Source organism: Mesoplodon bidens (assembly GCF_964165515.1).
Source record: "Mesoplodon bidens genome assembly, contig: HAP1_SCAFFOLD_879, whole genome shotgun sequence".
In the NCBI taxonomy this organism is placed as follows: Eukaryota; Metazoa; Chordata; class Mammalia; order Artiodactyla; family Ziphiidae; genus Mesoplodon; species Mesoplodon bidens.
In genome coordinates this window covers 1-125,097 of record NW_027671324.1, presented here as the reverse complement: position 1 = coordinate 125,097, position 125,097 = coordinate 1, and the positions used below count along the sequence as shown (strand labels likewise).

At 36.6% G+C, this 125,097-nt stretch overlaps 4 protein-coding genes across 18 annotated transcripts; 3 read left to right on the top strand and 1 right to left on the bottom strand.

Annotated features, from left to right (window-relative positions):
* Nucleotides 1-4,269: 4,269 nt before the first annotated feature.
* On the bottom strand, nucleotides 4,270-109,412 carry LOC308611572 (ankyrin repeat domain-containing protein 26-like). Of its 15 annotated transcripts, none has more exons than XR_014014965.1 (34): nucleotides 108,448-109,410; nucleotides 107,847-107,908; nucleotides 104,694-104,787; nucleotides 102,553-102,651; nucleotides 101,909-101,937; nucleotides 101,744-101,816; nucleotides 83,905-83,966; nucleotides 80,752-80,845; nucleotides 78,611-78,709; nucleotides 77,967-77,995; nucleotides 77,802-77,874; nucleotides 59,963-60,024; nucleotides 56,810-56,903; nucleotides 54,668-54,766; nucleotides 54,024-54,052; nucleotides 53,859-53,931; nucleotides 43,220-43,302; nucleotides 40,964-42,076; nucleotides 39,089-39,240; nucleotides 36,607-36,777; nucleotides 34,763-34,796; nucleotides 34,338-34,479; nucleotides 30,832-31,045; nucleotides 28,790-28,973; nucleotides 24,432-25,388; nucleotides 22,889-23,041; nucleotides 19,973-20,043; nucleotides 19,538-19,631; nucleotides 15,272-15,378; nucleotides 13,562-13,691; nucleotides 7,310-7,600; nucleotides 6,508-6,725; nucleotides 5,529-5,766; nucleotides 5,043-5,108 (listed from the first exon to the last, which is right to left on the bottom strand). XR_014014965.1 is itself a non-coding variant. In XM_081260297.1 (33 exons), the coding sequence occupies exons 1-33, from the start codon at nucleotides 108,605-108,607 to the stop codon at nucleotides 4,802-4,804; spliced, it is 5,460 nt and encodes a 1,819-aa protein (XP_081116423.1). In that variant the 5' UTR covers nucleotides 108,608-109,412; the 3' UTR covers nucleotides 4,270-4,801. The 15 variants fall into 15 exon arrangements, 12 of the variants coding, with proteins under 12 accessions (XP_081116423.1, XP_081116421.1, XP_081116415.1 ...); XR_014014966.1 differs by having other exon boundaries at nucleotides 5,078-5,108; nucleotides 5,585-5,766; XM_081260297.1 differs by lacking the exon at nucleotides 5,529-5,766 and having other exon boundaries at nucleotides 4,270-5,108; nucleotides 7,502-7,600; nucleotides 108,448-109,412.
* Nucleotides 62,664-68,013, top strand: LOC308611569 (ATP-dependent zinc metalloprotease YME1L1-like). Its single transcript, XM_081260286.1, has 6 exons — nucleotides 62,664-62,765; nucleotides 63,895-64,007; nucleotides 64,867-65,022; nucleotides 66,022-66,173; nucleotides 67,183-67,309; nucleotides 67,402-68,013. Exons 1-6 carry the CDS (start codon nucleotides 62,674-62,676, stop codon nucleotides 67,515-67,517), a joined length of 756 nt encoding a protein of 251 aa, XP_081116412.1. The 5' UTR covers nucleotides 62,664-62,673; the 3' UTR covers nucleotides 67,518-68,013.
* LOC308611570 (ATP-dependent zinc metalloprotease YME1L1-like) lies at nucleotides 86,606-91,955 on the top strand. The gene is made up of 6 exons (XM_081260287.1): nucleotides 86,606-86,707; nucleotides 87,837-87,949; nucleotides 88,809-88,964; nucleotides 89,964-90,115; nucleotides 91,125-91,251; nucleotides 91,344-91,955. Exons 1-6 carry the CDS (start codon nucleotides 86,616-86,618, stop codon nucleotides 91,457-91,459), a joined length of 756 nt encoding a protein of 251 aa, XP_081116413.1. The 5' UTR covers nucleotides 86,606-86,615; the 3' UTR covers nucleotides 91,460-91,955.
* A 1,135-nt stretch (nucleotides 109,413-110,547) lies between the features above and the next one.
* LOC308611571 (ATP-dependent zinc metalloprotease YME1L1-like) lies at nucleotides 110,548-115,897 on the top strand. Its single transcript, XM_081260288.1, has 6 exons — nucleotides 110,548-110,649; nucleotides 111,779-111,891; nucleotides 112,751-112,906; nucleotides 113,906-114,057; nucleotides 115,067-115,193; nucleotides 115,286-115,897. Exons 1-6 carry the CDS (start codon nucleotides 110,558-110,560, stop codon nucleotides 115,399-115,401), a joined length of 756 nt encoding a protein of 251 aa, XP_081116414.1. The 5' UTR covers nucleotides 110,548-110,557; the 3' UTR covers nucleotides 115,402-115,897.
* Nucleotides 115,898-125,097: the final 9,200 nt, after the last annotated feature.

Below are 125,097 nucleotides of genomic sequence, written 5' to 3'. Positions count from 1 at the left end.
GTAGCTTTCTAACTAAATTATATGTTTCAAAGGCATGAACGAGAATAAATTATCATAACTCCTATTAGTAGCAGTCCATATATTTAATTTATAAAGCACAGATTTTTTTTTTTTTTTTTTTTAACCCAGAGGACAGGGAACTTGAAGGAGAAAATCTTTAGTTGAATCACACAGTCCAAAATTTAGGAGATTCTTCTTCTTTTTTAAATTATTATTTATTTATTTATTTTTGTGGTACGCGGGCCTCTCACTGTTGTGGCCTCTCTCGTTGCGGAGCACAGGCTCCGGACGCGCAGGCTCAGCGGCCATGGCTCACGGACCCAGCCGCTCCGCGGAATGTGGGATCTTCCCGGACCGGGGCACGAACCCGTGTCCCCTGCATCGGCACGCAGACTCTCAATCACAGCGCCACCAGGGAAGCCTGAGGAGATTCTTCTTTAAAAGGATATTCGTTTCCTCCAAATAAAACTTGGTTTAACGAAATGAGTCAACAAATGAATTATCCACGTTGTGGGTTATTTATGGCAAAATTTAAAACACAAAACAGATTTCTCTTTACCATCTAGCATACTTCAATCTCTCATCATTAGTTTGTATGTACAAAAAACATGAGTGTAATCTCAATTAGAATTTAAATCCAGTCAGAAATTACAGGCTAATTCCTTGGCCTAAAGTTTCAACGTGAAGACTTACACTCCTACCCTCCTCATGAGAGGAGGGGAGATTTACCCAATGCGTGAATTTGGGAGAAGGAACTAAGAAGTGCTTGCTTGCTTCCAAATCTCTTCTTTGAGAAGGTGTGTGTGCCCTCAGCACCGGGAACTGGGGTCTGCTCTCATGCCCGCAGTAAGCAGCCTGCCCTGGGGCGGGGGTCAAGCATTTGCTTCCTCCCCTTAGGCCTAATTTGGGATGAAGTATTCTGAGGCCCAGTGTGACTGCACACCTAAAGCACGTCCTCCAATTCGTTAGTTATGTGTCAGTAACAAAGCTCCTTAGTTGATCTCCAGCTGCTGACTCCCGCGTGCTGAACTCAGAAGGGGAAGAGAAGTGTCATCTGCCACCTACCCACCACAGCTCCAACAAGGCAGAGGACCACACGACACTGAGGGAACGTTTTCTTCTTCTTCCCTGACTTTATAATTAATGTACATTGTTCAAGACAACCCCCACTATAAAGTAGGGGAAAGGTGAAAGGAACATTTTAGAAAGAAACGTAGTGAAGCCAGTAACAATATGAAGCACAACAAGTATGTGCTCATTCACCCAACCGTAATATATTACTGTTAAATTATATCTGAGACTGCAGGCTGGAAAATAATGTTGCACTCTCTTTTTAAGACCAATTTGATAAATATATACACACCACACCCATACACATGCACACTCATTTCCAAAGTTAATTTATTTTCAGTAATTATTGATACTTTTTTTTTTTTTGTAAAGGGTTTAGCCATTTAGACAAGTGAGCTTGATTTGTTCCATCTGCCAGATCCAATCTCTTTTGTAGACTGATGGGTTTTATTTTTTTTATTATTATTTTTTTTTAATTTTTACTTGTTGACAGTTTGCTTTATTTATTTATTTATTTATTTTTGGCTGTGTTGGGTCTTCGTTTCTGTGCGAGGGCTCTCTCTAGTTGCGGCGAGCGGGGGCCACTCTTCATCACGGTGCGCGGGCCTCTCACCATCGCGGCCTCTCCTGTTGAGGAGCACAGGCTCCAGATGCGCAGGCTCAGTAATTTTGGCTCACGGGCCCAGTCGCTCCGCGGCATGCGGGATCCTCCCAGACCGGGGCACGAACCCGTGTCCCCTGCATCGGCAGGCAGACTCTCAACCACTGCGCCACCAGGGAAGCCCTTATTGATACTTTTAAAATTTGATATCACTCATTTTAAATGTCACGAAAATGTAATAAAATCAAGTCATTTAAACCACTTCAATTCATTATCCAATTGTAAACAGGCTAAGGTATGAAGGAAATTACACTTGGCAGTCTGTAGATATTAAGTACATATATTTTGCTGCAGAGAGAAGAACTGAGGAAGAATTTGTAGATCAAAGAGCTGAAAAACTAAGTACAGGAAAAAAAAATGAATGAAAGAAAAAGAACGGTTAAGAAGTTGAACTATTACCTCTATCTTTCAAAAGATAAAATGCCTACTCATTTGTCCATGTGGACAAAATGAAGTGGGAACAAGAAGGACTATACTGATGTAATAAACTGAGACAATAAACAAGTTTATTGAACTCTGCCTGTGCCTTATGAGAAACTAGCTCAACTACTGTGGTAATTTGATTAGAGTTAAAACTCAAGAGTGGATAGGCACTGCCTTGGTGATGTAAACACGAGGCCTATTTTTTTAAAAAGAAATGTGACTCAATATTCTGGTGAGACACAAAATGTTGTGTCATATGAAAAGTCAAAGTCTTAGGAATATTAATTGTTTTAGCTTCAGTGCATTTGTATGACCACATTTAGAAAGAGAGTTGCTAAACTGAATGGACATTTGAGCAATTTTTTAAAGTACTTAAATAAATCATTAGAAAAATTTTCAAAGTGTCAGTAATGCACCAAAAGTCCAAAATCAGTCAATGTAAAATGTAATCCTCCTACTTAAGACAGATTTAAAGGGCATTTATTAACTACTGTGGCCATGTATCGTGTTCGGCACACAAATACCTAAAAACTCTTGAACATAAAAAAATCTTTAAACCAGTGAGATTGTGTCTGTTATAAAGTTGTCTGGAATAGATTTTTAAGTTTTCAGTTCTTGAAAAAATTCTATGTGCAAGAAAATCTAACAGTGATGTAGCTATTTTGGCTAATGTTAACCTTTTGTATTTTATAATAATATAATTAAATAACACAATTGGAAAAAACCGTAAAATTACTTCTGATATATAGGACCAAACATCCCAGAATTAACTAGAATGTGAAAACTGAGGGTAAAATTAGCAAGACAGATAGGTAGTAATCTCCTACCCCCACAATGGTATCAACTGCTAAGACCGAACTTCATGTACTGGTGAGGGAGGTAATAAATCTGTGTTAGGTACATGGAGAAAGCTTGCTGCTACAACCAGCACAACTGAAACCACACACCTAGAGCAGTACTTTGCTATAATTATTTTCCTTAAAGTTAGGGGAAAATGCTGAATAAGATAAAACTTCACAGTAGGAATAGTCCAAAATGTTAAAACATTGCAAATAAAGGAGAATGATAAACAAATGCAATCTTAATGCCATTTTAAACATTTTACTTTGTAGAATCATAGCTAAAACCTTTAGAAGGCTATTGTTTTATCATGTCCCATCCAAAAACCCACCTCTTTCTATCATTTTAGACAGTACGTTAACACCTCTCATAGTATTATTTTACGTTTTCCTAGTAGAACTAATTATATTCCTAGCAATTCCAGAAGGCACCTTCTTTCTGTAAGTCTTACTAAGAATTAGGTGAACAACAACTGTATAATAACTCTTCCGCGGCATTCTGTAGTGATTATGGAGACGTCTTTGCATCTTGATAGAGTTAAGTAGTGCTCTTCAATCTCTCTTATTAAAACCAGCACGATTTGGCAAAGACCCCACAAGGGAACTATGTATACCTAGTAACTACAACATTGAGTTTAAAATAAACTATTTTCCGATTTATCTAGAATTACTAAAAAAATAAACGCCTCTTTCCTCCAAAAAAATTAAAGGAAAAAATTCCTGCAGAAATTTTCTCTCACATTGTTTTTGCATTCACACACTCTTTCATCTTCATCTTGTAAAATGATACATTGTTTGATTTTTTGGGTGACAACTCATGAGAACATTCTAAGTTTACATCATGCTTAGCAACTGACAGAGGGCTTGACATGCATTTTCTTTTCGACCCTGGAGTCCAGTTTCATGGCTCTGAAGCACTTAGACCCAATTTAGCCACAGCACTGTCTAAGAAACCTTAGCTTTGCTCTTCTATGATTTCTTACGACGTGAAGCCAAATGAGAAAACAGGTTGAGACTTCATTTAACAAGGCCTACTTTTCTCTGCATCAAGAACGTCATGAAAACACCATCAAAACCATAACCCCGTGTGCACTGAGTGAGATGCATATTTTAATAACAATGATACACAATGAAAACCAGTTGCAATTTAAAGACTCCCCATCATAGTCATCATTCATCCAGGTGATGGCAAGATAGAGACATAAGTGGACTTCACTCTAAAAGTTTAAATATTTGCTTTATTTACGTATTTAGAAATGTTCTACAATTGCTCAGCAAGACATTTTATAAAAATTCAATAAAAATGCTCTAAGTAAAATAGCAATTAAGGATGCACGCTCATGTACGAAAATGACAAAGAATTTTAACTTAAAAACAGAAATTAACCTATTTAGTGCTACAAGTCTATTTAATTCACAAAAAGGATTTATCTAGGATTCCTTTAAATAAAAAAAATCCATATATGGTTAAGTGTTTGGATGCCAATCATTCACTTATGCTTAGGGGTAGAAAAACTAGGGTGCAGCAAAACTTGAAAATGATTATGAACCATTGCCAAACTGAAATCAATTAGAAGGTATATCTTTGGTTATTAGGCAATAATATTTAATTTCTAAAATGGGATTTAACTGCAGTTTTTAGAAATTTAAAATTTGTCAGTTTAATTACATTTACTGAATAAAGTTCATGATAAATCTCTCTTGAAAATGAGAAATCCAGGGACTTTAAAAAATCATAAAATTTCTGTCTCTTTATTAGCACAATTAATTATGGCTTTTACTTCGTGTGTGTAAGTCAAATAAACAATTCAGAATTTCACCAAATTAAAAACAAGAATTATTATCAGAAATCTGAAACCCAAGGAAAAAAGGATAGTATAACTAACCTTGGTCAAGTACATCTCCATGCTCTCATGTGAAGGGCGTGAACTTGAGGTAGAAATCTCTAAGTTTTCTCCTGGAGTAAGATATCTATTGAGCACTAAACTATTATTAATATTTCCTACACAAGGTGGCTTCAGGACTGGCCTCGTAGTAAGAGTGCTGAGTAAAGATCTGTTCTGCTGTTTCTCCACCAGTAGTTTGGTACTGACCTCTGCCAGCCTCTCATTAGTCCTGGGAAGATGGCAAAACACCAATTTCATTCATTGCATTTTCCCTAAAAGATTCGTAAATGATTTGCATTTTTTAAATTGCCATAATAGTAAATGGAATGTCCCATTAAACCACGTTTTAACACTGAAAATGGGTCAGAGCAGACCTATTATAAACAATTCTAGGTGTAAAATTGTTCTAAAGAAGTATATATGTGTCTGGGGGATCCTTAACTAACAAGTAAGTCAGAGTCGGGAGAGGAGAGAAATGGCGCCAGCGATGGAGATGGCTTAACAGGTGACGCTTGCTGCCTTCTGCGATGGCTGCACTTAGACACCCACCTTTAGTAAACCAGTTCAGGGATGAAAAAACAAACCATCCCTCACAGACATTTTCAAGCATTTGCTTTCACCACCCCTGTATACACATTTCACTCATTACCTCAGAGGAATTAAGCATTCGGCACTGAGGAATAATCTAGAGCAGCGGTCCCCAACCTTTCTGGCACCAGGGGCCAGTTTCGTGGAAGACAACTTTTCCATGGATGGGGGTGTATGGGGGTTGTCAGGATGGTTCAGGCGGTAATGCGAGCGACGGGGGGCGATGGGGGGGCGGCAGGTGAAGCTTTGCTGGCTCGTCCACCGCTCACCTCCTGCTGTGCGGCCCGGTTCCTAACAGCCTGCGGACAGGTACCGGTAACACTGTTACTGGGGCACTGGGGGTGGGATCTGCCCTTGTGGTCTTCCACGCACACCCTCACGCAGGCCACCGTGTTATTTTTAGACACTTTGTGAATTATACGGCCCTTCGCCCCTCTGTTACTTTCCCCTTATTTCACAAGCATGCCTTTATGTAGAGTAGAAAAACTTCAGATACAGTAGTTTGTCTCAGGGCGCCCTCTAGCGATGATACCAAAGATCATAATCAAGAAAGTAAATTTACCAAATGCTAAAATGTGACGCTTTGCGTTTAAGCGGTAATCTTCCAAAAAGTAATTAAACTCGTTAATATTTCTATTTACGGGAATTCCAACAAGAAATTTTATCTCAGTTACAAAGTTTCAAAAACACTTAGCTTAAAGACTAAATCAGGTTAACTATATTGGGTTGGCCAAAAAGTTCGTTTGGGTTTTTCCAGTAACATCTTACGGGAAGACACAAATGAACTTTTTGGCCAACGCAATATATGAAAATATAAAAAATAAAGTTATGTAAAACCAACAAAAAGGTGGGGAGATGCAAACTGGACTAACATTTTAAAGGTGACTTCACTTACTAACATCATTTTCCAAAGTTATACTATCTAGTTAGCTTTCACTCCTACTAATCTCATGAACCTGGCTCAATAAAAATTATGCTTTAGAGGCAAATTAATGAGCTAAATTTAAATTTATTTTCTATGATTCTACGTTTTGACTTACTTGTTTCGTTTATTTGCCAATGACTTTCTAACTTTTAGTTCTTCGAGGTAGAGTTGCTTATATTTTTCCAACTCTGCTTTAGTAGAATCTTCTTGAAAAGTTTTCATTTTGGAGAGTTCAGATTCCAGATCTTTAATTCTGAGTTCCATTGGACTTCTTATTGAAGCATTATGATTCTCTCTTAATTGCTCTAAGTTTTCTTGAGATGCTGCTTGTGTCTAAAGTCAAATAAAAACATACATGTTTAAAATAATTATAACCTGAATAATTATAGTATATTTGTTCCCTTCAGTTTTGTGTCAATGATTCAGAGAGCAATTTTAAATGTGAAAAAAAAGCTGAACTTTAAAAATATTTATCATCAATGTAAACTGAGTTAAATCTTAATTATAAAATTAAAGTTGGATCATTCTTATATTCGTACTCATGTAATCTGATAATTCAAAGAATAATAGGATCAATTTAAAAATTTTAAATTGAACAATACAGCTAAGAATAATCCAAGAGTATAGTACAATTTCTAAATCATAATATTTTCTTTTCATCCTAATAGTTTTGTTTTATACCAGTTGGTCTTAAAAATAAAATGATTCTCTAGTGAGAATCGTTCTGAAAGATCAATTTAGTGAGAATAATGATGGAAACTGAAATATTTAAAGGGAGAAACAAATGCCACCTTCCTTCCAGAAATTTACTAAACAAACTGCTATAAGGGAAGTAGAAGAAACACATAAAATGTATACATCCGAAATGTAATTTATAGTGAAGTGAATTAAAGCACATTACAGATCAAAAAATTAACCTGTAAAAATAGGTTGACTTCTTTTAATTTTTCTATTATATCCTGTCTTGCTCTTTCTTCAACCTCCCGTTTATACTGCTCTACTTGACTGTGTTCTATCATATTCATTTCTATATGACTTCTGAGGTTCACTGCTTCTTGTTCCAACTTCTTTTTATTCTTCTCTAGTTTTTCACATTTCTTTTGCATTACTTTTATAGATAATAACGCCCGTTGAAGAACTTGATTTTTTGCACCCAGATGTAGACATTTTGAAGATGCGGTTTCCAGTTCTGCTGTAAGGTCATCAATCTGCATGAATAAAATAAAATCGCTTGGTAATTAGGGACGTAGACTGAAAATAGCCTAACTCAAAACCAGTATCCACTTTTAAAATAAATTCAGTTACAATAAAATGGTGTCTATATTGTAGTGTGTAGGACCTTGAATTACTAAGAAAATGAAGAAAAAAGTTCAAACCACCAAGAGCCACAAATATATATCCTTCACTGTCATCATTGTTACACAAAATTTGCATTTGATTTTATACTTTTATTCTTCTAGTGTTTCATGCCTTTCCTCCATAAAATGACTATAAGTCACCTCTTAGTAGAAAGCCTCTTACTCCTTCCCCACCCTCATCTTAACCCTCCATGATTTTTAAAGTTTTAGGGATATCATATTGAGTTATTTAGGGCTGAATTAATAAATGCCTCCCAAAATAAGACTCGGAAAATCAGACTCTAATGAGTCTTGTAAATATGGCTTCTAATGCCATAAGCCTTTTTTCTGAACTACAAATATTTTATGCTAATTTGAATTGCATTCCAAGGAGAAATGCTTCACAGGGTTAAGGAGAAATCACATCTCCCAGTGTAATAGTTTAGCGAGATGATCCATACATTTTTCTGAACAAAAAAATGCCATTAATTCTTGCAATGCTTTGTTACTTTCCACAGAATAAGAGAACATACTAAACAAAACAAACAAAAAAACTTGCTGGAATTTCAAGGACACTGAGTTGGTAAGAACTACTTCCCTTTAGACAGAATGATTATTTGGTAAGACAAGGCAAGTGGATGTGGTAGTTTAAAAACATGTCTACATGTTTTTAAACTGGTGGCGCAGTGGTTGAGAGTCCGCCTGCCGATGCAGGGGACACGGGCTCGTGCCCCGGTCCGGGAAGATCCCACATGCCGCCGCGGAGCGGCTGGGCCCGTGAGCCATGGCCGCTGAGCCTGCGCGTCCGGAGCCTGTGTTACGCAACGGGAGAGGCCACAACAGTGAGAGGCCCGCATACCGCAAAAAAAAAGAAAAAAAAAAAAAAACATGTCTACAAATTCTTTGACACTTATCTCACGAAATTCTCAGGGCTTCGCAAGACTGTTAATGGAAGCCTGACGGCCCTTGAAGAGGCTGAAGGTGACAGCTTCTAGGCAAGGGAAGAAAATGACACTGCAACCTGGAGGAAGGGGGACTCTAGCTACAAAGCAGCTGAAAGTAAAACTGATGAGAGGGATAAGCTAAAAAAAAGACTATTAAATATAAAGGATCCAGGACTCATTGGGTTCAAATATCTGTATCCCATTTACAGTATCTCCACATGCCCAAATAATGCTAAAACAGAGAAATAGCTTCTGGACTAAGATCAGATTTAGGGTGCTGCCAGGAAAACATGGTCTAAAGATGAAGCCAAGACTGTAGAACCCTTTATTAACACCCTGGAAAGACTTAAGTTGGTGCCTCAAATTCCTTTAAGGATCTTTAAAAAGCATAAGAATTTTAAAGGCATCATCCTACAAAGTTTCCCGTCCTACCATCCTACAACAGCTTCACAAGAAGCCCAAGGGGAAGAGCTTATCTCAAAAAGATTTGGGAGGGTAGCTTTTCCAATGTCATGAACCCCAATAAAATTCACAGGACATTCAAAGCTTTAAAGAGAACTGTGGTAGCAAAAACACTGCTTGCTAGCTTGCATTAACAGAGACCAAGACAGTACAAAATGAGAAGAGGCCTCTGGGATTTTCTTAGAAGTTCTGTAAGTCCCCCTTCCTCCAGGTTTCAGTGTCATTTTCTTCCCTTGCTGGCTTGAGAAACACTACTCAGCTGCAAACACAGGTCATTTCTTATGAAAAGGACAGAACAAAGAGCTCAGAGGGTACAGCAAAGGAGAATCACTTCCATGGTCGGGACTAAGTCCTAATCACAGAGCTGGCAGCAGATATCAGGCTGTATTGCAGAACTGCTATGGACCAGCATGTCTTCCATTTTCCATTTCTGAATGGGGGAGTCTTTAGCAGTTTAACAGAATGTTGGGTATGTGGGTGGCAGAAAATTTGTCCCTTTAGTTCTCAAGTCTTCGTACTGAGAGGATTGGTACTCAAGGGGCTATACTCTAGAAACCACACCCAGGAGCCTCATCCCCATCCGTACCTGGTGAAAGATGGTAAGATCCTGGACTCAAGCCTGAGCCTGACACCGTAACAATTGAGACTTGTGGGGGAACTGAGTAGGGATAAGTGTATTCTTCATGTGGAAGGAATATAAAAATTGTGGCCAGTGGGTAGATTATGCTGGTTTTTAAATGTATCCATAAGTTTTTGAAAAAAATTATCCCATAAAAAAAGGTAGACTATGGGCCAAGCATAAGTGACTTATTCCTAATGAACAGAATATGGTGAAAGAGATGCTGTGTGAATTGCAAGGCGAGGTTAGACAAGGCAACACAGCTTCTGCCTGGCTCTTAACATTGGAACCCAGCCCCATGTTGTGAGGAAGCTCAGGCCACAAAGAGAGCCTAGGTGTTCAGGGTAGGTGTTCCAACTGACAGGAAGAGAGGCCAGCTGTCCTGGTTATGCTTTTCCTAAGTATATATAGATTGTGAACAAAATAAACGTTGCTTATTTCAGCTACTAAACTTTGAGGAGATTTTTAGGAAAAAACAGATAGAAAAGTGGATGAAAAAAAGAGATAATAAGAAACATAACTTAGACACAGTAGAAATTGGTTTCCTATAAACTGGAATCTAATAAATGTTGAGATTAATTTAAAATGACAAACAATGCTGATGAGAAGAAGCAGATAACTAGAAGAAAGACCTAAGAACTATTCAGGAGGAAGTTTTGGGCAGGTTCCCTTCACTTACAATTTCTTACAAATAGGCAGGTATGCCTCTTCAGAATTTCCCCTCAAGTTTGAAGATAAGGAAGATTGGTAAGCAAGGAGACATATGAAGTGTAATAGTTGAAAAACAACTAGAAATCGTCAGTTTAATTACCAAAATCAGACTTTTTTACCTCATCTCAATTAACTGAAATTCTAAGGGATAGGCAACTTTGAATATTTATTAATCTAGGACTCAATCTTCATTGTCCTTTCCTCAGAGAGGAAATAAAACATCATGGAAGCATTTTTAATCTTCTCAGTAGTAAAACAAATGGAATGTCCTTTGGCAGTATATAATTAAATATAATTTTTCCTTTACCTTACTTAAAGCTTGTTTGTAAGGGAAGGTAGGATATCTCATTTTTACATTGTACCACAGTGCTTCTCTATATCATACAAACTGGCTTTGAAACTTTGAAATTCAAATTACTAATCTATTATTTGTCCCAGATAAATTATTACCTTTTTAAAAAAAATTTATTTTATTTATTTTATTTATTTTTGGCTGTGTTGGGTCTTTGTTGCTGTGCACAGGCTTTCTCTAGTTGCGGCGAGCAGGGGCTACTCTTTGTTGAGGTGCACAGGCTTCTCATTACGGTGGCTTCTCTTGTTGTGGAACACGGGTTCTAGGTGCATGGGCTTCAGTAGTTGTGGCACACAGGTTCCACAGCTGTGGCTTGCAGGCCCTAGAGTGCAGGCTCAGTAGTTGTGGCGCATGGGCTTAGTTGCTCCATGGCATGTGGGATCTTCCCGGACCTGGGCTCGAACCATTGTCCCCTGCATTGGCAGGCAGATTCTTAACCACTGCACCACCAGGGAAGCCCTACCTGGTTTTTAACAGCTATACTCTTAAAAATTTTTCTTTGGATGGGATGAAATAGTTATTCTATTCATTATGTGTTAAGCTATAAAGTACAGCTATGCATCTCTTTCTTTTTCAATCAAAGAAGGTAGATACAGGGAACTGTGGTTTCTGAGAATGCAGGATCTATGTCAAGAACAAGATCAGCATGAGTGTTATACACAAGAACCACATCAAAAGATGATTTAATTGTGAATTGCAACATGATGGCTTAGAGAGACTTCCAACGAGGAAAGCTGACAGCCCAGACTTAATCTTCTCCTAGATGGTGAAACCTAAGGATGAGCCTATGAATTATAATGAGCTAAACATAATGAAGCAGATAGCAGATGAAGTCAGCGGATCTCGTGACCAAGATTTGATGGAAACTGGAGTGAAGTGGGAGGCACTGGGTGAGAGACTAAAGGTCTGAATGGAGGGAGAAAAAAAGGAGTGGACTTTACCTTTGTAAACCTACTTCCCATTGTGTCATGGGGTCAGTGAGGCATAAGCTGGCGACAGGCTCCTTCAAGAGGCAAAAAACCTCCACGGAAGTAGAGTTAAAGACATTCCACTACACTGACTTTTTATTATTACATAAAACAACTGGTAAGATGCAAGATGACGAAGAAAGAATTCTCATAAAATCTGACTTGATACTGGCATAGGACAGACATATAGATCAATGCGTTACCATTGAGGATGTAAAAGGAAAGCCCCACATTTACGGCCAACTGATTGTAAGAGTGCCAAATAATTGAATGAGACAAGAATAGTTTTTTAAACAAATGGTACTGGGACAACAGAATATCCACATACAAAAGAATAAAATTAGACCTCTACCTCATACCATATGTAGAAATTAAGTCAATATGCAAGAGCTAAAACTACAAAATTCTTAGAAGAAAACACAGGTGTTTATCTTCATGACTGGATTTGGCAATTCTTAGATATGACACCAAAAGACAAAAATCGACTAACTGAACTTCATCAATATTAAAGACTTCCGTGTTTTGAAGGACACCATCAAGAAGGGGAAAGGGCAAGCTCCTGAGTGAGAGAAAATACTTGAAAATCCTATATCCGATCGAAGATTTGTATCTAGGATACAAAAAGAACTCTTACAATTCAATAATAAAAAGACAATCCAACTTAAAAATGGGCAAAACGTTGAATAGACAGTTCTTCAAAGAAGATACACAGATAGACAATAAGCACATGAAAAATGCCTCAACGTTATTAGTCAACAGCAAAACGCAAATCAAAACCACAATGAGATGCCACTTCACACCTACTAGGATGGCTATAATCAGAAAGACAGGTAATGACAAGTGTTGGCGGGCATGTAGAGAAATTGGAATGCTTACACACTTTGGACAAAAATGTAAAATGGTGCAGCCACTCTGGAAAACAGTACGGCAATTCCTCAAAAGTTTAAACAGAGTTACCATATGATACAGCAATTCCATTCATAAGTATATTCCAAAAAGAAATGAAAAAAATATGTTCACACCGGAACTTGGACATGAACGTTCATAGCAGCATTATTAACAATAGCCAAAAAAGTGGAAACCACCCAAAGGTCCATCAACTGATGAATGGATAAATAAAATGTGGTATGTCCATACAAATGAGTATTATTCAGCAATAAAAAGAAAGTATTGATCCACGCTACAAAACAGATGTACCTTAAAAATATTATGCTGAATGAAAGAAGGCAGTCACAAAGGACCCCATATTCTGTGATTCCACTGACATGAAATATCCAAAATAGGCAAATCTATAGAAACAGGGAGTACAGTCGTGGTACTAGGGCTGGGAATAGGAGGAAGGGAAAACTGGCACAGGGTGATGGCTAAAAAGTACAGGGTTTCTTTTTAGGGTGATGAAAATGGTCTAAACTTGATTGTGGTGATAACTGTATAACTCTTTGAATATACTAAAAGTCACTGAATTGTACAGTTTAAATGAGTGAACTGCATGGTATGTTCATTATATTTCAATAAAGCTGTCACCAAAAAATAATGGATGCTTTGGGGTAATGGTGTGCTGCTCAGCTTCAGATCACTAGCCATGGTTCAAGACACAAACAGTCAACAGTGTGCCCTTTTTATGGAAAAATTATATAGGAAAAAGCTGTCTTTTTTACTGGTATCAAGTCTAAAAAAATTAAGAGACAAATCTATGTTTCACTGCTCAAAGCATGGAGTGATTTATATTTCCCCCAATTAAGTGACTTTTGGGTCCCAAAACTGATTAAAAATTACCTTATGTTTTAGCATATTAATCTGAATATCCATTTCATTTTGACTGGTTTTTAAATCTCCATGGAAACTAAGCTCTCCATTTTCATATTCATTTAACTTCCTTCTTGGCATTTTTAAGAGTTTCTTAAGTCTGTAGAAATGCATAGAATGAATAAGTCAAGTTCTTTAAGAGTAGATAATTAATAACTATTTAAACAGATATATGTTCTATCATATAAAATAAACTCTATAAATTATAATCCTTTCTCATCTGTTCTAATCTAATATTGTTTGAAAGCATAATAACTAAATTATAATCTTAGGTAAATAATATGAAGAAAAATTTTATGACGCATGCTAAGTAAAGAGTTAATATAGTATGTGTATACATATATTATACGGTTCTTATAAGGAAGCTGTTATTAGTATCCATTTTTAGTATGTTAATATGAAATACTAACTTATTATTAAATACTAGTTATAAACCAGACATCAGTATCCAAGCTGAAGAAGAAGAGCATATCATATATGAATGTTTTGAAAAGACACAAAAAGACATTTTGGTACCTACTGACCACAGCCTCTACAAGAAGCAAAGAAATAACACACAAAAAAACATCGACACTCACTCAAAATAGAAAAAGAAACAAGAAAGAAAAATCTTTGGAGTCTGAGCTGATGGAGAAGAAAACCAGGCTGAGCTTCATAAAAAAGGAAATCAGCAGAGAGAGAATGTGTACCAGTCTCTTCAAGCTGTTTTAAGAGATCTAGAAATCTTGCCCAGCACAATGTTAACAAAATGCCAAGCAATGTAGAGAAAATTAAATGAGAGAAAAATACTAATGAGAATCAGGGAAGAACCATAAGTACAATACCAAAATCCACAGATGCTCAAGTCCTCCTAAGCACATACTCCTGTATACTTTAAATCATCTCTAGATCACTTATAATACCTAATACAATAAATAGTTATAAATACAATGTAAATAAATTCTATGGAAATAGTTGCCACCTGAGGCCAATCCAAGTTTTGCTTTTGGGAACTTTCTGGAATTTTTTCCCCCTGAATACCTTCAATCTGAGGTTGGTTGAATCTGCGGATGCTGAGGGCTAACTGTGCTCAGCAAATAACCAGAAAGGAAGCCATGTGGAGGCATCACAGACATTGGGAAACACTCTTATTATTATTTTTTTTAATCTGAGTGGTCAAAACATGATCATTAATTTTATTATTCTTTAAGTCATACATTTGTTTTTGTATGTATATTTTAGAACTAAACTTTTAGAGCAGAAAGAAAACATAAGCAAAATCAAGATAGTTTTTGATGTTGTTAAACACTGACACAAATAGGTTTTTAGATATTAAAATACTTGAACGCTGAAGGGGAAGAACACAACTAAAAGAAGGCAGGATTACCCAAAAAGACCAAAGATATCTTGCAGACATAAAAATTCAAGGTAGATGATGAAGAGCAGAGTGACATTACTATATGCAAGGCACACTATTGTTATTGTTTTAGAAATCATTAAAGAGGAACTGTAATACTGGGGCACTCAAAACAGTTTCAGATTGTGCTGTGAGTTTCTAAAGTAAACTTTTAAATAGGATGGATGATTTGTTTAAGTATGAATATACACATATAAAATGAATTTGTATCTAAGGTTTTAATAAAACAAAATTATAGTTAAATCAATTAATTGTTGAAATTATCAGAAATATTAAAATCTTACCTGGTAATCTCTTTTTCTAATTCACTATTTTTCTCCATTTCTGGATCCAAACTATATTCCAGAGACTGTTTTAACTCAATATATTTCTTTAATTGCTCCTTTTCATCCTCAAAAAAAAATTAATTATTTTTTAAAACCTAGAGACTTACTCTTCTTTCTTAAAAATATTACTTCTCATGAGTTCATGAGTAATATAGGTTTATAGTGAAACACAGTTTATAAACCTGATGCCAATAAGGACAGATTTCAAAAATAATCACTTTTCCTGAAACAGCTTATATTGATTTTTCATTTTCAGCATTTCATCATTTTCCTAGAATTTAAATTGCCAAAATTTATTTGTTAAAAACAGACGTTTTGGGACTTCCCTGGTGGCATGGTGGATAAGACGCCGTGCTCCCAATGCAGGGGGCCTGGGTTCAACCCTTAGTCAGAGAACTAGATACCACATGCATGCCGCAACTAAGAGGTTACACGCCACAACTAAGGAGCACACCTGCTGCAACTGGGGAGCCCGCCTGCTGCAACCAAGACTTGGAGCAACCAAATAATAATAATAATAACATATAAATAAGTAAATAAATAACCCAGAGGTTTTTACACGTTAATGAAATTTTTTTAAAGGGTGGTTATATTTACGTTTTAGTTTCTAAAGATGCCCTAGAAACATTTTCATCAAAGGTTTAAGATATTCCAGGTTTTGTTAAATCACATCTTACTAATATAATCTTTGAAAAATTCCCACACAAGATAAAGCCTTACATTCTCTGTAAGCATTCTTCCATAGGTTTCAATTTCTCCATTTCTATTAACCATTCTTCTCTTTAAATAAAGTTTAAGTCCTCTGTACACTAAATAAAAATGTAACTTCGGGCTTCTCTGGTGGCGCAGTGTTTGAGAGTCTGCCTGCTGATGCAAGGGACACGGGTTCGTGCCCCGGTACGGGAAGATCCCACATGCCTTGGAGTGGCTGGGCCCGTGAGCCATGGCCGCTGAGCCTGCGCGACCGGAGCCTGTGCTCCGCAACGGGAGAGGCCGCAACAGTGAGAGGCCCGCGTACCGCATAAAAAAAAAAAGTAACTTCTTCTTGATTCTTGTAGCTTTTTCTCTCATCCTTTTTCTCCCTCACTCCCACTACTGGACTCTTACATTCTTTTTTAAAATTAAGTAATTAATTTTATTTATTTATTTTTGGCTCTGTTGGGTCTTTGTTGCTGCGTGCGGACTTTCTCTAGTTGTGGTGAGCAGGGGCCACTCTTCGTTGTGGTGCGTGGGCTTCTCATTGCAGTGACTTCTCTTGTTGCAGAGCATGAGCTCTAGGCACATGGGCTCAGTAGTTGTGGCTTGTGGGCTCTAGAGCGCAGGCTCAGTAGTTGTGGCGCACAGGCTTAGTTGCTCTGCGGCATGTGGGATCTTCCCGGACCAAGGCTCGAACCCGTGTCCCCTGCATTGGATTCTTAACCACTGCACTACTAGGGAAGCCCGGGACTCTTACATTCTTTAACGCATGGTCTCATCCATAATTCATCTTTCATCACTTATTCTCTTCTTTTACACTAAATTGACTTTCAATCTTGTAACTCCACTAAAAGTTTTGAGGGTCATCAAGAACCATTTCTTCTTCAGTCCTTACCCTGCTTCACTTCTCAGCAGCAACCACGAACATGACCACACTCTGCCTCTGCTCCTCTGAGCCCACCTCAGTCTGAATGACAGTAATCCTTGATGTTCAGTCCTTGACCCTTTCTAATCCTCTTTCTAAATTCTCTCAGGGCTCCTTACATCTCAAGGCTTCGTACCAGATTCCCTAACCTGCTTTTCAAGCCTTGACCCCTTTGCTGAGATCACCTGTACTTTTCTCTCCCCCTTCTTGCTCCTCATAGACAACATCCTCAGCCACACTCATGAGCCATTACTTGGTGTGGATTATCCTTGTACAGAGCTATTCTTGGACACTTTACGTTTATTCTTATTGGTGTTACTTTGAGTGTAGTGTTATTTTCTAATCTTGGGGGGCAACCTCACCCTTAGGATGTTGACCAGCATACTTTGTCTTTATTTTCTTTTACAATGCGAAAGTTTTTCACAAGGATCAGATTATCAATTATTTGCCCTTGTTTTCTTCTTTTTTCTTTTTTTTTTTTGGCTGCATTGGATCTGCATTGCTACGTGTGGGCTTTTTCTAGTTCAGGTGAGTGGGGGCTTCTCTTCACTGTGGTGCGCGGGCTTCTCACTGCAGTGGCTTCTCTTGTTGCAGAGCACAGGCTCTAGGAACGTGGGCTGCAGTAGTTGCAGCACATGGGCTCAGTAGTTGTGGCTCGCAGGCTCTAGAGTGCAGGCTCAGTAGTTGTGGTGCACGGGCTTAGTGGCTCCCCGGCATGTGGGATCTTCCCGGACCAGGGATCAAACCCATGTCCAATGCAATGGCAGGCGGATTCCTAACCACTGCACCAGGGAAGTCCCTGCCCTTGTTTTCTTTTGAATAATTTCCTATTCCATAGAGACCTGACCTTATGGAAGTCTTTTGACACTCCTTTCAGGTGAATACTCAACTATATTGTTTGGAGTCTTGAGTCAGCTAGAGCTCTCTCTTCTTCCCAGCCCAGATTCTTCATCTCAACACTGTGTTGACCATATATCTTAACTCAGGTTGGCTCTGGCCTGGGGATTCCTGAGATGAGAACTTTAGGAGAAGCCAGGGCTACTGACTGAGTTGGTGAAAAGCTCTCTCATTAAATTTTTGATTTGTGTAGACCTTAAAGTGGCCAATAATTCTATGTCATAATCCTAACTCATTTCTATAGGAATCTACAGAAAATCCCTCATTATTTTTTTTAATACGCTTAATCAGTGTGGGGTATCCTTACACAATTTTCAATTTCTGATACCCGAATAGATGTGTTTGACAATGTAAGGGGACATCTGGCACTCTCATTCACATGACACTCCTTTTGTCAACATATTGTATTGTCACTCGTATGAAAAGTATGCTAATACAATGTGACTAATGCATATCAAGTCTAGAAAAAATAATTTTCAATGTTTCTTTGAACACAAGAAGGGCCAGTCAATAGAATGTTCTAGTCCCCCTGACAGGTATATCTTTATAATGACACTGCATGAATCTAACTATTGTGATGGAAAGAAACGAGTTGGTAGGTGCATCTACCTCATCCCTCCAACTTAGGGTTCACAATAGAATCTTCTGATTTTTAAATCATAGGTAGCTTCCCCTACAAAGGAGAGTATAAACGGCAGGAGATTTTACCAACCTTTCTGCTTGGTAAATAGTTACATAGCTTTCACTATACATTGATAAATTGGAATCCTGGATTACACATCAGTCTTTTCTAAGACTGGCTGTTACACCTTTGAAAGGCTGATTAACTCAAGTGTCTGGGAGAAAAATTGTTCTTGAACTTGCTATGCTAGGAGCACCTGTTACTATGTAAGGCCCTGATTGAGCAGCCATTTCTACTTTTTCACTGGCATCTCTTTTCTTTTTTAAAAGAAAAAAGGGGGACTTCCCTGGAGGTCCAGTGGTTAAGACTTCCCTGGAGGTCCAGTGCAGGAAGTTTGATCCCTGGTCAGGGAGCTAAGATCCCACATGCCTCCTGGCCAAAAAACCAAAACATAAAACAGAAGCAGTATTGTATCAAATTCAATAAAGACTTGAAGAATGGTCCACATGAAAAAAATCTTTAAAAAATAAAGTAAAATATAATCCAAGAAAGGAAAAAATACATTCCTTTCAGAAAAATGCTTGCATAGTGACCTAGTATTCCTTCTTGATAAAGAAAATGAACTACAACATTAAAAGTAATTCATTCTCAAAATAGCACTGGAGGGTTTAGATTACAAGGGAAGTTCAGAATTCTAGATCAAATCATTACTCAAATTTCTGGACTCAAACAGATATTTGTGTACCACTGTTCATAGCAGCATTATTAACAATAGCCAGAAGGTGGAAAAATCACAGTGTTCATTGACAGATGAATGAATAAACAAAATGTGGTATATATAAAATATTGCTTTTGGACTGTCACCATCTTTTTAATTAAAGTCTTACTATAAAAATCAATTTTATTATTTCAGTCAACTTCCTCTCTAAAGAGAAATTATGCTACCAGTAGCAAGTAGTATCAATATAAAAATAAACTCTTTTATCAATGAGACTTTTCATATTGTCCAAAATATTCTTATATATTACTAGTAAAAAAATTAAAATTCCTTTTCAGCATGACAGAAATTAAGAGATTGACTTACTGAACTTGTACTTAACAGGTTTTTCTGAAGCTCTTCAATTTTGTCCGCTTGCTTTTTGACTGTAGCTTTTAACTTGACATTTTCAATTTCAAGCCTAAAATGCATATTTTAAAATAATTATTCTCACACATAGATTTTAAAATACCACCCAGTTTCTGAACAAACACCTGCAGGTTCAATTACATACGTTCTTAGAATTTTGAAAAGTAGATGATTTGGCAATTGTGCCGTTTTCTAGTTGTGTTCTGTGGATAATGTGAAAAATTTAGAAATAATGGAGAAAAATTATGCATTTCAAAATAGCTCAAAGCTGAAATGTTTACCCAGCTTCACAATGATGTATTTATTGTCATAACTGATATAATTCTCATACTATACTGCTTATCTGCTCTATACTTATACTTAAGTTATTTTCTGTGCTGCTTTAAATTGTACTTTTGGATGTGATCCTGCGTCTTCTCAGCACATCTCATGGCCTCTGTACACCGATCCTGTGCTTCTTGCAACTAAAAGGAGAAAAAAATTTTTTAAATTACTGATAATCTAGCAAATCCGCCATCATCTGTTTTTATGTCTTTCATCTGCATATTGTTTATGGCTACTTTCCTGCTGCAACAGCAGAGTTGAGTTGCTACAACAGACACCTTGTGAACCACAAAGCCTAAAATATTTACTATCTGGCCCTTTACAAGTTACTGACCTCTCGTACTAAACCACAACATCATTCATGCTTTAAATTATATTTTATCAAATAAATACACAAATTTATAAATTGGCCAAATGGGGAAAGACATTTCTATTTTTTACTCCACGCTCTATACCAACTATAATTTTAAATATCCACATATGTGAATGACCACAGCTCTTCCAGTGATTATGAACGTTCACACTACACACTACTGTTGGTGACAACCAGATGCTTCAGGGACTAGTGTGAGAGGTAGTATCTACACAGGAGCCAGAAAGCGTGGGTCTGAGTCCCAAATCCACCAGTTATTTGCTGTATGTCCTTGAGCAAACTACTTAAATTTTCTGTGTCTCAGTTTCTCCAGCCGTAAAATGAAGATAATAATAGCACTGACCTCACTGGGATGTCGGGAAGATTAAATTGGGGGGGTATACATAACTTATGTAGAAAAGTACGTGGCACATAGTAAATGCTAAGTGTTTACAATCAGAATTATTACTATTGCTGTATTTTACGTTCTAAACAATTTGATATTTTAGGCAGATGGCATGGCAACAGAAGTGGTCTCCTGTACAAGTCACACTGAAATCATTCTCCATACCATTGAAATTGGCAGTAACAGGGAGCATGAGGACCAGAATGTATGTGCCCAGTACTTCAAAAACTTTCACTGATTCCACTAGTCCTTTTTTCCACTTACAATAATCTATAACTTACTTCCTCTCTGTACTGCTCAGTGGGCAGTGATCATGGACTAATATGCAAATAGCACCTCCTGGATTGAGTGGTACATAACTTACATGACCATCAGAGGAAGGGTTAAGTCACTGGCTTGGAAATATCACCCTACTGCTAAATCAAAGTTCTGAATCAATTCACTCCCAGCAACTGGTTATGTCTAGAAAGTATTCGGATGAGAAAATTAAGGTTATGTGGTATGGATATTGGAGAAGCTATCCACAGAGCTTTACAGTTGGTGAAGTGCTATCAATGTGAAAATCCCCAGTTCTGGCTGCATAATGAAGGAAGGCAAATTTAGATTTTTTTTTCCAGAGTGAGGGGAAAAAAAAAAAAGAGCATTTAATTGAACAACTCTCCTCCATTAGATTAAGAGCTTTTAATTGTATATTTAATTGCTTAAAATACATTTTAATAAAAGATTATATCAATATCTCCAAGAAAAATTTATTGGTATGGTATAAAGTACTTAATTGTATCCTAGCAACTGTTAAGCTAAAATATTTTCAATTTATGCAAGACAGGTGCCGTGCATATCAATAAATATTCCCTGTTAGACAAATTTATACTTAGACGAGATTCTCTCTCATGAAAAAAATTAAAACAGTGTAAAATTAAGGGCTAAACTCTTCTTCACAGACTCGATGACAGGGTCAATGAGAGCTAGGACAGTCAGAGAGAGAGCTTCATGGAGAAGACTGGGGGCCAGGTCTGAATAAATGGAGGATTAGGCAGGAGGAAAAGAAACTGTAAAGACAGAAAGGACAGCATGAGTAAAGGCCAAGAAAAGATGAAATCAGCCAATTAACTCAGAGGATAAAACCCAACAGCAGGGAGATAAAAATTATGTCCACACAGTAACTTGTAAATGACTGTTCACAGCAGCATTATTAACAGCCCAAAGGTGGAAATAACCCAAAGGCCCATCAACTGATGAATGGATGAACGGCTTAGCCACATAACGTGCTGTTCGACAATAAACAGAAATGGAAGTACTGATATGCGCTATAACATGGATGAACCTCGAAAATGCTACGTCAAATGAGAAAAGCTAATCACAAAGGACCACATACTGTGTGATTCCATTTATATGAAATACCCAGAATAGGCACATCTACAGAGGCAGAGATTAGACTGGTGGTTGCTGGGGCTGAGGGAGATGGGGGCCATGGGTGATGGCTAAGGGATGCAGAGTTTTCCTTTGGGGGTGATGGAGATGCTCTATAATTGATGCCAAGTGCACGACTCTCTGAATATACACGGAGAGATTGAACTACACATTTTAAATGGGTGAATTATATGATATGTGAATTATCTCAATAGTTTTCTTAAAAATACAATGGCAGGATCTAGATAATTTTCTTAATATTCTATTTTGGGTGTACATACTATACACGATCTGAGTATCTCTACGCTTTTAAAATATATCTAAAATGAAAAGAAAATGAAGGCAGTGCCTAACTTCAACTGGTTTGTATAATGACCTTTCTGCACAAGTTTTCTGAAATCCATGAAATAAATATACACAGATACTATATCCATTCACGAAAGTGAAGATGAAAAATGACAATTTTATGGAACATTCCATTAAACATTATCCTCTGATTTTATCTGGCTTGCTTCATCATGGTAGTAGAGATATCACTAAAAAATACTGTTTAATAGAAAAAAAAAGTCTCTCAACTTCTGTGAGGAATCACGCACAATTCTCAACTTTCCTAAGGGTAAATATTGTAAGAAAAAATATATAATGCAAACGGCAGGATGAAAGTCAGAGTTTAAGAAACAAGTGCATTATAAAGAAAACAAAATTGTAATAAATGTACTTGTAACGAAAATACAAAAGAAAGCCGTCCATGAAAATTAGTGTCCTATAACACTTTATCCTATACATTAAGTATTGACATGTTAAATTTCATACATACCTGACTTGTGACTTGACGTAATTTTTTCTTTAAATCCTGTGCCTCATCTTCTAAATTAGTATGATAACGTGACGTGGCCTCCAGTGAAGCCTCTGACATAGATTGCTTTTTTAGGGTATCAGCCAGTTCTTGTTGAAGTTGTCTCACAAGTGCCTAATAAGATACTCTGTCACTGATTTTATAAATTACCTTATTATTATGTTAATAATAGATAACTCCAACCTATGTACTTTGAAAACTATCACCAGAGACATCAATTTGTCTCCTTCTTCTTGTATGTGCACCTTCCTGCTCACTGAATTTGGTTTAAGACACAGAAGGTGTTACCCTCCGGCCTTATCGCTATTAAGTTACTTAGACAATGGATTCAGTCCCACTATCCACTCCCCGCCCTTCCCGATCAATTTGCTGAGCTTGAGGACCTCCTCAAGTCTCAGAAAGAAATGGGTGTGTAGGTGGGACGAGTGGTGGGAACATCTTCCCTCTTCTCTACTGGAGGCTTCCATTAACTTCAGAGATCCTCACATATTCAATCCAGTGCTCAATAGATTCCTATCTCAGAATTAAAATGAGGTCATTCCCATTTTAATTCCTAGAATTAAAATGAGACCTTCAGGGCCTCCCTCTGCCTCCCGATAGCAGCCTCTATGACCCTGTTCCACACCCTATTCCTGCTACTCATGAATCTGCCACCCCTCACTAGTCTGAAAATGGGAGTCCAGTGCCAAATTAATAAGTCACAGAGAGCTACAATTCTCTTTGTATTGGACAGATTTATATCCAAATGATAGTAACTGAGCCTTGAAATGAGAATTATGAGCAAATTATTTGTAAAAATGTTCCAAGTAAATTATAAATAGAAGTGGGAAGATTAAATCAAGTATAGTTTTGCTAAAGCTCACTACTTTAATCCCAAATTATGATTTAATGAAAAGTAGATGCCTATAAAGAGTTGAGAGGTCATAAGAATACATGGTTTGAGGCTGAACTATTTCCCAAATTAATTCAAATTGACATGAATAAAAATAAAATTATACCAACTAAAAAGTTATGACAAGCTACTGAAGGAAAAGTACTATGAGATATGGCATCGACACATCAGTTCATTTGGGAAATCTGGAATTGACTGTCAAGGTAATACACACAACTGAACCTTAATTTCAAAATAATTCATTTTAGATCTGAGCGTTTCATTTATCTGCTTCCTCATGATACTAAAATGTGGTGACAAAAAGATTAAAATTATTAGCTTAGCAGTAGAAGAGTAAATTACTAATACCTGTCTATACCCATTAACAATTTATAACTTAATCTCTTAAAATTTCATAGGTGACACAATGTCTCTACTCAAAGTAAAGCACCTCTCAGGTCTAATTCTTTATTTGCTGGATACAAGGTATGCTTTTAGGCTGATTTACAGTCTATAGATTTATAGTCTATATATTATTTCTATTCAACTAGATTCAACATTTAGCCATAATCAAAATCACTTTGAATTTTCTTTCAGGAAGTCTGAGAATTATTTCTCTTCTTGGATACTTACTTCTCTTTCTGTTTTCTCATTTTCATACTGATACATTCTCTCTTTTAAATGATTACATTCATTGATTAACTCCTTGTTCCTTTCCTCCAGCATCAGACCTTGTTTTTCACTTTCAGCTTGAAGTTTTTTCACAATCTCCTGAAACTGGTCTTGGATGTTAATTACTGTCTTCTCTCTACTGTCGGCTTTGTTTTGCGCATCATCCAGTTGCTGTCTGAGCAATATGTTTTCACTCTGGAGTTGAGATAATCTCTCTTCTAAGGATTCCTGCTTTCCAATGTATTTATTCACTTTGCCTTGTTCGCTTTGATACATGTGTTCAAGTTCCTTCTTTTGACACTGTGCTTGGCTTAGGTCTCTCTGTACACGTTCTAACACCAAAGTCTTTTCTCTGAGAGCATCCCTCGTGTGATGGAACTTGGTTTTTAGGCTACTGAATTTACTTTCAGCTTTAGAAAGTTGCTGGGAAACCATCTCATTGTTATCTTTCAGGTTAGACACATCAAAATTCATTTTGTCCTGCAAGCGTAACCACTCATCTCTTGCTCTCTGGAAGGCAAGTTCCAGGTCTCTTTTTGATGTCTGACTTTGATGGTGATCATGTATGGTAGCAGCCAGTCTAGAACGGTAGGATTCCACTTCTGTTTCCAGTCTTTCTTTGCTTTGTTTTTCATTCTCCAGCTTAGAGTCTAGCATTGTATTCTCAGCTGTCAGAACATTAAGCTGTCCAGTATATTGGAATATTGTCTTTGTTAATGTTTCCTCATTCAGTTTTATTGTGTTTTGAAGATCATCATTCTTTTCTTTTACAATTTCAATGTCCTCAACATATTTCTTTTCCTTTTCCTGGTTCTGACATTTTATTGTGTCGATTTCCAGTCTTAGCATGGCAACTTCATCCTGCAACATGTGGTTTTTATGTAACAGATCTTTTTCTTTTTCAGGGCTATCGGACACCTAAGTGAAATAAAGGAGATTTTTAGCTGGTACTCAATAAATTGACATTTCATGATTTCCTCTGAAAGACTAACCTATATGTTGATACAATGAAAAGGCTGCAATAAGTGGATATCCAACTGGAAAAAATAAGGTTGGATACAAACCTCAGACTTCTTACAAGCAGAAATCTTCAAAAGTTCAAAAATTTAATTGAAGACAATGAATCCATGAAAGTAAAAAACAAACCACAGGAGAATTCTTAAGAAGCTCAGAATTGGAAAGGCCTTTCTCTAAATTATAACAAACCCAGAAGGCTTAAAATAAAAGATTAATAAATCTGACTACACTTAAAAATTGCATCTGATGTGATATATTTATACAGTGGAATACTACTCAGCTATAAAAAAGAATGAAATAATGCCATTTGCAGCAACACGGATGGACCTAGAGACTATGATACTAAGCGAAGTAAGCCAGACAGAAAGACAAATATCATATGATATTGCTTATACATGGAATCTAAAAAAATGATACAAATAAACTTATTTACAAAACAGAAAGAGACTCACAGACGTAGAAAACAAACTTATGGTTACTGAAGGGGAAAGAGGGGGAGGGATTCATTAGGAGGTTGGGATTAATATATACACACTACTATATAAAAAACAGATAACCCACAATGACCTACTGTGTAGCACAGGGAACTACACTCAATATTTGGAAAAAGAATCTATAAAGGTATATATATGTGTATATATATATATATATATATATATATATATATATATATATATATATATATATATAAATGAATCACTGTGCTGTATACCTGAGACTAACACAGTATTGTAAATAAACAATACATCAATAAAAAATTAAATAAAATACCACCTGCTAGCTTAAAAATAATTACATCTGCTATCTAACCTATACAGCTACCCCATAGTAAAAGCCTTAGCTCTGTATATATTTCAACAGATTAAATTTCCTAAAAAATTTTTTTCCTGAGAATATTCCATAAATATTCTATGTTTCTACTATTTATATAGTCCTGAGACTATTCCATAAATATTCTACATTTCTAATATTTTTATAGTCAGTTACAAAAATTACATCTACTGATAACTGTACTAAGCACTTCTACAAACATCAATTAACTCATTTAGCTATGACAGTCCTGGAAATGAGGAAGTCAAAAATACAAGCAAGCTGCAGGCTTTTCTCCAGGTCTTCTGACTTTACTATGAGTCCTCTTACACCAAACCACAGCTAGTTCTCTAGTACAAACACATAAATATGAAATGAGCCTTATATTTCACTATGGTGCATACACTAGTGGTAAATAAGGTAAAATTTATAGAGATCTTAGAAAACCGTGAGATTATTCGCTGCTGCAATAACTTTTATTCTCTCTTCATAATGCTTAAAATAGTAAGGTAGGGGGAAATACAATGAACTGTTTCACTAAAAATAAAATACTTATCAATAAATTATCACTAAATAAATATTATGGCATATCTATCACTATTTTCAAAAGTTCCTTGTACTGAAATAGGACACTACATGGAGCAAAGTGTTAATTTTCTCACAAGTACAAGAATGACATCCAAAAGACCGTCTCTGAACTGGCTATACCTTTCCCCCTTACCATCAGTGGAAGGGATAAACTAACCTCTCTATTAATCTATCAAGGAAGTGAAATCACTGCCAAAAACCATAATGTTGTTTTGTTTGTTTGTTTTGGGGTTTTCTCTTTTTTTTTTTTGGTAATTTTTAAAGATTATTCTAAGGAAATATATATTTTTTTAAGTGCTCAAAAATGTTTTTACGGGCTTCCCTGGTGGCGCAGTGGTTTAGAGTCCACCTGCCGATGCAGGGGACATGGGTTCGTGCCCTGGTTCGGGAAGATTGCACATGCCGCAGAGTGGCTGGGCCCGTGAGCCATGGCCACTGAGCCTGCGCGTCCGGAGCCTGTGCTCCGCAATGGGAGAGGCTACAACAGTGAGAGGCCCACGTACCGCAAAAAAAAAAAAAAAAAAAAAAAAAAGTTTTTACAACTAATGTTGCAGCTTTTACGATACTGAAAAATTGTAAGTGATGTGAAAATGTCATTGATGGGGTACTGGTTAAAGAAATGACAGTGAAGCCAAGAACAGACTCTGATTTAGGCACTGAAAATGATGAGGTGCATAGTGATTGACATGTTCACTCCAAAGCAGAGGGCAAGAACGTATTCAGTGCTGGGATTTGGTCGGGTAGTGTTTTCGATGTTGGAGCACACATGGTCTTCCCTGCCTAAACCGCCATCAGGGTGCAGACCTTTCTAGAGGGTAGCAATAGTTTTCAGATTATGAAAAGTTCATCAGTTCCTATGGAAAATATTAAAAGCTGCTCCTTGGATGAGGCTATTGTATGTCACTGCTTGACTGTTGCAGACAAATGGATTTAAATTAAAAATACTACTTGAATTAAATTTAATCAAATATAATTCAATTATGTTTGAATTAAAAATATTAAATATCCAATGGACGAGAAACGTCACCCCCCCCAAATATACTTAAATAGGTTTTAAATATCCTCTACACTGTCTGTGATGTATAGTATTGGTTTTTAAAATATATACATATACAGATACATACACACAAATATTTGAAAATGATTAAAGAAAATATCTCAGAATTCATTTCCTTATTAGTCATTTCTATCTCCTTTTGTTTGGCAAGGTGACTGGTCAGGATTCCATCTTGTAAAATTCTGGCATTCTGCTCTTGAGAAAGCTGCCTCTGAGCGTCATCTCGCTCTTCTACAACCTGGAGACCCATTTCATGAGGTTTTTGGTCTCATAACATTAAAAAAAAAGTCAAAAGCTTAAGAGCAGAATTAAAAAAAAAACTGTTAAAAGGAAGTAGCCTTTTAAAATAAACACAAGGATATTTATCCCACATGAATAACTTAAGATTTTAATTTAAATGACTGCTAAACTTATCACAGAGCAAAAATACAGGGAGATATAGTATTGTGAAAGAAAATCTTTTTACAAAGCATTTAACTAGTTCCATCACAGTCTCAAGGCAATTTATCCTGTATTTTAACATAGAAAAGCCAAAATTAACACATGGATTGGAATTAAGAATATTACTTTTGAATGGACCAAAAATGCCAATCATTATGTTAATCATTAAGCTCAATTTACCTTCCATTCCTCCATTCAGAAAACATACACAGAGCATGTATTAGAAGCTAAAAATGGCAAGAAATTAATAATTTAAGCTATAAATGTCATAGTTCATATTTAGGATGAGGTAACACTTTTTATTTGTTTTAAACCTAAATAATATATATTAAATCAAAGAGATATTACAAATAATACTGGGGAAATACTGTTGGAAATTTGAAATTTTCACCAAAGATTAACTTACCTGATTCAGATTATTTCTCACAGTCCTCAGTTCCATGTCTAGTGCTCTGAGAGTGAGTTCAAGTTGTTGTTTCATTTCAACTTCTTTACTGTATTGCTCTTCTTTTCTTCTTAACTGCTCCCTAATTTTTTCATATAACCTGTCAGCATTTCTTCTCTTCTTTTTTTCTTGTTTTAGGGTGAATCTGCAGTTAAATATGCTTACCTTAAAATGTGTTTTGTTGGAAAATAAAAAGTTCATTTTATGATCTGGCTCTTCACCCGCTGATTTAGTATCCTAATGAAATTTCTGTTCTCCAGTTTTTTTTTCCTTTCTAGGTCTCATATTTTTAATTCCTCACTTCAATCTCTTCATAAAGATATATATACTTGAAAGGTAGCAATGAAAAAACATTCTGCCACTTAAGTAAGTTTTAGTCAAGAGTAACTCTGGTGAATAGTGTAGGAAAGAAATTTTGAAATTATTCAGTGAAGTTAGGCCGAAAATTACCCTGTTTTCCACACTGTCATAATTACTCCTCCTTTAGGACAGATTATTTAGTTACTAGTTAAAAAGAGAAGCTGTTGTTTAGAAACAAGTTTATAAGTTCACTAGAAATAAAATTTCAACTTCATAAAATACTACAGGTACCCCTAAATGACTTACAGTGCCAGATAAAATCTGCAGATGCCTTTTACAGAACATATATCTTCAGACACTGTAATCCAAGACTAGGCTAGGGAGTCTAATATCTGTTGCCCCAAACTTTTTATGTTTCTTCTTTTGCAACATTTTCAACTTGTTGATTATTATCCATTTAATAAATAATTTTAAATTCCGTAAGGCAGGATCCATATTAATTAATTAAATAGAGAGTATTTTGTGCTTTCAGCACAAACCTGTGAACTAATTTTATCTCTGTATGAAAGAGATATTGAATAAACTACTCAGTAATCACCTTCCATTTTTACCTTTTATTTCATCCATGCATATGTTAAGAATAAAACTACATAAATGTTTTTAAAAATTTTGTCTTGAGAAAAATGCCCATTTCATACTTCTGTGGGTGGGAGTGTAAAGAAATATAAACTTTCTGGAGAACAATTTAGAAACATGGATCAAAGACCTTTTTAAAAAGTTCTCATACTTTAACCAAATAACACAATATTAAAGAATTTATTCCAAATAAATAATCAGAAATGTAGAAATGAATTTATAGAAGAGACATTCCTTGTAGCATTAAATATAGTGCAGAAAAATGAAAAATAACTGACATTCAATTTGCTAAACAAATAATGACCATAATTCAAAAAGACACAAGCACCCCAATGTTCATTGCAGCACTATTTACAATAGCCAGGTCATGGAAGCAATGTAAATGCCCATCAACAGACGAATGGATAAAGAAGATGTGGCACATATATACAATGGAATATTACTCAGCCATAAAAAGGAACGAAATTGGGTCATTTGTTGAGACGTGGTTGGATCTAGGGACTGTCATACAGAGTGAAGTAAGTCAGAAAGAGAAAAACAAATATCGTATATTAATGCATATATGTGGAATCTAGAAAAATGGTACAGGTGAACTGGTTTGCAAGGCAGAAATAGAGACACAGATGTAGAGAACAAACGTATAGACACCAAGGGGGGAAAGCAGGGGGGTGGGATGAACTTGGAGCTTGGGATTGACATGTATACACTAATATGTATAAAATGGATAACTAATAAGAACCTGCTGTATAAAAAAATAAAATTAAAAAAAAGAGAGATTACAAAAAAATGAGGCTTCATATGGAGGACTTCTGTATGGCCATGAAAATGATGATTTGGAAATATATACATTAAATTATTAGTAGAAGTATCCACTGTTAAGAACTTGCTGTATTATTTCCAAGAATTTCACACTCCACAATACTAATGACGTTTTCTCCCCTGTAAAATCCCAGCAGGTAAGTCAGCAATTATAAAACTTCCCGTAATATTAAAGTAAATACACATCTGTAGTATTACAGTAAATAAAAACAGTTCAAATATTTCTTGAAAACCAAGATGTTCAATACCTCAAGCTGCAGAGCTCTTGTTCCCACTCCACTTTTTGATGCTCTAACTGTGATTTCATTTCTTTTGTTTCTGATAGCTCCTTTTGTAGCCCAGTAACCTTACTTTCCATTTTTTTATTTTGTCCTGTAAGTAGTTCACAGTGATCTTTTTTAAGATCTATTAATCTTTCATATGAAAGAACTGCATCCCGAATTTTCAATAAGCTAACAGAATCTGCATTAGGAAGAAAACAAAGATAGAAATAAAATATATGAGTAATTTTTATGTATAAAGCACTGTGCATTTTCACCTTCACTCATCCATACGTTGAACAAATACCTTTTTTTTTTTTTTTTTTGGCCATGCCGCACACCATGCGGGACCTTAATTCCCTGACCAGGAATTCAAGTGGCTAAATATACAATTCCCCAAAGAGGTGGAGGAAAGAAACAGAAAAAAAAAAATATTTGAAGAAAAGAATGGCCAACAACTTTCTAAACTTAATGAAAACTACAATCCCACAGATCCAGGAGGATCTGGCAAGGAGAGAAGAAGTGGAAGTAAACTATTTTGTAATATTCCTATCCTATATATGATGTGGTACAATATTACTTGAAGGTGGACTGTGATAACCCTAAGTAAAATACCGTAAACCCTAAAGCAACCACTAAAATAGTGAACAAAAGAGTTACAGTTAATAAACCAAAAAAACAAAAAAGAAATAAAACTACATCATAAAAATTACTTGATTAATCTAAAAGATGGCAGAAAAAGAAAAGGGGAACAAAGAACAGATGGGATAAACAGAAATCAAACAGCATAATGACAGATTCATACCTACTGTATCAATAATCACATTAAGTGAAAATGGTCTGAAAACCTCAATTAAAAAGCAGATTGTCAGGGACTTCACTGGTGGCACAGTGGTCAGGAATCCACCTGCCAATGCAGGAGACTCAGGTTTGAGCCCTGGTCCTCCCACACGTCATGGAACAACTAAACCCATGCGCCACAATGACTGAGCCCACATGCCACAATTACTGAAGCCCATGGGCCTACAGCCTGTGCTCCACAGCAAGAGAAGCCACCGCAATGAGAAGCCTGTGCACCACAACGAAGAGTAGCCTCCACTCGCCGTAACTAGAGAAAGCCTGTGCGCAGCAATGAAGACCCAACACAGCCAAAAATAAATAAATTAATTAATTAATTAATTTTTAAGAAAAAGCAGATTGTCAGACTGGATCAAAAAGCAAGACCCAACTGTATGCCACCTATAAGAAATGCACTTTAAACATACAGACATAAATTTGTAATAAGGTTAGAAATAAGATATACTACACTAACATGTGACAAAACAAAGCTAAGCTAGACTGGCTATATTAATACCAAACAAAGTAGACTTCAGAGCAAAAAACATTATCAGCAATAAACAAGGTCATTTCATAATGAGGAGTGTCAATTAATAAGAAGCACAACAACCCTAAACGTTTATGTGCCTAGTAACTTCAAAATATATGAAGCAAAACTTGAGAGAACTGCAAAGAAAAATAGACAAATCCACAATTACAGTCTGAGATTTCAATACCCCTCAATGAATAAGTGATAGAAAGAGCAGGCAGAAAATCATCAAGGATACTGTAGACTTGAACACCACCATTCTTTTCAAGTAGCCATGGAACACTTACCAAAAGAAGACTATATTCTGGGTTATAAAATAAAGGAGTAAGTCAAAAGGATTTAAGTCATACAAAGTATGTTCTCTGACCACAAAGCAATCAAACTGGAAATCAAGAACAAAAATATTTCTGGAAAATACTCCAATATTTGAAAACTAAATAACACACATCTAAATAATCCTTGGATTAAAGAGGTAATGAAAAGAGGAATTACAAAGTATTTTGAACTGAATAAAAATGAAAACATAATATATTACAATTTGTGGAATGCTGCTTACTTGCATGAAAATTTATAGCACTGGATGTCTATATTAGAAAAGAAGGTCTCAAATCAATGACCTTGGCTTCCAACATAAAAATCCAGAAAAAGAGCAAATTAGGGGACTTCCCTGATGGTTCAGTGGTTAAGGATCTGCCTTCCAATCCAGGGGACACGGGTTCGATCCCTGGTCGTGGGACTAAAACCCCACATGCCATGGGGCAACTAAGCCCGCCCACTGCAACGACTGAACACGCAAGCCACAACTAGAGAGCCGGCATGACGCAACTACAGAGCCCACACACGCTGGAGCCCACACCCCATTTGGAGTGTCACAAATACTGAGCCCACACGCCACAACTAGAGAGAGAAGCCCACGCGCTGCAACAAAAGATCCCACATGCTGCAACTAAGACCTAACGCAGCCAAAAATAAAATAAATAAATAAATATTTTTAAAAAAAGAGCAAAGTAAACCCAAAGCAAGCAGAAGAAAGGAAATAAAAAACATCAAAGAAAAAATCAATGAGAAAAAACAAAACAAACAAAACAAAAAAGACATGGAAAAATCAATGAGGGACTCCCCTGGTGGCACAATGGTTAAGAATCCACCTGCCAATGCAAGGGACACAGGTTTGATCCCTGGTCCAGGAAGATGCCACATACCGCAGAGCAACTAAGCCTGTGTGCCAAAACTACTGAGCCTGCATTTTACCATCCGCAAGCCACAACTACTGAGCCCACGTGCCACAACTACTGAAGCCCATGTACCTAGAACCCATGCTCCACCACAAGAGAAGCCACAGCAATGAGAAGCCCGCACACTGAACGAAGAGTAGCCCCCGCTTGCCGCAACTAGAGAAAGCCTGAGCACAGCAATTGAGACCCAACACAGCCTAAAATAAATAAATAATTTTTTAAAAAACCCGTGAAACCAACTATGTTCAGAAGATGAATAAAAGTGATAAACCTCTAGCCAGGCTGATAATGAAAAAAAAAAAAAAGAGAGAGAAGGCACAAATTACCAATTTCACAGAAATGAGTAATGAGAAATTACTACAGATTCTATAGATATTAAAAGACTGACAGAGTAATATTATGAACATTATGTAAATAAATTTGACAACTCAGATGAAGTGGGTAAATTCCTTGAAAGAGGGAAAATACCAAAGCTCAATCAAGAAAGAACAAATAGGGCTTCCCTGGTGGGGCAAGGGTTGAGAGTCCACCTGCCGATGCAGGGGACACGGGTTCGTGCCCGGGTCCAGGAAGATCCCACATGCCATGGAGCGGCTGGGCCCATGAGACATGGCCGCTGAGCCTGCGCGTCGGAGCCTATGCTCCGCAACGGGAGAGGCCACAGCAGTGAGAGGCCTGCGTACAGAAAAAAAAAAAAAAAAAAAAAAAAAAAAAGAAAGAACAAATAAACTAAATAGCCCTACATCTAAAAAAGAAACTAAAGTCCTACTTAAAGACCTTCCCACAAAGAAAATTCCAGGCCCAAATGGCTACACTGGTGAATTCTACCAAGTATTACAACAGTATACACAAAAATATACATATAAATATACATATTTATACCATGGTCCTACCTTTACACTCCATGCCAAGTTGTTCTATTAGCAACATGGAATTCTTATAATTAGAGAAAAGCATCTGGCAATACTCAAAAGCTGTTTCAGATGACTGAGTTAAGTCATCAAGGTCATCCATAGAATTAATTTGCTCTTTGACCTACAAATATAAAATACTATTTCACAATGTCCCCAAAATACTTATAAAATATACTAAGTGTACAGAGGTGATAAATATCTCTTTATTAAAGCAAAAACACAGATACTTCTTAAAAGAACAGATTTTTATCAAAGGGATAATTTTATCAACAGTGTTTCTAAATTATTTTTTCAAAGTAAATGTTTCTACAACAAAGGAAGATTTTCTATTTTTCCACTATACCTTTCACAAAGTAATTTTTTACTACAGGATAATATTTTTTATAATTAATTTTTTACTCTACCTTGTTCTTTTCATTAGATGTTTCCTTTGTAGCCCTAGAAAAACAAACGATTCTTTTCAGGCAAATATTAAATACTTAAAATCCAAAGAATACCTAAACCTATTGTTTTTTACATAAAATCTTTGCATTGGTAATTAATTTTCTATAAAAGAGATTAAACAATAAATAGAAAGAGTAACATTAAAGGACAAAGAAAATACACCATAATAATATTAACAAAGCATTAAATTAGATTAAGCTGACAATCAAAGGAAAAGGAAAAACATAATGTTACTTGCATTATTTGATAGGAAGAAGTATACCAGGGTTTTCTGTTATCGTCATTTTCAATAAAAACTAACTTTATGGCACTAAAACCTATTTGGAAAGTATTAAGTCCTTATATGAAAGAAACCCGTTTTTAATAATCATGATATTAGCTTTTTGAGGACTTACTATGTAATTGCTATGCATTATTATAGGCACCTTACATGTCTTAAAGGCATTTTAATCCTCACAACAATTCTGGGAGTGAGGTAATACATTAGGTCCTTTTTACACAGGAAGAAATGCAGCACAGAAAGGCTAAGTAACTTGCCCAAGCCCATACAGCAGATCAGCAGCTGACCCAGAATTCAAACCCAGGAAATCTGGCTTCAACACTTGTGTTTCACAATATGATGAGAAGGTAATATTTATTTTTAAGTGTTTTTAAGTAATATGATAGCAAATGAATCTGTATTATCATTCCATGTCTAGTTATAACTATAAATAATAATTTCTGAATCTTACACATATTTTTCAAAAATAAAAAGACTTTAGACCCAGGCAATATTGGAATTCTATTTTCAATAAAGATTTGCTTTTGTAAAGAAATTCATCAACCCATTGATGAGGGTTTCATTCACCCATTCATTCATTCACCCATTCAGCTGTTTATTCATACATTCAACATATACTTAGTGCACAATACGTGTTAATGACACTTTTGGTATAGGAAGCATGACTTTTGTAATTTAGAACTTTATAATCCAAAAGTAATAATCTGTGATAGATTGTTAATAGTTTTTTTCCTATCAAATATAAATAAAATCTTACCCTTTTCCCTGGAATCTAAACCACTATGAAGTTAACATAACCTGTTTTAGAGTACCTTACAAAACCATAGCCGCTCATGATGATACTGTCATCTAGAATTATCAAGGAATGATTAAATCCTTTTCAGTATGGCCTAAATGTTTGTAAATTTATGATTATATAATTTTACAAATCTATGTATGATAGAATAACTTTTAAGTACTCATCTGCATATTCAATTATATAAGAATATTACACTTCAAAATCAATGAACAAGCCCTTACCATAAAACTATACGTGAATAGAAGTATTATGTACGATTAGTTTACTATAATATTTTAAAGATAATGTAATACAATCAATAAGCTTTCTAATATTGGACATGCAAACAAGATTAAACTGAATAAATGCATCCTCTACTGGCTCATTTCCAACAGCATACAAACATACTCTAAAAACTCCCATCTTAACATAAAAAGAGAAAGGAAACTCCCTTGAACTCCACATTCCTCTTCAGTTACCATCCAGTTCTCTATTGCCTTTCCCAGTAAATATTCCCTAAGGAGCCGTTTATACTTATTCACTACAGTCCAGCTTCCATGGGGAATATTTATTGAAACTACTTCTGGTCAAAGCCACTCATCCTCATCTTAACTTTTCAGCAGCGTTCATCTGGTATAGTTGAGAATATTCCTGTCATGGCCTGTACACTATATTATGCTGTTCTATTTCCAGAAAAAGTATTCAGTGCTAATATTTCTTGACCTAAAAGAATTTGTAGATTTTACCTGCCATCATCCTGATCTACTCCACTTAAACTGCTGTCATCCTTCATGTGTAGCAGACCACCACTCAGTGAATCAGCCTTCTCAAACACTGGTGTAATCACACATTCTTTTGATGTCCATTTTTCATTTTCCTTTTTCTTTACTTCCTTCATGTGCACGCCAGGACCGCTACTTTAAAAAATCCATTAAAAAGCCAATGTTTTCTAATAATTCTACTGATAAAGAATAAAAAACCAATTTTTGTAAAATTCCAACTCTTACCCATCATAAGTCATTTATTAGTTCACAAAACAGTTATGAAGTACCAACCATATGCAAGCAAATACAAATCCTTGCTTCAAAGACAGATACACAATTATGATACAATGTGATATGTAAGAGTTGACACATGAAAGTTATAAGTGAACATAGGAAAGCTTTACAGAAGAGGTTAAATAAACAGAGGAGGTCATGAGGAAAAGAAAATGGAGAAAATCATTTTACTTGGTGATTAGAATGTGAGCACAAAGTTTAGACACATGGAGTCTAGGTGTTTCCGAGAAACTTGGAAGGAAAAGTACAAAATACATGGAAGGAAGCAGAGAGATGAGTCTGGAAAGACATTCTGAAGAACCTCAAGTGCTACAATGAAAAGCTGAAGTTCACTGCCTAAAAGCAATGACTCTTAGACATGGGAGTAATAATTAGATTTCTACTATATTTTTTTGTTTTGTTTTGATATATAATAATGTTTAATTTGCATGATTTTTAAAAATAACATGAGGTACATAAAACACGAAAGAAGAACTCAAGGAAATATCTTGGGGGGGAAATTTACTTTTAAACACCCACATGTTGGGGTCATGTCAGCATCAGGGCTGAAAAATAGGTACCTCAGAGTATCCCTCCACCACCAGCAACAATTTGGCATCTATCCACAGACAAAAGTGGCTTTGTGGCAGTTGCAGGATCCAGCACCATAAACCAAGGGACCTGGGAAGAGTCCTGCCCACCCAAGTGGTAACAGACATACAGACCACAGCCCAGCTGTGGACCCTGCATGGCCCATGAACTGGCTCCAGCCACTCTTAGCAACGTCCAGGGAACCCCTGGAAAACACTGTCTTAGACAATCACCCACAGACGAGAGAGCCTTTGTGGAAATCCAGGTTTCCAGCAGAGAAGTGCCAGCATACCACTGGAACAAAAAAATGCAAGTTGGGATACATTGGAGAGGGCAGTTATTAAAGACTGGAAGAGGTGACTGCTACTTCAAATTCAAAGACAGCAATGCAAAACTTCAGGTAACATAAAAAAAATCAAGAAAACATGACACTACCAAAAGATCACAATAATTTTCCACTAGCAAATCCCAAAGACATGGAGATCTGCAATCTACCTGATAGAGAATTCAAAATAGTAGTTTTAAGGAAACTCAGTGAGCGACAAGAAAACACAGAAAGACAACCCAATAAAATCAGGAAAGTAATACACAAACAAGATGAGGCGTTCAACAAAGAGATAGAAATAATAAAAAATAACCAAATGGAAGTTTTGGAGCTGAAGAATACAATGAATGAAAGGAAAAATGCAATAAAGAGCACTGACAGCAGAATGGATCAAACAGAAGAAAGAATCTGTGAGTTAAGAGACAGGAGCTTTGAAATTATCCAATCAGAGGAGAATAAAGAAAAAAAGAATGAAAAAGTGGGAAGAAAGCCTACATAAATTACCAGATACCATCAAAGGAAATAATTCATAAATCATTGCAGTTCCAGAAAGAGAAGATAGGGAGAAGGTGGCAGAAGCTTATTTAAAGAAAAAATGGTTGAGAACTTCCTAAACCTGGCGAGAGATTTGGATATCCAAGTTCCTAAAGCTCATAGGTCACCAAACAAACTCAACTTAAATCAATCCTCGCCAGGAGACATTATAACAAAACTGTCAAAAATCAAAGACAAAGCGAGAGTCTTAAAGGCAGCAAAAGTAAAGAGGCCTGTAAATTATAAGGGAACCCCCATAAGTCTATCAATGGATTTCAAGAGAGTAGGACGACATATTCAAAGTGCTAAAAGAAAAAACCTGCCAACCAAGAATACTCTATCCAGAAAAGCTGTCTTTCAGAAATGAAGGAGAGATAAAGGCTTTCCCAAACAAAGCAAAGCTGAGGGAGGTCATCACCACTAGACCTGCCTCACAAGAAATGCTGAAAGGAGTCTTCAAGCTGAAATCAAAGGACGCTAATTAGTAACATAAAATATATTTAAATATACAACACACTGGTAAAGGTAAGTATACAGTCAAATCCAGAATACTCTAATACTGTAATACGGTGGTGTGTTAACCAATTAACTCTAGTATTAAGGCTAAAGGACAAGAGTATTAGAAATAACTATAACCCTAGAAAAATATAAAATTTGTTAATCATGAACATTAGCTCAAATGAGAACTTGTTTTATAGGAAAATAACAATTATCTATTGTTAAATACTGACATAGGCTTACCTGTCAGAATCTTCATTCTCCATGGTAGGAAACTGTTGGTTATTAGTTTTTCTGCTCTTTCTCTGTTGAATTAATCCACTATCATCAGCATCATATATGTTTTCTGATACTTCCATTTCACTACTTTTGTGCTTCTTCTTTGCTTCTTCAACCTTTAATGAAAGTTTGACACTACATATAATTGTCATTACCTTATTCATTATACAGACCTTTTCATTGTCATTAATTACTTGACTCAGAGTTTGCCCCGGCTTTAAGCAATAAAAATAGTTTTGTGCTTACTTTAATTTTTTTAATTACAAGTCATTGAAATTTGTGTAAAGTCTGCTTCTTTCTGTTTGAGGAAAAGAAATAAAATTTTAAAAATTTCAAAAAGGGCTTTCTTAATGTGGTGCAGCTATTCACATCCACTCTTCCCTGTCTGATGGCAGAGACAGAGAAATAAAGAGACAAAGACACAAAATTTGTCCTCTTTGGTCTTTACCACCTGGATTTTGCATTAAACAGCCAAATTTAGAGGATGGGACACCTTGGTGCTTCAGTAACAAAAAGGAAACATCCTTCTTTCTGCACTGAAGCTATTCTTCCCCCACTGCCTTTTACAATTCTTTTTTCATTTGGATCCTGGGAATATCAAAAAAGTGACGGTGTTCACTAAAATATATGAACCAAAGTTTACCAAAAAACAGGAGTAGAGTGATATTGATGAACTGTTAGTTAGTGTGGAAGTCTGGAAAATGAGTAATGCCTCCTAATTTCACATTCAATAACCATGAAATTTTATAGCTAAAGGGTACAGAAGCAATTATCTACTTTAGCCCCACTATTTACCAATAATGGGAATAAAACCAAGAAAGGTTCAATGATTTGTCCAAAGGCCCTAAAGTGGCATTTCCTATCATTTCATGGCTCCAAAAGTGATGATACAATTCTGTAACACTGAATCTGATAAATTACCAAATGAATTCATCAGATTAATCAGATAAGTTAAAAGTGTGACTTTGGCAAAGTAATTTAATGCCTCAGTTGGGGGTAGGGCTCATCTCTTTTTCTTTTAAAGGAGAATATCTACAGATTTTTGTCTATCTTTAAAACTCAGTCAATGCACCTGATACACAAAAGAGCAAACAAACAAATTTAAAAATCTATTACTGGAAGGAAAAAAATCCTCACTGTACGTCAAAACTCAGTTTTCTCCTTTGGAGATAAATACTGAATTTGTTTGGCTGAGGGTTTATACTACCTAAATGATAAAATCATACATGTCAAAACTTACCACATTTTATTAAACAACATAATGTAAAGGTCTGACTCAACAGAAACATCTGAGAGTGGTGATTAAAGAATATGTGGGAGTACATGTATTTGTTATTAAAAATATCTTGAAGTGGCCATGCTGGAATTCTAAGTGCCAAGCGATTGAGTAAAGCAGAGAAGATCGCATACACTAAAGCACAATAAAGAGATTAGTTTAGCAGGAATACGTGTTTATGTCCCTTCTTTCAGTCACTGCTTCCTTACCATACTATAGAGTGTAATTTATATTTAAAACCCAATAGATTAAAAAGAAACCCCCAAACCCTAGCTTATTATATTTCTTAAGCAATTTCCTTTGTGGAAATTCTGGCTCAGAAAGTCACACGGTATGTAGCTAAATTAGGTTCCCAGTTCATATGAAAGACTGACAGAGAGAGACTTAGGTTGATTAAGGAACAAAAGCCATGAAAATAGTTTCCTATTATATAGATGGCAGAAGTAATCTATTTCTACACATTACCTATTTAGCTGACCCCATTTTATTACTAAGTGGAAAATCAGAATGGATCAGATCATTGATAAAGAGAAAGAACAAAGTAGCAGCAAATGAAACTCTACCTCTTTTTGAAGTTGAATTTTCTGTTGTCTGAAAGCCAGGAACTCTACTTGTAACATGGCTATCTCATTCTTAAGCCTTTGCATATTTTGCTGTAATTCTTCATTTAGATACACTTTGGATCTTCTGTTACTATTCAGTGGAGAAGAACTCCCATTTTCTAATTCAGGTTGCATGCTTTTAGAGTTATTAGCACTGCAATTATCTGCAAGCAATGGCTTCTGGAACCAGTCTTGTATTGGTTTGGTTTTCTTACAAGTATTTGTAACAGCAGAAATATCACGACTTTTTATTTGAATCATGTGTTTCATTTCATTGGAGCGGGCAAGCCATAAATCAAAAAGTCTTTTGGGATCACTAGACTGAGGTATACATCCAATGTCTAATTTCCAATTAGTGGTATTTTGGTTCATATTTTGTAACATTTGCATATCAAACTCTTGGTCTTCTTGCATTTCAAATGTAACTACTGGGTCCCTTACTTTTTTATTTTCTGTATCATTATAAAAACTCTCCTCATTTTTGTTAAAAACATGTTCAGTGTCTGGTTTATCACTTTCATAGTCTAATTTAATTTCAGTTAAATAAAGCTGTGAAGATGATGGGCAAGCATGTCCCCAAGACCCAGAGGTTAAATAAGATGGAAAAACATTTTCAAGACTGGGTTCTTTTTGTTCAGGAAATGCTTGGAATGCTAGAGAGACAGATACTCCAAATGCAACTTTTGCCTCACAGTCAGGTATATTATTTGTCAAATTAGAAGGTATTTCCTTTATGTTTGCTCCTTCTTTAGGGTTATCATGTAGTTGCTCTTCCTCAGGACAAACAGTAATTTTGTATTTTTCAAAAGTTCCACCAAACTTCCACTTTAACTTATTTGTGATGTGTTTGAAGTTATTTTTCCACCCTAATTTGCCTCGTTTGATCCACATTTCCTCATGCTTTTGTACACAAGGAAGTCCTGAACATACAGATATGTCCTCTCTATCACATTCCTCATTCATTTCTGGTTCTTGAGGCATTTTTTGCAGATGCAAAAGCGGAAGATCAATTGGCTTGATTTGATTTTCAGATGTCTTTTCTGTCAGGGTACATGTTTGTAAAATAACTTTATCCTTAAGTAATCAAGGACAGACAAAGAAAAATTAGAAAATAATTAAACTTTAACCATTAAACTTCTTAATCTATGTTTAGCTACTCACAAATCACTGGATTACAACTAAGAAGTGAAAAATAACTTGCCTTAGCCTGAAACAGGAGAAAAACATGAACTCACAAGCCCAATTTTGTCATTGTTTGTTTGAACTAAATAATTCATATATGTTAAATCTACCAAAAATGAATTAGGAGATGATTTTTAATGTTACAAAGCCTTCCTTACTTAAAAATATTTCACCTCACCGTACCTTAAAAAGTCCCTATGTGCATGTAAGCATTTTTTTTTTAAGGACTAGTAACTGGAGAATAGACAAACTTTGAATTACTGGGAGCCAAAATCAATTAACACCAATCAGAAAGAGGAACAAATTCCTAAATTTTAATGCAACTTATATACTATGATAGTATTATACGTTGATATAATACCTGCTTTCATTCAGTTATATTATATTCTAATATCCACTAATGAAAGTGGATAAAACATTGTTTAATATTATTTACTGGTTTCCTACCCTGAAATGAAATAAATTAGAAAGTTATTGTCTGTACCCTAACAACAAAGGTCCAATTCTGGAAGGTCTGCTTCCTTAATAGGCAATTGGGTTGATTGTATGACCCTTTCTTCCCTTAATGTAGATCCTTAGGTCGATTACATAGAGGTCACAAGACAGAATAAATTTTTAATCTTGGCATTAGTGACTGGCAACTTGAAACTACAAATTTTGAACACCTGGGAATGATTTCTCCTTCCATGAATCTAACTCACGGACCATCACTGATATACTGTTCATAATTTCAACTGCTTAATCATACGATTCAGTATTTGATTATCACCTTCTTTATCATGTAAGGAAGAAGCAAACAATATTCAGGAAATTTTTTTGCCTCAATTCCAAGGAAAAGTTTAACTATAAATTATAACAGATTGTAACAATATTTTAAGCTTTGTAATTAAAGCACTATAAAAACTAACTATTAAATTATTATCTATCAATTCTAAGAGGTTAATTTTGAAAGGTAATTTCATTTGAACTCTGCTATGTTGTTAAAGCATAGAAAACAATATTGAGCCAGAAATTTACATTTACATTTTTACATACCTGTGAGTGGTTATTTTCACTTCCATCAAGCCTTTCTTGTGCTTCCTCCGATGTTATTTCTAAGTCTAGCTCTGCTGACAAATCTATATGTTTAGTTAAAATTAACTACTTAGAACAGTTAGATAAAAGACATAATCTTTATAAAAATAGATTTAAAAAATTTTATCAAATGACAATTTAAATTAAGCTTAATCTTTAGCTGAATATTTACTTCTTTAAGAAATACTTCTAATTACCTAAAACTCCAACAAACCATCTGGGAAATACCAGATGTCACCAGGTTACAGGCACACAAACATCTAAAAGATTCATTTACAAATTCATCCACCAAACATCAATGAACAGAACAATCAAAAACCAAACAAAGGGTTTCCCTGGTGGCGCAGTGGTTGAGAGTCCACCAGCCGATGCAGGGGACACGGGTTCGTGCCCCAGTCCGGGAAGATCCCACATGCCGCAGAGCTGCTGGGACCGTGAGCCATGGCCGCTAGGCCCGTGCGTCTGGAGCCTGTGCTCCGCAGTGGGAGAGTCCACAACAGTGAGAGGCCCGCATACCGCAAAACAAACAAACAAAAAAACAAAATTTAAAAATACAGGACAAACATAGAAAGTCACAATATACTCTGTTCTCTACTTCATAATAGTACCTATTTAACAACACACCAAGCTTCAACTGCAACGTTATTCATGGTTTCCAAAATTACTGTTACTTTTCATGCTTTTATCAGTTCCTTAATCTGAAATGTTTTCCTCTACTCTTCTGACAAAGTTCTTTTCATCTTTTAAAACTCAGCCTGCTTTGTGAAGTCCTCCTTGATTACAGCTCTCTTTCCCCAAATAGGTGTCTCTTTCCTAGTAGCTACATTACTACTTTATAGATTTTTCTAGTGTATCTTCATCCCCTGAGCTGTAAATTATTTCTTCACATCTATCCTCTTTGCTTCTAGACTGTAGAGGACAATCTCTTGAAATCATCTTTGTATAAACAGTCTTTATTTTACTCAATAATTATTTATTGAGTTCCTGCTCAGTACTAAACATGGACTTTAAAGAAGAATGTAGATGAAAGGTGTCAGGGATGGCTTTTCTAGAGGTAATGCCTGAGCTGAGACTTACACAGTGAGGTCAGTCAGATTCAAGGGAATAGAGGGCAGGAAAGGGAGAGAGCATGGAAAGCTGTAGCAAGACAGGCAGAGAAGCATACATAAAACAGGGTGAATAGTTGTCTAAAATACAGGGATAGATGAGAGAGCATCACCAGCAGTTCAGAATTCCAGAGCAAAGGACAGACAGAAAGGGCTAGAGAGCGAGAGTCAGGTAGAAGTTAGATTATGAAAGCCTCGTGTCATTCTAAGATGGCTGGACATTAATATGCTTTAAAGAGTGGTTCACGATCACTGGTGCACTTGAGATAGATCACTCTAAATGCTGCGGGAGGGATGAATTTGAAGGCCATACAAATAAATAGAGGGAGAAGAATTTGATGGCATTATAATGCAAAAAAAAAAGATGATGCAGGCCTACACTGAGGGACTGTTTCCAGAAATATTTAGGATATAAAATTACCAGGACCCAGTATAAAATAAATCTTTATTAAATAAATAAATGCACGAATCCTGGGCCCCTCAAGAACTAGACTCTGCTTATTACTTTATAAAAGGTATCAACTAAGAAGAGAAATGATCTGTATGAACTGTTTTAAGTTGCTTGTATTTAGTTTCCAGTTTTCCTGTTTCACATCTTCCTGTGTTGAGGGGGCTCGTGTAGGTGTTTCATTTGAATTTGTGCTTCTTGGACCTACCAAACTCATGGAGAAATGAGAGCAAAGAAGTCACTTGTATAGATAAAAAAACTTTGAGTTTATAGCTTGTAGTCACTACTCTAGGAAATAACTGTGAAACTTTTGTAAATGTAACATTAATTCTACAGGTAAGGAAAGACAAGAAGATAAAACTATAGGACTGGAAAAAGAAAACAGTGTATGGTTTATTACTATAGCCCTGATCATATGACTGATTAAGGGCACTAACTTAATCGGTATTTATATAGAACATATATTAGATGTGGTTAATCAATAGACTGGGCATCCTAGTAGAATTAGAATTGATTTTCCTTACACTATCTTTAAATGATCAGCACTCCTTAAAACCAATATCCCTTGTGAACTATTAATTCATTAAAAATAATAAGTTGATATACTATGTGGACACAGCTAAGAAGGAGGGACTATGTAGCAATCCCCAATGACTCCCATTACTGCTGGGAAAGCCAATTCTAAAATATATAAACTCATAGAAAATACAAGCAATAGTTTACTATTTGGTTTTGGAGGTGCTTTTTTCGTTACATTGAATATAGTTATAACTAATACTAATGAATTCAGAGCTAAACAAAAATAAAGCTAAGAAACTACATTTTGAGAAGGGAATCTTGAGATGTCTACCTAGGTTTCCCAACTAGTCCCAAAGTTCTAAATATAATCTTGCTACCCACTCTCAGGTGTATGCTAAATACTAGCCTAACGAACCTATTCTCTCTCCTAATTCCCTTTGTTATTTATTATGTTGCTTTGGTCAGAGGAAGAATGCAAACGTCTTGCTAAAAGACGTTTGGCTGCAGGTTGAATAAAAGGAGTAAACACAAAGCAGATTTTGCCACAAAATGATTTTGGAAACATCAGGATTATGGTGAAGCCATGCCGAGGTGGCCTACGGTTGAGCGCTCTGTGCTTATTTATTACATTGTTTGCTTTCTCTGTTTTCTGGCAGTTGTGACTCACACAGGTCACGGAGCGTGTAATCCCCTAACAGAAACAACACTCCGATATTAATCTTTTCTTTATCTGTTAAGGTCATCTGTCCAAATTCTGTGGATGCTGACTGATTTTTGGTCATTGATTGTGACACAAATGGATATTTATCATCAACTTTCAAATGCCCAGCTCTTTGACAAGTCTCATTATTGAGCGACAAACTAGCAGAATCCCAACCTGAAAAATCTGAAAACAAACTTTCCATTTATTAGAATGTGAATACTAATACAAATTTGACTAACCTGAACAAATTCTTTCTTCAGAGAAGTAGTCCCATGTCCTCCTCTCCCCCCAAACACACTACTCCCTCATGGCTTATCGTATCTTACACGTCATTGCCATTCATATAGATACGTTAACTATTGCCTCTCATTTTTTCTAATTTTTAATTTTCTAGTGTTACTTACTTTGATTCACTCATCAATCTCTATTACATATTCTGTATACCTTAAGAGCTTTATTAATAATTACGTTTCTTCAACATATAAATTTTTTCATTAACAAAATTATGTCTAACCATTTATTTTATGTTTAAATATGAATGACAGTATTGTGTGTTCCAGAGACATGGGTTTTAAAAAATCTTTTAATGAATGGTACTACTTTAATACAATGAGATGGTCTTCCTCAATGTACCAATATCTTCAGAACTCATTTTTTAAGGCTTGGATAAATATCATAAATTTACAAAAGAAATGATAGCCTTGAGTGACTAATTGTTTCCAGGTAAAAATAGGATAAGTCTAGGTCCACACTAGATCCAAAGAGCATACAGTGTCATGACACAGGAAATGAATACATAACAAAAATATTTTTCTTTTTTTTAACGAAAGTAGAATTGTCAGATTTCAATTTCTTAAGACAAATAAGAGCTGAACCAAGATGGTGGAGTAGAAGGATATGCTCTCAGTCCCTCTTGTGAGAACACCAGAATCACTACTAGGTGCTGGACAGTCATCGACAGGAAGACACTGGAACTCACCAAAAAAGATACCCCACATCCGAAGACAAAGGAGAAGCCACAATGAGACAGTAGGAGGGGCGCAGTCACAGCAAAAATAATACCATAAGAGGTGGGTGGGTGACTCATAGACTGGAGAACACATACCACAGAAGTCCACCCACTGGAGTGAAGGTTCTGAGCCCCACATCAGGCTTCCCAATCTGAGCGTCCGGCAATGGGAAGAGAAATTCCTAGGGAATCAGACTTTGAAGCCTAGTGGGATTTGACTGCAGGACTTTGACAGGACTGGGGGAGAAAGAGACTCCACTCTTGGAGGGCACACACAAAGTACTGTGCGCAGTGGGACCCAGAAGAAGGAGCAGTGACCCTACGGGAGACTGAACCAGATATACCTGCTAGTGTTGGAGGGTCTCCTGCAGAGGCAAGGGTTGGCTGTGGCTCATCGTGTGGACAAGAACACGGGCAGCAGAAGTTCGGGAAGTACTCCTTGGCGTGAGCCCTCCCAGAGTCTGCCATTAGCCCTACCAAAGAGCCCAGGTAGGCTCCACTGTTGGGTTGCCTCTGGCTAAACAACCAACAGGGAGGGAACCCAGCCCCACCCATCAGCAGTCAAGTTGATTAAAGTTTTACTGAGCTCTGCCCACCAGAGCAACACCCAGCTCTACCCACCTCCACTCCCTCCCATCCGGAAACCTGCACAAGCCTCTTAGATAGCCTCATCCACCAGAGGGCAGACAGGAGAAACAAGAACTACAATCCTGCAGCCTCTGGAACAAAAACCACATTCACAGACAGATAGACAAGATGAAAAGGCAGAGGGCTATGTACCAGATGAAGGAACAAGATAAAACTGCAGAAAAACAACTAAATGAAGTGGAGATAGGCAACCTTCCAGAAAAAGAATTCAGAATAATGATAGTGAAGATGATCCAGGACCTTGGAAAATCAATGGAGGCAAAGATCGAGAAGATGCAAGAAATGTTTAACAAAGACCTAGAAGAGTTAAAGAACAAACAAACAGAGATGAACAATACAATAATTGGAATGAAAACTACATTAGAAGGAATCAATAGCAGATAACTGAGGCAGAAGAACAGATAAGTGACCTGGAAGACAGAATGGTGGAATTCACTGAGCAGAAGAGAATAAAGAAAAAAGAATGAAAAGAAACGAAGACAGCCTAAGAGACGTCTGAGACAACATTAAACGCAACAACATTTGCATTATAGGGGTCTCAAAAGGAGAAGAGAGAGAGAAAGGACCAGAGAAAATATTTGAAGAGATTATACTCGAAAACTTCCCTAACGTGGGAAAGGAAATAGCCACTCAAGTCCAGGACATGCAGCAAGTCCCATACAGGATAAACCCAAAGAGAAACATGCCGAGACACACAGTAATCAAATTGGCAAAAATTAAACACAAAGAAACATTACTGAAATCAGCAAGGGAAAAATGACAGATTACATACAAGGGAACTCCCATAAGGTAAACAGCTGATTTCTCAGCAGAAACTCTAAAAGCCAGAAGGGAGCTGCATGATACACTTAAAATGATAAAAGGGAAGAACCTACAACCAAGATTACTCTACCCGGCATGGATCTCATTCAGACTCCACAGAGAAATCAAAAGCTTTACAGACAAGCAAAAGCTAAGAGAATTCAGCACCACCAAACCAGCTCTACAACAAATGCTAAAGGAACTTCTCTAAGTGGGAAACACAAGAGAAGAAAAGGACCTATAAAAACAAACTCAAAAGAATTAAGAAAATGGTCATAGGAACATACATATTGATAATTACCTTAAATGTGAGTGGATTAAATGCTCCAACCAAAAGACACAGGCTTGCTGAATGGATACAAACACAAGACCCATATATATGCTGTCTACAAGAGACCCACTTCAGACCTACGGACACATACAGACTGAAAGTGAGGGGATGGAAAAAGATATTCCATGCAAATGGAAATCAAAAGAAAGCTGGAGTAGCAATACTCATATCAGATAAAATAGACTTTAAAATAAAGAATGTTACAAAAGACAAGGAAGAACACTATATAATGATCAAGGGATCAATCCAAGAAGAATATATAACAATTATAAATATATATGCACCCAACATAGGACCACCTCAATATATAAGGCAACGGCTAACAGCTGTAAAAGAGGAAATCAACAGTAACACAATAATAGTGGGGGACTTTAACACCTCACTTGCACCAATGGACAGATCATCCAAAATGTAAATAAATAAGGAAACAGAAGCTTTAAATGACACAATAGGCCAGATAGATTTAACTGATATTCATAGGACATTCCATCCAAAAACAGCAGATTACACTTTCTTCTCAAGTGCGCACAGAACATTCTCCAGGATAAATCACATCTTGGGTCACAAACCAAGCCTCAGTAAATTTAAGAAAATTGAAATCATATCAAGCATCTTTTTTGACCACAACACTATGAGATTAGAAATGAATTACAGTGGAAAAACATAAAATACACAAACACATGGAGGCTAAACAGTAAATTACTAAATAACCAAGAGATCACTGAAGAAATCCAAGAGGAAATCAAAAAATACCTAGAGACAAATGACAATGAAAACACAACAATCCAAAACCTATGGGATGCAGCAAAAGCAGTCTTAAGAGGGAAGTTTATAGCTATACAAGCCTACCTCAAGAAACAAGAAAAATCTCAAATAAATAATCTAACTTTATACCTAAAGGAACTAGAGAAAGAAGAACAAACAAAACCCAAAGTTAGCAGAAGGAAAGAAAACATAAAGATCAGAGCAGAAATAAATGAAATAGACACAAAGAAAACAATAGCAAAGATCAATAAAACTAAAAGCTGGTTCTTTGAGAAGATAAACAAAATTGATAAACCATTAGCCAGACTCATCAAGAAAAAGAGGGAGAGGACTCAAATCAATAAAATTAGAAATGAAAAAGGAGAAGTTACAACAGACACCGCAGAAAGACAAAGCATCTTAAGAGACTACTACAAGCAACTCTATGCCAATAAAATGGACAACCTGGAAGAAATGGACAAATTCTTAGAAAGGTATAACCTTCCAAGACTGAACCAGGAGAAACAGAAAATATGGACAGACCAATCACAAGTAATGAAATTGAAGCTGTGATTAAAAATCTTCCAACAAACAAAAGTCCAGGAGCAGATGGCTTCACAGGTGAATTTTATCAAACATTTAGAGGAGAGCTAACACCCATCCTTCTCAAACTCTTCCAAAAAATTGCAGAGGAAGGAGCACTCCCAAACTCATTTTATGAGGCCACCATCACCCTGATACCAAAACCAGACAAAGATATGACAAAAAAAGAAAATTACAGACCAATATCACTGATGAAGATAGATGCAAAAATCCTCAGCAAAATACTAGCAAACAGAATCCAACAATGCATTAAAAGGATCATACACCATGATCAACTGGGATTTATCCCAGGGATGCAAGGATTCTTCAATATACACAAATCAATCAATGTGATACACCATATTAACAAATTGAAGAATAAAAACCATAAGATCATCTCAATAGATGCAGAAAAAGCTTTCAACAAAATTCAACACCAATTTATGATAAAAAATCTCCAGAAAGATGGCATAGAGGGAACCTACCTCAACATAATAAACGTCATATGTTACAAACCCACAGCAAACATCATTCTCAATGGTGAAAAACTGAAACCGTTTCCTCTAAGATCAGGAACAAGACAAGGATGTCCACTCTCACCACTATTATTCAACATAGCTTTGGAAGTCCTAGCCTCAGCAATCAGAGAAGAAAAAGAAATAAAAGGAATATAAATTGCAAAAGAAGAAGTAAAACTGTCACTGTTTGCAGATGACATGATACCATACATAGAGAATCCTAAAGATGCCACCAGAAAACTACTAGAGCTAATCAAAGAATTTGGTAAAGTTGCAGGATACAAAATTAATGCACCGAAATCTCTTGCATTCCTATACACTAATGATGAAAAATATGAAAGAGAAATTAAGGAAACACTCTCATTTACCATTGCAACAAAAAGAATAAAATACCTAGGAATAAACCTACCTAGGGAGACAAAAGATCTGTATGCAGAAAAGTATAAGACACTGATGAAAGAAATTAAAGATGATACCAACAGATGGAGAGATAAACCATGTTCTTGGATTGGAAGAATCAATATTGTGAAAATGACTATACTACCCAAAGCAATGTACAGATTCAATGCAATACCTATCAAATTACCAATGGCATTTTTTACAGAACTAGAACAAAAAATCTTACAATTTGTATGGAGACAAAAAAGACCCGGAATACCCAAAGCAGTCTTGAGGGAAAAAAACGCAGCTGGAGGAATCAGACTCCCTGACGTCAGGCTATATTACAAAGCTACAGTAATCAAGACAATATGGTACTGGCAGAAAAACAGAAACATAGATCAATGGAACAAGATAGAAAGCCCAGAGGGAAACCCACACACCTATGCTCAACTAATCTATGACAAAGGAGGCAAGGATATACAATGGAGAAAAGACAGTCTCTTCAATAAGTGGTGCTGGGAAAACTGGACAGATACATGGAAAGAATGATATTAGAACACTCCCTAACACCATACACAAAATTAAACTCAAAATGGATTAGAGACCTAAATGTAAGACTGGACACTATAAATCTCTTAGAGGAAAACATAGGAAGAACACTCTTTGACATTAATCATAGCAAGATCTTTTTTGATCCACCTCCTAGAGTAATGTAAATAAAAACAAAAATAAACAAATGGGATCTAGTGAAACTTCAAAACTTTTGCACAAGAAAGGAAACCATAAACAAGATAAAAAGACAACCCTCAGAATGGGAGAAAATATTTGCAAACAAATCAACGGAGAAAGGATTAATCTCCAAAATATATAATCAGCTCATGCAGCTCAATATTAAAAAAACAAACAACCCAATCCAAAAATGGGCAGAAGACCTAGATAGACAGTTCTCCAAAGAAGACATACAGATGGCCAAGAAGCACATGAAAAGCTGTTCAACATCACTAATTATTAGAGAAATACAAATCAAAACTAGAATGAGGTATCACCTCACACCAGTTAGAATGGGCTTCATCAGAAAATGTACAAACAACAAAGGCTGGATAGGGTATGGAAAAAAGAGAAACCTCTTGCACTGATGGTGGGAATGTAACTGATACAGCCACTATGGAGAACAGTATGGAGGTTCCTTAAAAAACTAAAAATAGGATTACCATATGATCCAGCAGTCCCACTACTGGGCATATACCCAGAGAAAACCATAATTCAAAAAGACACATGCACCCCAATGTTCATTGCAGCACTATTTAACGTAGGCAGGTCATGGAAGCAACCTAAATGCCCATCAACAGACGAAGGGATAAAGAAGATGGGGTACATATATACAATGGAATATTACTCAACCATAAAAAGGAATGAAATTGGGTCATTTGTTCAGACGTGGATGGATCTAGAGACTGTCATACAGAGTGAAGTAAGTCAGGAAGAGAAAAACAAATATCGTATATTAACGCATATATGTGGAACCTATAAAAATGGTACAGGTGAACTGGTTGGCAGGCCAGAAATTGAGGCACAGTTGTAGAGAACAAACGTATGGACACCAAGGGGGGAAAACCGCAGGGGGTTGGGGACGGTGGTTGGATGAATTGGGCAATTGGGAATGACATGTATACACTGATGTGTATAAAATTGATGACTAATAAGAACCTGCTGTATATATATGAAAAAAAAGACAAATCAAAGAAAAAAGCAAGAAATGTAAAAGTGAAAGTTTAAAGCCTGTTTCATCACAAGCGTCCCTTTATCATTTCACATCCATGAGCTCTGTAAATGGTTTAAAAGTGGTTCTCAAGTGTCACCTGAGCATCCCTGGAGTCCCAAGACTCAACCGTTCAAGGGGTCCAAGAGGTCAAAACTATTTCACAATAACAGTAAACGTTATTTTCATTCTCATTGTGTTTTAAGTGTACAGAGGCGATTTCCAGAGACAAGATATGTGATAACATCATACTTCTAATGGCTAATAGAATGTATGACTGTGTGTGCTTGTATTTTAAATTTTTCAGTTTTATTTTCCAATACAGTAAACATCAGTAGATACAACCTACTTAAACAAAAGTTCCTTGGAATTCTCAATAATTTTTAAAAGTATAAAAGGATCCTATATCTGGATCATAAAAAAATAACAAACAAATAAATAAAAGGATGTTAAAGCCAAAACCTTTCAGAATTACTGTTTTGAAAGATTGTGTCTATCAAATCATCATTAAGGTATGATTACTTTCCCCCACTTTTAATAATCAAAGACCACACACACACACACACACACACACAGAGTCTGCTAATCAAAACATCTGGTTGGCTTAAGCTCATCCGTGTAACACCACTAAAATGAAATAATTAAAGTTGAACTACAATTGCCATGTTAGCAAGAGAAGCTTTACTCTAGGTTAAGGTCAGAATTCAAATAAGCATTTTATAAAACTGGAAAAATCTTAGAATCTAATAATTTACATCTGAGAATCCCTAAGAAGTATAGAGATTCCAAACTGAGAACTTTAGGGTATTGAAACATACACAGAAACATCTGAGTTAAAGCTTACATTTTAAAAATATTTTTTTCTTATGCTTGTAAATATCTTTTTTTCAAAACATGGATACCAACAATAACATGTGCCTTATTTATGTCAAATCCTTCAATTAAACTTGCAAAAACAAAAGAAAAAAGAATTAGGAATATGAAGGCTGTGAGTGTTTCAAATATTTTAGTGTACCTCTTTCCAGAGTGAAATTTGCACTGCAAAATTTACCTGATCTGGCTGTTTGTAAATCCTTCATTCCTACTGCTTTATTAGGAACAGAATCTTTCACTCCAACTGCAGGCTGAATGGGTTTTGAAACAAGTTGATTAATAAATAATGTACATTTGATACAATCTGTAGTTAATAATTGAAGACAAAAGTATAAGTTTTTACCTTCAAGTGAGGATATTTTTCAGGAGAATCTAAAAGGCAAAAGGGACATAGAATCAATTACACGTAACTATGAAAGCCAACTATATATTCATGCAGTTAGTACTGAGCAGAATCCTCATGCTTGGCCTTGGCAGTGAATATTTTAGGTTTTGGTGTTTTGTTTCTTGGGGAAGTTAGGACTGCAACAAGACAGACATATGAATCCACTATAGATACTGAAGAAAAAATAGGAGTACAGGTTTAACAAAACATGCAGTTAAGATTTCAAAAGTAAGATTATGTTCCAAAAGCCTTTAAAATATATAAAAATGCACATGTACCCATGTGAACATGCTGATTGATGAGGAGAAAAGTGATCTTTAATCAGAGCAACAAATCATGACCCCGAGAAGGTAAATGTGAAAGCTGATGGTAAAATGCAGCAGCACATCTTGAATGCAATACAGCAGCATCATTTACACCATTATACTACAAGTATTTATCATGTTCTTCAATTTGTCCTGTAATTTAGGAAGTGCACAGTTGGGATGACAGTTCAGTTGAATGTATAATTCATTTCTCATCAGAGAAAGTGTTATGAACTGATCAGCTTGGATATACACTTGTAGAATTATAGTTCATAAAAATATTCATTTTTTACATACCCATGTGGGCTACTGGTATGCCTACATTTCTTGGATCCTCTAGTTTAGTCATCTTAAAGTTTCTCGATCCACTCATGCAAGAAGGTATATAAGGCACATCTAAGAAATAACGTATTATAAGTTTTCAACATCGAAGTACGATTATCAAAAAGGAAAAAGTAAATTTTACTGCCACAGAATTATTAGATATTAAAAATCTTTCATATTTCAAAATCAGTGTAGTATTTACTGAAAATAACAATTTTAGCATTTAGGGAATGAACCCTATTAATTTCTTTTGTTTCCAAAATTAGTTTGGTTCAATATATCATGCTAATGTTTAAAAGGATTTTTGTGAAACAATTATCAGCAAAAAATTAGCTATCTTAGGGACTCCCCTGGCAGTCCAGTGGTGAAGACCCCATGCTTCTACTGCAGGGGGCACGGGTTCAATCCCTGGTCGGGGAAATTAAGATCCCACATGCCAAGTCAAGCAGCCAAAAAAAAAAACAAACAAACAAACCTATCTTAAAAAAAAAAAAAAACAGCCAATGCTTCCATATTCAAATTAATCTCACTTGAATAACACATACCAACACAACATATATCTTTGATGCCTGATAGTTACAAGGAGGAGCTGGGGTTTACCTCAATTCTAGCACCCACTCCTGCTTCCAGTATTCTCTGGAGCAGCAATGACCTAACCTTGTTTCAGTGTAAATACACTGAAGTCATCTAACGAGAGTTCTCTCAAGTTTCCTCATCACCTCCACAATCACCTCCCTAACACCCTTCTTTCCCCCCTCTTTCCTTTCACTATATTCTTTCCTCTTCAAAGGTAGTCTCTGGATCTGTGGTCTTAATTCTCCCCCTTTGACATTCTTTTTATGGATCATCCCCACCACTTCTTTTTTCCTCTTTGCTTAGCAGTGGCACCTTACCTCTATAAGTTCTACTTCAACGCTTTGCTACCCTCTGGCTATAAACACACTCAGAAAGAAAAACAAAATAATGCTTTTCCTTGATCCTGTTCTGTCTTGAACTATCCAGTGGCTCCTCTTCCAGATTTCTCTCAATGCAAGCCTACACCCTTGCTACTCTGAGAGCTTGTCAGAAATGCACAATCCCAGACCTGCTGCTCAGCATGTGCACTTTTCACAAGGTCCCCAGGGGACTAATGAAAATTTGAGAGACTCTGATCTATCAGTCTGCTTCTACATTCCCACAGTAAGAGTGGGAAAGCTTTGCTGTTCGTCTCTGACAAGTTTCGGTGCTGGAAGCTCACTTCAAATTTGTCTCACGTTTCAAATACTCTTCGCTTCCCTTTTCTAAAGACCTATTTTACTTTGCCCCCGTCCTCCACAGACCCCTGCTTCCTTTTCCTTCATTTACTCCCTGTAACCTCTGCCTCTCTCATTCTTTAGTCCTTCTTTCCTCTTCCTCATTTCCCGACTTTCCTTAGGTTGTAGAGTACCTTGAAACGGAACTAATAATTTAGCTCCTGAAAGGGGACTCTCAATTTAATCTGTGGCTGACACCAGATAAGATACACAGCTTCCCTCCTTTTCTCGTCTTTTTCCTCACTATGCATTTGACAGGTGATTTTCTTTTTTTTTTTTTTTTACATCAACAGTGTTATGTTTTTAATAGTTTTCAGAATATAAGCTGCATAGCTTTTTAGAATAAAAAATGATATAACTTCAGGTACATGCTTTAGAACACTTGGTTCAACAACAAGCAAACTGTGTCTTTGAGGACCACCTCAAAAGGGTGGCACACTTCACAGTGTAACTTGGTAACAGACATGGAGATAGATGATTATATCATGGCATGTTGTCTACAAAAGAACATCTGGACACTCAGAGCTTAAATAGAACACAGCACACAGTTAAGTATTCAAGCACTGCTTTTTGGCCAAATAAAAACTGCCTAAAAACTGCTGATGGATTTTTGACAAGACAAAAAGACGTAGCTGCTTAGTTCTTCTGATACAGCACTTCTTTTCCAGAATGAGACAGGCTCAGTTCAACTTGAAATCAGTGTGAGGAATGATTCTTCCTCTTAACCGACAGGTGATTTTCTTCGGCTGTTAGAATATATCAGAATTCCCATTTTAAACCAACATGCTGTCAAATGACTTTTTCATAAAAATATAGTTCTTACCTTCTACTTGTCCATTTAATATATTTTTTCCTCTTTGACCTGCAGCTCCAGATAAATGATCAGCATACTTCTCTGGAAGACTCTCAGAGATACTCTGTTAAAATTGATATTAATAATGAGTTGCATAAAGCTTTCCTAATCCCCTTCTAATAGCTGAAAATACCCTACTTTTTAAAATTTTCCTACTTTACAAGCAATTAGATTTAAAAATAAGAGAAGCATGCATTGAAAACCCAAACATTGAAATAGAAAACTTCATATACACTCTCTAGATCAAGTCTATCTTTTATCCTCATTTGGCTACTGACTCTGTAAACTGAGCATGGAAAGCCAGAGGAATTATTTTCACAGACAAAAAATGTGCCTGACTTACAGGCACATTTCAGCAAAGAATTACCTTCAAAACACCTAACTCTACTTTGCATTCCTTGGCAAAAGAAGAGAGTATTTTTAAAAAATATGTGTTTAAATAAATGCTTTAATAAGTACACTTGCTATAAATTTAAAATATTTCTAAAGACAGAAATTTTTTAGTATTAAAATAATATACTTGGCATGAAAAGAAACCATGAAGTATGTCATGTTGAGCATAAACAGAACACTGTAGAAGCTGCTTCATTTAGGTAAACAAGGGCTTATAAGAATCTGTTATTTGATAAAATTTTTATTGATAGGAAAAATAGTTGAATAAAATAGCGAAGTAGTAAGAAAAACTTTTATGTTTAAATAATAGCAGAAAATTTAAATATAGTTATGCAACTCTTCAAAAAAGTACAGCAAGCTTTAATAAGGGAAGAATAAAAACTTTTATTTAGTAATCATCTAAATGTGCCAAGCTTTTCTTATGCACATTTTATTTTCTACATACAACAACGATAAAAGTGATTGTAAGGACAGTTACCCCACTTCCTGTTTCCTGGTCCTTCCAAGATGCGAGAGTGTAATGACGAACAGATGGGATCCGCTGCTCTCTCTGTCCAGAACGTCCCTCCCCTGGACCCTCACGTGACTGGCTCCTTCCCATTCTCCCCTTGGTAGCTTTTCTCACATGCAGATCTTTTCTGACTACCTAAATTCCACGCCCACCCCCATCCCCATCCTAACTACAAACTCGCTCAATGTTGTCTGACGTAACATTCTCCATGTTCTTTGCCTCTCACTGTTGTGGCCTCTCCCGTTGAGGAGCACAGGCTCCGGACGCGCAGGCTTAGCGGCCATGGCTCACGGGTGCAGCCGCTCCGCGGTACGTGGGATCTTCCCGGACCGGGGCACGAACCTGTGTCCCCTGCATCGGCAGGTGGACTCTCAACCACTGCGCCACCAGGGAAGCCCTCTCCATTTTCTTTACATGAAGGACTTAACAGTGACTTATAAAGGATTCCTGTTTGGTTCCCACCACTACAGCCTAACCCCTCAATTGGTACAGTCAGTGTCTAACTGCCCAGTACATAGTTGGTATTCAATAACAGGAATTTATTTAAGACCAAAACATTTAAAATGTCGAGAGGACCTCAAGTACCAAAGCACTTGATACCTATAGGAGATCTCTGATAACAGTCTATAGAAACTTAACATACCCCAAGCTAGAAATCCACATGCCCGTTCTAATTTTCCTATTCTTAACACTACTGTCATTTTATTGTCCTTCAGGTTTTAAAAAAGTGCCCCAGCATTTAGTGAGTCACTAATTGCCACTGTGATCATTTTTTTAATTAGTTTCTGCTTTATAACAAAAGTGAATCAGTCATACATATACATCTGTTCCCACATCCCTTCCCTCATGCATCTCCCTCCCTCCCACCCTCCCCATCCCACCCGTCCAGGCGGTCACAAAGCACCGAGCTGATCTCCCTGTGCTCTGCGGCTGCTTCCCACTATCTATCTACCTTACGTTTGGTAGTGTATATATGTCCATTCACTGTGATCATTTTTGTCTTACATTTCTATAGCACCCTTTACAGTTTACAAGGTGTGTTCACAGCTCTTACCACATCTGTTCCCTACACATACCTGAGAAGTGGGTACCAGTACCATTTTTACGAAGGAGGTCACTGACACTCAACCAGGGTAGACATGTCTTTCCGAGATCCCACAGCCAGTGACAGAACCAGGATGCTACCATGTCTTTTGACTTTAAACACAGTGCTGTATCACTGCAGCAGCTGCCTATATCTTACAGATCAGGCCCTTCTTATCTCTTTCCATAGCTGTCACCTTACAACAGCTCATCATTACTTTATATTTACGTTACTTCAAGTATGGCTGCCATTAAGGTACTCAACACACACTAGTTTATCCAAAATGGTGTGTACTTATTAAAACATCGCTAAACCTAACTGTTGTTATTATAACGCCACATACTTATTATTCCCCATTCTTTTGCTTCTCTTGAAACGTTCCTTGCAGATCTATTTGGAAATCCAAATGTAATAATACTTTCAAGTCTCAGGCACTATCTTTTTCAGGTCTAAGTGGTAAAAAACTACATTTCAACCTGTTTCTCTCTGAACCTCACTAGGAGTTTTACACATCCATATGTACCAAAGAAACATACATTTGCTTGGGAGACTGGGACTGACAGATACACCCTACTATATATAAAATAGATCAATAATAAGGACCTACTGTATAGCACAGAGAACTCTACTGAATACTCTGTAATGGCCTATATGGGGAAGGAATCGAAAAAAGAGTGGATATATGTATAACTGATTCACTCTGCTGTATATCAGAAACTAACACAACATTGTAAATCAACTATACTCCAACAAAAATTTTTTAAAAAAAGAGAAGAATAAAGAAACATACATTTGGCCATGGGCCGACCTGGAATAATACTTCAGTTTTTAGATAAATTTAACTTCAGAACCCAAACTGATTCCTTATGGCTTCTAAGCCTTGGTTTTTGCTCTGTGCTACACTGGTTTCATTAGGTGAATCTTGCAAATTAACAAAAGTGCACTATGTGGTAGTTATTATACTTAGCACACAATTATTTAATTAATTACAGGTTAAAAATGTAAGGAAAAAATTTTGATGGGCAAATGCAAAGGTGAGAAAGTAAAGTCAAAGCACCCCCCCTTTTATGTTTTAACATCACTCAGTGCTTATATTTTAAAATAAAAAAATAATAATAATAATAGAAGACAGTACCTCAGAATCCCAAGGTGATTCTATACCTTCCTCTTCTCCTAATCCTAATGCTGACATCATATCTGTAAAATGCAGCCACAGATACATTAATGAGAACATTTACTACTATGAATTTTAAATACATATATGTCTATCTCCATCCACAAATATTTAAATAAAATAAAGTAGCAGAAAAGAATTTCAGAGGGTTGAGGCATTTTCAGGAAGAAAAAGTTGGTAGTAGTTGGGATACTTCTGAAGAAACGGAGCAAAAGAAACATACTTAAAAAGAAATGGAAAAAAAAAAAAAAAGGGCTTCACTGGTGGCGCAGTGGTTGAGGGTCCGCCTGCCGATGCAGGGGATACGGATTCGTGCCCTGGTACGGGAAGATCCCACATGCCGCAGAGCGGCTGGGCCCGTGAGCCGTGGCCGCTAGGCCTGCGCATCCGGAGCCTGTGCTCCACATCGGGAGAGGCCACAGCAGTGAGAGGCCCACGTACCGCAAAAAAAAAAAAAAAAAGAAAGAAAGAAATGGATAGTATATTTGGATCTACACACTTTAGATGTTTTTAGACTAGCCTTTAAGCATAGAAAAAAATTCATAAATATTCACTAAATTACCACTCCTATTATTTTTCTGAGCTCCATCAAAAGAAGTCAAATTGGGCTTCCCTGGTGGCGCAGTGGTTGAGAGTCTGCCTGCCGATGCCGGGGACACGGGTTCGTGCCCCCGGTCCGGGAAGGTCCCACATGCCGCGGAGCGGCTGGGCCCGTGAGCCATGGTCGCTGAGCCTGCGCATCCGGAGCCTGTGCTCCGCAACGGGAGAGGCCATAACAGTGAGAGGCCTGCGTACCGCAAAAAAAAAAAAAAAAAAAAAGAAGTCAAATTCTTATGATCTGTTTGCTCCTGTGGAGCACGTTCAATATCAGTATCATTTTCTTTTTCCTCAATTTCTGGATTTGTTGCTCCTTCCTATAAAAACAAAACAAAACAAACACCTCATTCCAGAAAACATCATATTCATTCATTTGGTCATTCAATCAATCAGTAAGACCACAAACATTTACTGGATCTGGCAAATCATAGGCACTATACTGGGAGAAAAGCTGGAAATATAAATAGAAGACCGATTCTGCTCTGTATTCCAGGGGAAGTAGAGCTACATGAAAACAAGTAAGAAAAGCAAAGTATCGTTCAACAGCTCTACAACTGATGTGAACAGAGTACAGGAAGGGCACACAGGAAAGAGGAGTCAGCTGTATCTGGGTAGCTCAGGAAATGCTGCAAAGACAGGTCTGTGTCTTAAAAGACACACACAGTGTAGAGCGGGGAAGTGAAGGGGATTCTAGAAAAGGCAGCCTGAGCAAAAGGACGAGGCGTGAAACAACATAACAAGTCACGTGGAAAACTAGAACACAGTTACCGGGAATGGTATGGAGAGACAAAACTGGAGGATCAGAGCCAAACCAAAAAAAGCAAGTGTCCTCCTAGAACATGAACTTTCTCCTTCATGTGATGGGGATCCACTACATAAGTAGAGGTGTTACATCTTCATAAATATATTTTAGAAAGGTCACTCTGGCAGCAACGTAAAGATGAACATCAGGGGAGCAAAACTAGAAAAGAGCATTTCAAAATTATAAGTGAGAAAGTAATAGGAAATGAAAAATGGTAAGCAGGTAGAAAATACTGAACTTGATGAGCAACAGGATGTGGTGATTTCAGGGCGGGATGGAGTCCAAGATTTTTCCTGCTTTGGTATTTCAGTGATGTTATCTACTAGGATGGGGAAGACAGATGACAGAGTAGCTTACAAAGAGTCAGGAAAGAGGAAAGCATCAGGGACAATGTCTTCAGTTTGGGGCATAACAAATTTGAGGCACCCAGGGGACTTAGAAGAAAGATTTGGATAAATGCATTTGGATTAGTAATAGATAAACTTATTCAGGAAAAGCATATGATGTTAAGATAAATATCTGTAAAATATACTAACCTGGTATAATTTAATGATGCAAACCTATGCAGAGTTCTGAACTTTTGAAAATATAAACAAGACTGGGGAAGAAAACTATGAGATTCAATTTTTCGATTATATATTGCAACATTTGTTTAAGGATATAAAATATACCCTTTCACGAATATGTGCAAATATTCATTTCCTAGATATTATAGCAATACGCATTTTTAAGTTTCATGAAAAGATCTAATTGTAAAACACCAACTCAAGAGACTACAAGAACACTCCTTTTCAAAAATTAATCTGAAAAGACAAGTTTGAAATTGTAGAAGAGAATGTTTATGGAATTATAAGGCATTTTAAAGTATTACTATGATGTACGAAAGAAATATAAAACTGGATTTTGAGTGTTGCTGTAGATCAAAAAATTGTTTCTTAAAGTCATATAAGATATTCTGGAAGTCAAGGAGCAAATAATTTGAATTGGTAAACTTGAAAATATTTTTCAAAAATTAGTTGGGGACTCAAGCTTTTTGTGTCAGGTCATCTCTTCCTAACTAGAAAAATTATTATGAAGGTATGTAACCACAGATGACTTGGTGATTTATTATTAACACTTTTATTGAAGTGCACTGGCATTTTAAGAAAACAATTAGAGATGCCTTATCATTTTGGCCATTAAAAAGATCAATCCCTTTTCTTTGCTGTTAGTAAGATTAACGATAAACAGTTTTGCATAGAACATTTCTACATGTGTGCTGTTTTAATTTTCAATGAAAAGGTACTTTTTTTTTTATAATAGTTTTAAACCCAACGAAGGAGTTATCATCATAGGAGCCACAAACTTCCCAGAGGCATTAGATACGTAAGTATTAAAATTTTTGTGATATATTCTAGAATAGTGATGAACTTTAAAAATATTGTGCTAAGTGAAGGAAACCCATCACAAAACATCACATATTATATGATTGCTTTTATATGAAATGTCTAGAATAAGCAGATCCATAGCAACAGAAAGGAATTTAGTGGTTGCCAGAGATTAGGGAAAATGGGGAATAACTGCCAGTAGATTTGGGGTTTCTTTCAGCTGGAGAAGAGAGGGAGGGGGTAAAAATTCTCTAAAATTAGATTGTGGTGATGGTTGGGCAACTCTGAATATATCAAAAACCACTGGGTTACACTACCAAACGTAAAATAGATAGCTAGTGGGAAGCAGCGGCACAGCACAGGGAGATCAGCTCCGTGCTTTGTGACCACCTAGAGGGGTGGGATAGGGAGGGTGGCAGGGACGGAGATGCAAGAGGGAGGGGATATGGGGATATATGTATATGTATAACTGATTCACTTTGTTATACAGCAGAAAATAACACAACATGGTAAACCAAATTATACTCCAATAATGATATTAAAAAAAAACAACACTTGGGTTTTCGACTTCAAATTCTATGATATGAAAATTGCATCTCAGTAAAGCTGCTAAAAGAATCTTCTCACAACTTAAACATCACAAAGCTTTTGGGTGGGGGGTAGAGAGGATTTTTAGAATAAAGTTTACTATAGTTTAAAATTTTTATTGGTTTTATTATATAGAAGTTATTCATACTTTCATTTGATCTAATAGTTGGTTCTTGCCTAAGACTCTAGTTTAACATTTTGTACTTAATAGCAGTAAGATGGATGTGTAGCTCTCATAATAGATTGCTGTTGAATTATTTGTTCCTTGACTGGCCGACTTGCATGTCTTTGTCTCTGAAGGGTTGTATGCTATCTAGATGCACACATTTATCTATATGAACCTTTGTTCTGCCTTCTGGTTATTGAAACTGTTCTTTGAGCCACGTTTTATAAGGAACTAATCTGAATATTTATGTTCAAAATAAATATTGGTTGCCATTGTCTTTCCATCTTCTCTTTAGGATGTCAGTCCTGTTGAACTTGACCTTCAGCACAGTCAGCTTATTAATTTATATTTTCTTTTTGTATTCTCCCTTTAGCGCCTTAATACATCCTGGTCGTTTTGACATGCAGGTTACAGTTCCCAGGCCAGATGTAAAAGGTCGAACAGAAATCTTGAAGTGGTATCTCAATAAAATAAAGTTTGATCAGTGTAAGTCTTAATTCGACGATACAGACATTATCTCCATAAAATGGTAATATATCAATCCACCCTGTTTGTGGTCCTTACTCAGGATGTCTTAAAAGACAAATTCCTTTAAATGTCTATTTTTCTCTCCTCTTGTTTGTCCATAAAGTCCATTTCTCAATGAACGTGTGTCCAGAGATTCTGTCATTTTGAATCCCGATTCTAAAGAAAGTTTTCTTTTGAGTACTTAGATAATACTTGATGAAATCTATGTATAAATGTTTCTTTAGATGAATGTAAAATATAAAATCATATAAAAAGCACCTGTATATTATGAGCATAGTACCTCATGATATAGTCACTTTGGGGCCAAAAGAGGGGAAGCAAACTATAAAACAAAACACATGGAAATATTATGGAACTACCTGAGTAATAAAAGCAGCTATTAAAGCTGCAGTATTTTCAAAGATATCTGAATCAATTCTTAAAACCAAGTATGTTTCCGATAATAAGGGGGGCTTTTATGTCCAAAGTTATTTCAAGATGAAATTCTGAAAACAAAATGTCTATGAATGTGCTTTTCCAGTTTGTGGTTAGGCCATAATTAAAGGTTTGTAAGTCGTTATCTGGCAACTCTACCTTTCTCTGTTTATCACAAAATTATTTAAATATAAGAACTTTTGTGATTTGTCCCAATGACAATTTTAATGGTGTGTTTACTAGCAGTTTTGGCTTTTTCCCCTTAGAATTTAGTGAAGTAAGCTTTTGTAAAATTACAGTTCATGATGGCTATCTTCTTTTTTCATTTGCAATGTGAGTTCTTTATGAAGAGCTTTTTATTAGCTCTTCTGAAATTTTAATATTGTGTCCTGTCTGCATATAGCTGTTGATCCAGAAATCATAGCTCGAGGTACTGTTGGCTTTTCTGGAGCAGAGTTGGAGAATCTTGTGAACCAAGCTGCTTTAAAGGCAGCTGTTGATGGAAAAGAAGTGGTAACCATGAAGAAACTAGAGTTCTCCAAAGATAAAATCCTAATGGGTAGGTTTTCTTTTTTTTTTTTCCCCTATCTTATACTGTTCATTATGTTAGAGAAAAAATTCTTTTTTTTTTTAAATGGCCACTTGGTAATTTTTGGTTTGGTGGTAATTCACTCTTTTTTAAAAAATTTTTATTTATTTATTATTGGCTGCATTGGGTCTTCGTTGCTGCATGCGGGCTTTCTCTAGTTGTGGCGAGCGGGGGCTACTCTTCATTGCGGTGCATGGGCTTCTCATTGTGGTGGTTTCTCTTCTTGTGGAACATGGGCTCTAGGTGCGTGGGCTTCAGTAGTTGTGGCTTATGGGCTCTAGAACTCAGGCTCAGTAGCTGTGTCGCATGGGCTTAGTTGCTCCGCGGCATGTGGAATGTTCTTGGACCGGAGCTCGAACCCGTGTCCCCTGCATTGGCAGGCCGATTCTTAACCACTGCGCCACAAGGGAAGTCCGAGAAAAAACTCTTAATTTTGAGAGAAAGTTTATAAAAAAGAAAGGTATAGAAACATGCAAATATATACTCTAACAGAGCAACACAGTTTGGCCTGTTATAGAATAAATACATTATAACTTATATTACACTCTTTGGGGGGCATGAGTGCCCATGTCTTTCCTCTTGTCTGATATTGCTGATAAAAGAATAGTTAATTTTACTGTTTTTCAGAATTTAATTTTTATTTTAAATCTTGAATTGCCCTCAAAACAGGTTAGTTATGATATTCCTGTTAAATTAGAAGTTTATTTTCTAGAAATAGAATACAGCTTTTCCTTTTGATATAAGGATTAAGATGACAGTTTTTACAGTTTGGTTTTCAGTTGACAAATTATGGTTTACATGGGTTGTAGAGTGGAATCTACTCATGTTTTAAACTTTCAAACTTTTAAAATATTTATTAATGATATTAAATCATATGACTCTAAGAATGACTTTGAGACAAAGGAGCTTCATTCATTTAAATATATCTTCTTAATGGAGTATTTTACTTAAGTAAATTTTTATTCTTAGGGCCTGAGCGTAGAAGTGTGGAAATTGATAACAAAAACAAAACAATCACAGCGTATCATGAATCTGGTCACGCTATTATTGCATATTACACTAAAGATGCTATGCCTATCAACAAAGCTACAATCATGCCACGAGGGCCAACACTTGGACATGTATCTTTAGTTTTTCTTTTCTTTCAAATAGTGCTCCCCAGGAGCTTATGTAGGAAATTGCTGATGAAAACATTTCAAAAGGAAATTCAGCTACTTCCTAGGTGTGTTGATACTTTCTTCTTTAACTTCCTCAACTGTCTTGAAATCAGACATACTTGTGAAATTTACCTGCTAATAAAGGATATCCTTAATATTTCAGATAATATATTTACATTATGAAATGTAATTCAGGAATGACAGCAAAATATAATTCTTAAATATGTAGTTGCTCTTTTCCCCTCAAAACAAATTATGTATCATAGTGACTGGTTCAATAGTTTTTCTAAGTTTTTTCTCATTGAGTACAAGTTTCATTTTCATATCTTTCTAATTATAGACGTTTATTTTTATTTATTTATTTTTTAAATTTTATTTTTGGCTGCGTTGGGTCTTCTTTGCTGCACGCGGGCTTTCTCTAGTGGAAGCGAGAGGGGGCTGCTCTTCATTGCGGTGCGTGGGCTTCTCATTGTGGTGGCTTCTCTTGTTGCAGAGCACAGGCTCTAGGCGTGCGGGCTTCAGTAGTTGTGGTACAAGGGTTCAGTGGTTGTGGCTTGCAGGCTCTAGAGCACGGGCCCAGTAGTTGTGGCGCACAGGCTGAGTTGCTCCGCGGCATGTGGGATCTTCCCAGACCAGGGCTCGAACCGTGCCCCCTGCATTGGCAGGCAGATTCTTAACCACTGCACCACCAGGGACGTCCCTATAGACGTTTTAAACATTTTTGTGCAACGAGGGACAAACAGTTGTATTGCAGCATTAACTACTTATTATTTATAAACTGCACTTTTGCTTTCCTCATTTTATACATAGCTGGTTTGGTAATCAATCACCATGACCATCTCTATTAAATGCCGCTGAGCTTTCAGCATCATGGTATTAAGTAAGGTCATGAGAGACAAACGATAATTCAGGTTATTAATGTAAGTGTTTCAAAACTGTGTCTGAATTTTTTCTTTGTTTTTCAATTGTCTAGGTGTACCTGTTGCCTGAAAATGATCGACGGAACGAAACTAGAGCTCAGCTTCTTGCTCAGATGGACGTCAGTATGGGAGGAAGAGTGGCAGAGGAACTTATATTTGGAGCTGATCATATTACAACAGGTTGGCTGTAAAGAATCGCTTTGGTTCAAATTGTGTTTGTTGGTTTAAAGATTTTTTTTAACTTGAGTTTTATGTATATTTCAAAATTTTAGGTGCTTCCAGTGATTTTGATAATGCAACCCAAATAGCAAAGCAGATGGTCACCAAATTTGGAATGAGTGAAAAGGTAATGGCTAATTTTAATCCTTCCTCATGTATCAAATGTTGATGTGCCAAGTGTCTCTTTGTGAGAGAGGATTCTCATTATAAATTGATAGATTTTCCCCTGTCTCATTCCAAATGGATTTAACAAAGCTGACTCTAAACTAAATGTCATTTTCTGAGAAATGTAACATACTCTTTCCATTCCAGCTGCTCAATCAGTAAGAGTTATTACTTCATGAATTAACCAAATGATAATATAAATTCTTTAGCTTTTTTTATTCATATGACATCGAAGACCTACTTGTTGAGCTTGCTTACTTTGCCCTTTCCACATACTTCACGTTCCTACGTTATCACTGTGGCTCCATAAAGCAATTCCAGTACTCTGTGAATTGTGGATTTCTGGACTAGAATAGCTGCTAAGGTTTTCTAAGAAGGTACTCAGAACGATACTTAGGATTTAAAATTTTCCCTCTTGCTCACACTTTTTAGTATTATACTTTCAGAAGAATAATGAAGTTTTTTTGCCCTCAAGGGCATTTTTATATTGTATTTTTTCCTTGCCCCCATGATATGTATTTTCTTATGCGGCATGTGGGATCTTCCCGGACCAGGGATTGAACCCGTGTCCCCTGCATTGACAGGCGGATTCTTAACCACTGTGCCACTAGGGAAGCCCAGAACTATTTACATTGTGATTTAAATATTCAGTTCTTCTTTAGCTGATATATTTCTAATATTTTATGTATTGTCTTTAATTTGATTATTTTACTTGGACATGGTTATGTTCAAAATGTCTAGTAATTGTATTGTGTTTATATGACCTGTGGTTCTTGGTTTTAGTAAATTCATTTTTACATTTTCCACCCAATTTTATAAGGACAAAACTATAATTCGCTAGTAAAATATTGGCAGAAACATTGTACAGGCAAATATGACACTGCCAAAAATGAACTGTTATTACTGCTGTTATTCATAAGCTGATAAACTTAATTCAGACTCACCTTTGGAAAGAGAGTTGAAGGATTTAAATGAAAAGTTCAAGGTGGGTTGCAAAAAAAAAATCAAATGTATGGAAGTCAGGGATCACCTCTAATGATACTGTATTACAGTATTGAGAGGTGAGTGTGTTACCAAGTAAAAGAATGGAAATTATATCTTTTCTGGCCATTCTAGATTGAGTAAATTGGTGAAATCTCAAGAGGCAAAAGGAGCAAACTCCCTTTCCTTTTAGCACGTATACTGAAAAGAGAAATAGATTTCTGTGTTCACAGACCTTATTTAGAAAGCAGATGAGTACAGTGTATAATTTTATTTCTTAAGTAGCTTTTTGTTTAAGTAGTCCTCAGTTATCTCTATGATAGACTTTGAGGTTAAAAATGTAACATTTGAAAGTATGAAAGAGTTATCTTTAGGGAACGAAGCTTTTAAATGCGTTTATCTTTCATAACTAGAAGTCAATAGATTTTATAGTTTTTTTAGGGTGCATAAAGGCTTTTTATCTCATTTAGGGTTTTTGCTTCTCCTAAGGTTTCTGCCTCTTACATATCTGCTTTGTATTTCAGGATTCATATGAGCGAGCAAAACATATCTTGAAGACTCATGCAAAAGAGCACAAGAATCTAGCAGAAGCTTTACTGACCTATGAGCCTTTGGATGCGAAAGAGATTCAGATTGTTCCTGAGGGGAAGAAATTGGATGTGAGATGATAGCTCTTGATGCATTGTTGGTTTTATTGCAAGACCATAAGTAGCACTGCAGTAGTCGTATTTTGCAACACTTTTCTCCCATTCTTGGTATCACTCAAGGGTGTGAAACACTTTGTCAGTCTTTTGTCACATTTATCTAATTTCGATTATTCTCATGATGGACACCTACTGCAAACAGCAATTTATTAAAGAAAATAAAGAACTATCAGGATTGAAAACAGCTTGTTTGAGAAATGTCAATCAGTTATTAAGTTGAAAATAAGTAATGATTTTATGGTTGGTTACAGTGCTAGATGTGAATAGAAATTGTGCCTTTAGCTCTTGGGAAGTATTTTTACTTAGGAAAATAAAATTCTTGAAGGATTGTTTTTATTTCTAGACAATACCACTTATTTTTGATAAAGAAATGATGTTATTTGGCTATAGGTAAATCATATTTCTACATACATCAGTGGAAACTTCATTAAGATGCACTTAATTATGATCTAGATTGACCATATATAAAGTGTTTTTTTTAAAAAATCTAACAGTAGAGAATTGTGAACCTACAGATACCATCGGAATTTAAATGATTATTATAAGCTTTTTAAAATGCAGCTTGCATTTTCATGGTCTTTTTTTTTTTAACATTACTATCACTCTGAAAATGAAGTTTATTTCAGAGCAGCAGTATTTTGTTAAATAAACAAGTAACACACCTCAAATTATGAATAACTGTGTAATTATGCTTTGCGTTAAAACCAAAATAAAACCAAAAACCCAGTCCCATTCAGAGTGAACTTTTGAATTATGCTGTGTTAGAAATGGAAAGTTGTGTTTATTTTTCAGTCAGATTTTGTGAATATGAATGTGTTGTTACAGAATTTACAGATGACTTTATTTAACTCAGTAGAAAAATTATTTTAGAGCACATTGTAGTGGTTTTACAACCATACTATATTCTTGAAGTGATTTTATTAAAATTACCTACAGTTTTCTAGTAACTTTTAAGCTGTATATGGTCTTCGTTGAGGTTGGTAGAGGGAGCTTGCTACATGATATTCTTGCCCTTTATTTGGGTAGTTTAAAATTTTGATGTACTTTCAAACTTAGAGAAACATTACCAGAATAATACAAGGAATTCTCATATACCCTTGATTCTGATATACCAGTTATTTTCATTTGCCCGTTTTTTATTGCCCCTGCTTCCTTTCTCCCTTCCTCCTCTCTTCCCTCCCTCCCTCCTTCCCTCCCCTTCTCTCTGTGTTTATATATATATGAGTAGACATGTCTTTGCGTGGACACGTTTTCATTTGTCTTGGTAGACTTCTAGAAATTGCTGTGTGATGTGGTGAGTTTCTGTTTAACTTTTTAAGAACCTGATGAACTGTTTTGAAAGTAACTATAATGTTCCAACTACCAGTGTATGAAGGTTCCCGTTTCTCCATATCTTGTACAGTGTTTCTTATAGTCTTGTCTTTTTGACAAAGCCAATCTAGTGGGTATGAAGTAGAATCTCATTGTGGATTTAATTTACATTTCCCTAGGACTAGTGATTTTTTTTTTTTTTTTTTTTTTTTTTTTTTTTGCGTTATGCGGGCCTCTCACTGTTGTGGCCTCTCCCCTTGCGGAGCGCAGGCTCCGGACGCACAGGCTCAGCGGCCATGGCTCACGGGCCTAGCCGCTCCGCGGCATGTGGGATCCTCCCCGACCGGGGCATGAACCCGTGTCCCCTGCATCTGCAGGCGGACTCTCAACCTCTGCGCCACCAGGGAAGCCCCAGGACTAGTGATTTTGAACATCCTCTGCTAGGCTTTTGGTCATTTGTATATCGTCTTTGGAGAAATGTCTGTTGAAATCCTCCCTCCCCTATTTGGGTTGTTGTCTTCTGTGTTGTAAGAGATCATATATTCTAAAGAGAAGTCCTTTATCATATGGATCTTGGGTTTTTTTGGGTTTTTTTGGTTTTTTGGTGGTACGCAGGCCTCTCACTGTTCTGGCCTCTCCCGTTGCGGAGCACAGGCTCCGGACGCGCAGGCTCAGAGGCCATGGCTCATGGGCCCAGCTGCTCCGCGGCATGTGGGATCTTCCCGGACCAGGGCACGAACCCATGTCCCCTGCATCGGCAGGCGGACTCTCAACCAGTGTGCCACCAGGGAAGCCCAATCTTGTTTTTTTTTAATCCAGTGTGAAAATCTCTGTTGTTTGAGTAGGGTGTTTAGTTCCTTCATATTTAATATTTATGTAGTTGTTTTTACATCTGCCATTTGCTATTTGTTTTCTGTTTTTCTCATATCTAAAGAGATCCCTGTGTTCCTCTTCTTCTTTTCTGGCTGCACAGCATGGCTTGTGGGATCTTAGTTCCCCAACAGGAATTGAACCCGGGCCCTTGGCAGTGAGAGCACGGAGTTCTAACCACTGGACTAACAGGAAATTCCCTGTTCCTCCTATTGTGAGTTATGTCTTAGCAGTTGCTCTAGGGATGACAGTACGCATTTATCACTCTTAATCACAGGCTCCTTCAAAATAATACAAGTTTAATTCTGTCAAAATGTAGTAAATTTGTTGCTTTCTTACCTACTTCTTGGCCCTAAATAGCAGAAAGAAGAGGAGAGATGACCTAGAGAACCTCAGTCTCTCCACTGGGAATTGGAATAGCCTCTAATTTTAGCCACAGAAGGTTTTTCTCGACTGTATATGTTGGGATTTTGCAAAAATCCTGTTCTGATGAACCTCCAGATGAGATTGGTGGGAGGAGTGAGTGGTGTGGCTCTTACTCCTTAGCTGCCCAGAATGACTGTCGTCTCTGAAGGGGTTATAGGGAAGTCGTGTCCATATCCCCCTCGCCAACCCCCCACCACCCCTGTACCTCCTCCTTTTAGTTTAGTGTATATTAGCAGGTTGGGCTAGAGGAATCAGCTGCTATGCGGTTGATTTTTTTTTTAACCCTTTCCCTTATTTGCCTTTTACTCCTCCCCTTAATCTAAAAGCTCTGTTTAATGCAACTGGAAATCTTTATCCTCCTCCCTCCCCCTTCCTTTATATATTGAGGCTTTGGGGTAGGAGAAAAGTGCACAACCCACCACCCCCCTTCCCCTCTGCATTAAAATTCCTTATTTACCCCTTTTCCCCTTCACATTTCGTCCCACTCCTTTTCTGGAAAAAAGGAGCCTTTTCCTCTCTGTGACCCTAAGAGCATACTGCACAAGGGAAATCGCCCCCATCCAGATGTGGCTCCACTCTTCATTTCTCTTGTCTTCTGCTGCTCTTTTCCTGGTGCTCTTTTTGTCGGTGGGGTGTGGGTAATAGAACAGCCATGGGCTTTGGGGGACCTTTAACTGTTTGTTTTTTCCTTTTCACTTATATAAACACAGAACGTTCAATTTCAGAGAACCAAAAATCCCACCTTCCCACCAAACACTATTAAGGGGCATGTCTTCTGCTCCATACCCTTTCTGTTTTTCTTTCTCTCTTGTTAATGCTTTTAAAAACAAATGAGTTTTTTTATATAAATAAAGTTTTTAAAGTGTGAAAAAAAAAACAAACACAAAAGAATTAAGAAAATGGTCATAGGAACATACATATTGATAATTACCTTAAATGTGAATGGATTAAATGCTCCAACCAAAAGACACAGGCTTGCTGAATGGATACAAACACAAGACCCATATATATGCTGTCTACAAGAGCCCCACTTCAGACCTACGGACACATACAGACTGAAAGTGAGGGGATGGAAAAAGATATTCCATGCAAATGGAAATCAAAAGAAAGTTGGAGTAGCAATACTCATATCAGATAAAATAGACTTTAAAATAAAGAATGTTACGAAAGACAAGGAAGGACACTACATAATGGTCAAGGGATCAATCCAAGAAGAATATATAACAATTATAAATATATATGCACCCAACATAGGACCACCTCAATATATAAGGCAACGGCTAACAGCTGTAAAAGAGGAAATCAACAGTAACACAATAATAGTGGGGGACTTTAACACCTCACTTGCACCAATGGACAGATCATCCAAAATGTAAATAAATAAGGAAACAGAAGCTTGAAATGACACAATAGGCCAGATAGATTTAATTGATATTCATAGGACATTCCATCCAAAAACAGCAGATTACACTTTCTTCTCAAGTGCGCACAGAACATTCTCCAGGATAAATCACATCTTGGGTCACAAACCAAGCCTCAGTAAATTTAAGAAAATTGAAATCATATCAAGCATCTTTTCTGACCACAACACTATGAGATTAGAAATGAATTACAGTGGAAAAACATAAAATACACAAACACATGGAGGCTAAACAGTAAATTACTAAATAACCAAGAGATCACTGAAGAAATCCAAGAGGAAATCAAAAAATACCTAGAGACAAATGACAATGAAAACACAACAATCCAAAACCTATGGGATGCAGCAAAAGCAGTCTTAAGAGGGAAGTTTATAGCTATACAAGCCTACCTCAAGAAACAAGAAAAATCTCAAATAAATAAAATAACTTTATACCTAAAGGAACTAGAGAAAGAAGAACAAACAAAACCCAAAGTTAGCAGAAGGAAAGAAAACATAAAGATCAGAGCAGAAATAAATGAAATAGACACAAAGAAAACAATAGCAAAGATCAATAAAACTAAAAGCTGGTTCTTTGAGGAGATAAACAAAATTGATAAACCATTAGCCAGACTCATCAAGAAAAAGAGGGGGAGGACTCAAATCAATAAAATTAGAAACGAAAAAGGAGAAGTTACAACAGACACCGCAGAAAGACAAAGCATCTTAAGAGACTACTACAAGCAACTCTAGGCCAATAAAATGGACAACCTGGAAGAAATGGACAAATTCTTAGAAAGGTATAACCTTCCAAGACTGAACCAGGAGAAACAGAAAATATGAACAGACCAATCACAAGTAATGAAATTGAAGCTGTGATGAAAAATCTTCCAACAAACAAAAGTCCAGGAGCAGATGGCTTCACAGGCGAATTTTATCAAACATTTAGAGGAGAGCTAACACCCATCCTTCTCAAACTCTTCCAAAAAATTGCAGAGGAAGGAGCACTCCCAAACACATTTTACGAGGCCACCATCACCCTGATACCAAAACCAGACAAAGAAACGGCAAAAAAAGAAAATTACAGACCAATATCACTGATGAAGATAGATGCAAAAATCCTCAGCAAAATACTAGCAAACAGAATCCAACAATGCATTAAAAGGATCATACACCATGATCAACTGGGATTTATCCCAGGGATGCAAGGATTCTTCAGTATACACAAATCAATCAATGTGATACACCATATTAACAAATTGAAGAATAAAAACCATATGATCATCTCAATAGATGCAGAAAAAGCTTTCAACAAAATTCAACACCAATTTATGATAAAAACTCTCCAGAAAGTGGGCATAGAGGGAACGTACCTCAACATAATAAAGGTCATATATTACAAACCCACAGCAAACATCATTCTCAATGGTGAAAAACTGAAAGCATTTCCTCTAAGATCAGGAACAAGACAAGAATGTCCACTCTCACCACTATTATTCAACATAGCTTTGGAAGTCCTAGCCTCAGCAATCAGAGAAGAAAAAGAAATAAAAGGAATATAAATTGCAAAAGAAGAAGTAAAACTGTCACTGTTTGCAGATGACATGATACCATACATAGAGAATCCTAAAGATGCCACCAGAAAACTACTAGAGCTAATCAAAGAATTTGGTAAAGTTGCAGGATACAAAATTAATGCACCGAAATCTCTTGCATTCCTATACACTAATGATGAAAAATATGAAAGAGAAATTAAGGAAACACTCTCATTTACCATTGCAACAAAAAGAATAAAATACCTAGGAATAAACCTACCTAGGGAGACAAAAGATCTGTATGCAGAAAAGTATAAGACACTGATGAAAGAAATTAAAGATGATACCAACAGATGGAGAGATAAACCATGTTCTTGGATTGGAAGAATCAATATTGTGAAAATGACTATACTACCCAAAGCAATGTACAGATTCAATGCAATACCTATCAAATTACCAATGGCATTTTTTACAGAACTAGAACAAAAAATCTTACAATTTGTATGGAGACAAAAAAGACCCGGAATACCCAAAGCAGTCTTGAGGGAAAAAAACGCAGCTGGAGGAATCAGACTCCCTGACGTCAGGCTATATTACAAAGCTACAGTAATCAAGACAATATGGTACTGGCAGAAAAACAGAAACATAGATCAATGGAACAAGATAGAAAGCCCAGAGGGAAACCCACACACCTATGCTCAACTAATCTATGACAAAGGAGGCAAGGATATACAATGGAGAAAAGACAGTCTCTTCAATAAGTGGTGCTGGGAAAACTGGACAGATACATGGAAAGAATGATATTAGAACACTCCCTAACACCATACACAAAATTAAACTCAAAATGGATTAGAGACCTAAATGTAAGACTGGACACTATAAATCTCTTAGAGGAAAACATAGGAAGAACACTCTTTGACATTAATCATAGCAAGATCTTTTTTGATCCACCTCCTAGAGTAATGTAAATAAAAACAAAAATAAACAAATGGGATCTAGTGAAACTTCAAAACTTTTGCACAAGAAAGGAAACCATAAACAAGATAAAAAGACAACCCTCAGAATGGGAGAAAATATTTGCAAACAAATCAACGGAGAAAGGATTAATCTCCAAAATATATAATCAGCTCATGCAGCTCAATATTAAAAAAACAAACAACCCAATCCAAAAATGGGCAGAAGACCTAGATAGACAGTTCTCCAAAGAAGACATACAGATGGCCAAGAAGCACATGAAAAGCTGTTCAACATCACTAATTATTAGAGAAATACAAATCAAAACTAGAATGAGGTATCACCTCACACCAGTTAGAATGGGCTTCATCAGAAAATGTACAAACAACAAAGGCTGGATAGGGTATGGAAAAAAGAGAAACCTCTTGCACTGATGGTGGGAATGTAACTGATACAGCCACTATGGAGAACAGTATGGAGGTTCCTTAAAAAACTAAAAATAGGATTACCATATGATCCAGCAGTCCCACTACTGGGCATATACCCAGAGAAAACCATAATTCAAAAAGACACATGCACCCCAATGTTCATTGCAGCACTATTTAACGTAGGCAGGTCATGGAAGCAACCTAAATGCCCATCAACAGACGAAGGGATAAAGAAGATGGGGTACATATATACAATGGAATATTACTCAACCATAAAAAGGAATGAAATTGGGTCATTTGTTCAGACGTGGATGGATCTAGAGACTGTCATACAGAGTGAAGTAAGTCAGGAAGAGAAAAACAAATATCGTATATTAACGCATATATGTGGAACCTATAAAAATGGTACAGGTGAACTGGTTGGCAGGCCAGAAATTGAGGCACAGTTGTAGAGAACAAACGTATGGACACCAAGGGGGGAAAACCGCAGGGGGTTGGGGACGGTGGTTGGATGAATTGGGCAATTGGGAATGACATGTATACACTGATGTGTATAAAATTGATGACTAATAAGAACCTGCTGTATATATATGAAAAAAAAGACAAATCAAAGAAAAAAGCAAGAAATGTAAAAGTGAAAGTTTAAAGCCTGTTTCATCACAAGCGTCCCTTTATCATTTCACATCCATGAGCTCTGTAAATGGTTTAAAAGTGGTTCTCAAGTGTCACCTGAGCATCCCTGGAGTCCCAAGACTCAACCGTTCAAGGGGTCCAAGAGGTCAAAACTATTTCACAATAACAGTAAACGTTATTTTCATTCTCATTGTGTTTTAAGTGTACAGAGGCGATTTCCAGAGACAAGATATGTGATAACATCATACTTCTAATGGCTAATAGAATGTATGACTGTGTGTGCTTGTATTTTAAATTTTTCAGTTTTATTTTCCAATACAGTAAACATCAGTAGATACAACCTACTTAAACAAAAGTTCCTTGGAATTCTCAATAATTTTTAAAAGTATAAAAGGATCCTATATCTGGATCATAAAAAAATAACAAACAAATAAATAAAAGGATGTTAAAGCCAAAACCTTTCAGAATTACTGTTTTGAAAGATTGTGTCTATCAAATCATCATTAAGGTATGATTACTTTCCCCCACTTTTAATAATCAAAGACCACACACACACACACACACACACACAGAGTCTGCTAATCAAAACATCTGGTTGGCTTAAGCTCATCCGTGTAACACCACTAAAATGAAATAATTAAAGTTGAACTACAATTGCCATGTTAGCAAGAGAAGCTTTACTCTAGGTTAAGGTCAGAATTCAAATAAGCATTTTATAAAACTGGAAAAATCTTAGAATCTAATAATTTACATCTGAGAATCCCTAAGAAGTATAGAGATTCCAAACTGAGAACTTTAGGGTATTGAAACATACACAGAAACATCTGAGTTAAAGCTTACATTTTAAAAATATTTTTTTCTTATGCTTGTAAATATCTTTTTTTCAAAACATGGATACCAACAATAACATGTGCCTTATTTATGTCAAATCCTTCAATTAAACTTGCAAAAACAAAAGAAAAAAGAATTAGGAATATGAAGGCTGTGAGTGTTTCAAATATTTTAGTGTACCTCTTTCCAGAGTGAAATTTGCACTGCAAAATTTACCTGATCTGGCTGTTTGTAAATCCTTCATTCCTACTGCTTTATTAGGAACAGAATCTTTCACTCCAACTGCAGGCTGAATGGGTTTTGAAACAAGTTGATTAATAAATAATGTACATTTGATACAATCTGTAGTTAATAATTGAAGACAAAAGTATAAGTTTTTACCTTCAAGTGAGGATATTTTTCAGGAGAATCTAAAAGGCAAAAGGGACATAGAATCAATTACACGTAACTATGAAAGCCAACTATATATTCATGCAGTTAGTACTGAGCAGAATCCTCATGCTTGGCCTTGGCAGTGAATATTTTAGGTTTTGGTGTTTTGTTTCTTGGGGAAGTTAGGACTGCAACAAGACAGACATATGAATCCACTATAGATACTGAAGAAAAAATAGGAGTACAGGTTTAACAAAACATGCAGTTAAGATTTCAAAAGTAAGATTATGTTCCAAAAGCCTTTAAAATATATAAAAATGCACATGTACCCATGTGAACATGCTGATTGATGAGGAGAAAAGTGATCTTTAATCAGAGCAACAAATCATGACCCCGAGAAGGTAAATGTGAAAGCTGATGGTAAAATGCAGCAGCACATCTTGAATGCAATACAGCAGCATCATTTACACCATTATACTACAAGTATTTATCATGTTCTTCAATTTGTCCTGTAATTTAGGAAGTGCACAGTTGGGATGACAGTTCAGTTGAATGTATAATTCATTTCTCATCAGAGAAAGTGTTATGAACTGATCAGCTTGGATATACACTTGTAGAATTATAGTTCATAAAAATATTCATTTTTTACATACCCATGTGGGCTACTGGTATGCCTACATTTCTTGGATCCTCTAGTTTAGTCATCTTAAAGTTTCTCGATCCACTCATGCAAGAAGGTATATAAGGCACATCTAAGAAATAACGTATTATAAGTTTTCAACATCGAAGTACGATTATCAAAAAGGAAAAAGTAAATTTTACTGCCACAGAATTATTAGATATTAAAAATCTTTCATATTTCAAAATCAGTGTAGTATTTACTGAAAATAACAATTTTAGCATTTAGGGAATGAACCCTATTAATTTCTTTTGTTTCCAAAATTAGTTTGGTTCAATATATCATGCTAATGTTTAAAAGGATTTTTGTGAAACAATTATCAGCAAAAAATTAGCTATCTTAGGGACTCCCCTGGCAGTCCAGTGGTGAAGACCCCATGCTTCTACTGCAGGGGGCACGGGTTCAATCCCTGGTCGGGGAAATTAAGATCCCACATGCCAAGTCAAGCAGCCAAAAAAAAAAACAAACAAACAAACCTATCTTAAAAAAAAAAAAAAACAGCCAATGCTTCCATATTCAAATTAATCTCACTTGAATAACACATACCAACACAACATATATCTTTGATGCCTGATAGTTACAAGGAGGAGCTGGGGTTTACCTCAATTCTAGCACCCACTCCTGCTTCCAGTATTCTCTGGAGCAGCAATGACCTAACCTTGTTTCAGTGTAAATACACTGAAGTCATCTAACGAGAGTTCTCTCAAGTTTCCTCATCACCTCCACAATCACCTCCCTAACACCCTTCTTTCCCCCCTCTTTCCTTTCACTATATTCTTTCCTCTTCAAAGGTAGTCTCTGGATCTGTGGTCTTAATTCTCCCCCTTTGACATTCTTTTTATGGATCATCCCCACCACTTCTTTTTTCCTCTTTGCTTAGCAGTGGCACCTTACCTCTATAAGTTCTACTTCAACGCTTTGCTACCCTCTGGCTATAAACACACTCAGAAAGAAAAACAAAATAATGCTTTTCCTTGATCCTGTTCTGTCTTGAACTATCCAGTGGCTCCTCTTCCAGATTTCTCTCAATGCAAGCCTACACCCTTGCTACTCTGAGAGCTTGTCAGAAATGCACAATCCCATACCTGCTGCTCAGCATGTGCACTTTTCACAAGGTCCCCAGGGGACTAATGAAAATTTGAGAGACTCTGATCTATCAGTCTGTTTCTACATTCCCACAGTAAGAGTGGGAAAGCTTTGCTGTTCGTCTCTGACAAGTTTCGGTGCTGGAAGCTCACTTCAAATTTGTCTCACGTTTCAAATACTCTTCGCTTCCCTTTTCTAAAGACCTATTTTACTTTGCCCCCGTCCTCCACAGACCCCTGCTTCCTTTTCCTTCATTTACTCCCTGTAACCTCTGCCTCTCTCATTCTTTAGTCCTTCTTTCCTCTTCCTCATTTCCCGACTTTCCTTAGGTTGTAGAGTACCTTGAAACGGAACTAATAATTTAGCTCCTGAAAGGGGACTCTCAATTTAATCTGTGGCTGACACCAGATAAGATACACAGCTTCCCTCCTTTTCTCGTCTTTTTCCTCACTATGCATTTGACAGGTGATTTTCTTTTTTTTTTTTTTTACATCAACAGTGTTATGTTTTTAATAGTTTTCAGAATATAAGCTGCATAGCTTTTTAGAATAAAAAATGATATAACTTCAGGTACATGCTTTAGAACACTTGGTTCAACAACAAGCAAACTGTGTCTTTGAGGACCACCTCAAAAGGGTGGCACACTTCACAGTGTAACTTGGTAACAGACATGGAGATAGATGATTATATCATGGCATGTTGTCTACAAAAGAACATCTGGACACTCAGAGCTTAAATAGAACACAGCACACAGTTAAGTATTCAAGCACTGCTTTTTGGCCAAATAAAAACTGCCTAAAAACTGCTGATGGATTTTTGACAAGACAAAAAGACGTAGCTGCTTAGTTCTTCTGATACAGCACTTCTTTTCCAGAATGAGACAGGCTCAGTTCAACTTGAAATCAGTGTGAGGAATGATTCTTCCTCTTAACCGACAGGTGATTTTCTTCGGCTGTTAGAATATATCAGAATTCCCATTTTAAACCAACATGCTGTCAAATGACTTTTTCATAAAAATATAGTTCTTACCTTCTACTTGTCCATTTAATATATTTTTTCCTCTTTGACCTGCAGCTCCAGATAAATGATCAGCATACTTCTCTGGAAGACTCTCAGAGATACTCTGTTAAAATTGATATTAATAATGAGTTGCATAAAGCTTTCCTAATCCCCTTCTAATAGCTGAAAATACCCTACTTTTTAAAATTTTCCTACTTTACAAGCAATTAGATTTAAAAATAAGAGAAGCATGCATTGAAAACCCAAACATTGAAATAGAAAACTTCATATACACTCTCTAGATCAAGTCTATCTTTTATCCTCATTTGGCTACTGACTCTGTAAACTGAGCATGGAAAGCCAGAGGAATTATTTTCACAGACAAAAAATGTGCCTGACTTACAGGCACATTTCAGCAAAGAATTACCTTCAAAACACCTAACTCTACTTTGCATTCCTTGGCAAAAGAAGAGAGTATTTTTAAAAAATATGTGTTTAAATAAATGCTTTAATAAGTACACTTGCTATAAATTTAAAATATTTCTAAAGACAGAAATTTTTTAGTATTAAAATAATATACTTGGCATGAAAAGAAACCATGAAGTATGTCATGTTGAGCATAAACAGAACACTGTAGAAGCTGCTTCATTTAGGTAAACAAGGGCTTATAAGAATCTGTTATTTGATAAAATTTTTATTGATAGGAAAAATAGTTGAATAAAATAGCGAAGTAGTAAGAAAAACTTTTATGTTTAAATAATAGCAGAAAATTTAAATATAGTTATGCAACTCTTCAAAAAAGTACAGCAAGCTTTAATAAGGGAAGAATAAAAACTTTTATTTAGTAATCATCTAAATGTGCCAAGCTTTTCTTATGCACATTTTATTTTCTACATACAACAACGATAAAAGTGATTGTAAGGACAGTTACCCCACTTCCTGTTTCCTGGTCCTTCCAAGATGCGAGAGTGTAATGACGAACAGATGGGATCCGCTGCTCTCTCTGTCCAGAACGTCCCTCCCCTGGACCCTCACGTGACTGGCTCCTTCCCATTCTCCCCTTGGTAGCTTTTCTCACATGCAGATCTTTTCTGACTACCTAAATTCCACGCCCACCCCCATCCCCATCCTAACTACAAACTCGCTCAATGTTGTCTGACGTAACATTCTCCATGTTCTTTGCCTCTCACTGTTGTGGCCTCTCCCGTTGAGGAGCACAGGCTCCGGACGCGCAGGCTTAGCGGCCATGGCTCACGGGTGCAGCCGCTCCGCGGTACGTGGGATCTTCCCGGACCGGGGCACGAACCTGTGTCCCCTGCATCGGCAGGTGGACTCTCAACCACTGCGCCACCAGGGAAGCCCTCTCCATTTTCTTTACATGAAGGACTTAACAGTGACTTATAAAGGATTCCTGTTTGGTTCCCACCACTACAGCCTAACCCCTCAATTGGTACAGTCAGTGTCTAACTGCCCAGTACATAGTTGGTATTCAATAACAGGAATTTATTTAAGACCAAAACATTTAAAATGTCGAGAGGACCTCAAGTACCAAAGCACTTGATACCTATAGGAGATCTCTGATAACAGTCTATAGAAACTTAACATACCCCAAGCTAGAAATCCACATGCCCGTTCTAATTTTCCTATTCTTAACACTACTGTCATTTTATTGTCCTTCAGGTTTTAAAAAAGTGCCCCAGCATTTAGTGAGTCACTAATTGCCACTGTGATCATTTTTTTAATTAGTTTCTGCTTTATAACAAAAGTGAATCAGTCATACATATACATCTGTTCCCACATCCCTTCCCTCATGCATCTCCCTCCCTCCCACCCTCCCCATCCCACCCGTCCAGGCGGTCACAAAGCACCGAGCTGATCTCCCTGTGCTCTGCGGCTGCTTCCCACTATCTATCTACCTTACGTTTGGTAGTGTATATATGTCCATTCACTGTGATCATTTTTGTCTTACATTTCTATAGCACCCTTTACAGTTTACAAGGTGTGTTCACAGCTCTTACCACATCTGTTCCCTACACATACCTGAGAAGTGGGTACCAGTACCATTTTTACGAAGGAGGTCACTGACACTCAACCAGGGTAGACATGTCTTTCCGAGATCCCACAGCCAGTGACAGAACCAGGATGCTACCATGTCTTTTGACTTTAAACACAGTGCTGTATCACTGCAGCAGCTGCCTATATCTTACAGATCAGGCCCTTCTTATCTCTTTCCATAGCTGTCACCTTACAACAGCTCATCATTACTTTATATTTACGTTACTTCAAGTATGGCTGCCATTAAGGTACTCAACACACACTAGTTTATCCAAAATGGTGTGTACTTATTAAAACATCGCTAAACCTAACTGTTGTTATTATAACGCCACATACTTATTATTCCCCATTCTTTTGCTTCTCTTGAAACGTTCCTTGCAGATCTATTTGGAAATCCAAATGTAATAATACTTTCAAGTCTCAGGCACTATCTTTTTCAGGTCTAAGTGGTAAAAAACTACATTTCAACCTGTTTCTCTCTGAACCTCACTAGGAGTTTTACACATCCATATGTACCAAAGAAACATACATTTGCTTGGGAGACTGGGACTGACAGATACACCCTACTATATATAAAATAGATCAATAATAAGGACCTACTGTATAGCACAGAGAACTCTACTGAATACTCTGTAATGGCCTATATGGGGAAGGAATCGAAAAAAGAGTGGATATATGTATAACTGATTCACTCTGCTGTATATCAGAAACTAACACAACATTGTAAATCAACTATACTCCAACAAAAATTTTTTAAAAAAAGAGAAGAAAAAAGAAACATACATTTGGCCATGGGCCGACCTGGAATAATACTTCAGTTTTTAGATAAATTTAACTTCAGAACCCAAACTGATTCCTTATGGCTTCTAAGCCTTGGTTTTTGCTCTGTGCTACACTGGTTTCATTAGGTGAATCTTGCAAATTAACAAAAGTGCACTATGTGGTAGTTATTATACTTAGCACACAATTATTTAATTAATTACAGGTTAAAAATGTAAGGAAAAAATTTTGATGGGCAAATGCAAAGGTGAGAAAGTAAAGTCAAAGCACCCCCCCTTTTATGTTTTAACATCACTCAGTGCTTATATTTTAAAATAAAAAAATAATAATAATAATAGAAGACAGTACCTCAGAATCCCAAGGTGATTCTATACCTTCCTCTTCTCCTAATCCTAATGCTGACATCATATCTGTAAAATGCAGCCACAGATACATTAATGAGAACATTTACTACTATGAATTTTAAATACATATATGTCTATCTCCATCCACAAATATTTAAATAAAATAAAGTAGCAGAAAAGAATTTCAGAGGGTTGAGGCATTTTCAGGAAGAAAAAGTTGGTAGTAGTTGGGATACTTCTGAAGAAACGGAGCAAAAGAAACATACTTAAAAAGAAATGGAAAAAAAAAAAAAAAGGGCTTCACTGGTGGCGCAGTGGTTGAGGGTCCGCCTGCCGATGCAGGGGATACGGATTCGTGCCCTGGTACGGGAAGATCCCACATGCCGCAGAGCGGCTGGGCCCGTGAGCCGTGGCCGCTAGGCCTGCGCATCCGGAGCCTGTGCTCCACATCGGGAGAGGCCACAGCAGTGAGAGGCCCACGTACCGCAAAAAAAAAAAAAAAAAGAAAGAAAGAAATGGATAGTATATTTGGATCTACACACTTTAGATGTTTTTAGACTAGCCTTTAAGCATAGAAAAAAATTCATAAATATTCACTAAATTACCACTCCTATTATTTTTCTGAGCTCCATCAAAAGAAGTCAAATTGGGCTTCCCTGGTGGCGCAGTGGTTGAGAGTCTGCCTGCCGATGCCGGGGACACGGGTTCGTGCCCCCGGTCCGGGAAGGTCCCACATGCCGCGGAGCGGCTGGGCCCGTGAGCCATGGTCGCTGAGCCTGCGCATCCGGAGCCTGTGCTCCGCAACGGGAGAGGCCATAACAGTGAGAGGCCTGCGTACCGCAAAAAAAAAAAAAAAAAAAAAGAAGTCAAATTCTTATGATCTGTTTGCTCCTGTGGAGCACGTTCAATATCAGTATCATTTTCTTTTTCCTCAATTTCTGGATTTGTTGCTCCTTCCTATAAAAACAAAACAAAACAAACACCTCATTCCAGAAAACATCATATTCATTCATTTGGTCATTCAATCAATCAGTAAGACCACAAACATTTACTGGATCTGGCAAATCATAGGCACTATACTGGGAGAAAAGCTGGAAATATAAATAGAAGACCGATTCTGCTCTGTATTCCAGGGGAAGTAGAGCTACATGAAAACAAGTAAGAAAAGCAAAGTATCGTTCAACAGCTCTACAACTGATGTGAACAGAGTACAGGAAGGGCACACAGGAAAGAGGAGTCAGCTGTATCTGGGTAGCTCAGGAAATGCTGCAAAGACAGGTCTGTGTCTTAAAAGACACACACAGTGTAGAGCGGGGAAGTGAAGGGGATTCTAGAAAAGGCAGCCTGAGCAAAAGGACGAGGCGTGAAACAACATAACAAGTCACGTGGAAAACTAGAACACAGTTACCGGGAATGGTATGGAGAGACAAAACTGGAGGATCAGAGCCAAACCAAAAAAAGCAAGTGTCCTCCTAGAACATGAACTTTCTCCTTCATGTGATGGGGATCCACTACATAAGTAGAGGTGTTACATCTTCATAAATATATTTTAGAAAGGTCACTCTGGCAGCAACGTAAAGATGAACATCAGGGGAGCAAAACTAGAAAAGAGCATTTCAAAATTATAAGTGAGAAAGTAATAGGAAATGAAAAATGGTAAGCAGGTAGAAAATACTGAACTTGATGAGCAACAGGATGTGGTGATTTCAGGGCGGGATGGAGTCCAAGATTTTTCCTGCTTTGGTATTTCAGTGATGTTATCTACTAGGATGGGGAAGACAGATGACAGAGTAGCTTACAAAGAGTCAGGAAAGAGGAAAGCATCAGGGACAATGTCTTCAGTTTGGGGCATAACAAATTTGAGGCACCCAGGGGACTTAGAAGAAAGATTTGGATAAATGCATTTGGATTAGTAATAGATAAACTTATTCAGGAAAAGCATATGATGTTAAGATAAATATCTGTAAAATATACTAACCTGGTATAATTTAATGATGCAAACCTATGCAGAGTTCTGAACTTTTGAAAATATAAACAAGACTGGGGAAGAAAACTATGAGATTCAATTTTTCGATTATATATTGCAACATTTGTTTAAGGATATAAAATATACCCTTTCACGAATATGTGCAAATATTCATTTCCTAGATATTATAGCAATACGCATTTTTAAGTTTCATGAAAAGATCTAATTGTAAAACACCAACTCAAGAGACTACAAGAACACTCCTTTTCAAAAATTAATCTGAAAAGACAAGTTTGAAATTGTAGAAGAGAATGTTTATGGAATTATAAGGCATTTTAAAGTATTACTATGATGTACGAAAGAAATATAAAACTGGATTTTGAGTGTTGCTGTAGATCAAAAAATTGTTTCTTAAAGTCATATAAGATATTCTGGAAGTCAAGGAGCAAATAATTTGAATTGGTAAACTTGAAAATATTTTTCAAAAATTAGTTGGGGACTCAAGCTTTTTGTGTCAGGTCATCTCTTCCTAACTAGAAAAATTATTATGAAGGTATGTAACCACAGATGACTTGGTGATTTATTATTAACACTTTTATTGAAGTGCACTGGCATTTTAAGAAAACAATTAGAGATGCCTTATCATTTTGGCCATTAAAAAGATCAATCCCTTTTCTTTGCTGTTAGTAAGATTAACGATAAACAGTTTTGCATAGAACATTTCTACATGTGTGCTGTTTTAATTTTCAATGAAAAGGTACTTTTTTTTTTATAATAGTTTTAAACCCAACGAAGGAGTTATCATCATAGGAGCCACAAACTTCCCAGAGGCATTAGATACGTAAGTATTAAAATTTTTGTGATATATTCTAGAATAGTGATGAACTTTAAAAATATTGTGCTAAGTGAAGGAAACCCATCACAAAACATCACATATTATATGATTGCTTTTATATGAAATGTCTAGAATAAGCAGATCCATAGCAACAGAAAGGAATTTAGTGGTTGCCAGAGATTAGGGAAAATGGGGAATAACTGCCAGTAGATTTGGGGTTTCTTTCAGCTGGAGAAGAGAGGGAGGGGGTAAAAATTCTCTAAAATTAGATTGTGGTGATGGTTGGGCAACTCTGAATATATCAAAAACCACTGGGTTACACTACCAAACGTAAAATAGATAGCTAGTGGGAAGCAGCGGCACAGCACAGGGAGATCAGCTCCGTGCTTTGTGACCACCTAGAGGGGTGGGATAGGGAGGGTGGCAGGGACGGAGATGCAAGAGGGAGGGGATATGGGGATATATGTATATGTATAACTGATTCACTTTGTTATACAGCAGAAAATAACACAACATGGTAAACCAAATTATACTCCAATAATGATATTAAAAAAAAACAACACTTGGGTTTTCGACTTCAAATTCTATGATATGAAAATTGCATCTCAGTAAAGCTGCTAAAAGAATCTTCTCACAACTTAAACATCACAAAGCTTTTGGGTGGGGGGTAGAGAGGATTTTTAGAATAAAGTTTACTATAGTTTAAAATTTTTATTGGTTTTATTATATAGAAGTTATTCATACTTTCATTTGATCTAATAGTTGGTTCTTGCCTAAGACTCTAGTTTAACATTTTGTACTTAATAGCAGTAAGATGGATGTGTAGCTCTCATAATAGATTGCTGTTGAATTATTTGTTCCTTGACTGGCCGACTTGCATGTCTTTGTCTCTGAAGGGTTGTATGCTATCTAGATGCACACATTTATCTATATGAACCTTTGTTCTGCCTTCTGGTTATTGAAACTGTTCTTTGAGCCACGTTTTATAAGGAACTAATCTGAATATTTATGTTCAAAATAAATATTGGTTGCCATTGTCTTTCCATCTTCTCTTTAGGATGTCAGTCCTGTTGAACTTGACCTTCAGCACAGTCAGCTTATTAATTTATATTTTCTTTTTGTATTCTCCCTTTAGCGCCTTAATACATCCTGGTCGTTTTGACATGCAGGTTACAGTTCCCAGGCCAGATGTAAAAGGTCGAACAGAAATCTTGAAGTGGTATCTCAATAAAATAAAGTTTGATCAGTGTAAGTCTTAATTCGACGATACAGACATTATCTCCATAAAATGGTAATATATCAATCCACCCTGTTTGTGGTCCTTACTCAGGATGTCTTAAAAGACAAATTCCTTTAAATGTCTATTTTTCTCTCCTCTTGTTTGTCCATAAAGTCCATTTCTCAATGAACGTGTGTCCAGAGATTCTGTCATTTTGAATCCCGATTCTAAAGAAAGTTTTCTTTTGAGTACTTAGATAATACTTGATGAAATCTATGTATAAATGTTTCTTTAGATGAATGTAAAATATAAAATCATATAAAAAGCACCTGTATATTATGAGCATAGTACCTCATGATATAGTCACTTTGGGGCCAAAAGAGGGGAAGCAAACTATAAAACAAAACACATGGAAATATTATGGAACTACCTGAGTAATAAAAGCAGCTATTAAAGCTGCAGTATTTTCAAAGATATCTGAATCAATTCTTAAAACCAAGTATGTTTCCGATAATAAGGGGGGCTTTTATGTCCAAAGTTATTTCAAGATGAAATTCTGAAAACAAAATGTCTATGAATGTGCTTTTCCAGTTTGTGGTTAGGCCATAATTAAAGGTTTGTAAGTCGTTATCTGGCAACTCTACCTTTCTCTGTTTATCACAAAATTATTTAAATATAAGAACTTTTGTGATTTGTCCCAATGACAATTTTAATGGTGTGTTTACTAGCAGTTTTGGCTTTTTCCCCTTAGAATTTAGTGAAGTAAGCTTTTGTAAAATTACAGTTCATGATGGCTATCTTCTTTTTTCATTTGCAATGTGAGTTCTTTATGAAGAGCTTTTTATTAGCTCTTCTGAAATTTTAATATTGTGTCCTGTCTGCATATAGCTGTTGATCCAGAAATCATAGCTCGAGGTACTGTTGGCTTTTCTGGAGCAGAGTTGGAGAATCTTGTGAACCAAGCTGCTTTAAAGGCAGCTGTTGATGGAAAAGAAGTGGTAACCATGAAGAAACTAGAGTTCTCCAAAGATAAAATCCTAATGGGTAGGTTTTCTTTTTTTTTTTTCCCCTATCTTATACTGTTCATTATGTTAGAGAAAAAATTCTTTTTTTTTTTAAATGGCCACTTGGTAATTTTTGGTTTGGTGGTAATTCACTCTTTTTTAAAAAATTTTTATTTATTTATTATTGGCTGCATTGGGTCTTCGTTGCTGCATGCGGGCTTTCTCTAGTTGTGGCGAGCGGGGGCTACTCTTCATTGCGGTGCATGGGCTTCTCATTGTGGTGGTTTCTCTTCTTGTGGAACATGGGCTCTAGGTGCGTGGGCTTCAGTAGTTGTGGCTTATGGGCTCTAGAACTCAGGCTCAGTAGCTGTGTCGCATGGGCTTAGTTGCTCCGCGGCATGTGGAGTGTTCTTGGACCGGAGCTCGAACCCGTGTCCCCTGCATTGGCAGGCCGATTCTTAACCACTGCGCCACAAGGGAAGTCCGAGAAAAAACTCTTAATTTTGAGAGAAAGTTTATAAAAAAGAAAGGTATAGAAACATGCAAATATATACTCTAACAGAGCAACACAGTTTGGCCTGTTATAGAACAAATACATTATAACTTATATTACACTCTTTGGGGGGCATGAGTGCCCATGTCTTTCCTCTTGTCTGATATTGCTGATAAAAGAATAGTTAATTTTACTGTTTTTCAGAATTTAATTTTTATTTTAAATCTTGAATTGCCCTCAAAACAGGTTAGTTATGATATTCCTGTTAAATTAGAAGTTTATTTTCTAGAAATAGAATACAGCTTTTCCTTTTGATATAAGGATTAAGATGACAGTTTTTACAGTTTGGTTTTCAGTTGACAAATTATGGTTTACATGGGTTGTAGAGTGGAATCTACTCATGTTTTAAACTTTCAAACTTTTAAAATATTTATTAATGATATTAAATCATATGACTCTAAGAATGACTTTGAGACAAAGGAGCTTCATTCATTTAAATATATCTTCTTAATGGAGTATTTTACTTAAGTAAATTTTTATTCTTAGGGCCTGAGCGTAGAAGTGTGGAAATTGATAACAAAAACAAAACAATCACAGCGTATCATGAATCTGGTCACGCTATTATTGCATATTACACTAAAGATGCTATGCCTATCAACAAAGCTACAATCATGCCACGAGGGCCAACACTTGGACATGTATCTTTAGTTTTTCTTTTCTTTCAAATAGTGCTCCCCAGGAGCTTATGTAGGAAATTGCTGATGAAAACATTTCAAAAGGAAATTCAGCTACTTCCTAGGTGTGTTGATACTTTCTTCTTTAACTTCCTCAACTGTCTTGAAATCAGACATACTTGTGAAATTTACCTGCTAATAAAGGATATCCTTAATATTTCAGATAATATATTTACATTATGAAATGTAATTCAGGAATGACAGCAAAATATAATTCTTAAATATGTAGTTGCTCTTTTCCCCTCAAAACAAATTATGTATCATAGTGACTGGTTCAATAGTTTTTCTAAGTTTTTTCTCATTGAGTACAAGTTTCATTTTCATATCTTTCTAATTATAGAGGTTTATTTTTATTTATTTATTTTTTAAATTTTATTTTTGGCTGCGTTGGGTCTTCTTTGCTGCACGCGGGCTTTCTCTAGTGGAAGCGAGAGGGGGCTGCTCTTCATTGCGGTGCGTGGGCTTCTCATTGTGGTGGCTTCTCTTGTTGCAGAGCACAGGCTCTAGGCGTGCGGGCTTCAGTAGTTGTGGTACAAGGGTTCAGTGGTTGTGGCTTGCAGGCTCTAGAGCACGGGCCCAGTAGTTGTGGCGCACAGGCTGAGTTGCTCCGCGGCATGTGGGATCTTCCCAGACCAGGGCTCGAACCGTGCCCCCTGCATTGGCAGGCAGATTCTTAACCACTGCACCACCAGGGACGTCCCTATAGACGTTTTAAACATTTTTGTGCAACGAGGGACAAACAGTTGTATTGCAGCATTAACTACTTATTATTTATAAACTGCACTTTTGCTTTCCTCATTTTATACATAGCTGGTTTGGTAATCAATCACCATGACCATCTCTATTAAATGCCGCTGAGCTTTCAGCATCATGGTATTAAGTAAGGTCATGAGAGACAAACGATAATTCAGGTTATTAATGTAAGTGTTTCAAAACTGTGTCTGAATTTTTTCTTTGTTTTTCAATTGTCTAGGTGTACCTGTTGCCTGAAAATGATCGACGGAACGAAACTAGAGCTCAGCTTCTTGCTCAGATGGACGTCAGTATGGGAGGAAGAGTGGCAGAGGAACTTATATTTGGAGCTGATCATATTACAACAGGTTGGCTGTAAAGAATCGCTTTGGTTCAAATTGTGTTTGTTGGTTTAAAGATTTTTTTTAACTTGAGTTTTATGTATATTTCAAAATTTTAGGTGCTTCCAGTGATTTTGATAATGCAACCCAAATAGCAAAGCAGATGGTCACCAAATTTGGAATGAGTGAAAAGGTAATGGCTAATTTTAATCCTTCCTCATGTATCAAATGTTGATGTGCCAAGTGTCTCTTTGTGAGAGAGGATTCTCATTATAAATTGATAGATTTTCCCCTGTCTCATTCCAAATGGATTTAACAAAGCTGACTCTAAACTAAATGTCATTTTCTGAGAAATGTAACATACTCTTTCCATTCCAGCTGCTCAATCAGTAAGAGTTATTACTTCATGAATTAACCAAATGATAATATAAATTCTTTAGCTTTTTTTATTCATATGACATCGAAGACCTACTTGTTGAGCTTGCTTACTTTGCCCTTTCCACATACTTCACGTTCCTACGTTATCACTGTGGCTCCATAAAGCAATTCCAGTACTCTGTGAATTGTGGATTTCTGGACTAGAATAGCTGCTAAGGTTTTCTAAGAAGGTACTCAGAACGATACTTAGGATTTAAAATTTTCCCTCTTGCTCACACTTTTTAGTATTATACTTTCAGAAGAATAATGAAGTTTTTTTGCCCTCAAGGGCATTTTTATATTGTATTTTTTCCTTGCCCCCATGATATGTATTTTCTTATGCGGCATGTGGGATCTTCCCGGACCAGGGATTGAACCCGTGTCCCCTGCATTGACAGGCGGATTCTTAACCACTGTGCCACTAGGGAAGCCCAGAACTATTTACATTGTGATTTAAATATTCAGTTCTTCTTTAGCTGATATATTTCTAATATTTTATGTATTGTCTTTAATTTGATTATTTTACTTGGACATGGTTATGTTCAAAATGTCTAGTAATTGTATTGTGTTTATATGACCTGTGGTTCTTGGTTTTAGTAAATTCATTTTTACATTTTCCACCCAATTTTATAAGGACAAAACTATAATTCGCTAGTAAAATATTGGCAGAAACATTGTACAGGCAAATATGACACTGCCAAAAATGAACTGTTATTACTGCTGTTATTCATAAGCTGATAAACTTAATTCAGACTCACCTTTGGAAAGAGAGTTGAAGGATTTAAATGAAAAGTTCAAGGTGGGTTGCAAAAAAAAAATCAAATGTATGGAAGTCAGGGATCACCTCTAATGATACTGTATTACAGTATTGAGAGGTGAGTGTGTTACCAAGTAAAAGAATGGAAATTATATCTTTTCTGGCCATTCTAGATTGAGTAAATTGGTGAAATCTCAAGAGGCAAAAGGAGCAAACTCCCTTTCCTTTTAGCACGTATACTGAAAAGAGAAATAGATTTCTGTGTTCACAGACCTTATTTAGAAAGCAGATGAGTACAGTGTATAATTTTATTTCTTAAGTAGCTTTTTGTTTAAGTAGTCCTCAGTTATCTCTATGATAGACTTTGAGGTTAAAAATGTAACATTTGAAAGTATGAAAGAGTTATCTTTAGGGAACGAAGCTTTTAAATGCGTTTATCTTTCATAACTAGAAGTCAATAGATTTTATAGTTTTTTTAGGGTGCATAAAGGCTTTTTATCTCATTTAGGGTTTTTGCTTCTCCTAAGGTTTCTGCCTCTTACATATCTGCTTTGTATTTCAGGATTCATATGAGCGAGCAAAACATATCTTGAAGACTCATGCAAAAGAGCACAAGAATCTAGCAGAAGCTTTACTGACCTATGAGCCTTTGGATGCGAAAGAGATTCAGATTGTTCCTGAGGGGAAGAAATTGGATGTGAGATGATAGCTCTTGATGCATTGTTGGTTTTATTGCAAGACCATAAGTAGCACTGCAGTAGTCGTATTTTGCAACACTTTTCTCCCATTCTTGGTATCACTCAAGGGTGTGAAACACTTTGTCAGTCTTTTGTCACATTTATCTAATTTCGATTATTCTCATGATGGACACCTACTGCAAACAGCAATTTATTAAAGAAAATAAAGAACTATCAGGATTGAAAACAGCTTGTTTGAGAAATGTCAATCAGTTATTAAGTTGAAAATAAGTAATGATTTTATGGTTGGTTACAGTGCTAGATGTGAATAGAAATTGTGCCTTTAGCTCTTGGGAAGTATTTTTACTTAGGAAAATAAAATTCTTGAAGGATTGTTTTTATTTCTAGACAATACCACTTATTTTTGATAAAGAAATGATGTTATTTGGCTATAGGTAAATCATATTTCTACATACATCAGTGGAAACTTCATTAAGATGCACTTAATTATGATCTAGATTGACCATATATAAAGTGTTTTTTTTAAAAAATCTAACAGTAGAGAATTGTGAACCTACAGATACCATCGGAATTTAAATGATTATTATAAGCTTTTTAAAATGCAGCTTGCATTTTCATGGTCTTTTTTTTTTTAACATTACTATCACTCTGAAAATGAAGTTTATTTCAGAGCAGCAGTATTTTGTTAAATAAACAAGTAACACACCTCAAATTATGAATAACTGTGTAATTATGCTTTGCGTTAAAACCAAAATAAAACCAAAAACCCAGTCCCATTCAGAGTGAACTTTTGAATTATGCTGTGTTAGAAATGGAAAGTTGTGTTTATTTTTCAGTCAGATTTTGTGAATATGAATGTGTTGTTACAGAATTTACAGATGACTTTATTTAACTCAGTAGAAAAATTATTTTAGAGCACATTGTAGTGGTTTTACAACCATACTATATTCTTGAAGTGATTTTATTAAAATTACCTACAGTTTTCTAGTAACTTTTAAGCTGTATATGGTCTTCGTTGAGGTTGGTAGAGGGAGCTTGCTACATGATATTCTTGCCCTTTATTTGGGTAGTTTAAAATTTTGATGTACTTTCAAACTTAGAGAAACATTACCAGAATAATACAAGGAATTCTCATATACCCTTGATTCTGATATACCAGTTATTTTCATTTGCCCGTTTTTTATTGCCCCTGCTTCCTTTCTCCCTTCCTCCTCTCTTCCCTCCCTCCCTCCTTCCCTCCCCTTCTCTCTGTGTTTATATATATATGAGTAGACATGTCTTTGCGTGGACACGTTTTCATTTGTCTTGGTAGACTTCTAGAAATTGCTGTGTGATGTGGTGAGTTTCTGTTTAACTTTTTAAGAACCTGATGAACTGTTTTGAAAGTAACTATAATGTTCCAACTACCAGTGTATGAAGGTTCCCGTTTCTCCATATCTTGTACAGTGTTTCTTATAGTCTTGTCTTTTTGACAAAGCCAATCTAGTGGGTATGAAGTAGAATCTCATTGTGGATTTAATTTACATTTCCCTAGGACTAGTGATTTTTTTTTTTTTTTTTTTTTTTTTTTTTTTTGCGTTATGCGGGCCTCTCACTGTTGTGGCCTCTCCCCTTGCGGAGCGCAGGCTCCGGACGCACAGGCTCAGCGGCCATGGCTCACGGGCCTAGCCGCTCCGCGGCATGTGGGATCCTCCCCGACCGGGGCATGAACCCGTGTCCCCTGCATCTGCAGGCGGACTCTCAACCTCTGCGCCACCAGGGAAGCCCCAGGACTAGTGATTTTGAACATCCTCTGCTAGGCTTTTGGTCATTTGTATATCGTCTTTGGAGAAATGTCTGTTGAAATCCTCCCTCCCCTATTTGGGTTGTTGTCTTCTGTGTTGTAAGAGATCATATATTCTAAAGAGAAGTCCTTTATCATATGGATCTTGGGTTTTTTTGGGTTTTTTTGGTTTTTTGGTGGTACGCAGGCCTCTCACTGTTCTGGCCTCTCCCGTTGCGGAGCACAGGCTCCGGACGCGCAGGCTCAGAGGCCATGGCTCATGGGCCCAGCTGCTCCGCGGCATGTGGGATCTTCCCGGACCAGGGCACGAACCCATGTCCCCTGCATCGGCAGGCGGACTCTCAACCAGTGTGCCACCAGGGAAGCCCAATCTTGTTTTTTTTTAATCCAGTGTGAAAATCTCTGTTGTTTGAGTAGGGTGTTTAGTTCCTTCATATTTAATATTTATGTAGTTGTTTTTACATCTGCCATTTGCTATTTGTTTTCTGTTTTTCTCATATCTAAAGAGATCCCTGTGTTCCTCTTCTTCTTTTCTGGCTGCACAGCATGGCTTGTGGGATCTTAGTTCCCCAACAGGAATTGAACCCGGGCCCTTGGCAGTGAGAGCACGGAGTTCTAACCACTGGACTAACAGGAAATTCCCTGTTCCTCCTATTGTGAGTTATGTCTTAGCAGTTGCTCTAGGGATGACAGTACGCATTTATCACTCTTAATCACAGGCTCCTTCAAAATAATACAAGTTTAATTCTGTCAAAATGTAGTAAATTTGTTGCTTTCTTACCTACTTCTTGGCCCTAAATAGCAGAAAGAAGAGGAGAGATGACCTAGAGAACCTCAGTCTCTCCACTGGGAATTGGAATAGCCTCTAATTTTAGCCACAGAAGGTTTTTCTCGACTGTATATGTTGGGATTTTGCAAAAATCCTGTTCTGATGAACCTCCAGATGAGATTGGTGGGAGGAGTGAGTGGTGTGGCTCTTACTCCTTAGCTGCCCAGAATGACTGTCGTCTCTGAAGGGGTTATAGGGAAGTCGTGTCCATATCCCCCTCGCCAACCCCCCACCACCCCTGTACCTCCTCCTTTTAGTTTAGTGTATATTAGCAGGTTGGGCTAGAGGAATCAGCTGCTATGCGGTTGATTTTTTTTTTAACCCTTTCCCTTATTTGCCTTTTACTCCTCCCCTTAATCTAAAAGCTCTGTTTAATGCAACTGGAAATCTTTATCCTCCTCCCTCCCCCTTCCTTTATATATTGAGGCTTTGGGGTAGGAGAAAAGTGCACAACCCACCACCCCCCTTCCCCTCTGCATTAAAATTCCTTATTTACCCCTTTTCCCCTTCACATTTCGTCCCACTCCTTTTCTGGAAAAAAGGAGCCTTTTCCTCTCTGTGACCCTAAGAGCATACTGCACAAGGGAAATCGCCCCCATCCAGATGTGGCTCCACTCTTCATTTCTCTTGTCTTCTGCTGCTCTTTTCCTGGTGCTCTTTTTGTCGGTGGGGTGTGGGTAATAGAACAGCCATGGGCTTTGGGGGACCTTTAACTGTTTGTTTTTTCCTTTTCACTTATATAAACACAGAACGTTCAATTTCAGAGAACCAAAAATCCCACCTTCCCACCAAACACTATTAAGGGGCATGTCTTCTGCTCCATACCCTTTCTGTTTTTCTTTCTCTCTTGTTAATGCTTTTAAAAACAAATGAGTTTTTTTATATAAATAAAGTTTTTAAAGTGTGAAAAAAAAAACAAACACAAAAGAATTAAGAAAATGGTCATAGGAACATACATATTGATAATTACCTTAAATGTGAATGGATTAAATGCTCCAACCAAAAGACACAGGCTTGCTGAATGGATACAAACACAAGACCCATATATATGCTGTCTACAAGAGCCCCACTTCAGACCTACGGACACATACAGACTGAAAGTGAGGGGATGGAAAAAGATATTCCATGCAAATGGAAATCAAAAGAAAGTTGGAGTAGCAATACTCATATCAGATAAAATAGACTTTAAAATAAAGAATGTTACGAAAGACAAGGAAGGACACTACATAATGGTCAAGGGATCAATCCAAGAAGAATATATAACAATTATAAATATATATGCACCCAACATAGGACCACCTCAATATATAAGGCAACGGCTAACAGCTGTAAAAGAGGAAATCAACAGTAACACAATAATAGTGGGGGACTTTAACACCTCACTTGCACCAATGGACAGATCATCCAAAATGTAAATAAATAAGGAAACAGAAGCTTGAAATGACACAATAGGCCAGATAGATTTAATTGATATTCATAGGACATTCCATCCAAAAACAGCAGATTACACTTTCTTCTCAAGTGCGCACAGAACATTCTCCAGGATAAATCACATCTTGGGTCACAAACCAAGCCTCAGTAAATTTAAGAAAATTGAAATCATATCAAGCATCTTTTCTGACCACAACACTATGAGATTAGAAATGAATTACAGTGGAAAAACATAAAATACACAAACACATGGAGGCTAAACAGTAAATTACTAAATAACCAAGAGATCACTGAAGAAATCCAAGAGGAAATCAAAAAATACCTAGAGACAAATGACAATGAAAACACAACAATCCAAAACCTATGGGATGCAGCAAAAGCAGTCTTAAGAGGGAAGTTTATAGCTATACAAGCCTACCTCAAGAAACAAGAAAAATCTCAAATAAATAAAATAACTTTATACCTAAAGGAACTAGAGAAAGAAGAACAAACAAAACCCAAAGTTAGCAGAAGGAAAGAAAACATAAAGATCAGAGCAGAAATAAATGAAATAGACACAAAGAAAACAATAGCAAAGATCAATAAAACTAAAAGCTGGTTCTTTGAGGAGATAAACAAAATTGATAAACCATTAGCCAGACTCATCAAGAAAAAGAGGGGGAGGACTCAAATCAATAAAATTAGAAACGAAAAAGGAGAAGTTACAACAGACACCGCAGAAAGACAAAGCATCTTAAGAGACTACTACAAGCAACTCTAGGCCAATAAAATGGACAACCTGGAAGAAATGGACAAATTCTTAGAAAGGTATAACCTTCCAAGACTGAACCAGGAGAAACAGAAAATATGAACAGACCAATCACAAGTAATGAAATTGAAGCTGTGATGAAAAATCTTCCAACAAACAAAAGTCCAGGAGCAGATGGCTTCACAGGCGAATTTTATCAAACATTTAGAGGAGAGCTAACACCCATCCTTCTCAAACTCTTCCAAAAAATTGCAGAGGAAGGAGCACTCCCAAACACATTTTACGAGGCCACCATCACCCTGATACCAAAACCAGACAAAGAAACGGCAAAAAAAGAAAATTACAGACCAATATCACTGATGAAGATAGATGCAAAAATCCTCAGCAAAATACTAGCAAACAGAATCCAACAATGCATTAAAAGGATCATACACCATGATCAACTGGGATTTATCCCAGGGATGCAAGGATTCTTCAGTATACACAAATCAATCAATGTGATACACCATATTAACAAATTGAAGAATAAAAACCATATGATCATCTCAATAGATGCAGAAAAAGCTTTCAACAAAATTCAACACCAATTTATGATAAAAACTCTCCAGAAAGTGGGCATAGAGGGAACGTACCTCAACATAATAAAGGTCATATATTACAAACCCACAGCAAACATCATTCTCAATGGTGAAAAACTGAAAGCATTTCCTCTAAGATCAGGAACAAGACAAGAATGTCCACTCTCACCACTATTATTCAACATAGCTTTGGAAGTCCTAGCCTCAGCAATCAGAGAAGAAAAAGAAATAAAAGGAATATAAATTGCAAAAGAAGAAGTAAAACTGTCACTGTTTGCAGATGACATGATACCATACATAGAGAATCCTAAAGATGCCACCAGAAAACTACTAGAGCTAATCAAAGAATTTGGTAAAGTTGCAGGATACAAAATTAATGCACCGAAATCTCTTGCATTCCTATACACTAATGATGAAAAATATGAAAGAGAAATTAAGGAAACACTCTCATTTACCATTGCAACAAAAAGAATAAAATACCTAGGAATAAACCTACCTAGGGAGACAAAAGATCTGTATGCAGAAAAGTATAAGACACTGATGAAAGAAATTAAAGATGATACCAACAGATGGAGAGATAAACCATGTTCTTGGATTGGAAGAATCAATATTGTGAAAATGACTATACTACCCAAAGCAATGTACAGATTCAATGCAATACCTATCAAATTACCAATGGCATTTTTTACAGAACTAGAACAAAAAATCTTACAATTTGTATGGAGACAAAAAAGACCCGGAATACCCAAAGCAGTCTTGAGGGAAAAAAACGCAGCTGGAGGAATCAGACTCCCTGACGTCAGGCTATATTACAAAGCTACAGTAATCAAGACAATATGGTACTGGCAGAAAAACAGAAACATAGATCAATGGAACAAGATAGAAAGCCCAGAGGGAAACCCACACACCTATGCTCAACTAATCTATGACAAAGGAGGCAAGGATATACAATGGAGAAAAGACAGTCTCTTCAATAAGTGGTGCTGGGAAAACTGGACAGATACATGGAAAGAATGATATTAGAACACTCCCTAACACCATACACAAAATTAAACTCAAAATGGATTAGAGACCTAAATGTAAGACTGGACACTATAAATCTCTTAGAGGAAAACATAGGAAGAACACTCTTTGACATTAATCATAGCAAGATCTTTTTTGATCCACCTCCTAGAGTAATGTAAATAAAAACAAAAATAAACAAATGGGATCTAGTGAAACTTCAAAACTTTTGCACAAGAAAGGAAACCATAAACAAGATAAAAAGACAACCCTCAGAATGGGAGAAAATATTTGCAAACAAATCAACGGAGAAAGGATTAATCTCCAAAATATATAATCAGCTCATGCAGCTCAATATTAAAAAAACAAACAACCCAATCCAAAAATGGGCAGAAGACCTAGATAGACAGTTCTCCAAAGAAGACATACAGATGGCCAAGAAGCACATGAAAAGCTGTTCAACATCACTAATTATTAGAGAAATACAAATCAAAACTAGAATGAGGTATCACCTCACACCAGTTAGAATGGGCTTCATCAGAAAATGTACAAACAACAAAGGCTGGATAGGGTATGGAAAAAAGAGAAACCTCTTGCACTGATGGTGGGAATGTAACTGATACAGCCACTATGGAGAACAGTATGGAGGTTCCTTAAAAAACTAAAAATAGGATTACCATATGATCCAGCAGTCCCACTACTGGGCATATACCCAGAGAAAACCATAATTCAAAAAGACACATGCACCCCAATGTTCATTGCAGCACTATTTAACGTAGGCAGGTCATGGAAGCAACCTAAATGCCCATCAACAGACGAAGGGATAAAGAAGATGGGGTACATATATACAATGGAATATTACTCAACCATAAAAAGGAATGAAATTGGGTCATTTGTTCAGACGTGGATGGATCTAGAGACTGTCATACAGAGTGAAGTAAGTCAGGAAGAGAAAAACAAATATCGTATATTAACGCATATATGTGGAACCTATAAAAATGGTACAGGTGAACTGGTTGGCAGGCCAGAAATTGAGGCACAGTTGTAGAGAACAAACGTATGGACACCAAGGGGGGAAAACCGCAGGGGGTTGGGGACGGTGGTTGGATGAATTGGGCAATTGGGAATGACATGTATACACTGATGTGTATAAAATTGATGACTAATAAGAACCTGCTGTATATATATGAAAAAAAAGACAAATCAAAGAAAAAAGCAAGAAATGTAAAAGTGAAAGTTTAAAGCCTGTTTCATCACAAGCGTCCCTTTATCATTTCACATCCATGAGCTCTGTAAATGGTTTAAAAGTGGTTCTCAAGTGTCACCTGAGCATCCCTGGAGTCCCAAGACTCAACCGTTCAAGGGGTCCAAGAGGTCAAAACTATTTCACAATAACAGTAAACGTTATTTTCATTCTCATTGTGTTTTAAGTGTACAGAGGCGATTTCCAGAGACAAGATATGTGATAACATCATACTTCTAATGGCTAATAGAATGTATGACTGTGTGTGCTTGTATTTTAAATTTTTCAGTTTTATTTTCCAATACAGTAAACATCAGTAGATACAACCTACTTAAACAAAAGTTCCTTGGAATTCTCAATAATTTTTAAAAGTATAAAAGGATCCTATATCTGGATCATAAAAAAATAACAAACAAATAAATAAAAGGATGTTAAAGCCAAAACCTTTCAGAATTACTGTTTTGAAAGATTGTGTCTATCAAATCATCATTAAGGTATGATTACTTTCCCCCACTTTTAATAATCAAAGACCACACACACACACACACACACACACAGAGTCTGCTAATCAAAACATCTGGTTGGCTTAAGCTCATCCGTGTAACACCACTAAAATGAAATAATTAAAGTTGAACTACAATTGCCATGTTAGCAAGAGAAGCTTTACTCTAGGTTAAGGTCAGAATTCAAATAAGCATTTTATAAAACTGGAAAAATCTTAGAATCTAATAATTTACATCTGAGAATCCCTAAGAAGTATAGAGATTCCAAACTGAGAACTTTAGGGTATTGAAACATACACAGAAACATCTGAGTTAAAGCTTACATTTTAAAAATATTTTTTTCTTATGCTTGTAAATATCTTTTTTTCAAAACATGGATACCAACAATAACATGTGCCTTATTTATGTCAAATCCTTCAATTAAACTTGCAAAAACAAAAGAAAAAAGAATTAGGAATATGAAGGCTGTGAGTGTTTCAAATATTTTAGTGTACCTCTTTCCAGAGTGAAATTTGCACTGCAAAATTTACCTGATCTGGCTGTTTGTAAATCCTTCATTCCTACTGCTTTATTAGGAACAGAATCTTTCACTCCAACTGCAGGCTGAATGGGTTTTGAAACAAGTTGATTAATAAATAATGTACATTTGATACAATCTGTAGTTAATAATTGAAGACAAAAGTATAAGTTTTTACCTTCAAGTGAGGATATTTTTCAGGAGAATCTAAAAGGCAAAAGGGACATAGAATCAATTACACGTAACTATGAAAGCCAACTATATATTCATGCAGTTAGTACTGAGCAGAATCCTCATGCTTGGCCTTGGCAGTGAATATTTTAGGTTTTGGTGTTTTGTTTCTTGGGGAAGTTAGGACTGCAACAAGACAGACATATGAATCCACTATAGATACTGAAGAAAAAATAGGAGTACAGGTTTAACAAAACATGCAGTTAAGATTTCAAAAGTAAGATTATGTTCCAAAAGCCTTTAAAATATATAAAAATGCACATGTACCCATGTGAACATGCTGATTGATGAGGAGAAAAGTGATCTTTAATCAGAGCAACAAATCATGACCCCGAGAAGGTAAATGTGAAAGCTGATGGTAAAATGCAGCAGCACATCTTGAATGCAATACAGCAGCATCATTTACACCATTATACTACAAGTATTTATCATGTTCTTCAATTTGTCCTGTAATTTAGGAAGTGCACAGTTGGGATGACAGTTCAGTTGAATGTATAATTCATTTCTCATCAGAGAAAGTGTTATGAACTGATCAGCTTGGATATACACTTGTAGAATTATAGTTCATAAAAATATTCATTTTTTACATACCCATGTGGGCTACTGGTATGCCTACATTTCTTGGATCCTCTAGTTTAGTCATCTTAAAGTTTCTCGATCCACTCATGCAAGAAGGTATATAAGGCACATCTAAGAAATAACGTATTATAAGTTTTCAACATCGAAGTACGATTATCAAAAAGGAAAAAGTAAATTTTACTGCCACAGAATTATTAGATATTAAAAATCTTTCATATTTCAAAATCAGTGTAGTATTTACTGAAAATAACAATTTTAGCATTTAGGGAATGAACCCTATTAATTTCTTTTGTTTCCAAAATTAGTTTGGTTCAATATATCATGCTAATGTTTAAAAGGATTTTTGTGAAACAATTATCAGCAAAAAATTAGCTATCTTAGGGACTCCCCTGGCAGTCCAGTGGTGAAGACCCCATGCTTCTACTGCAGGGGGCACGGGTTCAATCCCTGGTCGGGGAAATTAAGATCCCACATGCCAAGTCAAGCAGCCAAAAAAAAAAACAAACAAACAAACCTATCTTAAAAAAAAAAAAAAACAGCCAATGCTTCCATATTCAAATTAATCTCACTTGAATAACACATACCAACACAACATATATCTTTGATGCCTGATAGTTACAAGGAGGAGCTGGGGTTTACCTCAATTCTAGCACCCACTCCTGCTTCCAGTATTCTCTGGAGCAGCAATGACCTAACCTTGTTTCAGTGTAAATACACTGAAGTCATCTAACGAGAGTTCTCTCAAGTTTCCTCATCACCTCCACAATCACCTCCCTAACACCCTTCTTTCCCCCCTCTTTCCTTTCACTATATTCTTTCCTCTTCAAAGGTAGTCTCTGGATCTGTGGTCTTAATTCTCCCCCTTTGACATTCTTTTTATGGATCATCCCCACCACTTCTTTTTTCCTCTTTGCTTAGCAGTGGCACCTTACCTCTATAAGTTCTACTTCAACGCTTTGCTACCCTCTGGCTATAAACACACTCAGAAAGAAAAACAAAATAATGCTTTTCCTTGATCCTGTTCTGTCTTGAACTATCCAGTGGCTCCTCTTCCAGATTTCTCTCAATGCAAGCCTACACCCTTGCTACTCTGAGAGCTTGTCAGAAATGCACAATCCCATACCTGCTGCTCAGCATGTGCACTTTTCACAAGGTCCCCAGGGGACTAATGAAAATTTGAGAGACTCTGATCTATCAGTCTGTTTCTACATTCCCACAGTAAGAGTGGGAAAGCTTTGCTGTTCGTCTCTGACAAGTTTCGGTGCTGGAAGCTCACTTCAAATTTGTCTCACGTTTCAAATACTCTTCGCTTCCCTTTTCTAAAGACCTATTTTACTTTGCCCCCGTCCTCCACAGACCCCTGCTTCCTTTTCCTTCATTTACTCCCTGTAACCTCTGCCTCTCTCATTCTTTAGTCCTTCTTTCCTCTTCCTCATTTCCCGACTTTCCTTAGGTTGTAGAGTACCTTGAAACGGAACTAATAATTTAGCTCCTGAAAGGGGACTCTCAATTTAATCTGTGGCTGACACCAGATAAGATACACAGCTTCCCTCCTTTTCTCGTCTTTTTCCTCACTATGCATTTGACAGGTGATTTTCTTTTTTTTTTTTTTTACATCAACAGTGTTATGTTTTTAATAGTTTTCAGAATATAAGCTGCATAGCTTTTTAGAATAAAAAATGATATAACTTCAGGTACATGCTTTAGAACACTTGGTTCAACAACAAGCAAACTGTGTCTTTGAGGACCACCTCAAAAGGGTGGCACACTTCACAGTGTAACTTGGTAACAGACATGGAGATAGATGATTATATCATGGCATGTTGTCTACAAAAGAACATCTGGACACTCAGAGCTTAAATAGAACACAGCACACAGTTAAGTATTCAAGCACTGCTTTTTGGCCAAATAAAAACTGCCTAAAAACTGCTGATGGATTTTTGACAAGACAAAAAGACGTAGCTGCTTAGTTCTTCTGATACAGCACTTCTTTTCCAGAATGAGACAGGCTCAGTTCAACTTGAAATCAGTGTGAGGAATGATTCTTCCTCTTAACCGACAGGTGATTTTCTTCGGCTGTTAGAATATATCAGAATTCCCATTTTAAACCAACATGCTGTCAAATGACTTTTTCATAAAAATATAGTTCTTACCTTCTACTTGTCCATTTAATATATTTTTTCCTCTTTGACCTGCAGCTCCAGATAAATGATCAGCATACTTCTCTGGAAGACTCTCAGAGATACTCTGTTAAAATTGATATTAATAATGAGTTGCATAAAGCTTTCCTAATCCCCTTCTAATAGCTGAAAATACCCTACTTTTTAAAATTTTCCTACTTTACAAGCAATTAGATTTAAAAATAAGAGAAGCATGCATTGAAAACCCAAACATTGAAATAGAAAACTTCATATACACTCTCTAGATCAAGTCTATCTTTTATCCTCATTTGGCTACTGACTCTGTAAACTGAGCATGGAAAGCCAGAGGAATTATTTTCACAGACAAAAAATGTGCCTGACTTACAGGCACATTTCAGCAAAGAATTACCTTCAAAACACCTAACTCTACTTTGCATTCCTTGGCAAAAGAAGAGAGTATTTTTAAAAAATATGTGTTTAAATAAATGCTTTAATAAGTACACTTGCTATAAATTTAAAATATTTCTAAAGACAGAAATTTTTTAGTATTAAAATAATATACTTGGCATGAAAAGAAACCATGAAGTATGTCATGTTGAGCATAAACAGAACACTGTAGAAGCTGCTTCATTTAGGTAAACAAGGGCTTATAAGAATCTGTTATTTGATAAAATTTTTATTGATAGGAAAAATAGTTGAATAAAATAGCGAAGTAGTAAGAAAAACTTTTATGTTTAAATAATAGCAGAAAATTTAAATATAGTTATGCAACTCTTCAAAAAAGTACAGCAAGCTTTAATAAGGGAAGAATAAAAACTTTTATTTAGTAATCATCTAAATGTGCCAAGCTTTTCTTATGCACATTTTATTTTCTACATACAACAACGATAAAAGTGATTGTAAGGACAGTTACCCCACTTCCTGTTTCCTGGTCCTTCCAAGATGCGAGAGTGTAATGACGAACAGATGGGATCCGCTGCTCTCTCTGTCCAGAACGTCCCTCCCCTGGACCCTCACGTGACTGGCTCCTTCCCATTCTCCCCTTGGTAGCTTTTCTCACATGCAGATCTTTTCTGACTACCTAAATTCCACGCCCACCCCCATCCCCATCCTAACTACAAACTCGCTCAATGTTGTCTGACGTAACATTCTCCATGTTCTTTGCCTCTCACTGTTGTGGCCTCTCCCGTTGAGGAGCACAGGCTCCGGACGCGCAGGCTTAGCGGCCATGGCTCACGGGTGCAGCCGCTCCGCGGTACGTGGGATCTTCCCGGACCGGGGCACGAACCTGTGTCCCCTGCATCGGCAGGTGGACTCTCAACCACTGCGCCACCAGGGAAGCCCTCTCCATTTTCTTTACATGAAGGACTTAACAGTGACTTATAAAGGATTCCTGTTTGGTTCCCACCACTACAGCCTAACCCCTCAATTGGTACAGTCAGTGTCTAACTGCCCAGTACATAGTTGGTATTCAATAACAGGAATTTATTTAAGACCAAAACATTTAAAATGTCGAGAGGACCTCAAGTACCAAAGCACTTGATACCTATAGGAGATCTCTGATAACAGTCTATAGAAACTTAACATACCCCAAGCTAGAAATCCACATGCCCGTTCTAATTTTCCTATTCTTAACACTACTGTCATTTTATTGTCCTTCAGGTTTTAAAAAAGTGCCCCAGCATTTAGTGAGTCACTAATTGCCACTGTGATCATTTTTTTAATTAGTTTCTGCTTTATAACAAAAGTGAATCAGTCATACATATACATCTGTTCCCACATCCCTTCCCTCATGCATCTCCCTCCCTCCCACCCTCCCCATCCCACCCGTCCAGGCGGTCACAAAGCACCGAGCTGATCTCCCTGTGCTCTGCGGCTGCTTCCCACTATCTATCTACCTTACGTTTGGTAGTGTATATATGTCCATTCACTGTGATCATTTTTGTCTTACATTTCTATAGCACCCTTTACAGTTTACAAGGTGTGTTCACAGCTCTTACCACATCTGTTCCCTACACATACCTGAGAAGTGGGTACCAGTACCATTTTTACGAAGGAGGTCACTGACACTCAACCAGGGTAGACATGTCTTTCCGAGATCCCACAGCCAGTGACAGAACCAGGATGCTACCATGTCTTTTGACTTTAAACACAGTGCTGTATCACTGCAGCAGCTGCCTATATCTTACAGATCAGGCCCTTCTTATCTCTTTCCATAGCTGTCACCTTACAACAGCTCATCATTACTTTATATTTACGTTACTTCAAGTATGGCTGCCATTAAGGTACTCAACACACACTAGTTTATCCAAAATGGTGTGTACTTATTAAAACATCGCTAAACCTAACTGTTGTTATTATAACGCCACATACTTATTATTCCCCATTCTTTTGCTTCTCTTGAAACGTTCCTTGCAGATCTATTTGGAAATCCAAATGTAATAATACTTTCAAGTCTCAGGCACTATCTTTTTCAGGTCTAAGTGGTAAAAAACTACATTTCAACCTGTTTCTCTCTGAACCTCACTAGGAGTTTTACACATCCATATGTACCAAAGAAACATACATTTGCTTGGGAGACTGGGACTGACAGATACACCCTACTATATATAAAATAGATCAATAATAAGGACCTACTGTATAGCACAGAGAACTCTACTGAATACTCTGTAATGGCCTATATGGGGAAGGAATCGAAAAAAGAGTGGATATATGTATAACTGATTCACTCTGCTGTATATCAGAAACTAACACAACATTGTAAATCAACTATACTCCAACAAAAATTTTTTAAAAAAAGAGAAGAATAAAGAAACATACATTTGGCCATGGGCCGACCTGGAATAATACTTCAGTTTTTAGATAAATTTAACTTCAGAACCCAAACTGATTCCTTATGGCTTCTAAGCCTTGGTTTTTGCTCTGTGCTACACTGGTTTCATTAGGTGAATCTTGCAAATTAACAAAAGTGCACTATGTGGTAGTTATTATACTTAGCACACAATTATTTAATTAATTACAGGTTAAAAATGTAAGGAAAAAATTTTGATGGGCAAATGCAAAGGTGAGAAAGTAAAGTCAAAGCACCCCCCCTTTTATGTTTTAACATCACTCAGTGCTTATATTTTAAAATAAAAAAATAATAATAATAATAGAAGACAGTACCTCAGAATCCCAAGGTGATTCTATACCTTCCTCTTCTCCTAATCCTAATGCTGACATCATATCTGTAAAATGCAGCCACAGATACATTAATGAGAACATTTACTACTATGAATTTTAAATACATATATGTCTATCTCCATCCACAAATATTTAAATAAAATAAAGTAGCAGAAAAGAATTTCAGAGGGTTGAGGCATTTTCAGGAAGAAAAAGTTGGTAGTAGTTGGGATACTTCTGAAGAAACGGAGCAAAAGAAACATACTTAAAAAGAAATGGAAAAAAAAAAAAAAAGGGCTTCACTGGTGGCGCAGTGGTTGAGGGTCCGCCTGCCGATGCAGGGGATACGGATTCGTGCCCTGGTATGGGAAGATCCCACATGCCGCAGAGCGGCTGGGCCCGTGAGCCGTGGCCGCTAGGCCTGCGCATCCGGAGCCTGTGCTCCACATCGGGAGAGGCCACAGCAGTGAGAGGCCCACGTACCGCAAAAAAAAAAAAAAAAAGAAAGAAAGAAATGGATAGTATATTTGGATCTACACACTTTAGATGTTTTTAGACTAGCCTTTAAGCATAGAAAAAAATTCATAAATATTCACTAAATTACCACTCCTATTATTTTTCTGAGCTCCATCAAAAGAAGTCAAATTGGGCTTCCCTGGTGGCGCAGTGGTTGAGAGTCTGCCTGCCGATGCCGGGGACACGGGTTCGTGCCCCCGGTCCGGGAAGGTCCCACATGCCGCGGAGCGGCTGGGCCCGTGAGCCATGGTCGCTGAGCCTGCGCATCCGGAGCCTGTGCTCCGCAACGGGAGAGGCCATAACAGTGAGAGGCCTGCGTACCGCAAAAAAAAAAAAAAAAAAAAAGAAGTCAAATTCTTATGATCTGTTTGCTCCTGTGGAGCACGTTCAATATCAGTATCATTTTCTTTTTCCTCAATTTCTGGATTTGTTGCTCCTTCCTATAAAAACAAAACAAAACAAACACCTCATTCCAGAAAACATCATATTCATTCATTTGGTCATTCAATCAATCAGTAAGACCACAAACATTTACTGGATCTGGCAAATCATAGGCACTATACTGGGAGAAAAGCTGGAAATATAAATAGAAGACCGATTCTGCTCTGTATTCCAGGGGAAGTAGAGCTACATGAAAACAAGTAAGAAAAGCAAAGTATCGTTCAACAGCTCTACAACTGATGTGAACAGAGTACAGGAAGGGCACACAGGAAAGAGGAGTCAGCTGTATCTGGGTAGCTCAGGAAATGCTGCAAAGACAGGTCTGTGTCTTAAAAGACACACACAGTGTAGAGCGGGGAAGTGAAGGGGATTCTAGAAAAGGCAGCCTGAGCAAAAGGACGAGGCGTGAAACAACATAACAAGTCACGTGGAAAACTAGAACACAGTTACCGGGAATGGTATGGAGAGACAAAACTGGAGGATCAGAGCCAAACCAAAAAAAGCAAGTGTCCTCCTAGAACATGAACTTTCTCCTTCATGTGATGGGGATCCACTACATAAGTAGAGGTGTTACATCTTCATAAATATATTTTAGAAAGGTCACTCTGGCAGCAACGTAAAGATGAACATCAGGGGAGCAAAACTAGAAAAGAGCATTTCAAAATTATAAGTGAGAAAGTAATAGGAAATGAAAAATGGTAAGCAGGTAGAAAATACTGAACTTGATGAGCAACAGGATGTGGTGATTTCAGGGCGGGATGGAGTCCAAGATTTTTCCTGCTTTGGTATTTCAGTGATGTTATCTACTAGGATGGGGAAGACAGATGACAGAGTAGCTTACAAAGAGTCAGGAAAGAGGAAAGCATCAGGGACAATGTCTTCAGTTTGGGGCATAACAAATTTGAGGCACCCAGGGGACTTAGAAGAAAGATTTGGATAAATGCATTTGGATTAGTAATAGATAAACTTATTCAGGAAAAGCATATGATGTTAAGATAAATATCTGTAAAATATACTAACCTGGTATAATTTAATGATGCAAACCTATGCAGAGTTCTGAACTTTTGAAAATATAAACAAGACTGGGGAAGAAAACTATGAGATTCAATTTTTCGATTATATATTGCAACATTTGTTTAAGGATATAAAATATACCCTTTCACGAATATGTGCAAATATTCATTTCCTAGATATTATAGCAATACGCATTTTTAAGTTTCATGAAAAGATCTAATTGTAAAACACCAACTCAAGAGACTACAAGAACACTCCTTTTCAAAAATTAATCTGAAAAGACAAGTTTGAAATTGTAGAAGAGAATGTTTATGGAATTATAAGGCATTTTAAAGTATTACTATGATGTACGAAAGAAATATAAAACTGGATTTTGAGTGTTGCTGTAGATCAAAAAATTGTTTCTTAAAGTCATATAAGATATTCTGGAAGTCAAGGAGCAAATAATTTGAATTGGTAAACTTGAAAATATTTTTCAAAAATTAGTTGGGGACTCAAGCTTTTTGTGTCAGGTCATCTCTTCCTAACTAGAAAAATTATTATGAAGGTATGTAACCACAGATGACTTGGTGATTTATTATTAACACTTTTATTGAAGTGCACTGGCATTTTAAGAAAACAATTAGAGATGCCTTATCATTTTGGCCATTAAAAAGATCAATCCCTTTTCTTTGCTGTTAGTAAGATTAACGATAAACAGTTTTGCATAGAACATTTCTACATGTGTGCTGTTTTAATTTTCAATGAAAAGGTACTTTTTTTTTTATAATAGTTTTAAACCCAACGAAGGAGTTATCATCATAGGAGCCACAAACTTCCCAGAGGCATTAGATACGTAAGTATTAAAATTTTTGTGATATATTCTAGAATAGTGATGAACTTTAAAAATATTGTGCTAAGTGAAGGAAACCCATCACAAAACATCACATATTATATGATTGCTTTTATATGAAATGTCTAGAATAAGCAGATCCATAGCAACAGAAAGGAATTTAGTGGTTGCCAGAGATTAGGGAAAATGGGGAATAACTGCCAGTAGATTTGGGGTTTCTTTCAGCTGGAGAAGAGAGGGAGGGGGTAAAAATTCTCTAAAATTAGATTGTGGTGATGGTTGGGCAACTCTGAATATATCAAAAACCACTGGGTTACACTACCAAACGTAAAATAGATAGCTAGTGGGAAGCAGCGGCACAGCACAGGGAGATCAGCTCCGTGCTTTGTGACCACCTAGAGGGGTGGGATAGGGAGGGTGGCAGGGACGGAGATGCAAGAGGGAGGGGATATGGGGATATATGTATATGTATAACTGATTCACTTTGTTATACAGCAGAAAATAACACAACATGGTAAACCAAATTATACTCCAATAATGATATTAAAAAAAAACAACACTTGGGTTTTCGACTTCAAATTCTATGATATGAAAATTGCATCTCAGTAAAGCTGCTAAAAGAATCTTCTCACAACTTAAACATCACAAAGCTTTTGGGTGGGGGGTAGAGAGGATTTTTAGAATAAAATTTACTATAGTTTAAAATTTTTATTGGTTTTATTATATAGAAGTTATTCATACTTTCATTTGATCTAATAGTTGGTTCTTGCCTAAGACTCTAGTTTAACATTTTGTACTTAATAGCAGTAAGATGGATGTGTAGCTCTCATAATAGATTGCTGTTGAATTATTTGTTCCTTGACTGGCCGACTTGCATGTCTTTGTCTCTGAAGGGTTGTATGCTATCTAGATGCACACATTTATCTATATGAACCTTTGTTCTGCCTTCTGGTTATTGAAACTGTTCTTTGAGCCACGTTTTATAAGGAACTAATCTGAATATTTATGTTCAAAATAAATATTGGTTGCCATTGTCTTTCCATCTTCTCTTTAGGATGTCAGTCCTGTTGAACTTGACCTTCAGCACAGTCAGCTTATTAATTTATATTTTCTTTTTGTATTCTCCCTTTAGCGCCTTAATACATCCTGGTCGTTTTGACATGCAGGTTACAGTTCCCAGGCCAGATGTAAAAGGTCGAACAGAAATCTTGAAGTGGTATCTCAATAAAATAAAGTTTGATCAGTGTAAGTCTTAATTCGACGATACAGACATTATCTCCATAAAATGGTAATATATCAATCCACCCTGTTTGTGGTCCTTACTCAGGATGTCTTAAAAGACAAATTCCTTTAAATGTCTATTTTTCTCTCCTCTTGTTTGTCCATAAAGTCCATTTCTCAATGAACGTGTGTCCAGAGATTCTGTCATTTTGAATCCCGATTCTAAAGAAAGTTTTCTTTTGAGTACTTAGATAATACTTGATGAAATCTATGTATAAATGTTTCTTTAGATGAATGTAAAATATAAAATCATATAAAAAGCACCTGTATATTATGAGCATAGTACCTCATGATATAGTCACTTTGGGGCCAAAAGAGGGGAAGCAAACTATAAAACAAAACACATGGAAATATTATGGAACTACCTGAGTAATAAAAGCAGCTATTAAAGCTGCAGTATTTTCAAAGATATCTGAATCAATTCTTAAAACCAAGTATGTTTCCGATAATAAGGGGGGCTTTTATGTCCAAAGTTATTTCAAGATGAAATTCTGAAAACAAAATGTCTATGAATGTGCTTTTCCAGTTTGTGGTTAGGCCATAATTAAAGGTTTGTAAGTCGTTATCTGGCAACTCTACCTTTCTCTGTTTATCACAAAATTATTTAAATATAAGAACTTTTGTGATTTGTCCCAATGACAATTTTAATGGTGTGTTTACTAGCAGTTTTGGCTTTTTCCCCTTAGAATTTAGTGAAGTAAGCTTTTGTAAAATTACAGTTCATGATGGCTATCTTCTTTTTTCATTTGCAATGTGAGTTCTTTATGAAGAGCTTTTTATTAGCTCTTCTGAAATTTTAATATTGTGTCCTGTCTGCATATAGCTGTTGATCCAGAAATCATAGCTCGAGGTACTGTTGGCTTTTCTGGAGCAGAGTTGGAGAATCTTGTGAACCAAGCTGCTTTAAAGGCAGCTGTTGATGGAAAAGAAGTGGTAACCATGAAGAAACTAGAGTTCTCCAAAGATAAAATCCTAATGGGTAGGTTTTCTTTTTTTTTTTTCCCCTATCTTATACTGTTCATTATGTTAGAGAAAAAATTCTTTTTTTTTTTAAATGGCCACTTGGTAATTTTTGGTTTGGTGGTAATTCACTCTTTTTTAAAAAATTTTTATTTATTTATTATTGGCTGCATTGGGTCTTCGTTGCTGCATGCGGGCTTTCTCTAGTTGTGGCGAGCGGGGGCTACTCTTCATTGCGGTGCATGGGCTTCTCATTGTGGTGGTTTCTCTTCTTGTGGAACATGGGCTCTAGGTGCGTGGGCTTCAGTAGTTGTGGCTTATGGGCTCTAGAACTCAGGCTCAGTAGCTGTGTCGCATGGGCTTAGTTGCTCCGCGGCATGTGGAGTGTTCTTGGACCGGAGCTCGAACCCGTGTCCCCTGCATTGGCAGGCCGATTCTTAACCACTGCGCCACAAGGGAAGTCCGAGAAAAAACTCTTAATTTTGAGAGAAAGTTTATAAAAAAGAAAGGTATAGAAACATGCAAATATATACTCTAACAGAGCAACACAGTTTGGCCTGTTATAGAACAAATACATTATAACTTATATTACACTCTTTGGGGGGCATGAGTGCCCATGTCTTTCCTCTTGTCTGATATTGCTGATAAAAGAATAGTTAATTTTACTGTTTTTCAGAATTTAATTTTTATTTTAAATCTTGAATTGCCCTCAAAACAGGTTAGTTATGATATTCCTGTTAAATTAGAAGTTTATTTTCTAGAAATAGAATACAGCTTTTCCTTTTGATATAAGGATTAAGATGACAGTTTTTACAGTTTGGTTTTCAGTTGACAAATTATGGTTTACATGGGTTGTAGAGTGGAATCTACTCATGTTTTAAACTTTCAAACTTTTAAAATATTTATTAATGATATTAAATCATATGACTCTAAGAATGACTTTGAGACAAAGGAGCTTCATTCATTTAAATATATCTTCTTAATGGAGTATTTTACTTAAGTAAATTTTTATTCTTAGGGCCTGAGCGTAGAAGTGTGGAAATTGATAACAAAAACAAAACAATCACAGCGTATCATGAATCTGGTCACGCTATTATTGCATATTACACTAAAGATGCTATGCCTATCAACAAAGCTACAATCATGCCACGAGGGCCAACACTTGGACATGTATCTTTAGTTTTTCTTTTCTTTCAAATAGTGCTCCCCAGGAGCTTATGTAGGAAATTGCTGATGAAAACATTTCAAAAGGAAATTCAGCTACTTCCTAGGTGTGTTGATACTTTCTTCTTTAACTTCCTCAACTGTCTTGAAATCAGACATACTTGTGAAATTTACCTGCTAATAAAGGATATCCTTAATATTTCAGATAATATATTTACATTATGAAATGTAATTCAGGAATGACAGCAAAATATAATTCTTAAATATGTAGTTGCTCTTTTCCCCTCAAAACAAATTATGTATCATAGTGACTGGTTCAATAGTTTTTCTAAGTTTTTTCTCATTGAGTACAAGTTTCATTTTCATATCTTTCTAATTATAGAGGTTTATTTTTATTTATTTATTTTTTAAATTTTATTTTTGGCTGCGTTGGGTCTTCTTTGCTGCACGCGGGCTTTCTCTAGTGGAAGCGAGAGGGGGCTGCTCTTCATTGCGGTGCGTGGGCTTCTCATTGTGGTGGCTTCTCTTGTTGCAGAGCACAGGCTCTAGGCGTGCGGGCTTCAGTAGTTGTGGTACAAGGGTTCAGTGGTTGTGGCTTGCAGGCTCTAGAGCACGGGCCCAGTAGTTGTGGCGCACAGGCTGAGTTGCTCCGCGGCATGTGGGATCTTCCCAGACCAGGGCTCGAACCGTGCCCCCTGCATTGGCAGGCAGATTCTTAACCACTGCACCACCAGGGACGTCCCTATAGACGTTTTAAACATTTTTGTGCAACGAGGGACAAACAGTTGTATTGCAGCATTAACTACTTATTATTTATAAACTGCACTTTTGCTTTCCTCATTTTATACATAGCTGGTTTGGTAATCAATCACCATGACCATCTCTATTAAATGCCGCTGAGCTTTCAGCATCATGGTATTAAGTAAGGTCATGAGAGACAAACGATAATTCAGGTTATTAATGTAAGTGTTTCAAAACTGTGTCTGAATTTTTTCTTTGTTTTTCAATTGTCTAGGTGTACCTGTTGCCTGAAAATGATCGACGGAACGAAACTAGAGCTCAGCTTCTTGCTCAGATGGACGTCAGTATGGGAGGAAGAGTGGCAGAGGAACTTATATTTGGAGCTGATCATATTACAACAGGTTGGCTGTAAAGAATCGCTTTGGTTCAAATTGTGTTTGTTGGTTTAAAGATTTTTTTTAACTTGAGTTTTATGTATATTTCAAAATTTTAGGTGCTTCCAGTGATTTTGATAATGCAACCCAAATAGCAAAGCAGATGGTCACCAAATTTGGAATGAGTGAAAAGGTAATGGCTAATTTTAATCCTTCCTCATGTATCAAATGTTGATGTGCCAAGTGTCTCTTTGTGAGAGAGGATTCTCATTATAAATTGATAGATTTTCCCCTGTCTCATTCCAAATGGATTTAACAAAGCTGACTCTAAACTAAATGTCATTTTCTGAGAAATGTAACATACTCTTTCCATTCCAGCTGCTCAATCAGTAAGAGTTATTACTTCATGAATTAACCAAATGATAATATAAATTCTTTAGCTTTTTTTATTCATATGACATCGAAGACCTACTTGTTGAGCTTGCTTACTTTGCCCTTTCCACATACTTCACGTTCCTACGTTATCACTGTGGCTCCATAAAGCAATTCCAGTACTCTGTGAATTGTGGATTTCTGGACTAGAATAGCTGCTAAGGTTTTCTAAGAAGGTACTCAGAACGATACTTAGGATTTAAAATTTTCCCTCTTGCTCACACTTTTTAGTATTATACTTTCAGAAGAATAATGAAGTTTTTTTGCCCTCAAGGGCATTTTTATATTGTATTTTTTCCTTGCCCCCATGATATGTATTTTCTTATGCGGCATGTGGGATCTTCCCGGACCAGGGATTGAACCCGTGTCCCCTGCATTGACAGGCGGATTCTTAACCACTGTGCCACTAGGGAAGCCCAGAACTATTTACATTGTGATTTAAATATTCAGTTCTTCTTTAGCTGATATATTTCTAATATTTTATGTATTGTCTTTAATTTGATTATTTTACTTGGACATGGTTATGTTCAAAATGTCTAGTAATTGTATTGTGTTTATATGACCTGTGGTTCTTGGTTTTAGTAAATTCATTTTTACATTTTCCACCCAATTTTATAAGGACAAAACTATAATTCGCTAGTAAAATATTGGCAGAAACATTGTACAGGCAAATATGACACTGCCAAAAATGAACTGTTATTACTGCTGTTATTCATAAGCTGATAAACTTAATTCAGACTCACCTTTGGAAAGAGAGTTGAAGGATTTAAATGAAAAGTTCAAGGTGGGTTGCAAAAAAAAAATCAAATGTATGGAAGTCAGGGATCACCTCTAATGATACTGTATTACAGTATTGAGAGGTGAGTGTGTTACCAAGTAAAAGAATGGAAATTATATCTTTTCTGGCCATTCTAGATTGAGTAAATTGGTGAAATCTCAAGAGGCAAAAGGAGCAAACTCCCTTTCCTTTTAGCACGTATACTGAAAAGAGAAATAGATTTCTGTGTTCACAGACCTTATTTAGAAAGCAGATGAGTACAGTGTATAATTTTATTTCTTAAGTAGCTTTTTGTTTAAGTAGTCCTCAGTTATCTCTATGATAGACTTTGAGGTTAAAAATGTAACATTTGAAAGTATGAAAGAGTTATCTTTAGGGAACGAAGCTTTTAAATGCGTTTATCTTTCATAACTAGAAGTCAATAGATTTTATAGTTTTTTTAGGGTGCATAAAGGCTTTTTATCTCATTTAGGGTTTTTGCTTCTCCTAAGGTTTCTGCCTCTTACATATCTGCTTTGTATTTCAGGATTCATATGAGCGAGCAAAACATATCTTGAAGACTCATGCAAAAGAGCACAAGAATCTAGCAGAAGCTTTACTGACCTATGAGCCTTTGGATGCGAAAGAGATTCAGATTGTTCCTGAGGGGAAGAAATTGGATGTGAGATGATAGCTCTTGATGCATTGTTGGTTTTATTGCAAGACCATAAGTAGCACTGCAGTAGTCGTATTTTGCAACACTTTTCTCCCATTCTTGGTATCACTCAAGGGTGTGAAACACTTTGTCAGTCTTTTGTCACATTTATCTAATTTCGATTATTCTCATGATGGACACCTACTGCAAACAGCAATTTATTAAAGAAAATAAAGAACTATCAGGATTGAAAACAGCTTGTTTGAGAAATGTCAATCAGTTATTAAGTTGAAAATAAGTAATGATTTTATGGTTGGTTACAGTGCTAGATGTGAATAGAAATTGTGCCTTTAGCTCTTGGGAAGTATTTTTACTTAGGAAAATAAAATTCTTGAAGGATTGTTTTTATTTCTAGACAATACCACTTATTTTTGATAAAGAAATGATGTTATTTGGCTATAGGTAAATCATATTTCTACATACATCAGTGGAAACTTCATTAAGATGCACTTAATTATGATCTAGATTGACCATATATAAAGTGTTTTTTTTAAAAAATCTAACAGTAGAGAATTGTGAACCTACAGATACCATCGGAATTTAAATGATTATTATAAGCTTTTTAAAATGCAGCTTGCATTTTCATGGTCTTTTTTTTTTTAACATTACTATCACTCTGAAAATGAAGTTTATTTCAGAGCAGCAGTATTTTGTTAAATAAACAAGTAACACACCTCAAATTATGAATAACTGTGTAATTATGCTTTGCGTTAAAACCAAAATAAAACCAAAAACCCAGTCCCATTCAGAGTGAACTTTTGAATTATGCTGTGTTAGAAATGGAAAGTTGTGTTTATTTTTCAGTCAGATTTTGTGAATATGAATGTGTTGTTACAGAATTTACAGATGACTTTATTTAACTCAGTAGAAAAATTATTTTAGAGCACATTGTAGTGGTTTTACAACCATACTATATTCTTGAAGTGATTTTATTAAAATTACCTACAGTTTTCTAGTAACTTTTAAGCTGTATATGGTCTTCGTTGAGGTTGGTAGAGGGAGCTTGCTACATGATATTCTTGCCCTTTATTTGGGTAGTTTAAAATTTTGATGTACTTTCAAACTTAGAGAAACATTACCAGAATAATACAAGGAATTCTCATATACCCTTGATTCTGATATACCAGTTATTTTCATTTGCCCGTTTTTTATTGCCCCTGCTTCCTTTCTCCCTTCCTCCTCTCTTCCCTCCCTCCCTCCTTCCCTCCCCTTCTCTCTGTGTTTATATATATATGAGTAGACATGTCTTTGCGTGGACACGTTTTCATTTGTCTTGGTAGACTTCTAGAAATTGCTGTGTGATGTGGTGAGTTTCTGTTTAACTTTTTAAGAACCTGATGAACTGTTTTGAAAGTAACTATAATGTTCCAACTACCAGTGTATGAAGGTTCCCGTTTCTCCATATCTTGTACAGTGTTTCTTATAGTCTTGTCTTTTTGACAAAGCCAATCTAGTGGGTATGAAGTAGAATCTCATTGTGGATTTAATTTACATTTCCCTAGGACTAGTGATTTTTTTTTTTTTTTTTTTTTTTTTTTTTTTTGCGTTATGCGGGCCTCTCACTGTTGTGGCCTCTCCCCTTGCGGAGCGCAGGCTCCGGACGCACAGGCTCAGCGGCCATGGCTCACGGGCCTAGCCGCTCCGCGGCATGTGGGATCCTCCCCGACCGGGGCATGAACCCGTGTCCCCTGCATCTGCAGGCGGACTCTCAACCTCTGCGCCACCAGGGAAGCCCCAGGACTAGTGATTTTGAACATCCTCTGCTAGGCTTTTGGTCATTTGTATATCGTCTTTGGAGAAATGTCTGTTGAAATCCTCCCTCCCCTATTTGGGTTGTTGTCTTCTGTGTTGTAAGAGATCATATATTCTAAAGAGAAGTCCTTTATCATATGGATCTTGGGTTTTTTTGGGTTTTTTTGGTTTTTTGGTGGTACGCAGGCCTCTCACTGTTCTGGCCTCTCCCGTTGCGGAGCACAGGCTCCGGACGCGCAGGCTCAGAGGCCATGGCTCATGGGCCCAGCTGCTCCGCGGCATGTGGGATCTTCCCGGACCAGGGCACGAACCCATGTCCCCTGCATCGGCAGGCGGACTCTCAACCAGTGTGCCACCAGGGAAGCCCAATCTTGTTTTTTTTTAATCCAGTGTGAAAATCTCTGTTGTTTGAGTAGGGTGTTTAGTTCCTTCATATTTAATATTTATGTAGTTGTTTTTACATCTGCCATTTGCTATTTGTTTTCTGTTTTTCTCATATCTAAAGAGATCCCTGTGTTCCTCTTCTTCTTTTCTGGCTGCACAGCATGGCTTGTGGGATCTTAGTTCCCCAACAGGAATTGAACCCGGGCCCTTGGCAGTGAGAGCACGGAGTTCTAACCACTGGACTAACAGGAAATTCCCTGTTCCTCCTATTGTGAGTTATGTCTTAGCAGTTGCTCTAGGGATGACAGTACGCATTTATCACTCTTAATCACAGGCTCCTTCAAAATAATACAAGTTTAATTCTGTCAAAATGTAGTAAATTTGTTGCTTTCTTACCTACTTCTTGGCCCTAAATAGCAGAAAGAAGAGGAGAGATGACCTAGAGAACCTCAGTCTCTCCACTGGGAATTGGAATAGCCTCTAATTTTAGCCACAGAAGGTTTTTCTCGACTGTATATGTTGGGATTTTGCAAAAATCCTGTTCTGATGAACCTCCAGATGAGATTGGTGGGAGGAGTGAGTGGTGTGGCTCTTACTCCTTAGCTGCCCAGAATGACTGTCGTCTCTGAAGGGGTTATAGGGAAGTCGTGTCCATATCCCCCTCGCCAACCCCCCACCACCCCTGTACCTCCTCCTTTTAGTTTAGTGTATATTAGCAGGTTGGGCTAGAGGAATCAGCTGCTATGCGGTTGATTTTTTTTTTAACCCTTTCCCTTATTTGCCTTTTACTCCTCCCCTTAATCTAAAAGCTCTGTTTAATGCAACTGGAAATCTTTATCCTCCTCCCTCCCCCTTCCTTTATATATTGAGGCTTTGGGGTAGGAGAAAAGTGCACAACCCACCACCCCCCTTCCCCTCTGCATTAAAATTCCTTATTTACCCCTTTTCCCCTTCACATTTCGTCCCACTCCTTTTCTGGAAAAAAGGAGCCTTTTCCTCTCTGTGACCCTAAGAGCATACTGCACAAGGGAAATCGCCCCCATCCAGATGTGGCTCCACTCTTCATTTCTCTTGTCTTCTGCTGCTCTTTTCCTGGTGCTCTTTTTGTCGGTGGGGTGTGGGTAATAGAACAGCCATGGGCTTTGGGGGACCTTTAACTGTTTGTTTTTTCCTTTTCACTTATATAAACACAGAACGTTCAATTTCAGAGAACCAAAAATCCCACCTTCCCACCAAACACTATTAAGGGGCATGTCTTCTGCTCCATACCCTTTCTGTTTTTCTTTCTCTCTTGTTAATGCTTTTAAAAACAAATGAGTTTTTTTATATAAATAAAGTTTTTAAAGTGTGAAAAAAAAAACAAACACAAAAGAATTAAGAAAATGGTCATAGGAACATACATATTGATAATTACCTTAAATGTGAATGGATTAAATGCTCCAACCAAAAGACACAGGCTTGCTGAATGGATACAAACACAAGACCCATATATATGCTGTCTACAAGAGCCCCACTTCAGACCTACGGACACATACAGACTGAAAGTGAGGGGATGGAAAAAGATATTCCATGCAAATGGAAATCAAAAGAAAGTTGGAGTAGCAATACTCATATCAGATAAAATAGACTTTAAAATAAAGAATGTTACGAAAGACAAGGAAGGACACTACATAATGGTCAAGGGATCAATCCAAGAAGAATATATAACAATTATAAATATATATGCACCCAACATAGGACCACCTCAATATATAAGGCAACGGCTAACAGCTGTAAAAGAGGAAATCAACAGTAACACAATAATAGTGGGGGACTTTAACACCTCACTTGCACCAATGGACAGATCATCCAAAATGTAAATAAATAAGGAAACAGAAGCTTGAAATGACACAATAGGCCAGATAGATTTAATTGATATTCATAGGACATTCCATCCAAAAACAGCAGATTACACTTTCTTCTCAAGTGCGCACAGAACATTCTCCAGGATAAATCACATCTTGGGTCACAAACCAAGCCTCAGTAAATTTAAGAAAATTGAAATCATATCAAGCATCTTTTCTGACCACAACACTATGAGATTAGAAATGAATTACAGTGGAAAAACATAAAATACACAAACACATGGAGGCTAAACAGTAAATTACTAAATAACCAAGAGATCACTGAAGAAATCCAAGAGGAAATCAAAAAATACCTAGAGACAAATGACAATGAAAACACAACAATCCAAAACCTATGGGATGCAGCAAAAGCAGTCTTAAGAGGGAAGTTTATAGCTATACAAGCCTACCTCAAGAAACAAGAAAAATCTCAAATAAATAAAATAACTTTATACCTAAAGGAACTAGAGAAAGAAGAACAAACAAAACCCAAAGTTAGCAGAAGGAAAGAAAACATAAAGATCAGAGCAGAAATAAATGAAATAGACACAAAGAAAACAATAGCAAAGATCAATAAAACTAAAAGCTGGTTCTTTGAGGAGATAAACAAAATTGATAAACCATTAGCCAGACTCATCAAGAAAAAGAGGGGGAGGACTCAAATCAATAAAATTAGAAACGAAAAAGGAGAAGTTACAACAGACACCGCAGAAAGACAAAGCATCTTAAGAGACTACTACAAGCAACTCTAGGCCAATAAAATGGACAACCTGGAAGAAATGGACAAATTCTTAGAAAGGTATAACCTTCCAAGACTGAACCAGGAGAAACAGAAAATATGAACAGACCAATCACAAGTAATGAAATTGAAGCTGTGATGAAAAATCTTCCAACAAACAAAAGTCCAGGAGCAGATGGCTTCACAGGCGAATTTTATCAAACATTTAGAGGAGAGCTAACACCCATCCTTCTCAAACTCTTCCAAAAAATTGCAGAGGAAGGAGCACTCCCAAACACATTTTACGAGGCCACCATCACCCTGATACCAAAACCAGACAAAGAAACGGCAAAAAAAGAAAATTACAGACCAATATCACTGATGAAGATAGATGCAAAAATCCTCAGCAAAATACTAGCAAACAGAATCCAACAATGCATTAAAAGGATCATACACCATGATCAACTGGGATTTATCCCAGGGATGCAAGGATTCTTCAGTATACACAAATCAATCAATGTGATACACCATATTAACAAATTGAAGAATAAAAACCATATGATCATCTCAATAGATGCAGAAAAAGCTTTCAACAAAATTCAACACCAATTTATGATAAAAACTCTCCAGAAAGTGGGCATAGAGGGAACGTACCTCAACATAATAAAGGTCATATATTACAAACCCACAGCAAACATCATTCTCAATGGTGAAAAACTGAAAGCATTTCCTCTAAGATCAGGAACAAGACAAGAATGTCCACTCTCACCACTATTATTCAACATAGCTTTGGAAGTCCTAGCCTCAGCAATCAGAGAAGAAAAAGAAATAAAAGGAATATAAATTGCAAAAGAAGAAGTAAAACTGTCACTGTTTGCAGATGACATGATACCATACATAGAGAATCCTAAAGATGCCACCAGAAAACTACTAGAGCTAATCAAAGAATTTGGTAAAGTTGCAGGATACAAAATTAATGCACCGAAATCTCTTGCATTCCTATACACTAATGATGAAAAATATGAAAGAGAAATTAAGGAAACACTCTCATTTACCATTGCAACAAAAAGAATAAAATACCTAGGAATAAACCTACCTAGGGAGACAAAAGATCTGTATGCAGAAAAGTATAAGACACTGATGAAAGAAATTAAAGATGATACCAACAGATGGAGAGATAAACCATGTTCTTGGATTGGAAGAATCAATATTGTGAAAATGACTATACTACCCAAAGCAATGTACAGATTCAATGCAATACCTATCAAATTACCAATGGCATTTTTTACAGAACTAGAACAAAAAATCTTACAATTTGTATGGAGACAAAAAAGACCCGGAATACCCAAAGCAGTCTTGAGGGAAAAAAACGCAGCTGGAGGAATCAGACTCCCTGACGTCAGGCTATATTACAAAGCTACAGTAATCAAGACAATATGGTACTGGCAGAAAAACAGAAACATAGATCAATGGAACAAGATAGAAAGCCCAGAGGGAAACCCACACACCTATGCTCAACTAATCTATGACAAAGGAGGCAAGGATATACAATGGAGAAAAGACAGTCTCTTCAATAAGTGGTGCTGGGAAAACTGGACAGATACATGGAAAGAATGATATTAGAACACTCCCTAACACCATACACAAAATTAAACTCAAAATGGATTAGAGACCTAAATGTAAGACTGGACACTATAAATCTCTTAGAGGAAAACATAGGAAGAACACTCTTTGACATTAATCATAGCAAGATCTTTTTTGATCCACCTCCTAGAGTAATGTAAATAAAAACAAAAATAAACAAATGGGATCTAGTGAAACTTCAAAACTTTTGCACAAGAAAGGAAACCATAAACAAGATAAAAAGACAACCCTCAGAATGGGAGAAAATATTTGCAAACAAATCAACGGAGAAAGGATTAATCTCCAAAATATATAATCAGCTCATGCAGCTCAATATTAAAAAAACAAACAACCCAATCCAAAAATGGGCAGAAGACCTAGATAGACAGTTCTCCAAAGAAGACATACAGATGGCCAAGAAGCACATGAAAAGCTGTTCAACATCACTAATTATTAGAGAAATACAAATCAAAACTAGAATGAGGTATCACCTCACACCAGTTAGAATGGGCTTCATCAGAAAATGTACAAACAACAAAGGCTGGATAGGGTATGGAAAAAAGAGAAACCTCTTGCACTGATGGTGGGAATGTAACTGATACAGCCACTATGGAGAACAGTATGGAGGTTCCTTAAAAAACTAAAAATAGGATTACCATATGATCCAGCAGTCCCACTACTGGGCATATACCCAGAGAAAACCATAATTCAAAAAGACACATGCACCCCAATGTTCATTGCAGCACTATTTAACGTAGGCAGGTCATGGAAGCAACCTAAATGCCCATCAACAGACGAAGGGATAAAGAAGATGGGGTACATATATACAATGGAATATTACTCAACCATAAAAAGGAATGAAATTGGGTCATTTGTTCAGACGTGGATGGATCTAGAGACTGTCATACAGAGTGAAGTAAGTCAGGAAGAGAAAAACAAATATCGTATATTAACGCATATATGTGGAACCTATAAAAATGGTACAGGTGAACTGGTTGGCAGGCCAGAAATTGAGGCACAGTTGTAGAGAACAAACGTATGGACACCAAGGGGGGAAAACCGCAGGGGGTTGGGGACGGTGGTTGGATGAATTGGGCAATTGGGAATGACATGTATACACTGATGTGTATAAAATTGATGACTAATAAGAACCTGCTGTATATATATGAAAAAAAAGACAAATCAAAGAAAAAAGCAAGAAATGTAAAAGTGAAAGTTTAAAGCCTGTTTCATCACAAGCGTCCCTTTATCATTTCACATCCATGAGCTCTGTAAATGGTTTAAAAGTGGTTCTCAAGTGTCACCTGAGCATCCCTGGAGTCCCAAGACTCAACCGTTCAAGGGGTCCAAGAGGTCAAAACTATTTCACAATAACAGTAAACGTTATTTTCATTCTCATTGTGTTTTAAGTGTACAGAGGCGATTTCCAGAGACAAGATATGTGATAACATCATACTTCTAATGGCTAATAGAATGTATGACTGTGTGTGCTTGTATTTTAAATTTTTCAGTTTTATTTTCCAATACAGTAAACATCAGTAGATACAACCTACTTAAACAAAAGTTCCTTGGAATTCTCAATAATTTTTAAAAGTATAAAAGGATCCTATATCTGGATCATAAAAAAATAACAAACAAATAAATAAAAGGATGTTAAAGCCAAAACC

Excerpts from the sequence above, each read along its gene's own strand:
- LOC308611571 (XM_081260288.1), top strand. The coding sequence starts at position 110,558 with ATGAAAAGGTACTTTTTTTTTTATAATAGTTTTAAACCCAACGAAGGA. Across the intron at positions 110,650-111,778 it reads TTCCCAGAGGCATTAGATAC|CGCCTTAATACATCCTGGTC; the intron begins GTAAGTATTAAA and ends TTCTCCCTTTAG. Across the intron at positions 111,892-112,750 it reads TAAAATAAAGTTTGATCAGT|CTGTTGATCCAGAAATCATA; the intron begins GTAAGTCTTAAT and ends GTCTGCATATAG.
- LOC308611572 (XM_081260289.1), bottom strand. The coding sequence starts at position 108,607 with ATGGCTCACGGGCCCAGCCGCTCCGCGGCATGTGGGACCTTCCCGGAC. Across the intron at positions 54,767-56,809 it reads ATTAAATGGACAAGTAGAAG|ATGTGCCTTATATACCTTCT; the intron begins GTAAGAACTATA and ends GTTATTTCTTAG. Across the intron at positions 6,726-7,309 it reads AAGTCAACCTATTTTTACAG|ACACAAGCAGCATCTCAAGA; the intron begins GTTAATTTTTTG and ends ATTTGACTTTAG.
- LOC308611569 (XM_081260286.1), top strand. The coding sequence starts at position 62,674 with ATGAAAAGGTACTTTTTTTTTTATAATAGTTTTAAACCCAACGAAGGA. Across the intron at positions 62,766-63,894 it reads TTCCCAGAGGCATTAGATAC|CGCCTTAATACATCCTGGTC; the intron begins GTAAGTATTAAA and ends TTCTCCCTTTAG. Across the intron at positions 66,174-67,182 it reads GAGGGCCAACACTTGGACAT|GTGTACCTGTTGCCTGAAAA; the intron begins GTATCTTTAGTT and ends TCAATTGTCTAG.
- LOC308611570 (XM_081260287.1), top strand. The coding sequence starts at position 86,616 with ATGAAAAGGTACTTTTTTTTTTATAATAGTTTTAAACCCAACGAAGGA. Across the intron at positions 86,708-87,836 it reads TTCCCAGAGGCATTAGATAC|CGCCTTAATACATCCTGGTC; the intron begins GTAAGTATTAAA and ends TTCTCCCTTTAG. Across the intron at positions 88,965-89,963 it reads CAAAGATAAAATCCTAATGG|GGCCTGAGCGTAGAAGTGTG; the intron begins GTAGGTTTTCTT and ends TTTTATTCTTAG.